The sequence below is a fragment of the Apodemus sylvaticus genome, chromosome 13 (assembly GCF_947179515.1).
Source record: "Apodemus sylvaticus chromosome 13, mApoSyl1.1, whole genome shotgun sequence".
NCBI classification, from domain to species: domain Eukaryota; kingdom Metazoa; phylum Chordata; class Mammalia; order Rodentia; family Muridae; genus Apodemus; species Apodemus sylvaticus.
In genome coordinates, this window is record NC_067484.1 from 54145522 (window position 1) to 54289700 (window position 144179).

Below are 144179 nucleotides of genomic sequence, written 5' to 3' on the forward strand. Positions count from 1 at the left end.
ATTTCATGTGTATTCTTTTGTGATTGGGTTACCTCACATAGGATGATATTTTCCAGTTCTAATCATTTGCCTTCTAATTTCATGAATTCATTGTTTTAATTGCCGAGTAGTACTCCATTGTGTATATATACCACATTTTCTGTATCCATTCCTCCATTGAGGGGCATTTGGGTTCTTTGAAGCTTCTGGCTATTATAAATAAGGCTGCTATGAACATAGTGGAGCATGTGTCCTTATTGCATGCTGGGGAATCCTCTGGGTATATGCCCAGGAGAGGTATAGCAGGGTCCTCCGGAAGTGTCCTTTTTTTCTGAAGAACTGCCAGACTGATTTCCAAAATGGTTGCACCATCTTGCAATCTCACCAGCAGTGGAGGAGTGTTCCTCTTTCTCCATATCCTTGCCAACACCTGCTGTTTCCTGAGTGTTTTAACCTTAGTCATTCTGACTGGTGTGAGGTGAAATCTCAGGGTTGTTTTGATTTGCATTTCCTTAATGATTAATGATGTTGAACATTTCTTTTTTTTTATTTGATATAATTTATTTACATTTCAAATGACTTCCCCTTTTCTAGCCCCCCCCCACTCCCCGAAAGTCCCTTAAGCCCCCTTCTCTTCCCCTGTCCTCCCACCCACCCCTTCCCACTTCCCCATTCTGGTTTTGCTGAGTACTGTTTCACTGAGTCTTTCCAGAACCAGGGGCCACTCCTCCTTTCTTCTTGTACCTCATTTGATGTGTGGATTATGTTTTGGGTATTCCAGTTTTCTAGGTTAATATCCACTTAATAGTGAATGCATACCATGATTCACCTTTTGAGTCTGGGTTACCTCACTTAGTATGATATTCTCTAGCTCCATCCATTTGCCTAAGAATTTCATGAATTCATTGTTTCTAATGGCTGAATAGTACTCCATTGTGTAGATATACCACATTTTTTGCATCCACTCTTCTGTTGAGGGATACCTGGGTTCTTTCCAGCATCTGGCAATTATAAATAGGGCTGCTATGAACATAGTAGAACATGTATCCTTATTACATGGTGGGGAGTCTTCTGGGTATATGCCCAGGAGTGGTATAGCAGGATCTTCTGGAAGTGAGGTGCCCAGTTTTCGGAGGAACTGCCAGACTGCTTTCCAGAGTGGTTGTACCAATTTGCAACCCCACCAGCAGTGGAGGAGTGTTCCTCTTTCTCCACACCCTCTCCAACACCTGCTGTCTCCTGAATTTTTAATCTTAGCCATTCTGACTGGTGTAAGATGAAATCTTAGGGTTGTTTTGATTTGCATTTCCCTAATGACTAATGAAGTTGAGCATTTTTTAAGATGCTTCTCCGCCATCCGAAGTTCTTCAGGTGAGAATTCTTTGTTTAACTCTGTACCCCATTTTTTAATAGGGTTGTTTGGTTTTCTGGAGTCTAACTTCTTGAGTTCTTTATATATATTGGATATTAGCCCTCTATCTGATGTAGAATGTGTCTTTATTGCATGCCGGGGAATCCTTTGAGTATATGCCCAGGAGAGGTATAGCAGGGTCCTCCTGAAGTGTCATGTCCAGTTTTCTGAGGAACCGCCAGACTGATTTCCAAAGTGGTTGTACCACTTTACAGCCGCACCAGCAGTGGAGGAGTGTTCCTCTTTCTCCACATCCTCTCCAACACCTGCTGTCTCCTGAATTTTTTTGACCTTAGCCATTCTGACTGGTATAAGGTGAAATCTCAGGATTGTTTTGATTTGCATTTCCCTAATGAGTAGTGATGTTGAGCACTTCTTAAGGTGCCTCTCGGCCATCAGAATTTCTTCAGGTGAAAATTCTTTGTTTAGATCTGTACCCCATTTTTAATAGGGTTATTTGGTTCCCTGGGGTCTAACTTCTTGAGTTCTTTGTATATATTGGATATTAGCCCTCTATCAGATGTAGGGTTGGTGAATATCCTTTCCCAATTTATTGGTTGCCGTTTTGTCCTTTTAACAGTGTCCTTTGCCTTACAGAAACTTTGTAATTTTATGAGGTTCCATTTGTCAATTCTTGATCTTAAAGCATAAGCTATTGGTGTTCTGTTCAGGAACTTTTCCCCTGTGCTCATGTCCTCAAGTTTTTTCCCCAGTTTCTTTTCTATTAGTTTCAGTGTGTCTGGTTTTATGTGGAGGTCCTTGATCCACTTGGAGTGGAGTTTAGTACATGGAGATAAGAATGGATCAATTCGCATTCTTCTGCATGCTGACCTCCAATTGAACCAGCACCATTTGTTGAAAAGGCTATCTTTTTTTCACTGGATGTTTTTGGCTCCACCAGAGAACTCCTACAGCTGATAAAAAACTTCAGCAAAGTGGCTGGTTATAAAATCAACTCAAGCAAATCAGTTGCCTTCCTATACTCAAAGGATAAGCAGGCTGAGAAAGAAGTTAGGGAAATGACACCCTTCACAATAGCCACAAACAATATAAAGTATCTTGGTGTGACTCTAACCAAACAAGTGAAAGATCTATACGACAGGTCTCTGAAGAAGGCAATCGATGAAGACCTCAGAAAATGGAAAAATCTGCCATGCTCATGGATTGGCAGGATTAATATAGTTAAAATGGCCATCTTGCCAAAAGCAATCTACAGATTCAATGCAATCCCCATCAAAATCCCAACTCAGTTCATCACAGAGTTAGAAATAGCAATTCTCAAATTCATCTGGAATAACAAAAAAGCCAGGATAGCTAAAACTATTCTCAACAACAAAAGAAATTCTGGGGGAATCAGTATCCCTGACTTCAAGCAATACTACAGAGCAATAGTGTTAAAAACTGCATGGTATTGGCACAGTGACAGACAAGTGGACCAATGGAATAGAATTGAAGATCCAGAAATGAATCCACACACCTATGGTCACTTGATCTTCGACAAAGGAGCTGAAAACATCCAGTGGATAAAAGATAGCCTTTTCATCAGTTTTCTTATAAAACTTTTTTTTCTATTCTTTCCATTTTTTTTTACCTTTCTTATCTCTCTGCTCTGTCTAGAATCTTTAGTCCACTAATGAATGAAAAGATGTACAAAGTGCTTGATTTACTGGGTTAGTGATTCCTACTAGTATTTTATCTTTATTTATTTATGACTGTTGAGAATAGAGGTTTGTCAATTTTACTAATATTTAATAAGTTGCTTTTACTTCATTTTAACAACTTTTCTGGTGATTTATTTGTTATTTTATTGTTTTTACTTCTGATATTTACATTCTTTACTATGCTTATTTGAGCTTCACTTCCTTTTTCTTTTCCAGTTTCCTTTTTTCTTTTTTTCTTTCTTTTTTTTAGTTTTCTATAGTTTTTTTAATTTTTTTATTTTCTATATTCTTTGTTTACATTCCAAATGATTTCCCCTTTCCCTGCTCCTTTCTCCCCTTAAATCCCATAAACCCTCTTCTCTCAGCCCTTTCCCCAACTAAACTCCTCCCACTTCTCTGTCCTGGTATTCCCCCTACAATGCTGCATCAAGCCTTTCCAGGACCAGGGCCTTCTCTTTCTTTGTTCCTGGGAATCATTTGAGATGTGAATTGTGTCTTGGTTATTCAGAGCTTCTTGGCTAATAACCACTTGTCAGTGACTACATTGAACCATCCCTGCATCCTGGGATGAAGCCTACTTGATCATGGTGGATGATCGTTTTGATGTGTTCTTGGATTCGGTTGGCAAGAATTTTATTGAGTATTTTTGCATCGATATTCATAAGGGAAATTGGTCTGAAGTTCTCTTTCTTTGTTGGATATTTGTGTGGTTTTGATATCAGCATAATTGTGGCTTCATAGAACGAGTTAGGTAGTGTTCCTTCTGTTTCTATTTTGTGGAATAGTTTGAAGAGTATTGGTGTTAGGCCTTCTTTGAAGTTCTGATAGAATTCTGCACTAAAACCAGCTGGTCTAGTGCTTTTTTTTTGGTTGGGAGACTGTCAATGACAACTTCTATTTCTTTAGGGGTTGTCGGACTGTTTAGATGATCTATTTGATCCTGATTTAATTTTGGTATTTGGTATCTATCTAGGAAATTGTCCATTTCCTCCAGATTTTTCAGTTGTGTTGAGTATAAACCTTAGAAGTAGGATCTGATGATTTTTGAATTTCCTTAGTTTCCATTGTTATATCTTCCTTTTCATTTCTAATTTTGTTAATTTGGATTCTGTCTCTGTGCCCTCTGGTTAGTCTGGCTAAGGGCTTATCTATCTTATTGATTTTCTCGAAGAACCAGCTCATGGTTTTGTTGATTCTTTGTATGGTTCTCTTTGTTTCCACTTGATTGATTTCAGCAATGAGTTTAATGATTTCCTGTCTTCTACTCCTCTTGGGTGTATTAGCTTCTTTCTGTTCCAGGCCTTTCAGGTGCGCTGTTTAGCTGCTAGTGTATGCTCTCTCCCATTTCTTTTTGGAGACACTCAGGGCTATGAGTTTTCCCCTTAGCACTGCTTTCATTGTGTCCTATAAATTTGGGTATGTTGTGTCTTCATTTTTACTAAATTCTAAAAAGTCCTTGATTTCTTTATTTCTTCCTTGACCCAGGTATTGAGTAGAGTATTGTTCAGCCTCCATGTGTATGTGGGCTTTCTGTTGTTTTTGTTGTTGTTGAAGATCTCTATTGCTCCATAGTGATCTGATAGAAGGCATGGGGTGTACAGAGCCATATTGGAGTATCATGCTACATGGTAGGAACTTGACATCAGCCAAGGACAATTCCTGGCTTTGGGCAGGAATCTTATGTTAGGGCATAATAGGGAAATAGGTTACAGCAGGAATTTTTATCCTAGGGTGGAGTGCTAAGAGAGAACTTGATATTGGTCAAGGTGAACTTCTCCCAGCCTAGTTGAGCATGGATTCCCGCGCTAGTCAAGATTCTGCTTCACCTAGGATAGAGAAGCTGAGAGTGAAGGTGAAGCTCATTGTTCCTCCAGGTCTATGAATTCCTGAATTAAGCAGGTGACCCACCTAGCAGCCAGGTGAAGCCAGCCAAATTTGCTGGAACTCAGCCAGCTGATTTCACTGGAACTCAGCCCAGAGTCTGGGGGGAGAGGCTTGCCCAAACTGTTGAAAGGTCTGACCTCAATTAAAGTTGGGGCCTCGATCGGTAAACTCATCCTGGCCTCATTCTTTTCGCCACTTCCCCATCTTCTGTTCCAGCTTCTGTTCCAGCAACCCAGTTCATAGTAGCTGCAGGCAGCTACAGAATACAACAATGGGATTAGTTTGATCTTCTTATATCTGCTGAGGTCTGTCTTTTGACTAATTATATGGTCAGTTTTGGAAAAGAACCATGAGGTGCTGAGAAAAAGGTATATTCTTTTATATATATATATTAAATCAAATTGGTCCAAAGCTTCAATTAGTTTCACTGTGTCCCTGTTTAGTTTCTGTTTTCCTGAATTGTCCATTGAGGATAGTGGAGTGTTGAAGTCACCCACAATTACTGTGTTAGGGTCAATGTGTGCTTTGAGCTTTTGTAAGTTTCTTTTATGAATGAGGCTACCCTTACATATGGAGCATATATGTTCAGAATTGAGAGTTCTTTTTGGTGGATTTTTCCTTTAACCAGCAAGAAGTTTCCTTCTGTGCCTCTTTTGATGACTTTAGGTTGAAAGTCAATTTTATCTGATATTAGAATGGCTACCCTGAGTTGTTTCCTGAGACCATTGGCTTGTAAAATTTTCTTCCAGCCTTTTACTCTAAGGTAGTGTTTGTCTTTAACACTGAGGTATGTTTCCTGTATGCAGCAAAATGTAGGGTCCTGTTTACATATCTAGTCTGTTAGTCTATGTCTTTTTATTGGGGAATTGAGTCCATTGATGTTAAGAGATATTAAGGAATAGTGATTATCACTTCCTGTTATTTTTGATGTTACTTTTATGTTTGAGTGGTAATCTTCTTTTGGGTTTGATGAAAGAAGATTACTATCTTGCTTTTTCCAGGGTATAGTTTCCCTCCCTGTATTGACATTTTCCACCTATTATCCTTTGTAGGGATGGGTTTGTGGAAAGATATTGTGTAAATTTGGTTTTATCATGGACTATCTTGGTTTCTCCATCTATGGTGATTGAGAGTTTTACTGGGTATAGTAGTCTTGGCTGGCATTTGTGTTCTCTTAGAGTTTGTATGAGATCTACCCAGGATATTCTAGCTTTCATGATCTCTGGTGAGAAGTCTGGTGTAATTGTGATAGGTCTTCATTTATATGTTACTTGACCTTTTTCTCTTACTGCCTTTAATATTCTTTCTTTGTTTAGTACATTTGGGGTTGTGATTATTATGTGATGGGAGGTATTTCTGTTCTGGTCCAGTCTGTTTGGAGTTCTGTAGGCTTCCTGTGTATTCATGGGCAGTGCTCTCTTTAGGTTAGGGAAGTTTTCTTTCATAATTTTGTTGAAGATATTTGCTGGTTTTTAAGTTATAAATCTTCACTCTCATCTATACCTATAATGCTTAGGTTTGGTCTTCTCATTGTGTCCTGGATTTCCTCAATGCTTTTAGTTACAAGCTTTTTGCATTTTGCATTTTTTGACTGTTTAGTCAATGCTTTCTATGGTATCTTCGACATCTGAGTTTCTTTCTTCTATCTCTTGTATTCTGTTGTTGATATTTGCATCTATGGTCCCTGATTTCTTCCCAAGGTTTTCTATCTCCAAAGCTGTCTCCCTTTGTGATTTCTTAGTTGTTTCTACTTCTGTTTTTAGATCCTGGATGATTTTTCCTCAGTTCCTTCTTTTGCTTGTTTGTGTTTTCCTGTAATTCTTTAAGAGATTTTTGTGTTTCCTCTTTCATGACTTCTGCCTTTTGACCCAAGTTTGCCTACATTTCTTTAAGTGATTTTTGTGTTTCCTCTTTTTGATTCTATATGCTGATCCATATTCTCCTGCATTTCTTTAAGTGATTTTTGTTTTTCCTTTGTCAGGTCTTCTACCTTATTCATGTTCTCCTGTATTTCTTTAAGAGATTTATTTATTTCCCTCTTGTAATCCTCTAATAGCATCATGAAATGTGATTTTAAATCCAAATCTTGTTTTTCTGGTGTTTTGGGGTATCCAGGACTCGCTTTTGTTGGAGGGTTGGGTTCAGATGCTGGCATATTACCTTGATTTCTGTTAGTAAAGTTTCTACATTTGCTTTTTGTCATCTGGTTATCTCTGGTGTTAGTTGGTCCTGTTGTCACTGGCTGGTGATTGAACCTCCTGTTAGCCTGTAAGGCTATTTCCGTACCACTGAATGACTGGGTTTCCCCGGGCACAGATTGCTGATGGGCTGCTCTACTCTTGGGTGCCATTGGAGCCCTGGTGTGCCTTGCTCCAAGCAATGTTATACTCAGGTTGTCTTTGTGTACCTGGTGTTGCCAGTCTGGTCCTTCCAGGAGTGAAGATGGCAGAGGCTGTGGGGACACCTTCCAATTGATGGTCACTCTGCAGGACAAAGATTCCATGACAGGACTGGCACACAGACGACCTGCAGAGTTTCCCAGGCCTTGGGCACAGGCAGAAGCCTGGCAGACTGTGTCCTGAGGGTTGTTAAACTCAGGATATCTCTGTGTACTTGGTGTTGCCTGTCTAGTCTGTCCCGGAGCGAAGATCTACTTTTCCACTTTGAATATTTATTGAATGCATCTATAATTAATGAAAAATATTGATTTGAGATAATTAATCATGACATGTCATTAAAATTTGTCCAAAGTTTCCAAAATAAACTATTAAATAAAAGTACCTAAAAATTTTATTAGAAGTATAGGTCATTTGATTATCATTATCCTGGTTTTGTTGATTCTTTCATTTCAAATGAATTCCCTTTTCCTGAATCCCTCCTCCCCAAAATTCCCATAAGCATTCTTCCCTCCCCCTCTTCCCAAATCAACCCCTTCCCACTTCCCTGTCCTGGTCTTCCCCTACACTGCTGCACTGAGCTTTCCAGGATCAGGGGCCTTTCCTCCCTGTCATTAGCTGTGTCCCATTCTTTCTGTTGGAAAATGTTCTCTAAGGAAAGTGAGCAAGATACTAACTACTGTACCACAAAGATTTTATTATTATGGCATATCACATAGTTATTACATCAAAAAGACATTGATAGTTCTGGCTTAATTATGTTCACATTTATATACTTTCAATTTGATAGTTACAGGGGCTTCTCTTTCATATATTTTGCTTGTTTATTATTATTAAGATGATGATGATGATGATGATGATGATGATGATGATGATTATGATGGTATTTGGGATTGACACAGTCTGCAAACTGTTTGGAGTTTAAACTTGAGAACCTGAACTCAGATATCCAGCACCTAAGTGAAAAGCCAGGGAAGGAACGACTAGTAATCCCAGTACTGGTAAAAAGAGACAGGAGAAACCTTGGATATGCGTTTGATATTCAGTCTAGCCAACCCATAAGCTCTAAGTTCAAGAGAGACTTGAGACCAATCACTGTTCTTCATACATGCTTTCATGTCCATGTAGCCTCCCCATGCACACATGTGCGCACAGCATACACACATATAATTCACACGCAATCACACAAAGAACCAAAATAATGCCATTATAAATCAATGATCTCTATCTCTGATTTGTCTTACAAAGATATCTATATATTTAACAATCATTTCTAAGGCATAGTTTTTCTTCAAACTATCTCTAGACAAGGAACAATAATTATAACATTTATTTGACAGACTCTGATGACCAAAATGAAATGTTTATTTAAGTGGTTGCAAAATATAGAAATTAAATTATATCCTTTTTGAAAGGATGTTTGCCTGGAGTGTATAATAAACTTCTGTTTCATTCTTTTGCTTAACTAAATCAAACTTTGATAGTTCAGAGAAAAGGCTGTAATTTTCCATTGTGTCCTTTGGACTCTATATATCTGTTCCTTGGTTCTCATAATGTTCTTGCCAATAGAATATCCTTTTGATAAAATAGTTCTGTAATATAGCTTAAAATTAATAATTTATTCTTTCTTAAAATTTCTTTGGCTCTCCAGTCTTTCATTATTCCAAAGTTTAATTTTATTTTTCTATATGTTTGTGAAGAATAACAGAGATTAAAAAGCACATTGAATATTTACATTGTTTTAGGTACATGGACATTTTAACATAATTCTGCACTCCATAAATATGGTGATCTTTCTGTTTATTTCAGTCTTTAGACTTTTTTCTCATTATTCTTTGTTATATGACAACTTTATACATTTATCTAATAAATTTTTGCTGTTTTTTCTATCCAATCCTTTCTTGTCCCCTTGTGTCTCCATCTGAAGCCACTTTTTCAAACAAAATTCTTGCTACTTTCAAAATTTCTTGATATATGTGACCCACTACATTTCACCAGAGTTTCTTGCCAAGTGTGGGTGGTAAAGTTATTTACTGTGGTAAAGTCAGCTGACCAGTGCTGCACCAGTGAGGCAAAGGACATGTCCCCCCAAACTCAGTTAAATGCCAACCGTTCTTGTCAAGGTTTAAGTTTTTCTTTAATATTACAGTTTTCATTGCAGAGATTACTTATCTCTTTGGTCAAATTTACTTTTAAATATTTCATTTTAATAACTTAAATAAATATTTTCAAGTTCGTCTGCAAAGGTCATTAATTTTGCAACTGAGTTTTCTATGCTGATTTTCTATACTAAAATGTTACTGATTTCATTATTTAGCTATTTGTTTGTTTATTTACTTTCATATGTATGAGTGTTTGAAAGTCTAGTGCCCAAGGAAGACAGAAGAGCATGGTAGACTTTTGGCAAATGTGGTTAAAGATGACTGTGTGCACTTGTGTAGGTGCTGGGAGCCAAACTCAGTTCATCACAAGAGCAGCAAGAAACAGAAAGATAATATTGCACAGCCTGACACATAACTGATCAAGAGGAAGAATACAAAAGAATGAAATTTCAAACCTTAGAGCTAGAGAAAAATATACTAGTTACCATGGGCAGGGGTGGGCGAAGGAAGTAAAGAGATGTAGGTGAGAACAGCAGATATAGTAAGGTTTGTTGTTAAAGCACACAGTAGGGTCAGAGGACACAGAGAAATCAAGCTGATGTTTACCTAGACATGTCCTTTCTATTGGGTAGCATTAATACTGCCAGAAGGCAATAGATGTCCTTGGCTCCTGATGGCAGAAAAGTTATCGAATGTCTTACCTAGCTATTAACAGAACAAGTACCCTGGCAAGATCTGCCCATGGGTGCAATAGTGGCATAGTCTTAAAAGTGTTTGAGGGGGAAAGATTATGACCATGATTTACTGTGGACAAATGTGGAATTCTCAAAGAATGAATTAAAGAAGATAAAATGTGATACACATACACAATATCCTCCTCAGTCATAAAGATAAAATATCGTCACTTAATATGCCAGTTGACACCAAACTCACTAAATTAACTGAAATAATTCATATGTAGAATGAAATACTGCATGGCATCATGCACCCGTAGAAATTAGACACACAAAAACTGTTGATTTCATGGAAGTTGAGACTAGAATAGAGGTTTATCAGAAAGCAGAGAGGCAGATTCAATGTTAGATAGGAAGGAAACATTTTTCTGGCCTTCTGTTAAAATAGATTAATGAGTTACCCATGAGACCTGAACATGGAAGCACAGCAGAGACACAGGAGAAAAGCTCTGAGCTGGGCCATAATAATTTTTGAATGGGAGCAGAAAATATAGGTAACTAACCTAAAAGAAAAGAGGAGATCGCAGGATAGACTACTGGATAACTATATAGTCTATCCTGGATAGACTGCAATGATAAGTACTACTCAACTACTCAGAATGGAGTAGTACATATATGTGTGTGTGTGTGTGTGTGTGTGTGTGTGTCTGTGTGTGTATGGAATATGTAGCATGTATGAATGAATAATAATGCTTTAGGAATGTTTAAGGAGATAGAAACAGTCCTACTCCTGTAACATTAGCTATAAGGGGCGAAAAGGAAACTGACCTCAGAGCTTGTTCATAGATGGATACCTAAGCATTAAGCAATGAATTATTGGTTTGTCCTAAAAAGGAAATTCTGCCATTGGCAATGGTGTGAATAACGCTGTAAGAGTGAGTAAGATTAACTAGATAAAGATGAAGGAAAGCTGCCAGTTCTTTCTTACATGTGGGTACAAGCAGATGAAACCTGTAGAAGGAGATAGGAATATGTAGGCTGGAGTTTAGAGTGTAAGATAATCAGGAGACACTAATTTATAGTCCTGCAGGAATATAAGAAGTTTATGGGAGCAGAACAAGGAGTAGAATTTCAATTATTGTTCTTTGAAACATGTGAGAAGAAATTCTAAATATCTCACCACAAAATACAGTGCTCAGAACATCATATTGTACCCTATCTGTGTATACAATTATGAGCTATCAAATATTATAGAAAGAAATGTTAAAGAAAATTAACTGTTGTGTGGGTTTTTCTTGTTGGTTTGTATGTTATTTTTTCATAGAAAAAATTTCCTGGATGCTTTTGTCTGTTTAAAAAAAACCCATGTCCTGGTCATTCCTTAATCATCTTTGGGAAATGCATGACAAACTTTTGGAAGTAACTTAACTAAATTTGTTGCCAACAGAGAATCACAACCAAACCTTACATAGAGCTCATAGAGAGTCTTGAAAGAAGGTTTGAAAGGACCTGAAGAGGAAAGGGACTCCAGAAGAAGACCAACAGGGTCAACAGATCTGGACCTTTCAGAGCTTCCAGAGTCTGAATCACCAACCAAAAAACTATCACAGGCTGGACCCAGGCCTCTGCACACACATGTAGCAGATAAGCAGCTAGGTCTTCATGGAGGTCCTCCATCAAACAGAACAGGAGCTGTCCTTGAGCCTGTTGCCTGCCTGTGGATCCTTCATCCCTAAATGGACCAACTTGTCTGACCTCAGTGGGAGAGGATACACCTAGTCCTGAAGCAACTTGATGTGACTGGCAGGGAGGGGAATGTTAGTGTGTATGTCTGGGGTTGACACACAGAGGGCGCTTTCTGTTCTCAAAAGAGAAGGGGAAGGTGGGTAGAGGGTACTTGGAGGAGATGGACTGCTGTTGTTGGGCTGCAAGTGAGTAAATAAATTAATTTTGAAAGAATCTAAACTGAAAGGAACTTCACAGAACTGGAGGAGGAACAATCTTAGAATTACAAGCACACATACCATTTGTTAGAACATTCTTATGATAGAATATTCTGCTCTAAAACCTTTCCCCAATATCCCATCCGCATGTTAGACCTTAATGAAAGCTAAGCCTGTTGTATAACAGATACATTCACCTTCCTGTAAAGAACTGTCTCGTGAAATTATGAGAGGTCTGTGGCTTACAGAGTGTGTACAACCAGACCTGCTCCAAGCCACTTTTATTGCACCAAGTCAAAGCAAATTTCTTCCAAGGTATTGGTATAAACTACAGTACTTTACTGCCCCCTGATGGGAAGATGAAAGATTGCCAGGTGAAGGTTGTTAAAAGTTCTTCAAGGGTTCATAACAGTTGCTTTTGTTGTAGTTATTAGTGTATATATGATTTTAATTAATTAATTAATTAATTAATTAATTAATTAATCTATGTATTCACATTACGTCCAAATATTAACTTCCTTTTTCTTCCCCTTCCTTCTCCCATCCCTCCCTCCCCTCCTTCTTTAAGAAGGCAGAGCACCTCTCTAGCTCTAACCCTCTAGCTACCTCCTAACCCCCTGGACACATCAGGTCACTGCACTACTAGGCATATCCTCTCCTAGTGAGGCCAGACAAGGTAGTCTATTTAGGGGAACAGGATCCACAATCAGGCAGCAGATTCAGGGAAAGCACCCATTCTTCTTGTTGGGGACCAAGCTGCTCATTTGCTACATAAGAGCAGGGAGGAGGAGTGAGGGTCTAAACTGTGCTAGATCTTTGGTTGTTGATTCAGCAGATAGGAGATTCTAGGGAGATGGAGAATGAGAGGGAAAGGGAGAGGGAGAGGGAGAGAGGGAGGGAGAGGGAGAAGAAGAAAGGGAGGGGGAAAGGGAGAGGGAGAGAAAGAGAGGGAGAGAGAATAGGAATGCCACAGAAAACTCCTGAACTAAGGACACAGAGCTGGGAGTAAGGAGAGATGAGGTGTCTGCTTAGGGCAACCATGCTGTGTGAAGGGTTTAAGTGATTGCAGATTGCTGCCAATGGAGGACAAAAGAACACAAATACTAAAGATAACAGAGTCCAGATCTTACACAGGCTTCCAATAGAACCTGACTAAGACAAAAAAGAAATTCAACATATGACATTAATGTGGGACTAATAATCTTATAAAAACAGATTAACAGATGTGATATAAAACCAGTAGCATTTGGAAACAACCCTGACCCCAGAGTTCTTGATGTTCCTGTACCAAGTACTAAAAGTAATAAGAGTTGGCATGCTATGAAGGTCAAATACCTCCTTTCCCTCAAGGCTCTTTGCTTTCAACTTTTAAAGATGAGAGATTAAGGTGATTTCCTTTTCACTGGAGCCCTTTATAGTCATCAGCCTGACACAAGCTTACAGTGCACTGATAAGTAATAGAGTCATTCTTCTCCCAGGCCAGATGTGATCAAGCTACTAAAAGAAGACAGCACATGAGTGGATATCAGTCTGCTGACTCTAGTAGAAAACATGTGAGTGAGTATGTGGCATGCACACAAATTAGGTATAACTGGGATAAACATATATTCCTATATGCACCAGAGGGTAAAAGTGTCTTTAGAATTTAAGAGAAATGACCACCGAGACATTCATAGGTGTGAACCATGTAATCTTTATCTATTGGGCAAAGGTAGGGCCAATAAAGACATGGAGCCATTTTAGACTCATATAAATGCCTCTGTATCAAGTCTTGGATAAGGATTTAAGCTGGGCATAATGCAATACTCTAGTTATTGCTCTTGCTTGGGAGGCTAAGGCAGGAGGATTTCAAGTTTGAGACAAGCCTGGACATACAACACATCACAAAGACAAAAATAATGAAAGTGCAAATATTTAAGAAGAAATTGATAAAAGCCGGGCAACAGTGATTGATCAGGAAGATAGCAATGCTTTGTCATTGGATTAACTTTTTTAAATGACAAGAAAATAAAGAAGAATTTATTCTGGTAAAGTCCTAGATGTTTTACATGAAGAACGCCATTGTTGATAATGTTGGTGAGCTGACAAAACCTACTGTTTCCCTTTGGCCTACAATTTAAATGTTCAAATCTGCTCTACTGCTAAGATATGAGACAGAGGCCCAAGACACAAATTAAGATATTGAGGAAAGTCTGTTTATTTGTAGAGATTGGGATTGATCCCAGAGTCCTCCGACCTGTGAGATGGTGCTTTAAAAGTGAGCTACATCTTCAGGCCAGAATAGTTCATACATTAAGGAAAACATAGAAGGACCATCCAGCCATCAGCTTCCAACAGATCTTTGTCTCTAGGAATCTATGAAAAGAAAAAAAAAAGGCAAAGGGAGAAATTAGGCATAATAATGAAGTATCTGTGCTGGAGATAAATGAAAAATATCATCTTATATATATCCAAGTTCACTCACCTAGCACCTTCCATTGTGGTAATATCTAATTCTCCCCCCAGATTTCCTAAATGAAGGCATAATAAGCATTTCATTAAGAAACTTTCCTTGGAGCTGAAGTGGTTTGCAGCTCCGCAGGACAACATATATATACCAACCAGTACTCCCAGCGCTCCCAGGGACTAAACTACCAACCAGAGTACACATAGGAGACCCACAGATCCAGCTACATATGTAGCAGATAATGACCATTTCAGACATTAATGAGAGGAGAGATTATTGGTCCTGTGAAGACCTGATTCCCCAGAATAGGGGAACCAATTATTAAGTTAGTTGGTTAAGACAAGGGCAAGGACATTTGCCACTGAAGATACCTACAACCTCTTTAAAATAATCTCTCTGATTGGCCCTGAGTTTGTGATGTGTGAGGGAGAAGAGCCATCAGTGATTCAGTCAACACTCTCAGACTTTGGCTAAAATGGAAACTACTGTGACAGCTAAGGGTTTATGCTATCTCTTCTTTGCTCCTTGTAAAAAATGACAAAGGATTGTTAGCGTAAGGGTTCCAATCTAACATCACAAGAAATGGGATGCTTCTTGTGAAACATACTAACTCGCCTACACCAAAGTTAACATCATGATGGCATTACAATCTGGTTGTTTAATGACTGCTTTCCTGCAAGTAAATCCAAAGATCTGAGTAATAAGTCACAGGCGGTGGAATGAAGTCTGCTGTTGTGCTAATATAGTTCAAGGTTTTAGACATGGAGGAAGTAGGAAATATCTAATAGAAGATAAAGGGAAATTTTATCCTAAAATCAAAGTGTGGGAACTGAAGGATTTCTAGAATTTCTGTAGATAATTCATTAATTATGGGAGTATTGGAAGAATGAGGAAGCACGTGAAGGTGTACCACCCAGTCTAATGTGTCTACCTTATATGCCAGTAGAACATCTGTTATGATGGCTCTTCTGAAGAGGTATTGCTGTCTCCCCAAATGGGAGAGAACGCCTGGCCTCATGGCTGCTGAACTTTGTTGGGGCACCGTGGACAGAAATAATAACTGACAAGCTTACTTTTTTTTTTCTTTCCCTCCAAAGAATACTCACAAGCTCTCAACACACAAGATGCAGGGATTATCATAGGTTACAAAGTTGGTGCCACAGATGGGTTGTTTTAGGCCAGGGCAGGGGTCCACGGTTTTATTGAACCAACTCAAATTTACTTTCTTATAAGGGCATTTGATCTGAAATTGAGCAGAAACAAACAAGCAAACAAACAAAGAGAAAATTAGAACTGCACTCAAACAACCGGCCTCTTGTGGATTGTATTAGGGGAATCTGATCAAGTCAGAATAAACATTCCAGTATCACATTATCTCCAAGTATATCTACATATAAAGCAGTGTCACTAAATTTAGTCTACACTCTTTCTGATAAGTACCATTACCCATGACCAGGAACTCTTTAAAGGCCTGGTAAGCTATAGTGAGAGAAAACGAAACATTTAAATTCATGAATGAAGCAAAGGTGTAGTCACAAACACTTGTAAAGTGAAAGACTACTCTGTAGCAAATCTATAAAAACACACAAAAATTAACCTTTTATATTTATCCTTTATTTCATTAATCACATATGTGTTGGCCCCACAATATACACAATGCTGAGCAGAAGAAGCAAAAAGAAAAAAAAATCAGCCTTCTCTTTTATTCATACAGGAGTTGCAAACATAATTTGAGCCTGTGTATAGAGATTCCTCATTCCTTTACATTGTCCTACTTCCAGAATCCAAGAGATTGCTGCTTTCCATACTTTCAACCCAGTAGAATGTGATACGACCACTCTTTTTACAAAAGAACAACTACCTAAAAGCAACTTTGTGACCACTCAGTTCCATGGTCCCATAAGAATGAGAGAACTCCTCACACCTGGCAAATGGAGATTGTCATTATGCAGAGTTTCTAAACATCCGCTGGGTATTGTGTGTGTGTGTGTGTGTGTGTGTGTGTGTTGTGTTGGTTCCAATCACTTTATTTTAGACTCTAAACAACTGTAGGCCTCTAATTCTCATGTACCAGTGGACATATGGGCAACAGCAGATTGAGTCAGTAGGTTCTGACAAGGAAACTGAAAGAAGAGGAGCTTTGGGAGTCTAAGAAGTTAGTGAGAGGATAGGAGTAGGGAAAGTGAAAATGCATTTTATGCCTGTATGAAATTCTCAAAGAAAAGATAAATAAATTTTTAAAAATTAAAATATTGTATTCGGAGGCTGGAGAGAGAAAATCAGAGGTTAAGAGCCCTTGCTGCTCTTGCAATGGACCAGGATTCCATTCCTAGGAGCCTCATGAAAGCTTATAATGGTTAGTAACTCTGATTCCAGACAGTACAGTGCCCTCTTCTGTCCCCTGTGATCACCACATACATATGCAGTACATTTACATGGGAGCAGGCAAAACACTACTACAATTAAAAAAATATCTTTTAAGAATTAGATTTGAATTGAGTCCTAAAAAATCTTGTAGGCAATTACCTTAATAAGTCCATGTGTAGGCCACCAAACTCGAGCACCTGGAGCTAGAGAATGCATAAATATATTGCAAAATTTAATGTCTGATTAAATCTAACCTTCTGAGAGAACAAGAAAGTTCAAATTCCTTACAAAGCAACCCTGAAGCAATTAAAAGCAGTGTGTCATTTATATATTTATTCATCCCTTTGTGAAATACAGACTGAGTTCCTGCTTCTGTAAAAAATCAGCAGAGAGAATGAGTGTACCACCAGTAGGGATGCTGCCAGCCTAGAGTATCAAATGCTTTGGGAGGAAAACAACACCTTGTTAACCTGACGTTCAGGAACCTTCAGAAGTTGTGTGAAAAACTGAGAACTCTGTTCTACTTGGGATTCTCAGTATGACCTCTTCTTTATAGTCACAGAGATTCTTAGTCACAGCAGATGTGCTCTGGATGAAGAAATACTGCTGGTCACTTTCATTCATTATCTCCCCAATTGCTTTCTTTCTCTTCCCTTTGCGTTTGGTCCCACAACATGCATATAATATATAGGATAATCAAAACTTTATGTCTCTGGACCAGACTTCACTGTGACTCTAAGCATGTATATGGGAAAGCACAAATGTAGTTGTCTGTACCTATATTCATAGACATTATTTTTACTGAAGTCATTTCTAATTCTAAGCATTGTCTTTATATTACAGTGTTAACATGCACAAAGCTTTGCATTCTTAAAGGAAAAGTAAATTACTCACCAGCCAGGAGCACAAAGTTGAGCATGATGGAGAGGAAAAGTGACCACAGTACCTGGAAATATTTGACCATTTTCCCTTCTGGTGTAATTGTGAAATGATGTCCTGAGATGTTGTCTCAAGATACCACCTTTTGATCCTGGGGGGCATAATCAGAATGTTAAAACAACTTTTGAAAGAATAGCCCACTGCAAACTCTACTTTAAAACCTATTCCACCCCACTTGAGGAATGAATATCTAGGAAAAGTCACACCTTTACTAATCACCTAAAAGATTAACATTAATGAGCTCAGTGACAAAATGAATGTGAATACTCAGAAAATAGATGGAGATCAGAATTTCCTATTCTGTGTGCCCAATTGTACTATTTTAGCATGGAGGTATTTTATATCTCTTCAAACGGATACCCCATACCCCAAATTCTAGACACATTTATTTATTTTAAGGGTGCAAACCAAGCTGGGGCACCTAGAGGTTTCCGGACATTACTGGAGCAAAAGGGAGAAGGAAGTCTATATTTTCTTACGCTATAGAGATGGGATCTTTAAGTCAAGGAAAAGGCAGTGACACCATAGGCAAACTTGGCTGTGCTAAGAATCTTCTGGCTGAATATTAAACTCTTTGGAGTATTCTGGGATACTGAGAAACAAAAGAAACTAACATATCACCATCTCAGGGGGACCCTAGCTCCAATCCAAGACAGTAAACTGTCTCTGTTGAATAGCACTTGCCATGACAACTGGACATTTTGGCAGAATATCTGGAGCTCCTGTCTTGCCTCCTCTTGAGACAACCTTGGGCATTATGGTCTTGCCAAGCATATCACTATCTCATCCTATCTAGATTCTTTAGGGATGGAATAGCAACAATAAAAGCCATAAGTCCAAACACATCAACTGAATTCCTTTCATGCTCCATGCCACAACTGACCCACCTTAGAAGAAGGAGATGAAGCAAATGGGCTCCTTTTTAGCCGTTACTTCTTCTTTAAAGCTCAAGTGTTGGGGCTTCTAGAGAGGACAGTAGCTGCGTAGGAGAAGGCACTGAGGCATTGTGTGCTGGGCTGAGAAGGCCCTGGTAGGTCCATCATGATTTTAGTTAGGTCAAGGTCAGACCTCAGCAGGGGATATTTGAAAGGACTTGTGGAGGGCAAGAGCTGGTCACTGGAAAGGGCATTCAGGGCAGCATGAAAACACAAGTGCTGCAGTTGGAAGGAGCACAGCCAAACACAGTGAGTGTCTCCTAAGAGTGAAGACTTCTCAGGCAGAATAAAAAAACACAAAGAAACACCTAAGGTACAGGAGGCTGGAGTAGTGATTTGCAGTGGCACATGAGATGCACAGATGCCATCTGCAGTGGGTGCACCCTTGTCCCTTCCCTTGTCCCTTAGGCAACCCGAGCCTTTGCATTGTTAATGGAGACAGTGTCAGCATAGAGGATCTCCCTCTGTTGCATGAGTTTTCTGGGTTGATGTTTTCTTGTTTGTTTATATTTTTTGTTTTCTTAAGTATAAAGAAAATACTTAAGATAGACTTTAAAAAAAACAACAAAATGGTACATAGTTAGGCAAGTCAGATAGAAGTGTTAAAATGTTGATTTACAAATTCCACTTTTGAACTAATACAAATAATGACACATAATACATTGTTTATTACAATATTCAATCATGTTTTGAGATATACATTGTTTTTGCTTGGTTTTTCAATGAAAAATAAGCTGCCACTTTTTTTTTTAGTTTTAAATAATCATTAAAAGCTTATATTTATGTTCCTTAAACCAAAGCCCTTCACATATGTGAATGAGGATTTATTAATATTTTTTCATTGTTGCTCATTATGATGATTCTGATTTTAATTGTTATTAAAATTTTTATAATAACAAGTTTATATTTGCCTCCATTAATTTATCTCTTATTCCAATTTAATATTTTATATATATATTTATATGTGTACTACAGAGTCTGTAGAGTCTGAACAATCAAAAATATGAAAGAGAATTCCATATGCAGAAACTAGGTTAAAGAAATAAGCACAGGAAAGTAGAGGGTGGACTGTTGGGTAAGAATGGGGACTAGCAGGAGGGTGACAAGGGAGGGCAATGGAGGGGATGTATGTGCTCCAACCACACTATATTCCTAAGTGAAATGGTTGTAATGAAACCCATGTTCTGTACAACTAGTGTGTGCCAAGGATGTTTTCATCCAGTTTTCATGTCATAGCTAAAAGGCAGGGTATTTTGACAATGATGTAGATTAGCGATGTATTCCTTAGTTCAGAAAGAAGAGGCATTCTACTATTTAGGAAGGTTTACAGATGTAGAAACAGATTCGGCAACAGGATTTTGTCAGCATGGACAATCATTTATTCCCTCTGCAGTATAGAAATTTCCCTGTGCATTTATTTTGATGGCTTTTAACCATGGCTATTGATGCAGATGTCATAGGCTTTTAACCATGGCTATTGATGCAGATGTCATAGGGTCAACAGTGAAAGACTCACTCATTGTTAAAAATCACAGTGACTATGAAATTACTTTACATTTGAAAGTAAATAACTCACATTTTCTACTTTGATTTGCTGCAAAATTCATTAACAGGTCATCACTGCTCTGGTGAGTTACTGAGGCCTTGTGGAGACTAGGATTCTAGTTGGTCAAAACGAGGAAGGAACACATGAAATGCAAGAAGGAAACAAATGGCCAGTCTCTTTCTCAAATGTAGGTAATGCCATAGTCAGGCAGTCACTGAATAAATAATTATCCAAACTCAAGAAGGTAACTTCCAGTATTCAAGTTTTCTTAATCTTATAACAAGTATTAAAGATGGTCACTGTATTTCTCACATAAGCATTGAGAATTGAAACAATAAATAAACAAGTTATATGATGTGTCAACTATGTAAATTTGAATGCCACCTTTGTAAGATAAAGTTGATTTCATATTGCAACCATATAATGTATGTAAACAGTAGTCTGTAAACACCATTTAATCCTGAACATCTTAGGAAAAAACAATTCTGTATAGAAGAAATATAAAAATAATTTTAGCATTTTTAGACCCTTCCAAATCCCAGGATAACTAATATTGAGAGAAGAGACTAGCTACTGATTAATAATCAGACCTGTCTCAGAACACCAAAATCTATGGTTCTTGTCATATGTTGCATTAATGGATTAATTTTAAAGTAACAATATAAAAATTTCTGCAGCCATCACCATCCTTAATTTCAAGGTGTACTACAGAGCACTTGTGGTAAAAACTGAATGGTACTGGCATAAAACCAGAAAGGTTCACCAATGGAATCTAACTGAAGACCCAAAAGTAAATCCATACACCTACGGACACTTCTTGAATTTTGACAAAGAAGCTAAAATTATACAATGGAAAAAAGAAAGCATCTTCAACAAATGATGCTGGTCTAACTAGATGTCTGCATGCAGAAGAAAGCAAATAGATCCATATCTATCACCCTGCACAAAACTCAAGTCCAAGTGGATTGAAGACCTCAATATAAAATTGGATATACTGAATGTGATGAGAGACAAAGTAGGGACTAGCCTTGAATGTATTCGAACAGGACATAACTTCCTGAACAGAACACCAACAGTTCAAGTACTAAGATCAACAATTAATTAATGGGACCTCATGAAACTGAAAATTTTTTGTAAGGCAAGGACACTATCAAAAGGACAAACTGGCTGCCTATAGAATGGGAAAATACCATCATCAACTCCACACTTGACAGAGGGCTTATATACAAAATATATAAAGAACACAAGAAAGTAAATAACCAAAATATAAGATTATCAACAAACCAAATATCCCAGTTAAAAATGGGTACAGATCTCAGCAGAGGAGTCTCTAGTGACAAAGAAACACTATCGTTCCACATCCTTAGTCATCATGGAAATGTAAATCAAAATGACTGAAATTCCATTTTACACCTTTCAGAATTGCTAAGATCAAGAATTTAAATAACAGCTCCTGCTGTTAAGGATAAGGAGCAAGGGGAACACTCCTCTATTGATGACGGGAGTACAAATTAATACAACCATTTTGGAAATCAATTTTATAGTTTCTCAAAAAATTGAGACAAGATCTACCTTAGGACCCAGCTATACCATTCTTGGGCATATAGCAAAAGGATGCTCCACCACAATGACACTTGCCCAACTAGGTTTATAGGGGTTTTATTGTAATCGGCAGAAACTGGAAACAGCCTAGATGTCCTTCAATTAAATAATCGATAGAGAATATGTGGTACATTTGTACAATGGATTATTACTCAAGCATTAAAAGCAAGGATACCATAAACTTGCAGGCAGATGGCTAGAACTAGCAAAGATCATCCTGAGTGAGATAACCCAGAAAGACAAACATTGTATGTATTCATTTATAAGTGGATATTACTCTTAAAGTACAGGATAGTCATGCTAGAATTCACAGACCAAAAGGAGCTAAGTAACAATTATGGCCCAGGGGGAGATGTATAAATGTTGTCAAGAAGCTGAATATATTAGACATTGGAAAGGATGAATGGATGGAGGGGACTGCGTGGGGGAAGGGGTTGGGGTTGGAAAGCAGGAGGGACGAGGTGCAACAAGAATGGAGGGCGAGAATATTGAGAGAGGAATTGGGGTGGATACATCTCTGGGATATCTAGAAATGTAGTGCAATGGACACTCTGAGGAATCTATGAGGGTAACCCTAGTGCTAAGCCTCCTAGCAATGGAGGATAGGCAGTCTGAAGCGGCCATCTCCTGCCATCAGGCAAGACTCCCAATGGAGGGGTGGTGACACTAACCCAGCCAGAAAACATTAGGCCCATGATTTGCCCTGCCTAAAAGATGTGCAGGGGTAAAGCCGGAGCAGAATTTGAAGGATTGGCCAACCAATGATTGGTCCAGCTTGAGACTCATCTTATGAGTCCACCCCTGAAACTATTATGAAATTCTATTGTACTTACAGATAGGAGCCTAGCTTAACTGTCATCAAAAAGGCTTTACCCAGGAACTGATGGAAACAGAAGCATAACCAAACATTAAGCAGAGATTGGGAAATATTGTGGAAATTGGGGACGAAGGACTGAAGGATTCACTTCTGGGTGGATCTATACCAGAGTTTTAGTGTACCTTGCATTCCAAATTCAGCTCACTTTCTAAGGCTGTAAATACAGGATGTCTTGTTTTTTTTTTTTTTTTTTGTTATCTGAATCATTTTCATGTATAAGGAGACATCTTGGTGGTTAAGATTTAAATTTGAAGGCTAAACTCAGTTGTGCCTCATATATTGACTATAGGACAAATGTAGATTCATATAATATTCTTAGTAAATTTGAATATGAAACAAAGTTTCATGATGAATATAATGGGTTAGCTTAATCAATGAATTTTATGCAGATTGTATTTAATATGAAATATAAAGATATTCTTGATTAGACATCAACAAAATGTTAAAAATGACATGACAAACATATTTCTCAAAAGTTCATGAGAGTTTCCAGATTTCCTACATAGTAGCAAGAAGGAGACAAATTAGATAATCTCTGAATCCATCCTGTTCATAGCAGAATTACCAGGAACATAACCCAACAATTCTTGACAAATGGTTATTGATCATTCATTCTTCGTTCTTGATGACACAGAAAAATACAGCAGTAAGAATGACTAATTTTCATTCAGTTACAAAGGACAACAGTCATAAAATCCTATTATTTGACTTAGTAGAGATTTATTTATAAAAACAAAAGAGCAGAGAGAAAATACAAAATTCACTTCCTAGATCCAAATAGGTCAGTCCCACTCTGAACATTTCTCTTTTTTTCTCTGTAGCTGAGAGTGACTAGAGAGATGTAAGATTCTCTGTGCTTTCTGGTGCGAATCTGGTACCTACCACTACCACAGAACACCAGCAACTGAACTCTAAAGGTATCAGAGTTCAACAGAGATCCTGGAACCACAAAATTTCTTTCATGTCATCCCTACCTAATACATATATTCCTTCTCAGTTTTTCCATCTCTGTTATCCCATGGTTTAGCTACATTATCCACTACAGTCATCTCCAGCCCCATGTGGCCAATGAACACTTGAAATATTACTGGTCCAAACTGGAGGTACTAATAGTGGAAAATACACATCAGTATCAAAGGTTTATTAAATAAAACATTTATATTATTTGACTTAGTGAGTGATATATAGGGCTAGATAACATAGAATTAATTTTACCTAGTTGTTTTGCTAACTACTCAAAATTTAAATTATATGTATATATGTATATCTATAGATACATATACATGACTCATACAACATTTATGTTGGAGATTGCCAATCTAGAGATTTACATATATTTGTAGATTCATCTCTTTAGTCTTTCCTACACTGTAGGTAGAAAGCAATGGTATAATCTCAAAAATTAAAATTTTTTTTGAGATAAATAATTAGTTATGAGAAAGTAATGGATTCTGTCAATTATAAAATTTAAATAATTGAGGTATGGTATTTATGGAAATACAGACACTAGGTAGGGGTATGACATGTTAACAGGTAGCTTCATACATGAGGCTGCCTTAGAGTTCGTATCGCCCCACGTCTTCAATGATGGCAGCAATTTGTCTACCACTGTGTTTAGCAAGACAAAGGATACCATATATTCAGCTACTATTAAAAATATTCCTATTACCTAGCAGTGATTAACAAATCCCCAAAAGGATGTTCTGCTGAGTTTCTACTTTATTAAACAGGCAGCTGGATAGACAACATTGTGATCCGATTTCCAGAGCATAGACTGAGTGGAGATTTCTCCACATCCTCAGATCACTGAGTCTAGAAGGAAAGAGATGGAAAGACTGAAAACCAGTGAGTCCAATACCAACAGCTCTGCATTATTTTCTATAGTAAAAAGATGAGTTTGAAGATTTCTTTATATACACGGATGGTGAAGACAGGCAGTTCAGAATTGAGGCTTAGCTTTTTCTCTGTGATTTCACCAATCATTGCATCATTTTTTCCTGGAAAAGAAGATGGATAAATTAGGTCCTAGAACTCATTGAAACAACAAGGATATGGTCAAACTGTAAGAGAATGCATTAATCTGTGCTATTACCTAATGATATTAAATCATTCTCACATTCTATAAGCTGTGATAACTATTATCTGAGCACCACTATGCATCAAATATTGAGGAAAATAAGGCTTAACTCTGCTATTGATTGTGTGTTCCCTCATAAACACTGCCATTAGCAACATCTCACAGATAAGGATATGTGGTTCACAATTTAGTGGCTTTCTCAATTGTCAGGTTAGGTCAAGCTTCTGGTGCAATCTTTCACTGAAAGAAATTTATTTCTATATAATCTACAGGTAAGTTTCACATAAAATAGTTTTTGAGAAGTGACCTGCACAGGATGAAAATGACAGAGAAGCATGGTCCAAGGCTATTCTGATAAACTGAGCTTTCAGAAAAAAGCTGGGACCTCGTTCTCAGCTGTGTATTTAAGTGGGATTATGAGGAGGAAGAAGAGTGTATTCTTTGGATACAATAGGAAACAAGCCACTAATAATCGATATACAATAAAATAAGCAAACAATCATGCATTAAAATTGGTTTAATTGCTTTTATTTATGGTGTGTAAAGGCCTTGTGTAACTAAGTTAGATGCAAGTTCACATGGGAAGGAGTTGAAGGTTCCAGCTCTCAGTCAATTACAGTATGTTTTCCCACTGTTGCTCTGAGACTAGAAATCTCCCCACCTGTACTTTCCCATGCCAGGGAATAGGCTTGACTAAGGTTTGCAAATCAGAGTGGTTGTACCAACTTGCATTCCCACCAGCAGTGGAGGAGTGTTCCTCTTTCTCCACATCCTCACCAACACCTACTGTCTCCTGAGTTTTTGATCTTAGCCATTCTAACTTGTGTAAGGTGAAATCTCAGGGTTGTTTTGATTTGCATTTCCCTAATGACTAATGAGGTTGAACATTTCTTAAGGTGCTTCTCAGCCATTCGAAGTTCTTCATGTGAAAATTCTTTGTTTAGCTCTGTACCCCATTTTTTAATAGGGTTATTTGGCTCTCTGGTGTCTAGTTTCTTGAGTTCTTTGTATATATTGGATATTAGCCCTCTGTCAGATGTAGGGTTGATGAAGATCCTTTCCCAATTTGTTGGTTGCTGTTTTGTCTGCTTGACAGTGTCCTTGTAGATATTTACCACTTTTGTTATTTCTTAAGTCTTATGTGGTATCATAATGGAGTATAATAACTAATATTTTTAGTAAATATCAGTATGAAATAGTATATTAGATGTAAATAATTTTCTTGAAATACAATTAGTTAAATGAATTCATTTATTTATATTAAATAATAATTGCTATTATTTGCACATTTGTTTTCTTCTAAGTTTATACTTAAGACTTTTTATTTAAATTCCTTCTTGGGGTTATTACTTAAGAAATGATAAGAATAAGAATAAGAATAATATAATGATAAATGAAATTAATTTTTGGCATTGTGACAAACATTCTAAAGTCAATGTGTATTGGATGTTTTCAATAATTCATTAAGATATTAAGAGTTTAGATGTGATTCACTAGAAATATCCTATATGAAAAACATCAAAAATGAGAAATCAAACTCATGTTTATCTTATTATTATAACACATTATTTTCATTTAGAGCTTTCTACATTATCAAGTTCTATGTCATCTGCCTTGGGAAAAGGACTTCAGACAGAGTCATCAGAAAGAATTCCAAAGTAAATAATGCATTCTCAGATATCTTGTTAGATATTGAACTAAGGAGCTATCTCCTAGCACTGAGGAAAATTAAATTCTTTGCAATATGGAGATTTGAGTATTACAGAGAGAAAGTAATACTCTTATTACCACATGCTTCAATTATTATTTAATCATCCCGTAATAATATGGCCAATTCTGGAGTCATATGATCCAAGAAGTGTGACTTCTCTGGACAGACAAATTCTCATTTCCTAGTGTAGTAGAACCAAAACAGGATCCACAACAGCTACTACCTTAACCCCACATGCTAGTGCACTCACAGTTACAGGTGTGCCAGCAGATACTGTTTTCAGGTTGCTGCTCTCCTCACATGTTCCTTGTTTACGTATGTGTGTATTAGTCTGACGCATCCTAAAAGAGAAGAGATGTTTCAATAAAAGGAAAATACCCAGATATAATAAGAGGCAAACGCAGGTAATATTTGTGTACCATACAAACTGAAATTAGTGTAAAGCCTAGGATATTCATTGAACCATTTTCCTACATAGTATACATCTATGTGTACTCTCTCTTTTGTTCCTAACTTATTTTATAGTTCTAAGTCTATTTCATCACATTTCAACCATGGTAGAGTCATTAGGATTTTATACAAAGATCTTTCATTAACTTATTCTCCTTTAGACTTTGTGTGTGTCCATGTGTATATGTGAGTGTGTGTGTGTGTGTGTGTGTACTATGAGCACTGGCACTCATGTAGCATGGCACAGACGTAGATGTCAGAGGACAATTTGGACAGAAACAATTTGCAGCTTTCACTGTAGGTTTTGGTGATTGAATTCAGGTAGGCAGGTAGGAAACATACAGCTGAATCATCTCACTAGCCCATGTGACCTTTATCTTAGAAGAGAAAATTAGATCCCAGAGAGAAAATTGATTATATCATGTATCTATAATATCACTTTAGGGATAGAAAATAGAACAAAATACAACAATAACGGGTTATTTCTAGAACCTGAAATAATATTTGAGAGAATTTCAAGATCCTTCAAGATCCTTCACTTAAATATTGTAAAGGAAGATTCCACATCTCATCTGTGGTGATAGGGAAGGATCTGCTGTCTATTGCAGAATCAGAATTTGGTTTTGGACATTGCCTGATGTGAAGTTGCACTACTATGGTTTCATCTAACCCCTTAGAAAAAATTGGTCTCGCTTCCATGAGAAGTCTGAGTCTTCCCAACAAGCATTAGTGTCAGCTTCCTTAGCTGCAGCAGCATTAACCTTCCTTTGCATGAGTTTCTGTCCATGAAACTTTCTTGATTAAAGGGTCAACCTGGGTTGGCATAGTTAATAAAATGTTTGATTAAATAATTCCAATAATAAAAGTTCTCAGGCTTATAATTAAAAGTCAATGATGGATTTAGGGTTAGAATTATGTATATATACTGAATTCATGGAAAGGTTAATTCATTCCTTAAATATTCAATTTCCCTTGATATAGTCAAGGAACTCATGAGCTGATAGATGTTGAATCCACACATGATGTCCCATTTTTATATCATCAAAGGAGTTTCCAGTCTCACAAATGAGAGTAAGAAATGGCAATAGTATAGTAGGAAAATCATAATTATTTAGACCCAGAAAAGCAAGGGTATGATGAGTTTTGTAATATGATGTCGGTACAGGTACAATGGCATGTACACATACAGCTCATATTCACACTTGATTATGAAACATTGCTACCATACTTCCAAGGAAAACTAGTCACAGGAAAGCTGAGAGAAGGTGAGTGATTTGTACAGGGGAAATGAGAAGTTATTGCATAATCAGCATTTGAGAAGAAAATTGACAAAGCTAAAACAATTGGTGAAAGAATTAAACACTCTTTGGACTTAAACTATGCTTTCATATGCAAGTTCTGCTCAGTAGCCGGTGAACTCAGCAGCTTAACAAATTGTCTCCAATTTCTTCAAGAAAGAAATTGAGACTGCAAGGGATGAGATAATCACCCAAGATGTATAAACAATGATAAAGCTTATAGGTCATTTATTCTAGTATGCTTTCTATTGAAATAGACTAGGTTCATTATGAGGAAGGCTTAGAGATGATGGGAAACCAATGACTGTCTTATAGTTATTGTAGATGTAGGTAGTACAGAAACCATATGTGCAATGGTTCTCAACTGCTTTCTCCCATGTGTCACATTCTCTTGAATACACATGAGTCTGCACGGGATTATAGAGATGTTCTCCAATCATTCTGATCTCATCATCACTCTCTTCTCCTACTACTCTAAAGTATAAAGTAATAGAAACAAAACAATTATACTAAAAGAAATACTATTATATAGTTTTTGTTTTAGACATAAGAAGGATAAGCCACAAATTTTGAAATTTGGTCTGCTCATTAATAGATACCTTTAAATAGATATAATTAATATCAGTACACTACTGTTGGCAACATTACAGCTTAAATCCTCTACACTGGAAGTAGAGATGGTACAATATGGGTACTCACAGGTTTTCATGACAGAGCATACAAGGGTTGGAGTATGTTTGACCATCATCACCACAGACAGGGTTTAGATTCTTTGGGCAAAGATATCCCATCCTGGGTAATATTCGGTAGTTTTTGCACATGTCAGAGTCCTGCACAGGTAAAATAGAGAGCAGAGTTCATTAAGAACATTCAAGGGAGTTGTATGGTATCAGAGAAGCTTTGCTTTTCCTAATTACATCTGAGTCCATGATTAAGAAAAGGGTTGTGATATGTATTATTCAAATGCACATATTATTTAGTATTATATAGGGTTGACATAACTTATAAGCTTTGGCTTCTTTTAAGCAGAGAATATTAGTATGCAGGAAGAAATCAAGAATGAATCAGTAAAAAGGACATGGGCCTGCTGCTTCAAGATACTACTTACTCCAAGAGATCAGATTCTAATCTGAAAGAATTAGGTCCTGCTAGCTCTGGCCTCTCTATCTCCCCAGGATCTACTCTGATGTTTATCTTCAATGATGTGCAAAATAAATATGTGAAAAAATGTTCTCCTTTATCTCAGCCATACTACCCCCTGTGTTTACGGCAAGACTTGTAAACAAAGCTTCTCATTCTGTTGCTACAGTCAAATAACTATAATGCCTTTCCTCAAGCTGCTATTAAAATACTGTCAGGTTTGCCAACCTCAGAGGACAAAGGGAAGGTGACCTGAAAAATCTAGGGAGAAGCTTCTTACCAGAGAGGAGCTGGAGAATTCTGGATCACCTTCTTTAGTAGACCTAATGTGCGATGACTTTCCTTGAAGCCCCGTCCTTTCCAAAGCTTCCTTTTCACTGGAAGAAGAAAGAAAAAATTATTTAAAACGAACATTCACAAAGATTAGCTTTGTATCTTCTCACGGAAAGATAGCCAACACTCTTGGGAAGAGATGACAGAACATTGCTTCAGGATATGACCAGAAAGATGTTTTAAAAACACACAAAGGTGACAAATACCGAGCAACACTGATAATACTTAGCTCAAAAGCCATTCTCTATGGAAATCTAAGGAGTATTGATTGTTCTTATGAGTACTTTAAACCACCACAGTGTCCACTCATCTTGAACTGTGTTTGTCCATCAACCAAATGATTTATCCCATGATATCCTTATTGTTAATGTATTCTGAGGTCTACAACTTATGTTTTTTAAATTGCTATTCTTTTGGATCAAGGATTTGAAATAAGTGCCCTTGTAAGAACACACAACGTTATTTCCGGTCTCTAGATCCAAGCACTCTTTCTGCTGCATCAAGTCAAAGGTTCTTTACTTATGGCCTTGGGTTATGGCTTAGATCTCCTTGGACTCAGGAGCACATACATTTATTCAGCCAGCAATTTGTAAAAAAAGTGCGTTCCCTCCTGTCTGCCTCTGAGGATAATGATACTACTCACAGGACATCTCTACACATGTGGCACTTGTTCTGGTGAAAGGTTCCATCAGCACCGCGCACCAGGTCATCCATTTCTGGGCAGATAAGCTTTTCATTCATCATGAGATTTCGAAACTCACTGCACTCATCCTAGCAAATGAGAAAGGGAAGGTGAGCACAAACTTTTCCTTCTTCATAGTGGTTTTCTCAAATTCAGCTTTAGGAGATACTTTTTGGCTCTGGGCTGGTACTCACATCACTGATCTCATGGGCGGAGGGCAAAGAACTCCTGGCCTCCCTAGGTTTGGCCTCCTCTGTTGTGTTAGGAACTTCTCCACACTGGTCCTGAAAGGCAAGGAAACATAAGACGACTTGATGGACACCCCTCACCTATGACTGATTTTGCCCACCCGTCACCCCTCCTCTGACAATTCCACACTGTTAGCCCAAGGAGGCTCTCACAGCAGTCTGTGCTAAAAATGTTGTGGTCACTGTGAATGACTAAATGAAGATGTCTGCTTTCTTTTGAATCTTGAGATACAAAGAAAGAAAGTATTATAATACATGCATACTATTGATTCACAGATGCTTAGAAATTCATCTGGAGAAAACAGAGGAAGACATCAAAGAGAAGATGGTCAGAAGGCTTGACATGTCTGCTTGTTACAAAAGTTGTTAGAGTCAATATGAACAAGCTGTCTAGAGCCTTCTTTCTCTTTTAAAATGTCAAAGATAAGCATGCAGTAGTTGTGAAAGAATGCTGTGTTGTTTGGTTTTCCAATCCATAATTCTTCTAAACAGAAACACAATAAATTTTATAAACATTTGTAAAAGGATGTGTGTGTGTGTGTGCATATTATATTAAGACAGAAAGTAAGAACATCAAAACATTTTCAAGTAAAAAGTTAATATCTTTATTATTTAAAGACTATATGGAAAGTTAAAATTCTGAGGGTGAGTGGTAAGGCCAACATTTTAGTATTGACGGTTTCGTTAAAGCACAACCTTTGCTTCATGTGTGGGCTGGGAGCGTGAGTTTTCTTCTCTCATTTTTCTTTCACTAGCTTCGCGCTCACTGCAGAATTAAAAAAAGAAAACAGAGAAGTATTTCTAGGATTATTTGAATTATTTTTAAGCAAGTGTTTTTCTAATACTAAACATTAACAAATCTAAGACTATTGTCTCAAGACTTCGACATCTAGACGTGCACTATACATGTCATCTCTGATGGAGGGTTGTTCCTATCCTTTTGTGGCAATGGCCTCAACCCTTACTGATTCCTTTGCTTTACTGTCATCCCGAACTAAAGTCTAAAGGACTGTTGTTTATCAAGAGAACATTGTGAGAGAGACAGCTCAGCAGTTAAGAGCACTGACTGCTCTCCCAGAGATCCTGAGTTCAATTTCCAGCAACCACATGGTAGCTCACAACCATCTATAATGGGATCTGATGCCCTCCGCTGGTATGTCTGAAGACAGCAACAGCATACTTGTATTAAATAAAATAAATATATCTTAGAAAGAGAGACTATTGTTTATTTTACCCTATCATATAGACAATAGCTTCATTTCTCCTTTTGTGATAATTTTACAGTTACATTCCACTTAAACTCCGAGTTTTATTTGTTCTTCACTTAGAAAGATGCTCCAGAGCTTAGGAACGTTTTAGAAAATATTATATCTCTGAATCTCCACCAAAACTGTATATATGGTCATTGTAGTTCTTTCAACATGCAAGATGAACTGCAGTTATGTGAAGTTCATGGCTATTAACATTGCCTAAACTCCTTTCCTTAAAAGCCACTGACTTGGAAATGTATAACCATAGAAGCCTCAGGTATGATTATGTTTCTTGTTTAAAAGAATAGTTTCTCACTGAGTGTTTTGAAAATGAATTGTACTTCTCATAAATGAGGATTCATTTATTTATGATGTGTTAAAACAAATGTCACAGGTTTCTAAATGGCAGGTATTCTTTTCTGGCATCAAGCTGATTTATTAAACTCATTGATAATCCACTCCACTTACAACATCATCTGACACATAGCACACTTGTTAACATGCGTCCTGCCATCTGGGCCTCGAATAGGATCATTTTCTCTGGTGCAGATCAGCCTTCCATCTAGCTGCATGCTCCGGAATTCATGGCATTGATCCTGACAAGACGACAGGGAAGCACACTGTGACTGAAGCCTAACATTTATCATCCTAAAGCATCAGGATAGTCAGAGAGGAAGAGACATATCACTACCTCATTATGAACATTAGTTCCCCCCCCCCCCCGCCCTGATGGAATCATGATGGTGAAGCACAGACTCATAATAGCCAGAGAAAAATACAGAAAATGATATTCCAGGGATGGACTTTGATTTACAGGTACTTTATTCAATTTATCTTCTTCATCAGAATGCCCTTGCTGCCTAAGACAGATCACCTCATTTGTGCACATTGTCTGGGAAGCTGTGTCCCAAATCTGCCTGTATGCAGCTGTACTCATAAAAAAGTTGACATCATAATACAGAATGAAGCTAGGGGATGGTAGTGTAAACTAGGAGATAGAGACAGATGGATTGCTGTGATTTTCAGGCCAGCCTGGTCTACAGAGCAAGTTACAGGCAGCTACACAGAGAAATCCTGTCTCCAAACAAGCTATATATATATATATATATATATATATATATATATATATATATATATATATATATATATATATTGAACTGAAAATATTCATCTGGCTGGTTCTCTCATTTCACTATGTAGATTCCAGATATCCAACTTAGTTCCAGGCATGGTGGCAAAGGCCATTACCTTCTGAGCTAGCTTGCCTACACAAACATATATATATATATTTTTGGTTTTTCAAGACAGGGTTTCTCTGTGTAGTCCTGGCTGTCCTGGAACTCACTTTGTAGACCAGGCTGGCTTCAAACTCAGAAATCCGCCTGCCTCTGCCTCCCAAGTGCTGGGATTACAGGCGTGCGCCACTACGCCCGGCTTAAAGATATTTTCTATCATGTACATTACATGTTGGCTCATGTGATATGCATCCATTATTCTCATTTTACATATTATAAAAGGCATAGAAAAATTAAAAAATCATAGTAAATGATGGATTTGTAACGTGGAAACTTCTTTAGATAGTTTCCTCATTTTTACTTCCTTACTTTCACATTACTGAGAACAAAGCCATTAATTTATAGGAATATAAAGCTGTTTTATCTGTAAATAAAAAATAACCTTAAAACATTGTCAAGGGAATTGTTTCCATGAGATTTTACCTTTAATATCCCTTAACTGCAAAGAGGCCTTTGGAGACACCATCTTTAAAATACTGATAGTGACTTAGAGTTGCTTTTTTCCACCTACAGACAATCACATCCATTTTTCATACACTGAATTCTTAAAATTATCTTTGGATTTGAACATCTGGTCACTGTATTATGTATCTCACAAACACTAGCTAGAATTTCCTTTTCTAGATGCTCATACTGCTGCACACACACATATAAATAATAGCATTCATCTTTATTGTACTGTCAGATTTGGGGAATTGGTCTCCTGATCATGTTTGTGTGTCATTTCTGACTCTTGAACTTTCCTTAGTTGTAAAATTAAACAATTCACAAGATGTTTGTGTGTGTGTGTGTGTGTGTGAACTGCTTAGACATGAGTTTTCAAATCTTATTTTGATTTGCATACATAAAGAAATCTATTTCTCTCGTTTGACATGATTAAAAGCAATGATTTATATTTAGAGAGAATTATATTTTTGTCTTTCTAATTAGATTTCATAGATTGATGAGATATGCTGTATAATAGTGAATAGTCAGCTGTCATTGTGAACAGGTGAACACTATTTATGAAGCCCCAAACAGCACTAGGTGGCAGTCAAGTGTCATATGGAGAAGCTACCAACTGTATTTGCTTTGTTTCTTTCTTTCTTTCTTTCTTTCTTTCTTTCTTTCTTTCTTTCTTTCTTTCTTTCTTTCTTTCTTTACTTTTTTTGTTTTAAATTTTATTTGATACATTTTTTTATTTACATTTAAAATTATTTCCCCTTTTCTGGTTCCCCACTCCCTGAAAGTCACATAAGCCCCCTTCCCTCCCTCTGTTCTCCCACCCATCCCTTCCCACTTCCCTGTTCTCATTTTGCCTTATACTGCTACACTGAGTCTTTCCAGAACTAGGGGCCACTCCTCCGTTCTTCTTGTACCTCATTTGAAGTGTGGATTATGTTTTGCATATTCCAGTTTTCCAAGCTATACCACTCCTGGGCATATACCCAGAGGATTCCCCAGCATGTAATAACGATACATGTCCACTATGTTCATAGCAGCCCTATTTATAATAGCCAGAAGCTGTAAAGAACACAGGTATACCTCAACAGAAGAATAGATGCAAAAAATGTGGTATATTTACACAATGGAGTACTATTCAACCATTAGAAACAATGAATTCATGAAATTCTTAGGCAAATGGATGGAGCTGGAGAACATCATACTAAGTGAGGTAACCCAGTCTCAGAAGATCAATCATGGTATGCACTCACTGATGTATTTGTTTTCTGGACTGAAATTTTTGGTGCTTTCCTTTGTCTCCCAGACCCTCAAGCTGAGCCTTTTCCTCTTGCCCAATTGAGTTTTAAAATTTCAAATGATCGTCACTGAGTGGCTAGTCACAACATTTTGATAATTGTTGCTGGTCCTGTAGTTGTGTTGTTTTTTTAGGGCTTAGTGATATGCTATTTTCTTGATAGAATTAGCCATATCTTTTTTTTTGTTTACTATCAAGTATTGAGTGAGAACGGAGATTTTGAAATAGTAGTTAAATTCCCTTTACAATGCACCTTTGGGTGGACCTGTGGCTTTAGATGGTCATTACGCTAAGTTATAGTCTAGGACTTCAGAGATCAGGCCGTATCTTCTTTGCTGGCTTTGGTATCTACCTCACCTAAGGTTACTCTGGTCTTGTAACTTTTGTGAATGCAAAAATAAATGTATAAAATATGTGCTTCTTTATTTCTGCACACTGTTTCCTATGTCTATGCCAAAACCTTGCACATGATTGCTCTTCTCTGTGCCACTCCAGCCAGACAACTCTGATGCCTCTCCTGAACTGGCTTTGAGCTATGACCAGGCTCCCAAACCTTAGAGCTTTTTCTACTGTTCTGGCTCGCATGGTCAACTTTTCTGTTCCTTCCATCAGCCAGGTATCTCTCTCATGCTGTCTGATGCAGCTTTTCTTTGTATGCTAACTTTGTAAGCTAATGGGAGGGTTTTAGAATGTCTATTACTTTCTCGTACCTCATGGTCCTGTTATATTATCTACAACACGAGGCATCATTCCTCATAAGATTCACCTAGTTCATTGTGGCCCAACTGTGACTCCCATGGATGCAGCTCTATTAATAAAGCTCATTTTCAACAGGTAATTCCAGACCAGCATCTAAACCATCACCCATCTCTCCACAACACAAACCTCCCAACTTCCCCTATTAATAGATCTGAAATATTACCTCCTTATCACTCTTGTTCCCCCCTGTGTTTCTCTTGTCTTCATCCTCTTTCTTTTTCTTTTCGGCAGCTTCTTTTTCCCTGAGAGAAGGGATTGGAAGAAACATTTCTACTAAAGTGAATAAATATATTAGTTATAGGACTCACTACGAAAACAGTTGCTGTTCTGCTCAGACTGAGGCAATGTTGATTATTATACTATCTGGACCCCCAGCCAAGCCTCTGTTTTGGAAAACACTTACAGTCTTTCCTTGCACATGGCACACTTATTTCCATGAGTCTTGCCATCTGGACCCCGGGTAGGGTCGCTTTCCCGAGTGCAGAGGAGTTTCCCATTTTTCATTTGGCTTCTAAACTGATCACATACATCCTAAAAATAAAAGGGAAAAGATAACCAGAAATGCTGTGTTTATATATTTTCTACAAAGATTCCATTCAAAAGTTTGACAGTCACTTAACCTTGCTGAGGTAGCCAGGACAATGACAGAAGGTCATGCATAGCTTAAGTTCTGGAGTTTGTAAATGTGTTGCTTTTTCAGTTGCAGCTAAATGCAGAATTAAGAGTTACCAATCAGTTGTATTTGAAATAGGGACACTATTCGGGAGTAATTCATTGTAATCACAAAACTTTATGTTCAAGCAGAGGAATTGGTGTCAGAAGGATAGTAAGACTGAGTAAGCATGCTGGCTGAAAGGCAGCCACAAAACAATGAAGACAGGGAGTTTCTAGAAATCAGAGAGGGTGAAGAAACATCCTACACTGGAGCTTCCACAAAGGAACACAACTCCAACAAAACCTTGATATTAGTGGGGTCATTTTAAAGCTCTCATCTCCAGGAATGAAGGGCAATAGCTTGCTTTACTGTGAGCCATTGTCTATAGTAACTTTATAGCAGCAATATAAAATCCTGTGTTATCTCTAATACCTTAAAAGGAAGATTTCCACTGACCATGTGGATGATCTCTTCCTACATTTTCATGGCTTAAACCAGAAACTCCCATGCAAACCTCAGCAATGTCTCACCTTTCCTGTTGCTGATCCAGTCCCATTGGATCTTGAGGCAGAATTTTTATTTTTTTCCTCCATTTCTCTCTGCCTATGAGAAAAAGGGAGGATAGTCATCTTGCTGGCATAAATGCAAGGATAAAGGGCCTGGGGGTTCTTCCTATACCTATGTTTTGAGAGCCACATCCTGCTCTGTTACGAAGATTGTAGGGTAAGGGTCCCTTCAAAAAAATACATTATCAAGTCATTTGACTGCAGTCTTCATAACAGGTATTCAAACTCATCTCCAGTCATTTCCTAGAGCAGTGTTCCATGATTTTGAGATTAACATACTATTATTTCTTAGAGCATAGCCCCAAATATATTTTTAAAAAAGCAATAAAGAAATAAAAATAAAAATTCAAACAAACTCAAGCCATAACTTTTTAACAAAGTTAATTATTGAAAATAGAGGGAACCTGTAATGTCACAGCATGGAGAAATTCTAATTATAGTCATACCTCTGGTCTGAAACCTTTAGTAATTATCTGAAGTGTCGGTAGATTGTTGCCTCACAGATATGAAGACCAGAGTTCAAATTTCCAGCATTCATATCCAAAGCAGAGGGTGGTAGCAGATACTTATAATCCCAGCAATGGAAAGACATTGACCAGCCAGTTCCCGGTCTTCCATCAACAATATATGTTACACATGATAATAACACAGACTATGCTCTAGGCTTGAATATAGAAAAACTAGACTTGTTCTAGAATCCTTAAGCCCGTTATTCATGAGACTTTTAAGAAAACAACCTTCACTTTTCTCTAGGAGAATGTCAGCATTTTGGTAAGAGTTCATCACATAGCCTTCAGACAAGTGAAGAATTCATGAATTAAACCTTGTGGATGGAAGGTAGAAACTATTTCTTTATTAATCACATATCAATTAAATGACACAACTAAAAGCATCCATAAAATGTTCATGGTTACCTAGGATTATTTCTGTTTGTAGATATGACTAGCAATAACTCTACCTCTGACCCTAACAAGTTGAATCAAGGTGGCTATACTATGTCATAAAATACTCTAAAACCATTCATCAAGGGAAAATAAATGGAAGTGACTAATTCCTGCTTCCATAGTTAACTATGTCTCTTAAGCACTGGTCAGCTATTCCAAATGATCATCATTAAATTTCACTAGGTCAAGGAAATGCATAACTTCTTATATTGATGACACTTAGAGGTTACAGAATAGTAATGGCAAAGAGAGGACAATCAGCCAATTAATTAACTGATCCCCTTGGGCTTACATTCCTTATAAAATATAAGAAACAAAAAGACCATTGGGGTTAATGCAAAGAACTTTCATGGAGAGAGCCATGGAAAAGAAGAAATGTCTTGAATTCTGAAGAAAGGTATGGCTGTCTTTTAGACACACTTGCTATGAAAAGCACTTACAGTAGTTCTTTACACATGACACATTTATTGTTGTATGGTTTCCCATCGGCACCACGTACAGGGTCACTTTCCCGAGTACAGCTGAGTTCTCCATTTTTCATGCTTTCCCAATATTGAGCACATTCGTCCTGAAAGGGCAAAAGGAAGCAGACCACATAGTTATTCAAGTTATTGTATTATTACTGATTTCATGGAGTGATTGGCATCAGAAACACACTTTCCTTTCACCCTTGTAAATATTTCATCATGTAGGGTTGCTGTCCACTGAGAAATGGGGCAGGGCTACATTTATCTATATTCTAAGGGGGCAGTTTCATAGCTTTACTTATATAGGGAAATTATAAAGTTCTTAAGTCCTGATATCACAGATCAAAGGTTAGAAAACTGTATACCAAAGACCATTCAGATGTATCTTTCAATAAAACAGTCTTCCCTTTGTTTATTTGGGCATCATTTCTGACTCCTGCCCCAGAATAAGGCAACATGCTCATCAGACAGGTTCCACTATCTGGAGAAGACAGACAACCAGCCTGAACATGTCTGATTCCTAAGAGTGACAATTCATTGTCCAGAAGAGTTAGAAAAAAAAACCAGAAAAGACAGCTTTTATTACAGGTAGAGTATTTTGGAGAAAAGATATAGCCTTGGTTTCACCAACGCTATAAAACAGGTGATTGGGCAGCAGAAATCTCATGAAATGCTGCAGTATCTCATACAATGGTGTCATGCTGGTGCTATAAAATATCTCAAATGTTCTCATGATACCTAAATTACAGTCCTCTATCTCTTTAAAGGAACATTGAGATAAGAGAGATGAGGTAATTTATTCAATGTTTCACAAGTCCATATGGTTAGGGGACAATTGTACTGAATCTATAGTCTGTTCTGTTTTATGACACTGTCCTGCCTTGGAGAGTAGAAAAGTTAATTTAAAGACTTAGCTTCATCCACAATAATAAAGAATAGTGAAAGAAAGTGAACTTGTTGATGAGCATGAATATTGTCACAAGGACTAGAGTGCTAACAAAGGGTCCGGAGACTGGGTAGGTTCCCTTCCTATAATTATTTCCACATATAAAGAAGCCAAGAGTCATTGAGTAGCAGAAAGTGCCAATGCCTTGACTGGGCAGTCTGAAGTGGAAAACTGTTCTTCCAAGGACAGTCTTGTTTGGTTTTGACATGCCCTGCATTTCCCTTGACTTTGCACCTAGCACAATGCCACTGTAACAAGTTTCACCCACGCTGGCAGTAGAAGTCAGGACTAACTCTCACCTTCAGGCTCCTACCACTGGAATTCTGCCCTGTAGTGATTCTCTGATTTTCCCCTTCTTTCTTCTTTCTTTCTTCATTTTCTTTCTCGCTGAAAGTTAGAAAGTGGAAGGAACAATAGTTTACTGAAGGAAGAACAACACATTTCTATGAACCTATCAAATGCCTCAACTGGCTCTAGGTTGGCTATCAGTGTTTATTTAACATCTGTTATAGGCTTTCTTGGAAAATACCCCAGATGTGGAGTCCTGTGCTTGGCAAAGTTTTTATCATACTTAGAAGAACATATACTTAACTACCAGCTAATTAGGCATTTCCTAAATGCTTGCTCATGACCTTGGGCTTTATTTCTTAAAATATTTTCCAAGAACAAGAGGACTCAGTATAATCATCATTTTTAACAGGTATGATCTTCCTCCTGTATTGTTTGCTTTTCAGAAACAAAACACAGAAGTCACCCGCAACTGTACTTTTTCCTCCAGCTTGCATTGCTGTTGTCCATTAATATCTCTATCATCACCTGCCTTCACCTTGACCATTTGTGGTTTTCCCTTATTCTAGCTCCTCCCTCCCCCACTGGATAATGGCTGCCCATCAATCCCCTCACACCAGTAACATTCATTATGTTAGACTTTTCCTTCTTTTACTTCTTTTCTTTAATTTAATTTTTATTAGATATATTATTTATTTACATTTCAAATGTTGTCCCCTTTCCTGGTTCCCCCTCACCCTGGAACGTCTCAGAACCCATCTCCCCTTCTCCTGTTCCTCAATCAACCCTCTCCCGCTTCCCTGTTCTGGTATTCCTATACAACGCAGCATCTAGCCTTCCTCAGACCAGAGGCCTCTCCTCCCTTTGATGTCCAAAAAAGCCATCCTCTGCTGCCTATGTGTCTGGAGCCATGGGTAACACCATGTGTATTATTTGGTTGATGATTTTGTCCCTGGGAGCTCTGGGAGTACTGGGTGGCTCATATTGTTGTTCCTCTTATGGCGCTACAAACCCCTTCAGCTTCTTGGGTCCCTTCTCTAGCTCCCCCACTAGGGACCCTGTGCTTAGCTCAGTGGCTGGTTGAGAGTGTCCCCATCTGTATTTGTCATACACTAGCAGAGCCTCCAGGTGACAGTTATATCAGACTTTGGTCAGCAAGCACTTGTGGGCATCCGCTATAGTGTCTGGGTTTTGTAGCTATATATGAGATGGATCCCTAGGTGGGGCAGTTTCTGGATGGTCTTTCCCTCAGACTCTGCTCTTCCCTTTGTCTCTCCTTCTGTGGGTATTTTGTTCCCCCTTATAAGAAGGGCCAGTGTATCCATACTTTTTTCTTCCTTCTTCTTGAGCTTCATTTAATATGTGAATTGTGTCTTGGGTATTCCAAGCATCTGGACTAATATCCGCTTATCAGTGAGTAAATACCATTTTTATTCTTTTGTGATTGGGTTACCTCACTCAGGATATTTCCCAGTTCCACAATTTGCCTAAGAATTTCATGCATTTATTGTTTTTAATGGCTAAGTAGTATTCCATTGTGTAAATATACCACATTTTCTGTATCCATTCCTCCATTGAGGGACATCTGGGTTCTTTCCAGCTTCTTGATCACCATTGTTTGCACTTTCCTAAATGAACCATATTTCTACCATTTCCTCTCCTAACTGAAACATTTCTGTAGCCCTCACTACGCGTAGAACTGACATCAAACTCTTTGGTTTGACACTGAAAGTTGGTAAAGTTCCTAACTTCTTAGTGTTTGTTTCTTACATACCACAACTATCTTAATTTAGACCCTATGCATTTCTGTTCTTCTCTCCCTCAGCCCTGTCATTTATTGTGTTATTGTGTTATTGTGTTAGCTGTCCCTCCATGGAAGTACCAAAGCCAGTTACCAGCACTGCTCTTCTTTAGCAATCCCTGCTTTGAATTTCATTACCTTATATCCAGAGAACAGCTGGTAAACCACTTGTAACCCATAGGTGTCAAGTATGTGAATGTGAGTGTATAAAACATTTGTAACCATTAAAGATTTCTGAATGTGTGATGGTCAAAACTTAATTCCTTATGAAACAGGCAACTTAACTTCAACGTTGCCCATATTGCACCATCCTTCACTGTGACACTAATTTCAAACACTTTCCACTGTGTGAGTTTTTAGCCACTCAATGCTATAGAAAATTGTTGATTTTATAACCTGCCACTTTGCTGAAGTTGTTTATCAGCTGTAGGAGTTCTCTAGTGGAGTTTTTTGGGTCACTTAGGTAGACTATCATGTCATCTGCAAATAATGATAGTTTGACTTCTTCCTTTCCAATTTGTATCCCTTTGACCTCCTTATGTTGTCGAATTGCCCGAGCTAGTACCTCAAGTACAATATTGAAAAGATAAGGAGAGAGGGGGCAGCCCTGTCTAGTCCCTGATTTCAGTGGGATTGCTTCAAGTTTCTCCCCATTTAGTTTGATGCTGGCTACCGGTTTGCTGTATATTGCTTTTACTATGTTTAGGTATGGGCCTTGAATTCCTGTTCTTTCCAAGACTTTAAGCATGAAAGGATGCTGAATAATATGCTCTACTATGTTCATAGCAGCCCTATTTATAATTGCCAGATGCTGGAAAGAACCTAGGTATCCCACAACAGAAGAGTGGATGCAAAAAATGTGGTATATCTACACAATGGAGTACTATTCAGCAATTGGAAACAATGAACTCATGAAATTCTTAGGCAAATGTATGGAGCTAGAGAACATCATACTAAGTGAGGTAACCCAGACTCAAAAGGTGAATCATGGTATGCACTCACTAATAAGTGGATATTAACCTAGAAAACTGGAATACCCAAAACATAATCCACACATCAAATGAGGTACAAGAAGAAAGGAGTGGCTCCTTGTTCTGGAAAGACTCAGTGAAGCAGTATTTGGCAAAACCAGAACGGGGAAGTGGAAAGGGGTGGGTGGGAGGACAGGGGGAGAGAAGGGGGCTTATGGGACTTTCGGGGAGTGGGGGGCTAGAAAATGGGAAATCATTTGAAATGTAAATAAAAAATATATAAAAAAATAAATAAATAAAAAGAAAGAAAATTGTTGAATATCTCAACTCAGGTTCAAAAACATTATAGGCTATAAACTACAGGATTTTAGTTTTTCTGCATGTTAAAAATTGTGTTTTTACAGGAACATAATGACTTAATTATGAGAATTAATGACTTTCAATTATTTCCTACCAATATTTTCAGCATAGATAGAGCAAAAAATTCATGTTTTGATTGCACTATATTAAAGTTTGATTTTAGAAATTACTCTATGAGTTGTTGACTTGTATTTCATAAAGTAACTTTAAATTAAATTTTGTCTTCAAATTTGATTATAATTTCCACCAATTTCTGAAATGACTTCAAGTATACTTCTGCAATTTAATATTCAATATTTATGCAAAACTGCATCCTCAACATTAATGATTATAAGATCAAAATATTATCAACTTTAAAAAGATTAAAATGTTTTGTGTCCTGCAGTATGAACTATTCATCAACAATTTAATTCTTAATTTACAATCTAACAATATCATCCATTCATCTGATTTTCTCTACTTAAAATGGTAACTAATTTTTCTATTTAAAGTTTTTATGATAATAAGTGATTGATTTGCATATTTATTTACATATTCAGAGACACAATAAAATTTTCTCAGTAAAAAAGAGTTGCGAATGGCAAAGGTTTAAGAAACCCAATTCTATGATCTCTAAGAAGACTACATCTCATTCACTTTTCTTTAATCATATGTACTGATTACCGAAGGTGCTCAGCAAATGTCCCTTGAATGACTTGCATATTTTAGATGTACTTCTAAACTTTGAGTGAGGCATTACTTATGTTTTCCTGAAATATGACATTTCCAGGAATACAGATTTTCAGGAATAGAATTTTCTTTTTAAGTGGAATTGTAAGATAAACCATAAAAGATCTATTTAACAATGTATAAATGTTTAATTTATACATTGTTATAATTTACCATGAAAGATAGAATTATCTACTGAGAGTACTAATAAAAATTCAACAATTGAGCAGGCTACTGTCTGTTTCTAGAATTATAACTATTGGAGATGAAGAAGAGAAGTCCACCTGAATATTCTTTACTCATAATCATTTCTTTCTCAAGTAAGTAATATCATGTACAATATTATATATGTGTATGTCTACCTCAATGATTGCATTTTCTCAGTCATAATAGTTACTGCATTTGTGTATGTCACAATATTATGTATATGTAAACCTGCACATAGCTTTTCCTACTCGTTCACACCAGTATAAGAACTGAATTGTATGTCTAACAATATTATATATGTGTTAGTCTGAATGATTTTTCTCTCTACCACTCTTCTAACTCATAGTAGGGGCTGCCTTGTGTGTTTTTCATATACCATATGTATATATATATATATATATATATATATATATATATATATATATATATATGTGTGTGTGTGTGTGTGTGTGTGTGTGTGTGTGTGTAAGTCTGCAGGCTTGTTGCCTTTCCTATTCTGCTAATTCACAGTAGGAATTGGGTTGGGTACCTCTCATATACATTCATACATACATACATACATATATACATACAATATTTTGCATGTATATTTATATTCTGCATGCCTTTTTCTCTCTCACTCTCTCACCTCACAACAGAAACAGCATTGTGTTTCTCATATGCAGTATTGTATATGTGTAAGTCTGCAGGCATGTTGCCTGTTCCTATCTCTAGACTGCCAGTAGGAACTGTAATATGTATCTAATGTGTAGTCTGCAGGCATGTTGCCTGTCCCTATCTCTAGACTGCCAGTAGGAACTGTAATGTGTGTCTAATGTGTAGTCTGCAGGCTTGTTGCTCTCTCATTCTCCATGCTCACAGTATGGGTAGCCTTGTGTGCCTATCATATACAATATTCTATATGTGTGGGTCTACAGTTTTGTTGCCTCTCCCAATCTCCTGGATCACCATAGGAGCTGAATTCTGTGTCTCTCTCGCACAGTATTTTATATGTATGACTCTGCATTCAGGCCAGGTGCCTTGCCCCCTCCCCTAGTTCACAGTAGGAGTTGCATTCTGTGGTGTACTCACAAGACAGCCTTGCACATGGCACACTTGTTGCCATGGGTCTTGCCATCTGGGCCACGCACAGGGTCATTTTCTCGTGTGCAGAAAAGTTCTCCACTCTTTGAGAGAGCCAGAAATTCACTGCAGTCAACCTAAAAGAAGAAGAGAATTACAAGGGTCTAAATATTTTCTTTGAGAGCACTTTGTAGGTTTCTTATGTGGCACTTCCTGGGAGAGGAAATAAAAATGACCAAAGGATCTTCCCTCTGGCAATTTTATCCTTCAATTTCTACCAAGCACACAGGACATGTAAAAGGCTTTGTTGGTTCATCCACTTTAAAATTGATCCCTGGATCCACATGCATGTATAATTCTCTTAAGCTGGATTTTCCTGTATATATTGTTTATATTTATTTCTTTAATGTATATACATATATGTACATGGTGGGCCTCAGAGAATAACTTGCAGGTGTCAGCTCTCCCCTTTCACCACGTATATCCTGAGAACTGGACTCCCATGACCAGGCTTGGGGTCAGCACTTCTACTCGCTGAGTCATCTCACTGCCCTTAAACTACATTTTCTGAGCATTTGGGTATATTTCTTGCTCAGGGATGTATTGGTCATCTGTATTCTATCATAATGCAATTAAAGAGCATACATATCATAAAATCAAACACCGTCATATTTTGAAAAAAATTGGTCAAAGTAACTCTGCCATTCTGACTTTCTTGATCCCTTTGAGATAGTACCTAAGAAAGCTATTTTGTGATTTCTAATATTTCAACACACGCAGCTATTCCATTCCAATCCAGATGGTTCATCCGCAAAGGACATTTCTACCAGACAGTTGCAACAAGTTAGCTATAGAACTACTTTGAGAGGTATTAAAAAGAACCCTAACAAATCTTAATGATTTCTATATTTAAGGTTTATTTTTCTAAATTAATAAAATATGATGACTATGTTCTTTGAGACTAGCATATGAAGATGAAGCATTTTCTATCAGAAAAATCAGAAATATTTTTCTCCTTCCAAATTAGATTTTTTTCTCAATATTTGGAAAAATGATTTTTTTCTTCAACAACTGTTTAAGCCAATTTATTAAAATAATTGACTTTGGCAACCTCTATTCCTAGCTCAGCACTGATGGGCATAATCTGCTTAACCACCTCAGAAGTACTGTCTAAGACAAGGAGTCACTTGTGGAATCTCATCTGGAAACAACTCCATATCTTAGACGCTCTTCACAATCTATTTCTTTGTCATTGTTCTCAATGTCTCCATGGGCCTGCCAGCTGGGCCTTTCCCTTTCAAATAATGTTTCTTTGATCCTCTGATCAAGCTAGCCCTTATCTTCTCTAGAGACTTCCCACTGATGCTGAAGAGGGTAATTGGAATTCGGTGAATCCCCATTTCTGTTCTACAATTGTCTTTATGGTATCTGTAAATACCACAGCTGCAACAATGTTTCTCGACATGCTCTTAGCTGAGATGGGACAGGAGTAGACAGGAACACAAATGCAACCATATCTTAGAAAAGCGGGTTCTCCTATGTCTCCTAATATTCTCTCTCAAGTGCTGTATGTGTGTACCCAGACACTACAGCAGATTTTCTGTTTATGGCATTAGTTCGTCATGATCTGTTACACTGATTCTCTTCCTTTCCTGGGAGTGTAGAATACTGTACCAAGTGTATTCTGGCAAGTACTACTCTATTCAAGGCTATGTCATATTGTTAGAATTCCAGTATCCTGGCAAGGAAGGTTAAATGAGGGCTCTTACCATTCTTTAGTCCAAATGCCTCATCTATAAAATGGAAATAAGAATATCCTTCATGATTTAAATAATGGTCAGTATGTAGGCAATATTTGTTTGTAAATGCAGGTAGGAGTGACTTTGTTTTTCTCCTAAAATCCTCATCTCAACTTGAAATACAATAAGGATAGGAAAATATGTTTTCTACCTAGCTCTTCTCTTTTTCTGTGTTCATTGCATGATCACAATTAGAAACACAATAACCAATACATCTTGTCTGCTGAAGCTAATGTGAAGGTGAGACCTGCATTATACTGAAGGTTTCTAAAACACTGGAAATTTAAACCACTCAAATTTTTAAGTCTGGATTCACAGTTGCTTGCAATTCAACTGTAAGCCATTAATCCTACAGGTTGAAAATTCAGGTTGTTGGTTCTTTAGAGATTTGATTTTGGTGCTCATGACCTTTGAGGTGTGCAGAGAAATTAGCACGGACTGTAGTAAATTGTCTTGAGTTAGTCGTTCTGAACAACCAACAAAAATATTTTTTAGAGATGCTTCATTTTAAATGTATCTTTCCCAAAGCTGACAAACAGAAAAAAGTAAAGCAAAAATGTTTTAGGAACAATTCTGGGTTTGGGGGTCAGGATCTCTACATTTAAATTCTATTCCTTCTGTGTAAGAACTTTGAAATACAGGGCTAATACAAATGAAACACCAGTTTTGTGATCAAGATGCTTTTTCTCTCCAGACTTCAATTTTTATTGCACAGTCTGAGAATGAGATAAATATGAAGCCATGTACTGTGATAAAAGTTTAGCCTGATATTTGTAAATAAAAATCCAAGAGAATATAGACACACTAATGTGCTTGTTTTTTGTTTGTTTGTTTGTTTGTTTGTTTGTTTGTTTTTTGAAACAGGGTTTCTCTGTGTAGCTCTGGCTGTCCTGGAACTCACTCTGTAGACCAGGCCAGCCTCAAACTCAGAAATCCGCCTGCTTCTACTTCCCAAGTACACCACCACCACCTGGCACACTAATGTTTTTGTAATTCTATGACTCTTTTTATAGCTACAACAGAGCTGGTAGTAGTGGCAAAGGTTGCATGACCACCAAATGAAATAAAATACTCTCTGGCATTTTCCACAAACAGGATTTGGTGGCTAGATAATTATGTAAAAGTAAGGATGCATGATTAACATCTTATGGAAACATATTATGTGGTAAGATAACTTAAATATACAATTATAAAAATGTCCGGTCAAACTCTGGACTATATAACACCACATTTCCTTCAAGCCAGGGTCTTCAATAATTCTGTGTGTGATGTTTACAGCAAAATGGCAAAACTTGACCTTTCCAATGTATTTTGAGTATCCCAGGATAACTACCTTAACTTCTCTTTTAGCCTTTGCTCTGAAACCAGCTCCATTTTCTTTTGTTTCTTGCTGGCTGCAAGAGAAGGGCGAGCAAGAATTATTTCTAACACCAATGCAAAGCAACTTAAACAGAAAAAAAGTCTCAGGTAGAATATCTTATTACTTCTGGGTCTCTATAAGCTTAGCTTGGTAATTGAAAGGTTAGTGAATATTCTCCCCTACATCGCTGTTCTTCATTTAACATGGCTAAAACATTAAAACATTAATTCCATCACAAAGCAGCAAATACACCTGCCCCTATGTTTTGTAAAGACTTATCTTTTTTCCCCAGAAAGCAACTAGAAAATGATAATTATTGGCAAATTTCAACTCATTATCATCCAATGACTCATCCTTTGTGTTAGTCATGGCAGTGACTTATTAGCATAAAGGAATTAAGACCCAGAACTTTTCTATCATCAACTCTGGGGATATCTGGCATTAGCACACGACACTACCATTATGATAATTTAAATATCTTGCAGAACACTGAAACAGTAGAAAGAAAGTACTGTCAGTGTGTGACTTGATGATAGTATGTCCCCAAAACTCAGCACAAACAAAGGCAGGCTTTGTTATTAATGTCCTGGAGTAAGCCACCCTTACATTTGATACTGAACAGTAGTGACTGCAGCTGTACTCACAAGAAGGCCTCACACATGGAGCAGGTGCTTTTATAGATCTTCCCATCCAGGCCCTCAATGGGGTCATTCTTTCTGGGGCAGGGAAGCCGCCCATTTCTTAGCTGGGTACGGTATTTACTACAGAGCTCCTGTCAAATGAAGAAGGTTTTGAGAACAAGATCATTAAACAGTGCAAAAATCCTGACCCCATCTCACCCCCTTTGACAACTGTGATATATTGCAGAAAAATAGCACAAAGTGATGTCAGATACCAGCTTTAGCTAATACTCCGTGACGGGCTTAGGTAACACATTATTTGGAGCATAAGATTACCACTATTATGATTAGAAAATATTCACCTCAAACATTATTTTGATATAGCAACTATAGAAGACAAGAGAATAATAACTTAGTGTCTTAGATGGTATAGGAGTTTGTGGTATGCAAAATAATAGCAATTTCTGATCTCTAGCTCTCACATAAAATGATCAGCATGTCTCTGTGTGCCTGTAACACCAGTATTGGAGGAAGAGGGTAGATCAATCTCCGGAATTTTGTGTCTAGCAAGCCTGCCCAGCTGAAAGGGAAAGTTCCAGGACAGCAAAAGACCCTGTCAAAGAGCAATGGGCATGGAAGTGACAACTATCCTACCCGGCCTCCACTTCCCTATAGAGGAGATGTACAACCACACTTTCATATGAGTGCAACATGCACACACACAGAGAAAGAGACAGACAGACAGACAGACAGACAGACACACACACACACACACACAGAGAGAGAGAGAGAGAGAGAGAGAGAGAGAGAGAGAGAGAGAGAGAGAGAGAGAGATACCACCACCACCACTATTACTACATTCATAAAAGAAAGCTTCCAAATAAGGAGATGCTCTAGGAAAGGAGTATATGAAAGCCTGAAGTCCCGCTTGCAGAACATCAGAAACTGAAATAAGGACAAATAATACAATAAGGAAGACAGACAATTTGTTAGACATGAGGACTCAAATATATGATTCCACTTGGCAAAATCATTAAGGATGCTGAAACTGGCGATTTGGTCCAGAAGATTGAAGACTGTGCGTGTGTGCAGCCTGATGACCCGAAGCAGATACCTGTACTGCTTCTCTCTTCGCCTTTCCAGCCGTAGCCTTCTCCTTTTCCCCTTTGCCATCTTTTTTCTTCTCTTCTTCTTCTAGTAGGCTGCAATAAAAAACAGAAACAGAAACTAACTACTCTGATATGTTTCCGGAAGAAAATGAATATCCTCCAACCAAATTTCAGAAGTCTCCTGGATACTGCCTGAGAAAGATGGCTTAGCAGGTAAACTAATTTTGTGCAATCCTGATGACATGATCAGTCCCTAGAAACTATGATAGAAGAATAGAAATAACTTCAGAAAGTTGTTCTTTTAGCTCTATATGTGTACTATGGCACACACACACACACACACACACACATACACACACACATACACACACATACACAGACACACACACACACAGACACACACACACAGAAACACACACACAGACACACACACAGAGACACACACACATACAAAACAAGATAATTGACGATATAAATAAATACATAAAAGTTTTCAGGAAAATGATTTGTCTTAAGTGTGATTATTTTGGACAATATGCTTAGAAAGCTGCCTATATTACATTTCTCAAAAGTAATAGCAATGGCAAAAACATACATTTTTTTTATCAGTTTGTAAGACCTGCTGATACTATTTTTTTATTAGTCACTGGCTTCAATCTAAAAAAATGACTATTTTGACTTCTTTTTTCTAAATCATTGATAGGTTCCCAACTAGGGAACTATGATATAATTAATGATAACAAGAAATGATAAGTCAGATATGGAGACATCATATAGCATAAACAATCCTTCACTTAAAATTAACAAATCAAATATTTTAAGAGTTCATTATATCATAATTCAAATTTTAGTAGTAGCCATGATAGAAGCCCAATAAGATTCAGCAGTGAGCTTTGTGATGTCGGTCACAAACCGAATATTCTAGGTTTTGCTTTGTTTTGGTTTTTGTTTTGCTGTTGCTTTTAGACAATATCCTGGCATGTAGCCTAGGCTGGCTAGAAACTCATGATTTTTCTTCTCTAGCCTCCAGAGTGCTGAGATTCAAAGGAGCACTAGTAAGTCTACCCTATTTCTTGCCATTTTCTACTGACATATGACATGTCAAAACTCATTATTAACATCCACCGTATCTGATGATCACCATCAATGAGAGCAAATAAGACAAACTGTTTTCATGAACTTTAGGACATTTCTTATTCTATTGATCTACTTACTCTCAGTCACTCTTGTTAAGGCATTATAGGCATATACTTAAGGATGGGCCAATCTGAGAAGATTGAGGTAATCAATAACTTTGTGTTTTGCATAAATATATTTTGGAGATCAGGGGAGCAGAGTGAAGCAGTGAAAGATATCTAGGCCCATAACCTGAATATAATCTTTCACCATTTATTTTGAGGTGACTCATTGAAGGATATTAGTTTTATAATCAATTCAAAACGTAGCTCCTGAATCTTTGAGGGTTGGAATTACAACTGCAGTTTAAAAGTGTAATAGGACACCTTTTATATTATCCCTTGTAAGAGAACTCTGGCAACAAGTTGACCCACAGCACTTGGCCAAAGAAAGTCCTATAAGTGCTAGGCCTAGAGTAGCTTGACAGACAGTTCAGAAGCTTGTTTGTCTCTTAAGGGCTTTATTCTCCACCAAGACACTTCATTGGTAGAGAGTATGGATAGCCCAAAAAGGTTATTCCACATACTGGTCAAGTATTGTAACAATTCTGATATAGCAGCCTCACCATTCTCCATACATATTTTAACCTATATCTGAATGTATTAACAGAATTACAGACTATCAGAGGTGAGAGAGAAGGCAAAAAAGCACTTGATTCAATTTGAGACTTGTTCTTTTTCTTTGTTGTAAATTAAGATAGTCAAGTATTATAAACATTCAGAGACAAGTCTAGCCACATAATTAGAAGCCAGAAGGATAAGTAAATAGAAAATGTCATTTTATTATGAATATTGCTTAATATTATGTCCATCTACCTTTGAGATTTTTCTACTATTCAATCCATGGTGCACTTGGGAACCTGAAACTCAGGCAAGGATAATGGTACATGATTAGGTGGAGATATGAGGGTAAATACTCACAACACACTTGCACACATTGCACACTTGTTTGAATGTGTTTTTCCATCTGGTCCAACAACAGGGTCATTTTCTCTGGTGCACATGAGCATTCCATTTTTTGCTTGGTTCCGGAACTCACTACACATTTCCTAGAAGATTAAAAAAAACATATATCGTAAAGCAGTTAAATGGGTAGAATTAGAGAAAATCATCCTGAATAAGGTAACCCTGGCCCAAAAGGACTTGCATGGTATATACTTATTGATAAGTGGATATTAGCAAAAAAAAAGTACAGAATACACATGGTACAACCCACAGACTGTAAGAAGTTTAATAAGAAGGAACTTCCAAGTGAGGATGCCTCAATCTCACTTAGAAGGGGGAACAAAATAATCATGGGAGACAGAGTGAGGGAGTGGCCTTGGTAGGAAAAAAGAGATGAAAGGGTAAAGGGAGGCAAGATCAGGTATAGGGGGCAGAAGGGATGCCTAGAGGGTCAAGAGAATGAATGAAAATATGTAGCTACTGGGGGTGGGATGTGAGAGGCTCTCAGAACTCAGTGGGGATGACCTTAGTGGAAATGCCGAACAGAACTCAATGGGGATGACCTTAGTGGAAATGCCGAACAGTGGAGAGTGAGAACCTGAAAAGACCACTTCCAGTAGATATACAGGGTCCCCCAGGGGAGGAATGGGGTCACAAATCCACCTTTAAAATTTTTGACCTGGAATTGTTCCTATCAAAAGAAATTCAGGGACAATAATGGAGCAGAGACTGAAGGAAAAGTCATCCAGGGACTGGCCCAACTTGGGATCTATCTCATGGGCAGTCACTAAGCCTTGACTCTACTAGTGATGTTATGTTGTGCTTGCAGATAGGAGCCTAGCATAGCTGTTCTCTGAGAGGTTCTTCAAGCAGCTGACTGAGAGAGATGAAGATTCATCCAACCATTGGGCTGAGGTCAGAGGCATCTATGGAAGAGTTAGAAGAAGAACTGAAGGAGCTGACAGGGATGGCAACCCCATAGGAAGACCAACAGTGTCAACTGACTTAGACCCCTGGGAGCTCCCAGAGACTGAGCCACCAATATACATGGGCTGGTCTGTGGGCCACAGCATCTATGTAGCAGAAGACTGTCTTCTTTGGTCTCAATGGGAGAGGATGAGCCTAATCCTGCAGAGACTTGGCACCTCAGGGAAGAAGAATGCCCAGGGTGGGGTGTGTGTGTGTGGGTGGTGAAGCACCCTCTCAGATGCAAAAGGGATGGGGATAGGGTGAAGAACTGTGGGGGCAGGGAAACATTTCGAATATAAATAAATAAATAATTACTTCACTTTCTGTATCTTTTCTTACTATGAGTAGAAAATAATGTTCAATGGTTCACAAAATCTTAAAGAGCAATAATAATGTTGCAATAAATCACTAAGAACAAAGTGCTTGTTAAGAGCTCAGGTGAACAATGGTTTACTCTGATGTAAAGAAAACTGAAACCAGGTGGGTAAATGATAAAAAAAGAAAAATTATACTGAATGAAGTAACTTGGGACATGAAAGACAAATGCAGTATATCCTCTCTTATATGTGCATCAGAGCTTCAAATACATGTTATACACACACACACATACATACACACGCATACACACACATGCACAGTGCCATGAGATGACCACCAAGAACAGCAGCAGCAGTGGAGTATAGACGCTGGAGCCTAGAAGACAAGGTGTGTGCTACAAAGGTCAGAGCTGGAGAAGTGACACAAGTCCTTAAATAAGCCCAGAAAATCATGACTTGGATCCCAGATATTGAACCATTGGAGTTGGAATTTTGCTTTTGGATTTCTTTTGTTTTTGTTTTTGTTTTTTTAAGACAGGGTTTCTCTGTATAGCCCTGGCTGTCCTGGAGCTCACTCTGTAGACCAGGCTGGCTTCGAACTCAGAAATCCACTTGCCTTTGCCTCCCAGAGTGCTGGGATTACAGGCATGTACCACCACCACCCAGCGGGTTTTGCTTTTGATTGAAACTATGCCCTGATATTTTTCCCTCTTGAAGGAAGAAAGTATTTTAGTAGAGCCCACAGTTAAGAGACCTTGAATTTTTAAAAGACTTTGAATTTTGAAAGATAATGGACATATAAAGGGGTTGAACTTTTGATGTAAAGACTGTGGGACTTTTAAAGTTATTTAGATTTGGGGGATGAATAAGAAAGTAAGGGTTGAGGCTTAATGGTGATGTGTTTATGTGTCAAGTTGATAAGGGGTCAATTGTACTGGCTGGTTTTGTGTGTCAACTTGACACAGGCTGAAGTTACCACAGAGAAAGGAGCTTCAGTTGGGGAAGTGCCTCCATGAGATCCAGCTGTGGGGCATTTTCTCAATTAGTGATCAAGGGGGAGGGCCCCTTGTGGGTGGTGCCATCCCTGGGCTGGTATTCTTGGGTTCTATAAGAGAGCAGGCTGAGTAAGCCAGTAAGTAACATCATTCCATGGCCTCTGATCAGCTCTTGCTTTCTGATCTGCTTGAGTTCCAGTCCTGAGTTCCTTTAGTGATGAACAGCAGCATGGAAGTATAAGTTCAATAAACCCTTTCCTCCCCAACTTGCTTCTTGGTTGTGATATTTGTGCAGGAATAGAAACCCTGACTAAGACAGGAAGTAATAGGATCAAGGGTAGGACCTGCTTTTGCTATTTCAATAAGCGTCCGCATTGTCTAGCTAGACTCTAAATAGCTGTGTACTTATAAACTCAAGATAACTTCAACATTGGTAATAGAAGCTTCTTTTTGCAGTAGGCAAACATAACTGTCCAAAGTCCCCACAAGAGACTGAATGTTTGGCCCTAAATGGAACATCTTCATTATTTAACTTCCTCCTTGCTACTGCTTAGGGCACACCACCAAAAAGGAGGTGGGAAAAAATTGTATGAGCTCACAAATGGGAAAGACTACTGTGAAATACTGTCTGCTGAATACTCCATGGTCATCACATCCATGGACTCATAGCAGCTGTGCTTGCCTGCACAAGATCTAGACAATCAAAATTCCTGTATAGTTGGGTAAAGTTTTCTCTAGGCTCCACCCTGATTAAGGAGAAGTCACTGGCAGTGGATAGTTCCTGAGAGAGATAATCATTCTTTGATAATCTAGACACTAGTATATCTCTTCCTACGAATAGTCCAGTACTCATAAATATATGGACAGCCCCAACTGGATTTAGTAGATTATCAGAAAAATGAAGACATGAAGCTGCTAGGAAGATGTGCTACACAAGATACAGGGGAGGGGAGAGAAAGAGAGAGGAAGGGAGGGATGGAGAGAGAGAGAGAGGCAGAGGGAGAGGGAGAAAAGGAAGGAGGGAGAGAGGGAGGGAGGGAAGGAGAGAATGGGTAAAATTATGTTTCATTGTGTACTATATGAAATTCTCAAGAATAAAGAGAAATTATATTTTTAAGGAAGAAAAAAGATTTTGGGATGTTCTTGGCATTTATAGTAGGGTACCATCTCTGAAGATGGTTATAATTGGGATGTAGAATTAAGCAGGACAGTTTGGTAGATACTAGTAGATGACAGCACTTTTGCTGTTCTGTGTGCTGCAGCATATTGAAGATGACAGGGGAAGAAATTCAATGAGCCTCAGGAACAAGCTTTTCCCACAGGAATTAAGGTTGTTTCAGAGCTATCTTTTGTATTCAGTATTGTGTAAAAGAAAATAACAAGTTGGGACAGCTGAGATTCTGACATTTCTTCAGTGTACAGAGCCATATTGGGGCAGTCTTGCACTTGGTCAGAGTTTGACTTTGGTCAAGGTTAACTTCTCCCAGAAAGCCAGGATCCTGCTCCACCTAGGGTGGAGCGCTCGTAGTAAAGGTTAAGTTCATTGTTCCTCCAGGTCTAGGAATTCCTGAATTAAGCAGGTGACCCACCCAGCTGCCGGAGCAGTCAAGACGAGGACCTCCAAGAGAAGCTAGACAACTTCCACCAGAACTCAGCCTGGAGTCTGGGGGGAAGGGTTTGCCCAAACTGTTAAAAGGTCTGGCGCCATTAAAGTTTACGGCTTTGATCAGTGAACATTGTCTTAGCCGCACTTTCTTTTCGCCCCTCTTCCCTATAACCCCAAAATTCTCTCAACAGGTAACCCGGTTTACATGTGGCTGCTGGCAGCTACACTTCAGGAGAGATTCTTCATCAGCATGGAGCTTGTGGATGTGAACAGGAAAAACAGAGAAGAGAGAAGGAGCATATCCAGAGTGACAGGGCTTAGTCTAGTCAAATACAATGTAGAGTCAAATTTTCAGACCTAAATTACTAATAAAAGATAGCTCCAGCTAGCAGAACAGTTGTTTTTTAAATGAATTAGTATAAATGAATTAGTATAAAGGATAAGCAGGCTGAGAAAGAAATTAGGGAAATGACCCCCTTCACGATAGCCACAAACAGTATAAAGTACCTTGGGGTGACTCTTACCAAACATGTGAAAGATCTGTATGACAAGAACTTCAAGACTCTGAAGAAGGAAATGGAAGAAGACCTCAAAAAATTGGAAAACCTCCCATGCTCATGGATTGGCAGGATCAATATAGTTAAAATGGCCATTTTGCCAAAAGCAATATACAGATTCAATGCAATACCCATCAAAATCCCAACTCAATTCTTCACAGAGTTAGAAAGAGCAATTCTCAAATTCATCTGGAATAACAAAAAACCCAGGATAGCTAAAACTATTCTCAGCAATAAAAGAAATTCTGGGGGAATCAGTATCCCTGACCTCAAGCAACACTACAGAGCAATAGTGTTAAAAACTGCATGGTACTGGTACAGTGACCGGCAGGCAGATCAATGGAACAGGATTGAAGATCCAGAAAATAACCCACACACCTATGGCCACTTGATCCTCGACAAAGGGGCTGAAAACATCCAATGGAAAAAAGATAGCCCTTTTTTGGTTAAATGGTGCTGGTTCAACTGGAGGTCAGCATGCAGAAGAATGCGAATTGATTCATCCTTGTCTCCTTGTACTAAGCTCAAATCCAAATGGATCAAGGACCTCCACATAAAGCCAGACAAGACACTCTGAAGGTAATAGAAAAGAAACTGGGGAAGACCCTTGAGGACATCGGTATAGGGAGAAAGTTTCTGAACAGAACACCAATAGCATATGCTCTAAGATCAAGAATTGACAAATGGGACCTCATAAAATTACAAAGTTTCTGTAAGGCAAAGGACACCATCAAAAGGACAAATTGGTAACCAACAAATTGGGAAAAGATCTTCACCAATCCTACATCAGATAGAGGGCTAATATCCAATATATATAAAGAACTCAAGAAGTTAGACTCCAGAAAACCAAATAACCCTATTAAAAATGGGGTACAGAGTTAAACAAAGAATTCTCACCTGAAGAACTTCGGATGGCAGAGAAACACCTTAAAAAATGCTCAACTTCATTAGTCTTTAGGGAAATGCAAATCAAAACAACCCTGAGATTTCACCTTACACCAGTCAGAATGGCTAAGATTAAAATTTCAGGAGACAGCAGGTGTTGGAGAGGGTGCGGAGAAAGAGGAACACTCCTCCACTGCTGGTGGGGTTGCAAATTGGTACAACCACTCTGGAAAGCAGTCTGGCGGTTCCTCCGAAAACTGGGCACCTCACTTCCAGAAGATCCTGCTATACCACTCCTGGGCATATACCCAGAGGATTCCCCACCATGTAATAAGGATACATGCTCTACTATGTTCATAGCAGCCCTATTTATAATTGCCAGATGCTGGAAAGAACCCAGGTATCCCTCAACAGAAGAGTGGATACAAAAAATGTGGTATATCTACACAATGGAGTACTATTCAGCCATTAGAAACAATGAATTCATGAAATTCTTAGGCAAATGGATGGAGCTAGAGAACATCATACTAAGTGAGGTAACCCAGACTCAAAAGGTGAATCATGGTATGCACTCACTAATAAGTGGTTATTAACCTAGAAAACTGGAATACCCAAAACATAATCCACACATCAAATGAGATACAAGAAGAAAGCAGGAGTGGTCCCTGGTTCTGGAAAGACTCAGTGAAACAGTATTTGGCAAAACCAGAACGGGGAACTGGGAAGGGGTGGGAGGGAGGACAGGGGAAGAGAAGGGGGCTTACGGGACTTTCGGGGAGTGGGGGGGGGCTAGAAAAGGGGAAATCATTTGAAATGTAAATAAATTATATCAAATAAAAAAAAAAGACAAAAAAAAAAAAAAAAAAAAAAAAAAAAAAAAAATTTCAGGAGACAGCAGGTGTTGGAGAGGATGTGGAGAAAGAGGAACCCTCCTCCACTGCTGGTGGGGTTGCAAATTGGTACAACCACTCTGGAAATCAGTCTGGTGGTTCCTCCGAAAACTGGGCACCTCACTTCCAGAAGATCCTGCTATACCACTCCTGGGCATATACCCAGAGGATTCCCCACCATGTAATAAGGATACATGCTCTACTATGTTCATAGCAGCCCTATTTATAATTGCCAGATGCTGAAAAGAACCCAGGTATCCCTCAACAGAAGAGTGGATGCAAAAAAATGTGGTATATGTACAATGGAGTACTATTTAGCCATTAGAAACAATGAATTCATGAAATTCTTAGGCAAATGGATGGAGCTAGAGAACATCATACTAAGTGAGGTAACCCAGACTCAAAAGGTGAATCATGGTATGCACTCACTAATAAGTGGATATTAACTTAGAAAACTGGAATACCCAAAAATAATCCACACATCAAATGAGGTACATGAAGAACGGAGGAGTGGCCCCTTGTTCTGAAAAGACTCAGTGAAGGAGTATAGAGCAAAATCAGAACAGGAAAGTGGGAAGGGTTGGGTGGGAAAACAGGGGGAGGGAAGGGGACTGATGGGACTTTCGGGGAGTGGGGGTCCAGAAAAGGGGAAATCATTTGAAATGTAAATAAATATATTAATAAATTAAAAAAAAGTATGCAGCTTTCCCCAAATAATGATTAAGTTTATACATTCAGATTTGTTACTCAATCTTGTAAGTGGCTATTGAGTGAAACTAACTAATCATATACATACAAATTTGCCTTTCTATATAATAGAAAATATTTTATTTTATATATTACATAATTATAATTATATAATATTGTATAATATTATACACATTAATATTTTAATAAGTATATAATACAATCTATAATTATAATATAGATTATATACTATATAATATATAATTATATAATAGAAAACAATATATTATTTTCCATTATATAGTAAAAATGGAAAATTAAGGAAGTAGACTAAGAGTGACTATGAAGTCAAAATAAATAATAATAAAAATAGGGAGTCAAGATTACTGGTAATTCCCCAGGACAACTATGATAACACAAATGTATAATATTGCAAATTGTGATGATTGGAATCTTTCCCCATTCACTTCGTGTGCTCTAAATATGTAAATGATATAAATTAATCCTAGTAAACATCACATGTTATGTATAAATAATCCGTGCCTAACAAACTAACTCTAATGAAATACAAATCAATGGAAAAATTCTTACAGAGAGCGGATCCTCTGATATTTCACTAATTGAGTCTCAAAATTTCAACAATTATGAGACAAAATTGGTACTTTGGAAGAAGCTAATCAGGATTATTTTTACATTAAGAGCTCTCTCATACTCTCTCTCTCTCTCTCTCTCTCTCTCTCTCTCTCTCTCTCTCTCTCTCTCTCTGTGTGTGTGTGTGTGTGTGTGTGTGTGTGTGTCTGACTCCTTTCCACTAGTCTTACTTGTTTCTCAGGCTAGTCTTCAACGTCTATGTTCAAATTAGTCTGCTGAGAAGCTAAACTAGGATGTGCATCTATACAGCTCTGTTTCCTTCCATCAGGCGTGAAATTTAGAAAGCAAACACTTATTTTAGTGAGATAGATAGAACATTATACCATTGTGGAGCCAAAAGAGGAAGGGTATGGGAACACTGAGAAAATTACCTTTGCCAATTCTCTTTTAACTTTTGCCCTTGCTTTGTCTTCTTGAATACTATGGGAAAAAAGAAATAGATTATGAAGAAACAAATATTGTCTTAAAGATTCTTTACACTCATGGGCTCATTGTTCAATGCTTTGACTCTTCCCTGGTGACCCTGAAGTTCTGTAACATCAAGCTTGTCATTTGTTTTCTTTTTAGATAATGAATTAGAATGGCTCCTTTCTCTCAAGAATATGGCACAAAAGAGGAGCTTTTATACCCTTCAGTTATACCCTTCACTCAGTGTCTCCTCATTCACACTGTACACCATCTCTCCAGGTATAGGCAACCACTTTTCTGTTGCCTACTATAATTTGGATTATTTGAAATTCCACATGCAAATGACCTAGTGTATTACTTCTTTTTGTGTGTTTCCTGATTAGTCTCCACTGTTTCTATCATAATAGTAACAATCTGCAAACTCTTCATTCGTTTTTGTTTTTCTTTAACAAGTTAAATGTGACATTTAAAGCTTAGATATTCCTAGAAGAATATACATTGTTATCTCCACTTAAAGACAACCCCCCTTGTATTTCCCAATGAGTTTCCAAGGCTCAGACCCTTCACAAGTCCAGAGGGTCCTGTTGTACTCACAAGAAAGCCTGACACATGGAGCATGTGTTGCCATGCATTTTCCCATCAGGGCCTCTGACTGGGTCGTTCTCTCTGGTGCAATATAGCTGTCCATTCTTCCTGACCTTGCGATATCCATCACATAGCTTCTGTATGACCAAAGAGAAAGTTGGAGGTAATGAACACATGATTGGTCAGATCATAAAAGTCAATGAAATATGGATATTCATTTCTTAATAGTTTTTGGTTTACCCTAGAGTAATTCTAAACTTTGAAAGAAGCATTACACATTGCTAAGTGATTAAACTGGAGGGAAGGTAAGAATATTTAAATAGGGAGTTGAGGATATTTAATACATCCTGTATTCTAACTGCATAAAGAAGTTTCTATTACCAATGTTAAAGCTGGATTGAGTTTATAAGTATAAACATAACTGTTTGGACACATATCATAGAAGTCAGAGGGAACTTTCAGGAATTAGTTTTTGCCTTCCTTCTGCCCAGCAAGGTCTGTCTTAGATTCTGTTGTGGCATCACGGGTACTTTAGGTCATCCCAGGCAATTCTCCTGTCTCCCCATTCCATCTTGCTATAGGAGTCTTGTGATAACAAAGGACCATGTCTGCTAATAATTTTTTTTAAATGTTGGTTCCAGTGACTGAACTCAAGGTGTCAAGTTTGGCACCCAGTACCTGTTATTGTGAGTCATTTCCACAGCTCAAAAGTGTGAGCTTTCAGCAAGACAGCTTTACACTGGTAGTTTCTATACTATCTTAGTGGTAGTTTAAGGGAAAGGAAGTCTAGGGAGAAAAACAGACTTTCAACATCAAAACAATAGATGATGATAAGACATGCAAGTCTCTGGAAATGAGTATTGCTACATTTTAGAGTTTAAAATTATGCTTTCTGGCTTGAGTGAGTCTAAGTAGGTAAGAGCAGTTGTCATCAAGCCAGGTGGCCTGAGTTCAGTCCCCATAACCCACATGGTAGAAGGAGAAATCAAATCTTCCATGTTGTCCTCTGACTTCTACCCTTTATATGTGTGTGTAGATACCCATGCACCTACACATGCACATGCACATGCACACACACGCACACACACACACACACACACACACACACTCATGTGCATGCAGAGAATAAATGCTAAATTTTCCTTTAAATCTTACTTTTATAAATCTTGTTTTTATATAAATCAACTCAAATATTAAGTTTCAAGAATCCGTAACAAAGAGTGTACATGCACAGATTCCCCTGGAAAGTAGTTTGCAAAAACTAAAACCTTTTTGTTGAGTGCAAGAGTAAAACTCAAGTTCTTCCATTCTATTAAGTTTTTTTCACTTTCCATTGTTTCTCTTAACAGAAAGATGAATCAGTTTCATACAATGTGCATTTCTATGTCATTCCAGACTGAAGGATTATGACTTTTTGCCAGGATCTTGCAGATGTGTCCAGTTAAAGTGACAAACAGAATTAAGTGTGTATCCCACTCACTGCATATGTTTCTGAATTTTCAGATCCTCTTCTGTTTCTGGTTCCAGCTTCAGCCTTTGTTTCTTCCTCTTCTGCTTTGCTGAATAAATAAAATAAAATAAAATAAAATAAAATAAAATAAAATAAAATAAAATAAAATAAAATAAAATAAAATAAAATAAAGTAAAGTAAAGTAAAATAAAATAAAATAAAATAAAATAAAATAAAATAAAATAAAATAAAATAAAATGATTTCACTGATTTCTACACATTGCTCATCTATCTTTTCTTCATTCCCGGCATAGGGATGAAGGATTTGCCCATTTATAACTATGTAATAACTAAAGAAAACTACTTCTAATATGCTATCATCCTATAACACCTTCAGACTTCTCACATTAAAAGAAAGATGGCAGCAGTTCATCTGTAAACTTGCTTTCTCTTATCTTTCTGCTTGTGGTGAGAAAAGGACAGTCAAAGAACTGTCAAACTTGAAACCTGGTGACCCTATACCTAGGTGATAATAAAACCTTAAGAAAACACACTGACACATCTTCTTAATTGTCAGGGAGGATGAGAGGCAGAAGTGCTTCAGTCGTGATCAGAGTTCACCAATACCTATGTTCACATTTCTGGTCTATATGATGTACCCCTTGCATTAATTTACATTTAAGTATAGTGCTCATACATGTCTGTTTTATCGAAAAGACAAAAGTGAGACAGAGGGGTATAACCCAATGATTCCACGCACTAATTAAACTAAAAGAAGCCAAATGTGCTTTGTAAAACAAATTATGTTGTATCTATAGTTAATCAGTGATATTTTAAACATAAAGGTTATGAGTAAAAACAAAAAGTTAAATAGTTTACTATTGTAAATATGGTCAAATACTTATTTGTGTTCAGCAAAAATGATATCACTCATATTATTCTAAATTTTATAAGAGAAGTAATAACTCTAACTTTCTCAAAAAAAAATTCAGCATGTAAAGTAACATTTAAGGTAATTTTATTGGTGTTTGTGGTTCTGTTTGGTATGTTTGTGGGCATGTTGACTCAGCTCAAGCCTAGTGCTGGGCCCTTACCATATCAGAGATGCCTATATGGTTCACACATGGAACTTCAAATATTTATACAGGTTAATTGCAGAACAAGGCTCCAGAATTAAGAAATAGAAAGTCATAGAAAAACAAGGCATCTTAAAGCAGGTGCCTTGAAGCATCCACCCTTAGCTCTGTCCTACAAGAGTTGCCCCTGTAACGTTACTCATCTGCTTTACTTCTTTTAAGTCAGTTTGTCCAAGGAAGCTTCCCCAAACCAGCTAGTCCTATAAGGTCATGTGTAAGTTTCTTTTTTCTTGACACCTCCAAATTCAATACTCACAAGAAAGCTTGGCACATGGAACACAAGTTGCCATGTGTTTTCCCATCCAGACCACGAATAGGATCATTTTCTCTGGTACAGAACAGAGTTCCATTCTTTGCCCGGTCCTGGAATTCACTACATCGTTTCTGAACAAGGAAAAGGAGGTATTTTAAGTGTAAGATTATGTTCTACATCTGCAATTCTCAGCATTGAATATCCATTAAAAACCAGGCAAGAGGAATCAAAGGTGGGAAGTAATATTTTAAAGATTTAGCACTATTAAAACATAATTCTATCCTTGCAATACTCATATGCAATAAGTGTGTTCATATGCATACATATTCAACAAGTATATTCATAGATACTTAGGTGATTTAGTTTCCTTTGCTAGACAATAAGAAAGAATAAGTAATGACCATATAAATGTTTAAAGGGTAGACCCGAAATATGTACTAGTAGAAAGAAGAGAATGATGCTGAAAAGTTCCAATAATTTTTATTAGCTCTATTCTGAGGATATAGTTAGGAAAATAATATGGTTAAAAAATCATCCAGAAGAAATTATTATTGATGGCCATGGGGGCAGTGATTAACATAAAATCTTGTGAACTCTAGTATTTCAATGAATGTGGCAGTGCAAGAATTAGTTGGGTAAAGATAGGAAGGTTTTGAAAGTGGTTTAAAAAGGTAACCTTGAAAACCAACTACAGTATGCAAGCACTGAGGGAAATTGAGGATTTATTCTTATAAAGCGAGAACACAAGAAATCTTTATAATAATGACTAATGGAATCAAATCTTCACTAACAATCAGGTCTGTGGAGAATTTCCGTAAATAGAGATTAAATTTAAAGAAATCAATTAGATTATTAAAAGGAAATGAGGGAATAAGGAAAGGGCAAAGGGAGATAGGGAGAGATCATGAATGACAACTGAAAGAATAGTTCAAGTGCACTTAAATGAGAATGTAGAAGAATATGATAATGTAGAATCAGGAGCAAAATAGAAGGTGAAAATTTAGCTAAGCAGTTGGTTACACAGAGATGGGAGGCATCTTAATGTAGAGGGCTATCTTCTAGAACTGTAATCTATGAATCATAAGAGATAAAAAATTACAGGAATCAGATTAAGAGGGATTACCACTGATCAATGACCATTTCTATTGTTGTGATAATACACCATGACCAAAACACATCTTGAGGTACAAAGGATTTATGTCAGCTTGCAGCCTCTCAGGTTACATGACTCCACAGAAGGAAGTCAGGGCAGGGGTTTGCATTAGGAACCTGGAGACAGGTATTAGGACAAAGCCCTGGAGGAGCACTGCTTACCAGGTAGTACCTTATAGCTTCCTCAACCACTTTCTCATGGTGCCCAGAACCACGAGCGCAAGGGTAGCACCAACTACAGAGAGCTGGGCCTCTTCACACCAACCTAGAACTAACCTCATAAACTTGCCCACAGCCAATTTGGAGGGGACATTTTTTTCAATTGAGGTTCCCTTCCCCCAAATGCCTCTCAGTTGTGTTAAGTTGATTAAAAACTATCTAGCACAGATATATTTAAGAATGTGGAATTAATGTACTACTATGACCAAGTATTTTCTTCCAGAAGGAATCAAAAATTTTAACCTCATATTTTCATTCTGAGTGTAGAACAGTAAGTGTAATCAGTCGCTATTGGGAATAGTATTAAATATTGAAAATGAGTTCTGAAGTCCTATGCTTGCAGGCATCTCAGTACACAGAGGCCACAGCTATACTAGTTGGCTAATTCTCACCTTAATTTCCATTTTGGCTTTAGCCCTTTCTTCAGCATCTCTCTGGTTTTTCTCTGCTTTACCTTTTTCTTCTGTAAAACGCTTCATGCTGGAGAAAAAAATAATGAAAAGATTATATTGGATCTTCATGCTGCACAATTCATTAGGTACAGATGAAGCATATGTTTTCCTGGTGCTTTTAAGGTATCTCGTATTTCTAAGAAGGCCCTTTCATTTTGCATGCATGTACATGCATATGTGCACAGGAGTACATGCTTATGTGCATAAATATCTTTCTTTTAAATATTCTCATAGTTTTTTATTAGATACATTCTTTATTTGCATTTCAAATGTGGTCCCCTTTCTTGCACCCCCCCCATAAAACTCGCCTAACACATCCCCCTTCCCTGTGCTCACCAATCCACCCACTCCTGCTTCCCTGTCCTGGCATTCCCCTATACTGGGGCATATAAACCTTCAAAGGACCAAGGGCCTCTCCTCCCTTTGATGTCCAACAAGGCCATCCTCTGCTGAATATGTATCTAAATCATACTTTTAAAAGGAGACATTCCAGACTCTAAGCAGAAAAAAAGCTTAGCTTTTTTAGCTAAGTCAATTATTATATTGCTGATTTATTTTACTAAATAGTTTTCATTCTATTTTGAAGAATGTAAGCATGTGGACACAGGCCCATGTGATGCTTCATTGTTAGCTTTAAGCTTAAGAAATGCAGCATCTTCATCCATGTACACTTCTATACACTCACTCATCATTCAGTTAATACCTACTTTTTGGGTCATCATGGACTCAACCTGGTCCATCAGTTGTAATAATGGTTATGGAAGATCACAATTAAGGATTATGAATATTGATTTCAACTAGGATATAGGAAGCTTTATCCAAAGAGGACAGTCTTAATATACAATCTACAAGAAGAAGGGGCATTATCTGGCCAAAACACATTAGGACAACAGGTAGTTAAGAAGTTGTGGAATTCTATTCAATGATATTGTTTACAGTGGTAAGCCCAGAATTCTGGAGGCTAAGGCTGGAGGTTTTCCCCAAGTTTGAAAGTAGTCTGAGCTAGACAAGTTCTAGCCTAACCTCAACTCAAAAGAGCAAACAAACAGCAAAATACAAGTTCATAACTCAAAGCATCTGAGAATATAATGAAGCCTGTATGCTTTGTGTTCTGAGGTCATCTTTTTTCTGTGGCTTATATTGCCAGATAATAACATGAATGTAAAGAATCTTTAAAAGTGTCCAATCAATACTGCCACAATCAGTTAATTACTGAAGATAAAGTCTTTCCACACATCATTCTGTTCTATGACTACTTCATTAGAAGGTCACAAAGGCATAGGATTTACATGTATTACTGAGGATGTTATAAGCCTGCCTTCTAATTGGAAAATGAATTTAGTTTGTACTCAATTTAGTTTGTGACAGATACAAAACATTGGCTAGATGGGCTTAGATGGGTTTTAGGAGGACATAAATCTGTTCAGTTGCTTCACAGTGGCAGAAGCCTCCCTTACTACTGCTGCCATTCATCCACCAGTCTGTATCCCGCCTTCTCAGTGAACTGAGGGGTAGCTCACAAGATCTCAGCACAGAGGGCACACTTGTTCCCATGCATCTTGCCATCAGGGCCACGAATTGGGTCACTTTCCCGGGTACAAAAGAGTCTTCCACTCCTCACTTGGTTTTGAAACTCCTTGCAAAGTTCCTTTGGGAAAACCAAAACAAGAATAACCAATTGTCTTTGACATTTTCTGGTCTTTAATTTTGGCATGTTGCATAATAGGTTTATAATCACAGGATGACACATGAGGGAATGATGGTAAACATAAACATGATCTGATTGAGAATAATCTAAACACAAATTATTTGACCATGTTACTGGGCACTCTAAACATCTGTGCACTATAATTGTTGAAGGAAGAGAGCTGAGGAACAGGTAGAGCTTAGCAAGCAGTCCCTCCAACTAAAAGTCATTTTTCTCATTCTTTTAGTACTCAGGTGTTGGGGGGAGGTCTGTCGTGATAACCCCACATGACCCCAACAGCATGAAAATATTGAATTTGTAGAAATAAGTGTTTTAATGCTACTGGATATGGATCAATTTAATCTCGTTTGTGAAGATTCAGGAGCAACTTAGTATTTGTACCCTGCTTTAGTTGACTCATGTTCATTTCTGACTGTAAGGGAAAACCTCAGCATGAATGTAACTCCCTTTACCTTGACCTATGTGAACTCTAGTTACCTGGAAATTCTAAAAAAAAAAAAAAAATGATATTCAAAAGTGGAAGGGAGATTTGGTGTCAGGCTTCTTGATAATTTTGTTCTAGTCTCTGTGAATGCTAGTATTTGATATAGAATAGACTTTACACACACATAAACACACACACGTGCACACACACACATGCATGCACACACATGTGTGCATGCACACACACACACACTATAGACTTGAGGACCTCTAAGTGAACAAACATACCATGTTTTATTGCAGCCTAGTCTATAAAAAGGACCACCAACCGTGTGACCTTAATCTTCCCACTTCTGCCAAGACAGTGGAAAAAGCTATAGGAGAAGAGCAAGAGTCAGGGGACCCTGGGGACTGCTCTGTAGCTCTACTCAGTGAGTCACTCACACAAAGACTCAGGACTTTGATGTTACCACCTGTACAGGGAGACTTTTTTAGATAACAATTGTGATTTGTATTTGAAGTTCACATTTCATTCTGCCAAGCTTTTTGAAAATGAGCCATTTCTGCACTGCGATAAGAAGATAACCGTTTTGAAAGGAGGAATGTGAGTGTCCTACACTTTCTGGGCAACAGACGTGGAATAAGATGTAGAAAGGAGACACCTGATAATAACATGGCCATAAAAAGCAATGCTCCATGATTTCCAGAACATCAACAAGGATAATTTCAGTTTATAGCGTGTGACTCATCTAGGAAGATTCTGAAGAAGCACTTTTGAGAGCATCCCACTGACAGGTTAATTACAGGGCACACATTGAGCCATCACTGAGACGCAGTCCTGCTAAGCTCAGTTGTGCCTAGTGACCCTGGCCACCAAGAGGAAGAAGTTAGGGTACTTGACACTTACTGGAAAACAGCCCTGTTTACGCAAAATACATGAGAAATATGGCAGGCCAGCTCAGAGTGTCAGGCTGAAATATACAGACCCCACAAAATGCATTGTTTACCACACTTGGCCGGTGGTAGAACAGCCCCTAGCTATTTTGTTTCTTTATGGCTAAGCTCAACTACTCAATTTAATTTGGAAATTTTGCTTCATTATATAGAATTGTTAAGAGAAAAGTCAGCTCTTGATTATCAAAAAGTGGGGCTTTCTTTCCCATGGGAAAGCCCATCTGTATTAGTCTGAAGAAGAGTTGGAAGTGAAAACACAACACGGCAAGGAGATTGAGGTCTTGTATCAATATCTTTATGACACAAAAATTGGGGCTCAGAGAGATATTTTCCTCACTCTCAATACCCAGAGCATGAGAGGACGAATACCAAAATCCAGGTACCTTTGCTTCTTCACAAAAGTCTAAGTCTTCATTTCATCTAAGTCACTGTTTTCCTTGTATGTGCAATAAGGGTTTAATAACCCTAGTGCTTTAGTAAGACAAGGCTGCATTTTTTACTTCAATACAAGAAAGAAACTTCTGTAATAAATTGAAATTTTATATAACATCAACTAAATATGATGAAACTTAATTTTAGGAGTATTTTTAAGCTACTGCCTCAGTATTTGAGAACTTCATTAAGAAGAAGCAAGACTTTTAATAAGAAGAATATTTTAAATAAAATGGCTGCATACAAAAGTGAATAATTCTGATTGTGTTAGCAAAATTTTAGAGTAAAGCACCTTTCGCTACACTGATTAAGAGACTCTATTATTTGGAAATTTATCCATCTGATTTATTCTATGCCAAAAAATATTTAAAATGCATTCAAAGCAAACTGATTACACCATTGGAGAGAGTGGGCTAGGCACAATGGGCAGAGTGACCAAATCCAAAGAACAATCATGCATATGAATGAAGATACCATCATGCAACCCTTTTCTTTGTATGCTAGCCTGAAACAAAATAATAAAAGGAAAAAAAGATCAACAGAATTTTGTCTGCATATCTTTTCTTTTGTTCAGGGACAAAAAAATCAAGGGTAGGAATTGTGTATTTGGAACCTTAGCTGTGAATGATAGTTTTAAAACATCCTGTTGATAGCTGTACCAAGAATAGATTATTTGAGAAATTTTAAGTAATATGAAGTGAATATAGTAATATGGGACAATCACATTATTGTGTTCCTCTAAAGCTGTGAGTATTATTTTAGTTGGTGACTATAAAGACCCAACTGCTACACTGTGCCAGTGATTCATTTACCTCCTCAGCATCTCTCCGAATTCTGCTTTCTCTGTCACGTGTGGCATTTTCTTGAGCTTCTTTTAAACTGTCAGAGAAACAGAATCCACATGGTCCAGTCACATCTGCAGTGTTCACCCTATTCTGAGCACTAAACGCTTTCCTATCCTTTACAACAACCTGTTGTAACCGATCCACTCACTGGAGGCGAGCACTTCCTTGTCCTGAATGCAAGAGCCCAAGACATTGCCAAAGATAAGGAAGGGTGTGAACCTGACTCAACTGCCACTCAATTAGAAGCTTTGTTCTGCAGAGCCAGATGGGCGTGCCACCTCTAGTGACAAACAGAAGATTGTCAGGAAAATTCCCTCTAACAGGCAGAACCAAGAGCTTTGAGACAATGCTATGTATGACAAGGGTGAAACCAAACTGAGCCTCTCAGGTATTGCCATACACACCCTTGTGTGTAACTTTTTAAACCATGCAGGACCTTAGTTTGCCTGTATGTCAAAGCAGGGTTATTCCCATATGAAAAACTTGTACTGAGGTTCTGAACACCATCTATATGACTCAATTGTAGTCTCATCCTGGCATCTCAGGCTCATCCTGCAGAGGATCAATTTGGAAAAGTCAGATTCTCCTATTTTATCAGGACATAAAATAATGAATAAACAAAGCAGAAAAGCTATAGAAGTTGGGGCAGTTTGGACATTGAAGACTCACGCCATGCCCAGCACTCAGAGAAAAATGAAGCCAATAATTCTTCCTTTACATGACACTCACCTGCTGTACTGAGTCCAGACACTATATCATCTTTATTAATACTCATTATTATTGTTATTTCTTTATACCACTATTTAAAATTTGGTGGCATTACTCAGGGAGGGTCACCAACAGTACTCAAAGCACTGTATATCAAATGACCAGTTTGGATTATTCAGTGTTTAAGTGTTTTCCAAATCTGTCCTTTTTTTTTTTTTTTTGCAACTATCATTTAAGTTATTAGATACAATACATTTAACAAAGTTTTAGTCAATACTTTTTCCTTTTTATCTGTTCAAACCAATGTTCCCAACTCTTTTTTTCTTTCTTTCTTTTTTTTATTCGATATATTTTTTATTTACATTTCCAATGGTTTCCCCTTTTCTAGCCCCCCCACTCTCTGAAAGTCCCATAAGCGCCCTTCTCTCCCCCTGTCCTCCCACCCACCCCTTCCCACTTCCCCATTCTGGTTTTGCCCTATACTCCTTCACTGAGTCTTTCCAGAACAAGGGGCCACTCCTCCGTTCTTCTTATACCTCATTTGATGTGTGGATTATGTTTTGGCTATTCCAATTTTCTAGGTTAATATCCACTTATTAGTGAGTGCATACCATGTTCCCAACTCTTAAACTATTATATAATAAAACATTGAGCATTTTTGAGGCATTACAATTTTTAAATGAAGTTTCTAATTTTTTAAAAAATACTGCAGTTATGTGAGGGAAAAAAAAAGACAAGAAGCCCATCTTGTAACTAGACCTATCTCGCATTAATTATAAAGGCAAAAGGTCACACGCATCATGAGGAAGACATTGATACTCTGGGGCTCTCAGGGCAGGAAAGAAGGGCCTCCTCATAAATGCATCTGGAGGTGCTACTTACAAGAGCTCAGCGCACATGGCACACCGGTTGCCATGTGTCCTCCCATCAGGACCACGGACTGGATCATTTTCCCGTGTACATCCGAGTCTTCCATCCTGCACATAGGCTCGAAAATCACTGCACATATCCTAAAGAAGAGAGAAAGGAATATGGCACACAGCAGTATGACTGGATGCTTGAACAATGCTTTGAGGAAGTGTCGGTCATGCAGAAACAGCCTTGTGAGTCTGTGTAATTCATCTTGAAGGACATAACTGTTTACTTCCTCATGTATGTATTCAAGAAACAATTATGCTAGCACTCTAGAGGATCGCTGTCCTTGCTCTCAACCTGCTCCTAATGCCATATGTAATATAAGCAGATCCTTAAAACTATGTACGCCAAACCATGGCAGAGGCTAGTAACTTCAGGGGTGAAAGCATCAAACCACCGAAATTAGGATTGGCGTTCCATTAGATAAGTGTGACATCCATGGTGTTTCCTGTCTTTTCCTAACATCAAAAGCCCACAGAATCTTAGCTAGAAAGTAACAATTTAGTCTAAATCTCATTTCCTTAACTGTTTGGTTCTAGATTTCCTAACAGTATGTACCCAAGCTGAGGTTTCAACTCTAAGGCAATGGATGACCTCTAGTGTCCATTTAGTTCCCAAGTGTTTGGTTTAGTTTCCTATTTTTCTTATTAATAATTAGTTAATTTTATTAATTTTAATACTAATATTATTAAGAGAGCCTACTGGTCTTATGACCCAAGTAAATTCATTTGGTTTTAAGAACTCGGCTGTTTTTTCCATGTGAACAGAAAGAATGCAGAATTTCAGTCAAGCAAGAATTACTCCTTTTGAGCACCCCAACACATGGTGGAGAAACACAGCTACATTTGCCTTATCTTGGTGGTTCTCAACCTGTGGGTCGCAACCCCTCCAGGTGGTAGCATACCAGATATCCTACCTATCAGATATTTACATTAGGACTCACAACAGTAGCAAAGTTATAGCTGTGAAGCAGCAACAAAATAATTTTATGGTTGGGGTTGCCACAACTTGAGTAACTGTATTAAAGTGTCCCGGCATTAGGAAGGTTGAAATCCAGCGCTTTACATTGATACCAATGTCCCCACGTTGGCACTTGTCCTTACCGTCTCTAGGTGGCTGCTGCCACATTCACCTTCACTTTTTATGTCAACATGGTTCCGGGTTTTCCTGGAATCATAAAGATAATTGACAATGGAGATTAGCATGGTGGGACTGCCCAGCGTGCCAACCCTCGCCCAGTGTTCTAAGCTTCTATACCTGAAAGCAGTATTACACTTTAGTTTTTACTTAGCTTGTAGAATGAAAGCCCCTGTTTATAACTTTAAAAGATAAGAAAGAAATGGGGTCATGTTGGGGGCTAAATCTCAGGCTTGCAGTAGATGTCCACCTGTCCAAGATCGTAGTTGTATGTACTTGCCATTGTTAGTTTTTATAAAATATTCAATTTTAATATATCTGCTTCTCATTAAAATTTTATTCTATGCTAACTTATATTTTATGGTTCATAAAAAGTATGTAAAGCCTTATTATTCACTTTGTTTAATCTAATAGAATTTATAGAATATTCTGAACCATAAATGTAAATAATTTCTACTTTCTATAGGAACAGTTTATAATTCAGCTTATGTATAACAATAAAACCATAAAGCTCAGAACAAAACTAAGAATGAAAGTCTGATAGGAAAAACAGATTTTCAGGATATATAGGGTGACAGAAAGTAATCTGGAATATTGTATGGAGTTTTGCAGAGGTCAGAGCAATGAATCACAATAACACAGTGAGTCATACGATATTCTAAATCATGGATCAGAGATTTAAAAATTTAAACTAGTAACCTTCGCTTAGTATGTTTAAAGTAGTATTATAGAAATGCATATCTTAGAAACCATAGAATGTTCTTTGTATATTTAGTTTTTCTATTTTAAAATCATATTGCGTTATTTTATTTATTATTTATATATTATTCAGTGTGAGGGGTAGGAAGTAGAGGTTCTTGACAAATCACGAAAGTGGAGGCAAGAGTATAACCTACTAGAGTTAGTCCTCTCTCTCCACCATGCAGGTCTCAGGGATGGAACTCAGGTTATCATGCCTGGTGGCCACTTCACTGACCCTGGGTTTTCTATTTTTTTAATGTTTTCTCTTGGTGACTGTTCTCTGAAAGCAGTCATGGATAGATCAGAAAGGCAAGCTGCAATTCTCTTTATTCAGACCTGTACTATAAGAGAGGACAAAACAAGGTCCAGTGGAGATCACTGTACAACCCAGTTTGATGCCCTCTGAAGACTGACAGTGGAAGTCCCACACATGAGGAGAATTTGACACTCAGTTCATTGAACATGGAAATATTGAGCCATTGTGACCTTGGAGACTTTACCCCTATATTCTAGTCTCTTTGTCATAAGAAGGCACTCGGCAGGCTATGGAAAACATACTGGACACTAGCCCAGCCATAAAAGCCTTAACCTACAATGTTTCTTGCCTTAACGGTGTGCTGGAGTAATGGTGGCACAGAACTTGTCAGGGTAGCCAACCAATGTCTTATTTAACTTGAGGCCCACTCCTCCGCAAGAGGGAGCCCATGTCCTATACTGTCTGGATGTCCAGGAACCAGAGACTGGTTACCCCAGAGACCTAGGGTAGAAACAAATGTAACAGGCCTAAAATTTTTTAATGAAATGATTTCTAGTACTATTCTACTATACTCCTATATCCGGCATCAGACGGGAGCAGGCGCAGAGACCCACAGCCAGACTTCAACAAGTCTAGACTGGATGTCTCCATCTGTTTCCTCCTCTTGGAGATTGGGGAACCTCACAGATGGAAGGAAAGAATAAAAGAGTCAAAGGGGATGGAGGACACCAGGAGAACCAGCCCCAGCAAATCAGCAAAGCAGGGTTCACATGGGCTCAGAGAACTGAAGGCACACTGCCTGCATGGGTCTGCACCAGGTGCTCTGTTGTGGCTGTCAGCTTGTGTGGCTGTCAGCTTGAGAGTTTTGTGGGACTCTGAACAGTGGAAGTAGATATTCTCTGACTCTTTTGACAGCTCTTGAGATTGTTTTCCTCTTATTGGGTTGCCTTGCCCAGCCTTGATATGACTGCTTTTGCCTTGCCTTACTGTATCTTGTTTTCTCCTGTTGGCTGTCATCTCTTGGAGACCTGCTCTTTTCTGAAGAGGAAATGGTGGGGAAGTGGATCTGGAGAAGAGGGGAGGTGGGAAGGGCTACAAAAAGAGGACAGAGAGAGGAAACTGTGTTTGGGATATATTATATGAGAGAATATTCTTATAAAAGAAAAAGTTCAGAATCTCAAAGACTAACTATTGCCCTATTACCTTCTCAAACATTTGCTATTGTGTTTCCAGAAACAAAAGCAGTCCATTCAGGTTTGAGGTCATAAGCAGAGGCTGCAGAGGAGGTGTGCATCTTGTTGTTTTAAGAAAATGAGCAACCAGAACAAGCTGTGAGGGTGGAGGAAGACCACAGAGAAGTGTGGGCCAGTGAGATGTGATATCTATTTGGCAGAGAAGTTCAAAATTCAACCTTCCGATTACATACTACATACTATTATAATTTCCTGAGCATTTAAATATTATTTGATTGATAACAATCTATGCATAAAAGAATACAAACAGAAATTAGCACATTGGTAGATGAGAGGAGATAGATACACATGCTTGTATGTGTGTAGCATCTGTTTATGTGTCTGCATTTGTATCGGCATGTCCTGCTTACTAAACAGAGACTGTGGTCATTGGTAAAACACAATTGCACTTGGTAGATTTTTGTAAGATATAAAATGTTTTACTATATACCACAAGGAGTAGTAAAATGAACAGGGTACGAAGTTTGTTGGAGATTAACTCAAAGCAAATGAATTATAAATACTACAGGGAATAAAACTCATCATTTAGTTGCACAGACGCTATGTCTGCTTTTTAGAGCACTCACACGTTCTCAGCACACATTTCACATCTGCTGCGGTATGTTTTCCCATCTGTGCCACAAACGGCAGAAGCATCAGACGGACAGATGAAATCCCCATTTTTTCTTCTTTGTTTGAAACTCTCACAATTCAACTGCAAGAGATATAATCAAAGAATGTCAAAAAGTCAGAATACCTCTTAGAAAAACTAAATATGATAGTATTTCAAGCCCAGAATATAACTGCAGGAAAAATAAACATAGATATAGATGAGCTAATAAAATCACAAACAATGAAGTGTGGTCTGAAGGCAGAGACAAGGTTAGACTTGAAAAACGGGAGAAGATTTTGGTATGGTCTTGGCAATTTGTTGTCTGGGTTAGATAGGCCAAACCCTTCTCAATGATACTGCACATACTGTATCTCAGCCAAATTCAGCCTGTAGTCTCAATAGAATGATAAATAGCCCTAGCAGATAATAGACAGAAACCCTCTGTAAACTTAATTGTGTAAAATTATAAGCTATAATAAATGTTTCATTATAATACATTAGGATTAAACCAGATTTCCAGCTTCTTAATTTTACTGCTTTTGAGCAAATAATGTAATCTATCTATACTGAGGTGTCGTCATTTACAAAATGGTTGCAATTTTACTGATTGTTCATTCCACATGGATATTTAAGTTGTTGATGTAGGTGCAGTAACTAGAACAGTCTGCTCACAAAATGGTTTGTGAGATTATTGTTATTTAAAATGCTTTCTTAGGCTGAAGAGATGGCTCAGCAGTTAGGAACACTGGTTGTTCTTCCAGGTGACCTGAGTTCAGTTGCAAGCACCCACATGGTAGCTCACTACTGTTAAGTCTGTTGGAATTCCAACACCTTCACACAGATACACATGTAGGCAAAAACATCAGTGCACATAAAAAAATGGTCTTTCTAATGACAACCAAGACAAGACATGCATTTAAAGAGTCCCTCACTGTCACTGAGAATCACATTGAGAATCAAGTTTTAGTGCCTTTAAATATTTTAATAGTGTATATGGAACATATGATATATGCATGTAATGACATAGTAATGCTACAAAACTATAAAAATAGAGTTTTTTTTACAACAATATAGTGAATTTATCAGTCAAAGGATTACATCAGAGAATCATCCTAGAGGTAAAAAGTTTGAAATGGTAAGAAAAAGTGTATCATGGCTCTACTAACAGAATGAAAACAAAGTACCATATATGTTATTTCATTCACTTACTTTCTCAATCATTACAGAATATTCATTGCTTATTTAAACGACTTTGGGTAGTCAGGTATTTTGTGAGCTTGCACTGTAAACAGAGCTAGAAGACTGTTCTAAAAAGTCTATATGCTAACAGGAGGGTCACAACATAAAGCACAGTTTTAGATCTTGATACTTCAACAGAAATAAGACAAAGACTTCAGCATAGCTCTAACATACTTCACTGAAATATCAGTGTACCAGAAATATCCTTCTGCAAAGATGATATTTGTGGTGAAATGAGATTAGTGAGAAGAAACCAACCATTCCAGAGCTGACAGAAGAGCTAGAATGGTAAAATTTGTCATTGCTGGATCATGCTTTCCAAATAGCAGGAGAATGAAAGCGTGGCTGTAGCATAAAGACACAAACAGACAAGTGGCTATCTGTCTTTAAGATGTCATTTTTGGAGGGTGTGGAAGCATCCATGGGAAATTATGGATCAAAGCGAACAACCAAGGCCATTGCCCTTTACCTAAAATACCAAGGGCAGCATTCTAGGTCACAGGTGTTGGCCTGGTGATGGCGGGGTGAATCAAAAGCTGGGAGGTGACAGGACAGGTGCAGGTATTTACTATCCTACCACCTTGTCCTCCAGACTCCAAGGTTGGTGAATCACATCCTACAGAAAAATACCTCTTCTCAAGGCTGACACTTAAGAGCTCATAGATGGATCCTGACCTGGAAGAAAGGTAGCAAACTGGGCTAGGTTCCAGAACTTTCAGCTCTTGCCCTCATTCCTTGTTCTGGCAATGCATTCACCAGAAGCTTGATCATGCACATTAGTTAGCTTATTGGGAAGAAAATAATTCAGGGCCGCTATGGAATTCAATGTTTAAAATACACGCTTATCTCAGAACTAAGACAGCAATAAAGAAATACTATTTACTGAAAACCATAAATCAACTTAATTGAAACTGTCAGGATGAAGAGAAGAATAATTTATCAAAAGTGCAATATTCTTCAGGAAAATAAAAGATATTTTCAGTATGGAACAGAAAAATAGAATTCATTCAGAAACAAACAATATAAAATAGAATGTTCACACTTAGACAAGATTTAAATAGTAACAAATAAAACAATGTAAAGAATAAAAGCAAGATATGTACAAACAGATAATGAATTTTGAACTGAAGTTCAGGCCAAAGGAACCTCTTCAAAAGCAATAGCAATGGGAACTTTTAAATCATAGAAGCCAAAGGAAAACAGCAAAGTCTTTTCACAACATGGAAGGAAGAAGTAGTACAGGTTCTGAATAAGAAAGGAAAATTCATAGAGTCTATGAGATAATGTCAGATAGGTACAGCCATAACAACAGAAAGCTAAATCTAAAGCTATATCTAGTTCCAATGTGTAGAAGTATAGCATATTTTCAGAATATAAGCTGGGAAAGAAGTCTACAATATGAAAGAAGACAGGCATCACTGACAGATATTAGCTGTTATTATACATATTGGAACATACAGATTTTAGGTTCAGGGCAATCATAATAGCATCACTGATGAGTATGTTACACTTAAATGGTCACTGGTGGGAAATTAAAAGGAATAAACTAATTTGAAAACAATTTTTAAAACTGAAGATAATAATTAAAAAAAATAAAATCAGCTTGTACTATAGCAGAAGTAACAGAGAAAAATGAATAAACCCACAAAGTAAAAGACTCAGGGACTGAGTAATTTAAAAGTAACACCAAACCGCATAATGATCTCAGGGAAAGATTAAAATGAAAAGGTTTACTATGGTTAAACTCAGTGGGTCACAAAACAGCAAAAGCATAGATGTGTGTTGAAGTGGAGGTAAACATGAGTGAGAGGGATCTGAATGCATTACATAAACACATAGACTAAGTTCAAAAATAAAATTACAGAAAGCATTTTTCCAGTAGGCTACTTCATTTGAAGATATATCATAAAACTCAAACATAAATCAATCTCATGTTCCTTTTGCAAAATTAGGTAAATAAAAAGACATATGAAGATGTAAAAATGAATACGGTATACAAATATTTAAAATTAAATAAGAAAAAATATAAATAGAGAGTACATGAAACAATTTTAATATGTAGAAAGTAGTCTAAAGTCTGGACATATTATTAGTGATGAATTAGATCATTATAAAAAACAGAATTAGGAGAGAAATGTGTGTACACTCATAGGCCCACAGTCTCCCAAATAATTGAAAATATGTAATAACATTAGATAAACCAACAACTAGAATGACAAACTTTAGCAAAGACTTAGAGAACTGCTTATTAGACTAAGCACAGGGACCCCAATAGAGGAGTTAGGGGAAGGACTGAAGGAGCTGAAGGGGCCTTATCTGGCATCAATAAGAGGGGAGACCCTAGGTCCTGTGAAGGCTTGATGTCCCAGTGTACAGGAATGCTAGTGTGTTGAGGTGAGACTGGGTAGGTGGGGGAACACCCTCACAGAAGCAGGGTAAGGAGGGATGGGATAGGGGGTTTGCAGAGGGGAAACTGGGAAAGGGGTTAACATTTGAATTGTAAATAAAAACATCCAATTTTTTTTTTAACAAAAAAAAAGAGAAAAGAAAAAATAAAATGATTAGTCTTTCAGGGTGTTTTTGGCAGAAAACTATTTAACAGAAACAAAACCAAACATTACTATTTTGTGTAACACATGAAAGAACTATCAAAACAAATTCTACCTTAGATGGCAAAGAAAAGGCAATAATTCCTAAATAGCCAACATCAGATGGTCTATATTTCCTAGCCAAATTCTATTAAATGTTAAACCTAATATAACAGCACTCACTATAGTAGCAAAATACTAAGATTAGATATTATGGTGAAGTACAAGGTACTGTAGACCATTTAATTAATAATGGCAAAATGAAATGCCTGAAGTAAGAATCCTGAGGTAAGAAATGCCTGAGGTGACTGTCCATCACTAATGTTTTATTTGTACTTGTCTGTCAACAAATATTAGCAAAGTTAGAGGAACATTTTTTATATTCTTGGTGGAATGTAAATTGATGCAACTATCGTAGAAGTCATGATGTAGGTTTTTCAACAAACTAAAAATAGAGTACCATATAGACCGAGCTGTAATGACTCTATCCATATACCTGAAGGACTCCAACTCAATGCATAATGGACATATTTGTACAGCTATGTTTGTTCTACTATTCACAGTGGTTAAGAAACAGGATCACCCTAGATGTACATCAACAGATGAATGGGTTAAAAAATGTTGTTTATAGACATGCACAATGAGATTTTTATCAAGCAGTAGCAATGAAATAATCACATTTTCCAAAAATAAGAATGAAACTGGGCACTATTATGTTAAATGCTGTGTGTACGAGTATGTGTATTATGTGTGCATGTGTGTGTGGTGTATATGTGCATGTGTGTCTGTGTGTATGTGTGTATGTGTCTGTGTGTATCTGTGTTCATGCATGTTTGTCTGTATATACCCATATGTCTGTGTGTACATGTGTAGGCTTCTGTATGTATATACATGTGTATCTGTGTCTGTATCTGTCTGTGTATGTCTCTGTGTGTGTTGCCTGTTTGCATGTCTGTGTCTGTGTATGTGTCTCTGTGTGTATATGTGTGTCTGTGTATATCTGTGTGTATGTGCTTGTGTATATCTGTCTGCATATGTGTCTGTCTTTGTGTGTGTTGGAATGTGTCTGTGTGTATATATGTGTCTCTGTATGTTGTATGTATCTCTGTGTCTGTGTGTGTGTATGTGCATTTGTCTTAATCTGTATGTCTCTGTGTGTGTATCTTTGTATAATGGAAGTAGAAAAAAAGATGTGGGAGATGATTAATACAACTTAGAATATGGAAAAGGAAAGTGCAGACAGGTAAAACAATGATCCACATGTAGAATAAAGACATCATGACAGTTCGTGTGACGCAAAAGTAGAAGGTAAAGGTTCAGAAGGAAGACCTATTAGGGAAAGGGTGGAAAGGGGCAAAGTAAAATAGTACATATGCTTGAAAATAGATCATTTCATTTGGTAACTTATTGTTCCTAGAAAAATGACAATTGATATAATTGTCAGAAAACAAGATATTAAATTAAATAGGAGTAAAGAAATCAATGTCATGGAAGATATAAACAATAAAGAATGTGAATGAAAAGTTGTTATTTTTAGTATGAATGCTAGAAGAATGAAAATCAGTGGAACTGTAACTGGAAATAACTATACAAAATTAAGGTACAAATATAATTAAGGCACATCAAATCTATATGCTAATCAGATGAAAAATAAAATGGATGTATTACTACAAAAATATCAAATGCTAATAATGATGCAATAAACATGTGAATCCATAAATAGACATAACTGTAACTGATATATTAATCTATGAGACAGAACAGGCACAATGTGAAGGTAAGAGCACATGAACTGCCTTAGGTCCACTATGTATCTACTCACCTACTTCTTGTTAACTCTCTCTCTTTCTTTCTCTCTCTCTCTCTCTCTCTCTCTCTCTCTCTCTCTCTCTCTCTCTGTGTGTGTGTGTGTGTGTGTGTGTGTGAATTCAACCACACATGTGAGGGTCAGGTCACATTCCATGAGCTATTTTGGGTCACAGTACTTCCAAGAATATTTCTTTTCTGTTTTATGTTTTTGTCTCACATTCCTATTACACATTTTTTTCTCCCAGAAAACCTGGAAGTCTCTCTATTTTCTACATAGTTTCTCCCTGTTTCCATTAATTTTATTCCTTTATAATTCAATAATAAATTTGCTTTTGCTATATTCTATTTGAATTTTTAGGTGAGTCCCCAAATACCAAGTCTTCTATGTTAAAAAAATAATTTATTTATAGTGAAACTGGGCTTGTTTCTTCTTCTTTTCTTTAAAGTTTTAGCATCATTATTTCAATACTTTGTATATATTTTAAACAACTATTTCAACTACAGTTGCCAAATTGAACAACTGATTACATTCAGAGACATTTTATTCATATTTTTCCTACATATTAAACTCAAATTTTTATTTTCCTCATTCATATTTTATAACTGTACATAGCATACAATATATTACAGAGACAAAGGATTGTTATTCTCCCCTAATTTACATTTACTCCAAAGTATCTTACTTTAATTGCACTAAATTTTTGGTGCAATTGCTTCATATGATGTGTGGTAGCTGATACATCTGCTTTGAAGACACAGGGAGATGTTATTTGTAAGCCTAATCATCAAGCTAAAAGAATTAACATAGCATACATAATTCCATCATTTTTTGTGTTAAGACTTTTACTTAAAATTTAGCAAATTTCATTTTACAGATGGAAACACACAAGGAATAGTAGCCTTTAAGTAGATTTGGGCATGTATGCGAATACATTTTGCTCATTTTTTCTCTTGTACTTGTGTCTTATGTTTTTGAACACTCTTGGTCCTGTGAAGGCTTGATGTCCCAGTGTAGAGGAATGCCAGGACACTGAGGTAGTCGTGGGTAGGTGGGTGTGGGGCACCCTCATAGAAGCAGAGTAAGGGGGACATGGAGACAAAAAATAACAGAAAAGAGGATATTGCAGAATGGCCTTGTCTCAGAAGAGAGATTTGGATTTCAATGTAACAAACAGATATTTTCAGTCCTCTTAACTTAAAAAGCAGTTCCTTTAATTATAGACTGAAGATATGTAGGTATTGTCTGGCTGAGTGACTGACCTGGTATTGTTTTAAAAGTGAGACTGATTGAGCCTAGGAGAAGAATTTAGTCAACTATGTTTATGGCGGAGGCTGAGTTTCTCAGACATTCCTGAGCTGCACTGCCAAGGAAGATGGTAGCTAGGCTTGACCATGTGTGATACGAGTAATTAGGGTGTGTCTACCTTGACTGATCATTTTAATTATATGTCAGGACTAAAGGAGGAGGAGAAGGAAGAAATTAAAGGAAAAGCAACATAGGGAACTTGGAGGTGATGTGGTTGCCAGGTTAGCTGTTAACTATTGTGAGATTTGGCAAGACAGACTTTTCCATTAATAAAGAATGCTCTTATTTTATTTTTATAATATTTTTAAGTTTTATTTTTGGATATTTTTCTATAATAAAATCCACTGGTCTAGTGTAATGGCTGTGCAATGCTCCTTATCTGTTCAGTGATTTTTTCCCCCTTTTAGTTTATGATTTGTTTTTATATTAAACACTGGACACTGAACTCTTGCAAAATATTAACTTAAATTTCAACCTACAAAATAGACATAATTAAGTCCAATTGAATTAAGAGAACACTCCAAGTCTCCTACAAGAGAAATCAGAAGAAAAAAAATCAGGAAAATAAAAGGTAAAGAGAACAGATTCAATGCCTGTTGATGTATGTTAACATTGTGGCTAGCTTTTAAATTTTTAGTTGATAAAATAATGACAACCAGAGAGACATAGATTGCCCAGATTACACAGACAATACGAGTTCTGAAATGTGTTATTATCTCTATTGTCCAAGAAAGGTTCTTACAGGAACTAGACAGACAGGAGGTAAGAAAAATAGTCTGGGAAAGCTCACACCATCTGGCCTGCTCCACCTCTCAACACCTGACAATGTTTTCAGAGTCGGGTCATGGGTTGGGCCTATGGACAAGCTGTACCAGATGCTTAGCCCACCCTTGGACTAAGCTACATTCCCTCCCTGCTAAGTGGTTGGCTTCACAACAGGTAATTAGGAAACAAACAGATAATTCTAAATAGAGTCTAGCATCATCTCAGCAAACATGATTGGTTGACTCCAGATAGTCTCACCTTTGCTGGGGCAGTGGCCCTGGTGCCTCTGGACAAAAGCCTCACAGTTGGGTTCTTGGTAGCTGCTCCTTGTTCTCTGAGCAAGAGAAAGGAATAGTATAATTTGAAATTAAAATTGCTTGCCAAACCTGTAGGAGTAAAAACGTAGATTGTTATGCTCATCTTGAATGTTTTTTAAACCCAGTCTGACATGCCAGAGTGAAAATACGTCCTTTATTGCATGAGAAATTCTGTAATTTCCACAATTTAGGAAAAACAACTCAAATATGAACTAGAGGAGGCAAGATACTTGGTGTTTAACCACATACCTGACCTCCAATACTTCCTGTAGTAAGATGACTATCTTGCTACTCTAAATACTGTCTGTGTCATTATTTGAAAGACTATTTACACTGAATTACACAGCCCATTCTCATCAGGAAGATAACTCTGTAGCAGTCTATAGTCCCTTCTTCCCAGTTAAGCCAACTACTTGGTTACACAGGTAAAAAAACAAAAATAACAAGTTGACAAGGGACCTTATTAATATTCCGTCTTATAAGTCTTAAAGTACTTCATTCCTGTTTAAAATTATTTATCAGTGATAATATTCTCTTCATAGATTTGGCTTCACATATATAACAAAAGGAGTTAGAGTGGTTGATGGTCCTCACGTAGCTTTCAAATGAATGCCAAAATGTTATTGTCCATGCAAGGCCTCCCCTCACCTTAAGCCCTTTCCTGTCATTTTTCTTTATCCCTCAGTTTCTTCAGTAGAAGTAAAGCATACATTGAGTGCTTTTTATATCAATATTATTGAATATGTCACATTAAAATCTTGACTTATACTATCATGACATTTGAAAAATCAGTTGTAGGATAATTATCTTAAATGCATAAGCTTAGCATTGTCTTGGTACCAATGATGAATCATGACAATATTTGTAAATTGAAGATGGGATCCCAGTTAAAAAACACATTAGAGGTCTGCTGGTGTACGTCAGATATACAGTCCTTGCTTAGCATTCAGGAAACCCTAGGTTCAACCCGTAAGAGCCAGAAAAATATCCAAAATAATCCTCAAAAGAACTGTGATACTCTGGTTTGAGGACTTAGAATTGATAACTCAAACCTTCTACTGCATTCTGCTTGTCATTGAGGAGAAATAAATCAAATTAAGAAACATTGGGTAAATGCTGAAACATTGAGTAACAGCCTGGTAAATTTCCAGAGTACTTATTCTTTCTGAGCATGTCAGTGAAAGCTACAGCCAGATCTTTAGTCCACCACACCCTTGTGTAATCCTAACAGATTCTCCCCTGGTACCCCCAGTAGTCTAAATGCATTCTACATAAATCTCTCTGCTGTCTGGCAACCACCAGGCATGTCTGGTGTCTTCTTAGGGAATCTTCTTAGCCTCTCAGAAACAGAAGAATCAAGTCTTAACAGGCCCAAGGAATTTGACTTTAAGTTCTCTTCATCTTAGAAGCAGGAAGCTCAAAGTGGAACCACATTTTGAGAAGACTGCAGAGAGTGCTGGTTAAGATATTAACATAGGGCTCCCTTAAAGTCCTTTGAAATCCCCTTGAGTGATCATTAAAATCATTCTATGTGGGTGGCAATTATCAAGTTTTATGTTATGGGAGGTGGCACAAAAGCCTGCTCAGCATGTGTATTTACTTTTCTAGGTTTGGAAAAATATGGATTTGAAAGAGAAATTAAAAACAGGCCCCCATGCTCCCATCGCTTCAGAGACCAGCTAGCTGGTAATTTGAACATGTGGGAGGAAGTAGATTTTACTCACAGTGTTTTTTTGCACAAGATGCATTCCCTTTGGAAAATGATGTCATTGAGACTTTGAGAAGGTCTGCTGTCTTCTGGACATGACAGCATCCCATTTTTCATCAGTGCTTGAAATTTCATGCATGGGTCCTGGAAGAAATATAGTTTTATCATCAAAGCACTACAAACAACTTTGTTTAATAGAAAAAGAAGCTATTTGGCCAGTTCAAACAACGCAAACATAATGACTCTGGATTGTCTCTTAGAAACAGGAAGCTCACCTAATAAGCGTTTATCTGATAGAAATGGTATGGAGACAAAGGGTCTTTGGTGATCTTCCATGGTGATACCAGTAACCTCAAACATTGTTTGACGTGTTATAAATACTCAATAAGTAAAAGAGTTTCATTTATTATTCTTGTTATGGTGACAGTGAATATAACAACAACAACAATGGTAATAAGCTAAACTTATACATTAAATACTAGCACAAAGTAAAACAATAGTAACAGCTAACTAGAATGTGAGAGAATAACTCAAGCACAGACAGTAGGTGTATGATCCACGGACTCTGCCAGGGGCCCTGCTATATACTCTGAAATGTGTATTCCTTTTCACATAGCAATATTAGCAGTTATTAAATATTTACAAAGAGCTCCCAAATACTTGGAAAACAAGTTTCTATAATGATTCATTCTCTGGACAAGTTCCAGGTCCTTTGTCGCACTATTAGCCTTATATCAGGCACTGACTTACTTCAGAGCTAATGAAGCTGAAGATTCAGGGCTCTTTTCTCAAAGACTTACAACAGGCCAAAGCATGTTGAATTCCAGTTTAATCTTTGGTCTACTTCTATTATCTGTGCAACATCCTCAAAGACTTATTATGTTCCTCTTGATTTGAACTTCCTTTTGGTAAATGCCAATGGTCCTTCTTTATCACATTTACAAAAGAGTGTGGAGACCCTTTAAAGTATTAAAATCAACAGGAAAGGATGGAGAAACAGTCCCTGAAGTGAGAAGAATCTGTATTTTCATTCTTATGCTCAGCATGATTTATTGACAACCTGTTCTCTCTGTTCAACTCTGCCTTTCCTAGGACAAGTTCATCTTAAAGTCAACAGTGTATCTGTGCAGTGGAAGTGAGCAGTGATTCTAAGTGCTCTATCTTCACTATCCACTGAGAAAATTTTCTAGGCCCTAGATCAACCTTGCCAAATTTAAATTGAATGCTTTTTTTTTATTTTGCCAAAGCACCCTATATCTTACATGCTTCTATCAGAAGATGAGAAATAAAGCTTTTGTTCCAGCTGTCAAATTACACTCATTCCCTTGATTGACCATAGGAGTCTACACTTTCAAAAAAGCTGTTTAATAATTCAGTCTATCAACATTCATTGTGAGGTTACTGTTAAATTTCATACCATAATGAGTTAGTAAAGAAGCAGGAGAATGCTAGTCTGAGTAGCTCATGGAGACTACTGAGTTTCATTGTATCTAATCCACCTTCTTAAAGAAGTCTGGAAGTTGAAGGTACCTTCAGAATGATTAGTGACTAGTATCAGGGACCAGATCCATATATAGCAAAGTTGCTTCTTTTTTTCTTTTTTTTTTTTAAAGTGTCACACTGAGATACAATAAAATATTTCAATCATCTTTTAAAGAAGTTTGGTATAAAGAAAAAGCTGCTTCATTTCTTTATTAAATAATGTTCATGGTCTTTGAGAGATATAGAAAATTTTGCTACACATGTAGTATTGCTTTAAAGGATAACCAAAGGCATGCATAGCATTCTGTGGACAAAAAGAAAATATGTACTTGACAAAGGCATGTCCTTTTCAATTATACTTCAAATAGATATAAAAAGTATTTCTATACAAGATTATTCTTTTATTTCTCAAAACCAAGTCTCTCACAGCTGGCTGTATACCTTCTTGCATCCAGGGTTCTGTCCTCATAGTTGCTTCTACATAGGCTATTATAAGCTGCAAAAATCTCTCTTGGTTTTTGATTCTTCTTCCAATGGCTTCTCTGTGTGTTTAATCCATTTAGAATTGGTGACAACCTTTAGTTCCTGGAATATTGTGTATCTTACTCTTTTTTTCCTAGTACTATTATTTAATGAACCACATATTAATTCCTTTGTTTACTGCTACAAAAACTAACATTTCAGAGAGGCATGCATGGGTTTGATGTCTTTTGTTTACTTTAGAATGTTCTGGCACTTCAAAATAAAATTAGAAATCCACTAGCCATTAAATAAATATTTATTTAATTGTGTGTGTGCGCATGCACATGTGCACATGTGTGTAATGTATTGTCTCCACACACATGTTTCTTTACAAAATAATTACCATAAAATATGTATTGTATCTTGACTTTTTCAGCTGCTAAGTAGAACTGTTTTAGTTGATTTTTTTTCTGTTTGTCTATGGTGTTTTAAAGCATTATTTTAGCATGGTGGATTGTCTCTTACAAACATCTTATATCAATAATATATTAAGAGGAAGAGAGAGAGAAAGAGAGAAAGACACAGAGAAATGACATAGAGACAGAGATATAGAGAGAAATACTCATGTTTGATCCTTAAAGGCGTGTTTCCCTGTTTTTAACAGAAGCTATTAGTGCCTGCCAGCATGCTGTCTATGTAATTAACATGAATGTGTTGGCCACAAATCAGTTTTCTTTGGGAAACTTGGAATGAATTCAATGAGAAGAAGCAGGACTGACCTGATTTCCTTTCCCACCAGCAGCATCTGGGACAAAAAAAATGCAGAAACCAAAGTTAAGAGAATGTAAACTATATAATAAATTAGACATATGGTGCATGTAATGGAGTGATATTATTGCTTTACTGACAGTGTATTTTAAAACCACAAATTATCTTGAATGTACTAAGATTTATGGGGGCCAATCAAATGAGTGCAGTGTACTAGGAGACAGTCACAAAAACTCAGTAACTTAGGAGTGTTCATCTACTTGGGAAAATAATACTATATCATAATCCTATTCCTACCAGATTATCTACTTCCCTTAAACCTCATTGCATAGAAAAACATGTCATTTTTCCTTGAAAGGTGACAGCATAGTCTGAAGTACTTCATACTAAACTGACTATAACTTAAAATACCCAGGTGGTGTGAAGTTGATGACAGCATGTGTCTCTAAAGCTTTATGTCAAGATTCTGTGTTGTAAAATGAACTTGTCAGAGAAAGGTAAATCTCTGTAGCCCATGTCATCCTAATAATCAAACATAGAATTAGAAAATTTGTTTTTTTTAGCTATCATAAATGTACTTCATCCTTCAGGTCCAAAATATTTTATTAATTTTTAAGATTTTTTTAGAAAGTTGTATATTTAAGATTTTAAGATAAACATATAAGAAAATATTGTATTAAAACAGGAACAGCCAATCTACTTTATTTTTTATTTACCTAATTCATTTTTAATATTCATGTATACATGTATTATCAAAGTACAGGTATTATTTAATACAAGTCAGTTTTAAGTATATCATATCAAAAAGTAGTAAAAAAAATGAATGATTAGTGCAGGGAAGGTACAGAATAATCTATTGGCTTTTCAGACCTAGTATAAAATTGTCAGGAGGGCCTGCCTCTCAGAGATAAAAGTTCAATTGGTCTCAAACCTCTTTCTGTTTTAAAAGATGGTTCAGGTTTCAAGATTTAAACTCCCCCCTCTGTCTCTCTGTCTCTGTCTCTCTGTCTTTCTCTCTCTGTTTCTCTCTTTCACTATCTCTCTGTCTCTGTCTCTGTCTTTGTCTCTCTGTCTCCCTCCCCCTCCCTCTCCCTCCCTCCTTCTCTCCCCCCCCCCTCTCTCTCTCTCTCTCACACACACACACACACACATTTTCTAAGTGGAGTTGAGGAAGAAAAATCCCTTCCCCAGACTTTGAGCTATGTGGTAAGAAACTTCAATTGTATGCAAATGGCTCACCTTGTGTGAGATAAAATGCCAGGGTCAGAAGCATAGGCACTGCGGCTGTCTTCATGCTGAAGATGATGTAAGCCGGTTACAGGACAGCTGTGTGCATTGCTCAGCTGGTGCTCTAAGACTGAACTTGTGAGATGCAGCTTACTTTTATATACTAGTGACAGAACCAGTTGTTCAGGCTCATGCTAGACTCCTTAGAGAACACCAGTTTAGTTTCCATCTCGTGAGATCAGGCCAAAGTGTCAGAATTAAGCAGATCATGTCTATTTCTAAAAGAGTAATATATTTTATAATGCCCATCCTCAAAAGCCTAGAGAAAGAACCCTACCTAAAGTCGATCATCTCTAATTATATGTGAGTTTCCCTGTGATAGCAGGCATGCTACCTCCTAGTCAAATATGCCTCTCTTGAATTCACCTCCCTTCCTAAGTGAGAGAAGGAAGGGAAAAAGCAGACAGATTGGTTGTCTTAACCATCAGGGGAAAAAAAGTAAAGATTTCTACATCTGGGAAAAGTTAGGCATAATGAGAGCCTAGGATTCCCACTGATTTTATCTACAGGAGTTCTGAAGTGTGTGATTTAATTGCCACACAGCAACTACAAAGTTGGCACCATTTTCAGTACGCACACTGGTAAGAGAAGACACTTTGTGAAAATATTTCTTGTACATAACAACTTTTAAACCTTTTCTTTGGGCTACTGAAGTAGTTCAGCAATAAAGCACTTGCCTAACATGGGAGAGATGCTGATCTTCTTCACTATCTAGAACTACAGAAATAAATCTCAATCAAAAGAATGTTATCCTAACCAAATACCATACTCCTTCTAAACATTAGAGATTCATGATTGGACTTTCTATAACCCATGATACCCAAATTACACTCTATGCTGAACAAATTGATTCTTTGATTACTTGGCCTTCCTTCAATGAAAAAATATAATAAGTAATTAAAGATTACAAATATATGAATATAACCTTTTTCTAGTAATGCTCCTTTGTTTCATTCTATGAGTAGTACATTGTGGATGCCAGAACTCCTTCCAGTGTTGGCTTAGGTCTCTCAGCTAAAGTACATTCATGAAAGTAACTGAAGCCAGAACCAAGTAGTTTGATTTCAGTAATTCTCAGAGTCCCTACATATATAGAAAAAAAAAGTCCTGAAACCAAAGACCTTTTTAAAAATAATCTCTGCACTATCAAAATCCAAAAAAATCAGATTTTTCTCCTTTATTTTCTCTCATGAAATAATCTATCAGTTACGAAACAACATTTGACTACTAATTTTGTAATGGTTTTATCACAATTCCATTGTTCAGTAAAATAGTGACCATGGAGGGCAAAGTCTATGTATTACTGTCATAGGTTAGAAAACTAAGGTCTTTCATAACTTAGTGGAAGGAAAACGGGCAGGGAGGCAGGCAGTCTGTTTCTATTCCTGTCCAAGTGACGACAGCATAATGGAAATGAACCAGCTTTGGAACAAGATCTCTGGGTCCAACATTTGACTCATCAATTGCTCTGCAGCCTTGGGCAAGTCACTTCTTTCCTCTGAGACTGTTTCCTAACATGTAAGACAGAGTAAACAATGCACGAACTCTACACTTGTTGTAAGGCTCCAATGTTACCTGTATATTGTGATTGTGCGTTTGTATAACTTTACTACTTGTAGCAATATTGAGAATACACGGCAAGCTTTACAGCTAATGATAGCTGATCTCCCAGTAGGTTCTCAAGGAACTACATTTTAAAATCAAAGTACTTATACCTGGACCTGGATCTTGGCAACAGTTGGGAGTTTCATGAGCATCTACATTCCAAAGTTAAATCGAAATCAAAAGTATTCTTTTCATTTCATAATTGTGTTAATAAGAACACCCTTGTTTCTATAAAAGCTTTTTTTTAATTAAAGTACTCATTTATTTATATTCCAAATTCCAAATATTGCTTCCTCTCAGTTCCCCCTCACAGAATTCTTCACCCCATCCCTGGTGTGCCCTTTGCCTCTGAGAGTATGTTACCACACTCCACCTCCCCATCCCTCACGCCTCCCCCAGGATCTTCCTTTCCTGAGGCATCAAGTCTTTACAGGATCAGGCACATCCTCTCCCACTGAGGCCAGACAAGAACTGCCTTGTCTGAAAAAGCTTTTGAAATATTGATGTAAAAATCCTAATATATTTTATTTTGTATCTGCCAAGTCAAACCATGTGAAACCTGTGTTTGTTGGTAGGCAAGTTGATACTGTATAATAGAATCAGTGACTGTATAAAATGCTCTGATGATCCCAACTCTAGATCCGATGAATACTATTCCCAGGGGTGGATTTAGAAGTAGGCAGGAAAAAACAAAAGAGCTAGCAGGTGAGTCTCTCTTTGAAGAATCTCTGTTATGAGGAAACATGAAGGAGGTGGAGTCCTCCCTCCTGGCAAAGTGCTCATCACTGACAGCCAGGGCCTCCCCTCCCAGGAGGAGAACACCCAGTTCCCCAAATACTGAAAGATCCCATTAGCTGCCTCTGCCATCAAGGCTTTCTCTTCAGTTCACTTCAGGAACCCTGCAAATCTAGAGGTGATTAAACCCATGTTCTGTCAATCATTCCTTGTTTCTTAAAACCAGAGTTATTAAATTAAAATGAAGGAGATTGAAGCCAGGTACAGATCACTGCTAAGCTACCAGAGAATTATTTCCCAAATTCACAATTCCATCCTTGTTTCCTGACCATTCAGTTCACTTGTCACAGACAGAGAACTAACTATTCGTTCTTTCTAGAAAGGAAAAGGATTAGATGAGAAAAGCTGTAAACTGTCCAATCCTGTTCATTGGTCAGCCACACTCAAATCTGAACTCATATCACAGGTACTGACAGAAGAGATAAAAAGCATTTACTAGAACAACAATATCCCTGGAAACAAAAGAACATTTCTAAACATCAATGTTAGTTTTCTGTTTTTCTACACATTGAGCTCCTTCATGGTTTTAGTGGTTAATTAATAGCTATGGTATCTTATAACTCCCCAGCTTTCATGATGATCTTCCATTTAATACTCCATTGATTTGATTTCTTTGTTGGCTCTCTGTGATTTTCTCTCTTTTCTCTCTCTCTTTCTCTCTCTCTCTCTTTCTTTCTCTCTCTCTCCCTCCCTCCCCCCATCTCTCTCACACACAATTATATGTATCAATAGTCAAATAGATAATGGTGATAAAAATTAGTATGCTGGTTTTGATTTCTGTTGCTATGAGAAGACACTAAGTCAATGTGGACAGGCAAGTGTTTATTCAGCTTACATGCACTATCACAGACCACTGGGAAGGAAAGTGAGAGTTGGAATGTGGAAAGAGAACTGAAGCAGGGGCTATGCAAGAATGTTGCTTACTGATCTCTTGTCACAAAGTCTCCTAGGCTTACTTCCACACAACCCTAGACACCTGCCCAGGGGTAGTATTGTCCATAGTAAGTGGCTTTTCCCCATCAATCATTAATCAAGAAAATTCCCCGTAGACTTACCCATAGACAATCTGACGAAGACAATCTCTCAATTAAGGTTCCATTTTCTTCCCCAGATGAGTGTAGCATATGTTATGTAGGTTAAAACAAAAAACAAAAATATTCCAAACCAAACTAAGCCAAATCAAAAAGCCTTTCAAGTGAAAAGGTCTTCCTTCAACTTGAGTGTGACTTGCAGTTTTCAACCGTAAAACAGACTATAATGTCATAGCCTTTCAGCTTTCCCCTTCAGTACATAACTTAATACACTACTGGGGATAACCGCTGCTTCATTGTCAAATAGGATTGTTATAGTTTAGTTTTCCCATAATACTGTAATGGAAGAACTCTGAGCACATTTACGATAGATTAGGCTAATGAAATCCAGTAAGTTAGAAGTATTAAGTGCATTTTTGGTGGTAAAGTATGCATAACAAAATTACTAGCCTTTATAAGTGGAGAATTAAGTGACATTTATCTGTACACTGTTATATAATCTACCACTTTCTACCTTCGGTATTTTTATTAATTCTTTTGAGAATTTCATACAATATGCTTTGGTCAAATTCTTCTCTTCTTCCAAATCATCCAGCATTCTACCCACTTCTTCACCCATCTACCTTCATTCCCACCACCCTATGTCTTTTTTAAGCTAATTGAGTCCAATTGCTTTTAGAAATGGGACCTGTCCTGGAGTGTAAGTTGTATAATAAAAACTAACTTTCCTTCTCCCAACAGCTATCATACATGAACAGTTATTGAGGTATGGATGGGAATTCCCTTTCCCTCCCCCTGCCTTCATGCTGAGATTCTGTCTGGCTTGAATTGGTACAGATGTTGTACATGCTGTCACAATGTCTGTCTGTTCATATGCTCATCTGCCCTGTTGTGTCTGGAAAGCATTGTTTGCTTAAAGTCATTTAGAACGTCTGGATTTTACCATCTTTGTCCCCACTCTTTTACATAAATCTCTGAGCATTAAGGGTGTGGTGTGGTACAGACATCTCATTTATGCCTGAACATTCAGAGTCTCTTATTCTCTGCAGCTTGTCCAGTTGTCAGTCCCTTCATTGATTGTCCACTGGTGGCTGGGGGGGGGGAGGGGGGAAGCTTCTCTCATGAGGGTTGATCAATGCACTAATAAATGGTATAGTGAGACATCATCAGGAATTATTCTAATGTCATATAATCAAGCAGAAGGATAGTAGCAGGTTCTTTTCTAGGGCCCATAATCTGTATCATCAGAGGTTCTTGACTTCCTGACAGTATTTCTATGTGTTACACTTTTTGAAGTAAAGTAGTTTCAACTTTTAAGGATTTCTTGGGACCCCAACAATTAATAGTTGAGGAGTAACATTTCATAATAGATCTTTGATGACAAAATAAAGCACTTATTTTCTTCTTAATTTTTCTCATATAATGATATTATTTTCTCTATATATTTTCTATTTTGGCACTTCTTTGGGAAAGACACCAACCAGAATACAGCCTTTACTTAACTTCTTATCTAGAATACTTAATTAACAATCCACCTCACTCCCTCTTTAAGAATTCCTTTCTGTTTACATGGAAAGACTTAGAATGAGAGATAAGAATCTATTAGTATCCAAGAATAGAATGAATTGTTTGTTTAGTGAATATATAGACTACTATTTATAGATGTAATTATTGCTGTTATTAGATTAGGGTTAAGAAAACAGGGAACACTGTCTAATTTTTATGCATTAAGTATTACATGTAGAGTTGCAATGCATTGCTTTTAAATACAGCATCCAACTTCTCTCCAGTTATTACTGCTAGAATCTCATCTTGCAAAAAATTTATAAATTCCAGTGATTCCTAGGATTTATTCCTATAATCTAGACATAAAGGTTTGAGGAGCTATCCTCTTTAAGACAAACAATAACCAAAAGCATAAAACATTAACTCGGGAGCAATACATAAGTAGTGAATTGTGGTAAAAGAAACTGTATAGTAGACTGGAGAGATGGCTCAGTGGTTAGGAGTACTGACTGCTCTTCTAGAGGTCCTGAGTTCAAATCCCAGCAACCAAATGGCAGTTCACAACCCTCTGTAGTGAGATCTGATGCCCTCTTCTGGTGTGACTGAAGACAGCTACAGTGTACTTATAATAAATACATGAATAAATAAATCTTGAAAAAAAGAAACTGTATTGTGTGTGTGTTATGTGTGTGTGTGTGTGTGTATGTGTGTGCTGTTAGCAAGAATAAAAACACAGTTACAAACAATATTAGGGTACCTGTAGAGCAGTTAGGAGCACTGACTGCTCATATAATTTTGTTACTTTTTACAGGGAATTGTAGTTTGTTGTGGTCCTATAACTTTCCTGAGGTCATTCAATTCATACATAGTTGTGTTTATACCTGGCATCATTCAATCAAGACAAAACCCCCAGAATACATCCTGCTAAGCACTATGGTCATCCTTATTATCTTTTACTACACTGAGAATCCACTGTAACTGGTTTTATATAAATAGTTATAAAACATTTGGAAATAATATACTTGGCATCTGAGAATCCGTGTATGCTGGGTCCGGCATGGCTTAATAAGGGAGGTACCTGCCCCCGCAGCCGTTGATCCCAGCCTGTGCTGATGGTGGCTGTTTCCCTGAAGCTGATCTGCTGTTTCTTTTATTCTACTTTCAATCTCTCTTTCTAGGGACTATACTTTCCCCCATTTCACTCCATAATACATGAAACAAATGCAGTTCTCAGGAATTGTCATAAGCCTGTGGGGTGTGAGACCTTGAGAAGCATCCTGGTTTCTGGTTGAGCTAGGTCTGAAATCCCAGTGACCCTGCAGGTGACCCTGTAAGGAACAGTAGTTGTTTTGCCACACTCCTGTACACCAGGCTGCTGACACGAGGCAGCAGCTCTCCATAAGCCTGTGACAACTAGTCACATAAGGGTAACGCCCAAGCCCCTCTACAGGAAGAGGACATGATGTCAGATCATGTAGCCTCAAGAGAAATCTCCATTTTAATGAGGTACCTAATGGCCTGGAAGCTTAGCCAATAAAATCCCCTTCCTAGACACTCCTCCCTGCAAAAGGTATTTAACCTCAGGCAAGTCTTGAGAAAGTGGGGTACGGTTTTTCTCATCACAACTCTCCACCATGACAATAAATGCCTGAAAACCATGGGCTGCCTCTTTTCACCTGGCTCCACCATGGGGAGCAATTGAACAGGCCTTCCTCTGAAAAGCCACTTCAAATCTCCCACAGAAGATCTCTCAACGCTCCCAGCCATGGCCTCCGGCAAGCCAAGCTGCCCACTGGGCAGTCCAAGGACTCTTCTCCCCAGGGAGCTATCCAGAGCTTCCCTGTTTTCCCCTTCGGTCCTGGGCTAGATCCAGCCCCACGGGGCCCCCACTCTGTTCTCAGCTCTTCAGTGGCTCCCAGTGGGATCTGGGTGCCCAAGAGTCTGAGAGCCAGCAGGTCCTGGCCTCCCTGCAGGCTCTGGAACCCCAGAGCCGGGCTCTGGCAGTCCCTGGGAACTTCAGACTGTGCTCCCCCCCAGTCCAGAACAGGGTCCCATGGCTTCCCATAGCTTGATACCCGCCTGGTGCAGCTGTGGGGAAAGCCTAGTCAAAACTCACATGCCTGCCTCTCCAGCAGCCAGAGCAGGACACACAACCCACAGGGGAGGACAAGTCAGAGGCCTTCTCCTTAGCCTTTAGGGCCATGGGGAAAAAAATCTGGAAACTATAACCACAGAGGCCATAAAAGCCTACATGGTCCTTTGTAGAAACTGATCATTGTACGACTTGGCCTTAAACTTGGAATTATTAGGAGATACATGTACCCTTCGGTCCAACGATTGCTGCATTAATTAGCGAGGGTGGACTTGAGGACATCAAGGATAAAGTTGTCTCTAGAAGAAAAGGCAGGGACAGGAAAAGAAGAAATCTATAAAAACCAGGCAAATGATAGATTGGTTTATCTTGTGGGAAAAAGGTTTGTATGTTATCTAGAACCAAATAGAATTAAAAAGAGAATGAATGCCTGAGGCTATGGAATTGCTAGAATGAAAAAACAAAGACGAGTTTAAGAGATGGTGTACAAGCATATAAAAGTTAGTACTTCATTCTAGTTACTTCAGGAATTGGAGATGACAATGCCTAGAGAAATATTAGCGAGAGCTAGCTGCCTTACATAGATTTTAAAACTTTGTAAGAAAGCATTTTAACCTTACTAGTCTGTCGTCTTTCTATTCTTACACAAATATAATGACTAATGATTGCTGTCTGCTGTACTAGGAAAGCCCAAGAACTGTGCCCAGCTACCTGTGAAGAACAGGCTGTGTAAGAACTACGTGCTTTCGCTTTGTGATTAGTTTCTATTTTAAGGAAGCAGGGTTTGGAACTAATGATCCGAGATTCATAAAATTTATGTCAATTTAAGGATTTAAAAAATAATTAACAATGTTCAAAGCCTTGATGTAGCTTTAGTAAATAAAAGACTGGGTTCAGGCTCTCTGGTCAGAAGAAGGCAAAGGAATGGGAAGGAAGGCGAAAGAATGAGAATAGCGAAAAATGAAGAAAGAAGAAGGCAGAATGATGAGAATCCTTGGACAAAGACAGACACTTGAACTGAGAGTTGCATCCACTACTGACTCAGAGGCATTATTGAATCGGCACAGTTCCCATTACCCTCTTTCTCAGGACCCTCTTCACACTGAGGCAGGGACCTCAGCTAGTGGTACCTGAATAGGAAGGAACATGAAGTAAAGGAAGATAAGTATATATTTAGCATAGGTACAGTGTCTTTCGTTCTCAGCATCCTTTAGTGACAGTTAATCATGCACATGATGTGCTTTGTAAAAATTGTGGTCTTCTTCTTATTATCTTATATTATCTTTCCTCCTTTCTTTTAAAAAAGTAGAATTAATGGGAAAAATAGAATTTAATACAATCCTGAAAATTAAATTTTGCTTTATAATAACAAGTTTCTATAAATAATAGTTTATTTGGTCTCAGTTACTTTTAGAAAGAAGGTTAAGTGTTTGGTGCACAACTATGATTCAAGAACTCAGAAGGCTGAAGAAGGGAAATCATAAGTCTGTGAACAATTTGGGGCTGTGCAGTGTGAGTCAGTGAGATATTATCTCAAAATTTAATTGAAGAAAAATCTAAACTTAAATGTTTCTGTGGCCAGTGACAGATAATACCCGTATGGCTCATATGAATTCACTATAAAACTCATTTATAGAGTTTGAGGTTTTAAGAATGAGGGCCTGGAATTAGGGATTAGTGCCTGTTTAAAATAAACTACCTGGTGGTTGCAGGTTCTCCTTCAAGACATGTGACTTCACTAGCCCTGGGGTATGGTGTCCTCCAGTTTCAAGGCTGATTACAGAGATGTTGGGTACAATCAAGGTAGAGGTACCACTACAGCACCTTTATGGTTGTCTTACCATGCTGGTAGTAATTGCTGTAGTCCATAGGCATCATACCTGTGTAGGACTTTTGGTTGTTTTCCTTTTTTTGAACCTTCTAGTACCATGAAAGCTAATCCTCATGGAGAAGACATTCAGTTCAGTTTCAATGCAGAGGTGTACAGACCCTGTTTTTAAAGTGTGTGACATCTTCAATAATAGGAACATAATTTCCACCCCCTGGGGCAACCAAGGGTGGTATCAGTAGACTATAATGTTTTGAGCATCTTTCGGACAACCTGGACCAATGACATAAAAGAGGGCATGCTGTAGCTTTTGTTAGATGTGCTTTGGATTTTGTAGGAACCATTGTCAACCCAGATGGGAAATTTTCATTTAAATTGTGTATGTATATTTAAAGATATTTAAATACTTACATGTATTATGTGTATTTTTAGGTAAATAGTAGTGTTATTTCTTATGACTTTTTCAAACATTTTTACTAAGATCTACAACTCGGCATTTTAAAAATACTTTTATTGATTCTTTTTGAGTCTCACATCATGTGTTCCAGTCCCACTCATTTCCCCATCCCCTCATATCTACCATTTGCCCTTTCAACCTCCCTCCAAAATAAAACACAAACAACAACAACAACAACAACCCAAACAGAAACAAAACATAGAAAACATCGCATAGTGGATGCTGTAGTATGTCATAGTCTGTCCTACTGTATATCCCTCTGTCCATGCATCGTCACTTGCAAATGTTTATTGCAAAGAGTCCAATGGTCTGGTCAGAGATCTCTGGCTTCTGTGACTTTATCAATATTGGATCCTCATTGGGAATCCTCGCAGTTATCCTGTTGTTGCCCTGTTTCATGGAGACCCTGCAGCTCCCTTTCAGCTGCACTGGCCCTGCACATCCCAACCATTTACAGATGATATAAACTTTGGGGTCGCACATCTTAGAGCCCTAAATATGGTCCTGGGTGGTAGCAGAGCTGGTCATACCACTGTTTGAGTACTGAAAACCGAAGCAGATTTTTTTTCTGAAAAAAAATTCAGTTAACTGGAAGGAATTATTTCTTAAATAGTTAATTATAGGAGGCAAAATATTGTTTTTTGTAATTTCTTCCTCCTTCTTTCTCTCCCCATCTCTTTAATTTTTGTTTAATACAGTTTATATCATCTTATAGATGCACATGTCCCTCAACACACAGCTACTTAGTCATCTAACATGCTTAAGTGAAATTAAAATTAATACAGACATTATTTTCATAAGCTGGGTTTGGTTATTTGAAATGAGTTTTTCTGTGTGTTATTAGTTTCTTTCATTATTAAATCCTTATTGTAAAAACCACATGATTGAAGAAAGCATTTTCTAGAAAGTAATTTAACATTTTCTTGCCTGAAATTCTATTTTGAGGAAATGGAGTGCCAACTTTAAATAGCATTGAAATGGAAGATCCAGAACCAGTTAAAAGTGTAAAACTATACATGTTTTTCTTTTTCTCTTGGGAAAACTGAAATTATTATATGAAGAAAAGTAATAAAAATGTATACTAGATAATTTAAGTACTCTTTATATGTTAATAAGATATTCTTTGATTTATTATTTTTATCTAGTATGCATATATTTTGTTACAGAGCAATATGTGACCACAGAATAACTGATAAACAGAATGGTTATTTTATTTTTTTAATTTTAAACTTATTTGACCATTTTAAACATTTATGTAATAAAGTTAAATATTTTAAATCTGAGTAATTTTTCTCATAATGTGTTTTTAATTCTATTTACTGGGAAAAGGAAAAACAAATTGTTTAAACAGATAAATATCTACACTATTGATCAACACTCCTAAATTGAAAAATAATATCCTGTATTTATATAATTTTTTTATTTATAACATTTGTGAATTATTAAACCATATAAATGTCAGTCTTATGTATATATGTGCATGTATATACAAATGTATACAATATGTATATGCAGAAAGTATATTTTAAACAAAGGTTATTCTGTTAATGACAGGGCTATATTTTAACAAACCTATAATTAATTGAAATGATCACATGTTAATAATATATTTAATGATCATGATGTCTGCAAAGCAGTGCAGTGTGAGTTTGCATTTCTAATCCTCGTGATCTCACAGGGAGCTGTGCCTCGTGGCTCAATATCTTTGCAGAATTTCCTACATCTTGCTAGCATGCAAAACCAGAAAAATGAAAAATCTAAAATTAGACCCCTAAAGGATGTGTTCCATCTTCTCACTACCCTGAAGTTGAAAAACCATAAGTTAAGCCATTGCAAATCAGGGTCATGCATCTTTTTTATCTTCATAATAGGTTAAGATTAGAATGCTTCATTGCCATGTCAAGGTCAGGAAGATTAAAGATCAATATGGCTGAGTGATTGGCCTCCAGCTTGTAGGCAGTAATTAGAAGAGCTGCTTTGGAAATCAAGACTCTGAAGTCTTCTTCTACCATGCATTTGTGCGCCTATTAAACAGAACAGTTGAATCCATCCAAAGTTATTGTTCTAGGGAGACTTTCAAAACTTTAAAACAAAACAAAACTCAAACTGTCAACAACAGACAAAAGAAATCATTCCATATAAGTCTCATTTGGTGAACTGATTAGTTTTCCTGGATAAAAGAATGTGGTTTTTTACAGGAGCATTGGTGATCCAAGCAGTTCTCTGTTCCTGAAAGCCTCGCTACAGCATGGGACATAATTCAGGAATGATCCACTAGTGGGGTTCATTGTGCAATTCACAGGCAGCTTCATTGAAGATTCTCTTCTATTGCAGCAAAGGTTTAATCTTTATGTAACTCTGTGGAGCAGTTCAAAAGTGATCAGCACTCTGTTTTGTGAGCTTCTTGAGTCTCAGAAGATATTCTTTTCTTCCAGGAGAAAATATTTTAATTTGGAGGACATGAATATATCACATACCATTATCTTGCTCCTACATTCTACTACTATTTCTTTTTTTTTTAATTTTTTTAATTCGATATATTTTTTATTTACATTTCAAATGATTTCCCCTTTCCTAGCCCTCCCACTCCCAAAAAGTCCCATAAGCCTCCTTCTCTCCTCCTGTCCTCCCACCCACCCCTTCCCACTCCCCCGTTCTGGTTTTGCTGAATACTGCTTCATTGAGTCTTTCCAGAACAAGGGGCCACTTTTCCTTTCTTCTTGTACCTCATTTGATGTGTGGATTATGTTTTGGATAATCCAGGTTTCTAGGTTAATATCCACTTATTAGTGAGTGCATACCATGATTCATCTTTTGAGTCTGGGTTACCTCACTTAGTATGATGTTCTCTAGGTCCATCCATTTGCCTAAGAATTTCATGAATTCATTGTTTCTAATGGCTGAATAGTACTCCATTGTGTAGATATACCACATTTTTTGCATCCACTCTTCTGTTGAGGGATACCTGGGTTCTTTCCAGCTTCTGGCAATTATAAATAGGGCTGCTATGAACATAGTAGAGCATGTATCCTTATTACATGGTGGGGAATCCTCTGGGTATATGCCCAGGAGTGGTATAGCAGGATCTTCTGGAAGTGAGGTGCCCAGTTTTCAGAGGAACCGCCAGACTGATTTCCAGAGTGGTTGTACCAATTTGCAACCCCACCAGCAGTGGAGGAGTGTTCCTCTTTCTCCGCACCCTCTCCAACACCTGATATCTCCGGAATTTTTAATCTTAGCCATTCTGACTGGTGTAAGGTGAAATCTCAGGGTTGTTTTGATTTGCATTTCCCTAATGACCAATGAAGTTGAGCATTTTTTAAGATGCTTCTCCGCCATCCGAAGTTCTTCAGGTGAGAATTCTTTGTTTAACTCTGTACGCCATTTTTTAATAGGGTTGTTTGGTTTTCTGGAGTCTAACTTTTTGAGTTCTTTATATATATTGGATATTAGCCCTCTATCTGATGTAGGATTGGTGAAGATCTTTTCCCAATTTGTTGGTTGCCGATTTGTCCTCTTGATGCTGTACTTTGCCTTACAGAAACTTTGTAATTTTATGAGGTCCCATTTGTCAATTCTTGCTCTTAGAGCACGCGCTATTGGTGTTCTGTTCAGAAACTTTCTCCCTGTACCGATGTCCTCAAGGGTCTTCCCCAGTTTCTTTTCTATTAACTTCAGAGTGTCTGGCTTTATGTGGAGGTCCTTGATCCATTTGGATTTGAGCTTGGTACAAGGGGACAAGGATGGATCAATTCGCATTCTTCTGCATGCTGACCTCCAGTTGAACCAGCACCATTTGTTGAAAAGGCTATCTTTTTTCCATTGGATGTTTTCAGCCTCTTTGTCGAGGATCAAGTGGCCATAGGTGTGTGGGTTCATTTCTGGATCTTCAATCCTGTTCCATTGATCCTCCTGCCTGTCACTGTACCAATACCATGCAGTTTTTAACACTATTGCTCTGTAGTATTGCTTGAGGTCAGGGATACTGATTCCCCCAGAATTTCTTTTGTTGCTGAGAATAGTTTTAGCTATCCTGGGTTTTTTGTTATTCCAGATGAATTTGATAATTGCTCTTTCTAACTCTGTGAAGAATTTTGTTGGGATTTGAATATGTAGATTACTTTTGGCAAAATGGCCATTTTAACTATATTGATTCTACCGATCCATGAGCATGGGAGGTTTTCCCATTTTTTGAGGTCTTCTTCCATTTCCTTCTTCAGAGTCTTGAAGTTCTTGTCATACAGATCTTTCACATGTTTGGTAAGAGTCACCCCAAGATACTTTATACTATTTGTGGCTATTGTGAAGGGGGTCATTTCCCTAATTTCTTTCTCAGCCTGCTTATCCTTTGAGTATAGGAAGGCCACTGATTTGCTTGAGTTGATTTTATAACCTGCCACTTTGCTGAAGTTGTTTATCAGCTGTAGGAGTTCTCTAGTGGAGTTTTTGGGGTCACTTAGGTAGACTATCATGTCATCTGCAAATAATGATAGTTTGACTTCTTCCTTTCCAATTTGTATCCCTTTGACCTCCTTAGGTTGTCGAATTGCCTGAGCTAGTACCTCAAGTACAATATTGAAAAGATAAGGAGAAAGGGGGCAGCCCTGTCTAGTCCCTGATTTTAGTGGGATTGCTTCAAGTTTCTCTCCATTTAGTTTGATGCTGGATACTGGTTTGCTGCATATTGCTTTTACTATGTTTAGGTATGGGCCTTGAATTCTGTTCTTTCCAAGACTTTAAGCATGAAAGGATGCTGAATTTTGTCAAATGCTTTTTCAGCATCCAATGAAATGACCATGTGGTTTTTTTCTTTGAGTTTGTTTATGTAATGGATTGCATTGATAGATTTCCATATATTGAACCAACCCTGCATTCCCGGGATAAAGCCTACTTGATCATGGTGGATGATCGTTTTGATGTGTTCTTGGATTCGGTTGGCAAGAATTTTATTGAGTATTTTTGCATTGATGTTCATAAGGGAAATTGGTCTGAAGTTCTCTTTCTTTGTTGGATCTTTGTGTGATTTTGGTATCAGTGTAATTGTTGCTTCATAGAAGGAATTGGGTAGTGTTCCTTCTTTTTCTATTTTGTGGAATAATTTGAAGAGTATTGGTGTTAACTCTTCTTTGAAGGTCTGATAGAATTCTGCACTGAAACCATCTGGTCCTGTGCTTTTTTTGGTTGGAAGACTTTCTATGACTCCTTCAATTTCTTTAGGCATTATGGGACTGTTTAGATGATCTATTTGGTCCTGATTTAATTTTGGTATTTGGTATCTGTCAAGGAAATTGTCCATTTCCTCCAGGTTCTCCAGTTGTGTTGAGTACAGGCTCTTGTAGTAGGATCTGATGATTTTTTGGATTTCCTCAGTTTCTGTTGTTATATCTCCCTTTTCATTTCTAAGTGTGTTAATTTGGATACTTTCTCTGTGCCCTTTGATCAGTCTGGCTAAGGGTTTATTTATCTTGTTGATTTTCTCGAAGAACCAGCTCCTGGTTTTGTCGATTCTTTGTATGGTTCTATTTGTTTCTACTTGATTGATTTCAGCCCTGAGTTTAATGATTTCCTGCCTTCTACTCCTCCTGGGTGAAATAGCTTCTTTTTGTTCCAGGGCTTTCAGGTGTGTCATTAAGCTGGTAATGTATGCTCTCTCCATTTTCTTTTTGGAGGCACTCAGGGCTATGAGTTTTCCTCTTAGCACTGCTTTCATTGTGTCCCATAGATTTGGGTATGTTGTGTCTTCATTTTCATTGTGTTCTAAAAAGTCTTTAATTTCTTTCTTTATTTCTTCCTTGACCAAGGTATCATTGAGTAGAATATTGTTCAAGTTCCACGTGTATGTGGGTTTTCTGTTGTTTTTGTTGCTATTGAAGACCACTTTTACTCCATAGTGATCAGATAGGAGGCATGGGATTAGTTCGATCTTCTTATATTTGTTGAGGTCTGTCTTGTGACCAATTATATGGTCGATTTTGGAGAAGGTACCATGAGGTGCTGAGAAAAAGGTATCTTCTTTTGCTTTAGGATAGAATGTTCTATATATATCTATTAAATCTAATTGGTCCAAAGCTTCAATTAGTTTCATTGTGTCCCTGTTTAGTTTCTGTTTTCCTGATCGGTCCATTGAGATAAGTGCAGTGTTGAAGTCACCCACAATTATTTTGTTAGGTGCAATGTGTGCTTTGAGCTTTAATAAAGTTTCTTTTACGAATGAGGGTGCCCTTGCATTTGGAGCATAGATGTTCAGGATTGAGAGTTCTTCTTGTTGTATTTTTCCTTTGCGGTCTCTTTTGATGACTTTGGGTTGAAAGTCAATTTTATCTGATATTAAAATGGCAACTCCAGCTTGTTTCCTGAGACCATTGGCTTGTAAAATTGTCTTCCAGCCTTTTACTCTAAGGTAGTGTTTGTCTTTGACCCTTAGGTGTGTTTCCTGTAAGCAGCAAAATGTAGGGTCCTGTTTACGTATCCAGTCAGTCTATGTCTTTTTATTGGGGCATTCAGTCCATTGATGTTAAGAGATATTAAGGAATAGTGATTGTTACTTCCTGTCATTTTTGATGTTATTTTTTAAATTTGATTAGTTAACTTCTTTTGGGTTTGATGAAAGGTTACTATCTTGCTTTTTCTAGGGTGAAGTTTCCCTCCCTGTATTGGTGTTTTCCTCCTATTATCCTTTGTAGGGCTGGGTTTGTGGATAGATATTGGGTAAACTTGGTTTTGTCATGGAATATCTTAGTTTCTCCATCTACGGTGATTGAGAGTTTTGCTGGATATAGTAGTTTTGGCTGGCATTTGTGTTCTCTTAGAGTCTGCATGAGATCAGCCCAGGATCTTCTAGCCTTCATAGTCTCAGGTGAAAAGTCTGCTGTGATTCTGATATGTCTTCCTTTATATGTTACTTGGCCTTTTTCTCTTACTGCCTTTAATATTCTTTCTTTGTTTAGTACATTTGGTGTTTTGATTATTATGTGACAGGAAGTATTTCTGTTCTGGTCCAGTCTGTTTGGAGTTCTGTAGGCTTCTTGTATATTCATGGGCATCTCTCTCTTTAGGTTAGGGAAGTTTTCTTCCATAATTTTATTGAAGATATTTGCTGGCCCTTTAAGCTGTAAATCTTCACTCTCATCTATGCCTATAATTCTTAGGTTTGGTCTTCTCATTGTGTCCTGGATTTCCTGGATATTTTGGGTTACAAGCTTTTTGCTTTTTGCATTTTCTTTAACTGTTGAGTCCATGGTTTCTATGGTATCTTCAGCATCTGAGATTCTTTCTTCTATCTCTTGTATTCTGTTGTTGATATTTGCATCTATGTCCACTGATTTCTTCCCAAGGCTTTCTATCTCCAAAGTTGTCTCCCTTTGAGTTTTCTTAGTTGTTTCTACTTCTGATTTTAGATCCTGGATTGTTTTGCTTAGCTCCTTCACTTGCTTGTTTGTCCTTTCCTGTAATTCTTTAAGAGATTTTTGTGTTTCCTCTTTCATGACCGCAGCCTGTTGACCAAAGTTCTCCTGTATTTCTTTAAGTGTTTTTTGTGTTTCCTCATTATTGGCTTTTGTATTCTCCTGGATTTCTTTCAATGATTTTTGTGTTTCCCTTGCAAGGACTTCTAACTTTTGATCCATTTTCTCCTGAATTTCTTTAAGTATGTCCTTCATGTGTTCCTGTACCAGCATCATGACCAGTGATTTTAAATCCAAATCTTGTTTTACTGGTGTGATGGGGTATCCAGGACATGCTGGTAAAGGAGAATTGGGTTCAGATGTTGCCATATTGCCTTGATTTCTGTTAGTGACGTTCCTGCGTCTGCCTTTTGCCATCTAGTTCTCACTGGTGTTAGTTGGTGTTGTCGATGCTGGACTCACCAGTGCAAGCTGCCCCTTCCCAGGTGGCCTCTGGTGCACAGCTTACCTCCTGCACTGCCTGGAGACAGGGTGTTGTTGTCCAGGCTGTTCAGACCCCGAAGCAGACACCTGAAGGCTCCTGCTGGGGCCCGCTGGATTCACCGGAGCACACCGATCTCTCCCACTGGCAGCCCGGAAGCTCCACCTGCCTCTTTCAGGACCTGGAGATGTGGTGCTGCTGCTCAGGCCGATCCTACTACTATTTCTTACTGTTACCTTGGGTTTGAAAAGTGTGATAAAGATGGATGATTTTCTTCTTCTTATGGTAAAATATTAGACCACTCCATAATCTTATATTCTCAGCATCTTCTAGTTGTGAGTTCCTGTAATAACCACCACTGACTTGAAATAAGATTTTTTTTTCTTTATGACCAAGGTTGATAGAAAACAGATCAATAAGAATATTTTCAAATCTGTTGTGCAGCCGTTAGGGGTGCTAGAACTATAAGAAAATAAAATTAAAACACTTATTAGGAATATGGTTTACATACTCAAAAATATAAGATGCACACATAAAAGATTGATTTATTAAAAGAATAGAAGTTAAACATTGACCTTAAGATGAGGATGAACTAAATGAAATTAACATTGAATTTCATATTGTCAAAGAAAAAGTAGTGAGCTTGAAAGTACACAATAGGAACCAGGCGAAATAAAACATAAAAAAGACTGAGGGAGAAGTAGAAAAGTCTAGCTGGATGCAACTGTGATTTCCCAGTGTATGAGCACACAACTATGGGCATATACATGAAGGCATTTTGATAGGCAACAGAAAAGATTTCTCCAACAACAAATTTTTGTTCTGTTACAGTACTAAATATGAGTCCCAATTTAGAATTATGCTTCCTGCCATCCACCATATATGAAGTAAAAATATAGAAGAAACAACCATAAAATAAAAACCGAAGGGGGTAAATGAGAGAATCCAGTTATCAAATGTATATTACCAGTCTCTCCAAGTAAAGATAGGTGATCCCCTAGTGACAGGATAAACCACAATGTGTTCTAATACTGCTTCAGCCTTCTGGTTTGAGAGTAACTTCTAGCTGCAGGGTGTGGAAGAAAACCGAAGACCAGCTACACAGACCATGTGATGGGGAAGCCTAGCTTGCAGGAAGAATAAGGCATCAAAAAGTGAGAATTCCCAGGACAAGAGAAACATAAACCAAATCAGAACTCCAGAGACTTGAGTATCACCCAAGTATTCAGCATCAGACTTATTGTTGACTTGGGGCGCATATCTGGAGTGATGGCTCTCCTGTTAAGAACTCTTCCACAAGGCCAGGGTTCAATTCCCAGCACTTAGGTAGTGGTTCATAACCATTAGTGACCACAATTCTAAGGAAATCCGATGCCTTCTTCTGGCCTCCTGAGTGTACTAGTCACTAATAATGTGCATAAATACACAGGTAGGCAAAGCACCATGCATATAAAATAACAAAATATGATGAAAATTTAAAAAGAATATAGGGGAGCAAATTAAGAGATTTGGAAAGAGATTAAGAATTTGAGATTTGAGATTTGGATTTGAGATTAAGGAAAAACTTATAATATTTGAAAAGACAGAGAAAGAAGCACTTATTTTCCTCACAGGGTCAGGAATGGTACTTTTCTTACCTCTGGGAGTGAACTTCCGACAGTTTGCAAGGTCTTGGACTAAATATTCAAAGGAGCTTTGAATTAGGAGAGGATAAGTTGTCATAGACTGAATATTTATCTCCCTAATTCTACCCAATAGAACTTAATAATAAATGATAAAATCATTACATGGTCCTGGGGAACAAAACATACACCACTCCTCCTACCCCCCCCCCCCAATTTCCACAACTATGAATGCATTAATAGTGCCTGGTGTTAATCTAAGATTTCAAAGGCCTGTTAACAAACAAAAATCTATGTCTCAAGAGAAATAAAGATCAATCAGAATATTTTCAAAGCTGTTGTGCAGCTGTTAGGGGTGCTAGAACTATAAGAAAATAAAATTAAAACACTAGGAAGATGTTTTACACACTCAAAAATATAAGATGCATACATAAAATATCAATTTATTAAAAGAATAGAAGTTAAACTTTGACCTTAAGGTGAGGATGGACTAAATGCAATTAACATTGAATTTGACATTGTCAAAGAAAAAGTAGTGAGCTTGAAAGTACACAATAGGAACCAGGCAAAATAAAACAAAAAAGACTGAAGGAGAAGTAGAAAAGTCTAACTGGATACAACTGTGATCTCCCAGTGTAGGGTTTGGAAAGCAGGAAAAAAAATCACAAGACATCAACATCATAGATGTTTCCACACTGGCAAGTCCAGGAACCTCCATGAGTTACCAGCAGTAAAATTAAAACAAAAACTGAGAAGCTGTAGTAAGGCTCTGTTACCATAAAAATCAGAAGCTCAAGAAGGAGGAAGACCAAAGTGTGGATGCTTCTGTCCTTCTTAAGTGGAACAAAATACTCACAGGAGGATATATCGAGACAAAGTGTGGAACAGAGACTGAAGGAAAGGCCATCCAGAGACTGCTCCACCTGGGTATCCATCCCATATACAGGCACCAAACCCAGACATTGCAGATGCCAAGAAGTGCATTCTGAGAGGAGTCCAACATAGCTGTCTCCTGAGAGGCTCTGCAAGAGCCTGACAAATACAGAGGTGGATGCTCAGAGCCAAACACTGTACTGAGCACAGGGTCCCCAATGGAGGAGTTAGAGAAAGGACTGAAGGAGTTAAAGGGGTTTGCAACTCCCGTCCCCAGAGCTCCCCAGGGCTAAACCGCCAACCAAAATGTACACATGGAGTGACCCATGGCTCTAGCTGCATATGTAGCAGAGGATGGCCTTATCTGGCATCAATGAGGAGGAGAAGGCCGTTGGTTCTGTGAAGGCTTGATGCCCCAGTGTAGGAGAATGCCAGGGCAGGGAGGCAGGAGTGGGTGGGTGGGGGAGCACCCTCATAGATGCAGGGGATGGGGAATGGGATAGGGAATTTCAGGAGAGGAAACTAGGAAAGGGGATAACATTTGAAATGTAAATAAATTAAATATCCAAAAAAAAAATTAGAATTTTCCAGATTGCTCTTTGGAAGTAAGGTTGTCAAAGAGTCAGTACATGAACTTCCTTAAAGTGACAAAAGAAAAGCTGTCAACCCAGACAACAATGCTATGTTCATAAAGATTGCCTCTTAAAGTGAAGGTTAAATACAAAACATTTTAGGGAAAGTTATCAGAGTGAAGCGAAAGATTGTTTTAGTTGCTAAGATCTGCACCATAAGAAATGTTGAGACTTCCAAACAGAAGAAAGTGTACACCGTAGAGAAATACAGATCTCCATAGAAGAAAGAAAAAGCTAGAAAGGGAAACTTTCTAGTTAACTTTCCTAGGAACAAGCTGCAACATAGCAGCAGAGGATGGCCTTGTCGGGCATCAATGGGAGGAGAGGCCCTTGGTCCTGTGAAAGTTTGTGCCCCAGTGTAAGATAATGCCAGGGCAGGGATGTGGGATTGGGTGTGTGGATGGGGGAACATCCTTACAGAAGCAGGGGGAGGGGAGATGAGATGGGGGTTTCCAGAGGGGAACCAGGAAATGAGATAACATTTGAAATGGAAATAAAGAAAATATCCAATAAAAAAATGAAGGGGGAACAAAATAATCACAGGAGGCAGAGTGAGAGAGGGATCTGGGTGAGAAAGGGAAGAGGAAGAGGAAAAGAGGGGCAGGATCAGGTATGGAGGAGACAAGAGAGAAGCCAAGAATGAATGGAAATATGTAGTTGCCCTAAGTAGAGAGGGGGACCTCTAGAATATCCCAGAGACCTGGGATTGGGTAGGCTTCCAGGACTCAATGTGCGTGACCTTAGCTAAAATGGCCAACAGTGTGGAGATAGAACCCCAAGAGACCATCTCCAGAAGTTAATCAGGGCCCCCAGTAGAGTGATGAAGACACCAACTCAAAAAAAATTGACTCAGAGTTTATCCTGTCTAAAAGAAATGCAGGGACAAAAATGGACTAGAGACTGAAGGAAAGGCCATCCAGGGACCAGCCTAATTTGGGATCCATCTCAAGGCACCAAAACCTAACACAATTACTCATTTACTGATACCATGTTGTACTTGCAGACAGGAGCCTATCATGACTGACCTCTGAGAGGTTCTACCAGTAGCTGTCTAAGACAGATTCAGATACTTATAGCCAACCATTGGACTGAGGATAGGGACCCTGGTTTAAGAGTTAGAGGAAGGATTGAAGGAACTGAAGGAGCAACCCCTTAGGAAGACCAACAGAGCCTACTAACCCAGACTTCTCAGAGCTCCCAGAGACTAAGCCACCAACCAAAGAACATGCATGGTCTGGTTTCAGGCCCTAGGTACTTATGTAGGCAGAAGACTGCCTTGTCTGGCCTCCATGGGAAAGGATGTGCTTAACTGTGTAAAGACTTTAGGTCCCAGAGAAGGAGGGATGCTACAGGGGGGCTGTGAAGTACCCTCTGAGAGGTGAAGGTGGACATGGGGTGAAGAACTCTGGGATGAGGGACCAGAAGGGGACAACATTTGGGATTTAAATAAAAAAAAATTAATTAAAAAATAATAGTTGAATTCCAATGGAGGGAATACTTACCACAACATTAATCATTATGACTATAACCCAAGAAAGTTCATATTTATGTAGACTGATAAATGCTCAAACAAATTACATCTTTGCAATGGATAGGTACTGAAGAGCAAAAATAAATGAACTGCTAAACCTGCTACAACACTGATGAGCATCAATAACTTTATTCTGTGAGAAGCAAGGCATAAAACATTGTGTGGCTCCATTTGTGTGACAGTGCAGAATGAAAATAATTTAGAGGCAATAATTCTGCCAGTGATAGTCATACTGGAGGTGAGAGGATGCTTGGGAACATTCGGGGTAAAGGAACTACTGAACATCTGTATTGCAGCAGTGGTTACATAAGTGTGTCACAACTCAGCCCAAGTACAAAATCTGCCTCCATGAAAGTATCATAACAATGTTGACTATAGAAAAAAGTATATTTACTATTAGACTATTTTTAATGAACTTACATGTTATATATTAAGCTATATAATATAGAAATAAATTCCTCCCCTTCTAAAGATCAAAATATTTCTCACTTTTGGTTTGTATATTTACTTATACATTTTATGTTTCTCTTCTTACTTTTGGCTGTGAGACTATTATATGACACATATATATTTTTGAGACTAGAAATGTTATTTTAACAAAGTAGCTAGATAATTGGGGTGCTTCATAAGTCATTTAAATGCATTGAGTCTGTTTCCCCAGTATAAGGCAAGATTCTTTGGAGACTCTTAACATCAATGGACTCAATGCCCCAATAAAAAGACACAGACTAACTGAATGGATACGTAAACAGGACCCTACATTTTGCTGCTTACAGGAAACACACCTCAGGGTCAAAGACAAACACTACCTTAGAGTAAAAGGCTGGAAGACAATTTTACAAGCAAATGGTCTCAGGAAACAAGCTGGAGTAGCCATTTTAATATCAGATAAAATTGACTTTCAACCCAAAGTCATCAAAAGAGACTCTGAGGGACACTTCTTGCTGGTCAAAGGAAAAATACAACAAGAAGAACTCTCAATCCTGAACATCTATGCTCCAAATGCAAGGGCACCCTCTTTCATAAAAGAAACTTTATTAAAACTCAAAGCACACATTGCACCTAACACAATAATTGTGGGTGACTTCAACACTGCACTTTCCTCAATGGACCGATCAGGAAAACAGAAACTAAACAAGGACACAATGAAACTAATTGAAGCTTTGGACCAATTAGATTTAACTGATATATATAGAACATTCTATCCTAAAACAAAAGAATATACCTTTTTTTCAGCACCTCATGGTACCTTCTCCAAAATCGACCATATAATTGGTCACAAGACAGACCTCAACAAATATAAAAAGATAGAACTAATCCCATGCCTCCTATCTGATCACTATGGAATAAAAGTGGTCTTCAATAGCAACAGAAACAACAGAAAACCCACAAACACGTGGAGATTGAACAATACTCTACTCAATGACACCTTGGTCAAGGAAGAAATAAAGAAAGAAATTAAAGACTTTTTAGAACACAATGAAAATGAAAACACAACATACCCAAATCTATGGGACACAATGAAAGCAGTGCTAAGAGGAAAACTCATAGCCCTGAGTGCCTCCAAAAAGAAAATGGAGAGAGCATACATTACCAACTTAATGACACACCTGAAAGCCCTAGAACAAAAAGAAGCTATTTCACCCAGGAGGAGTAGAAGGCAGGAAATCATCAAACTCAGGGCCGAAATCAATCAAGTAGAAACAAAGAGAACCATACAAAAAATCAACAAAACTAGGAGCTGGTTCTTTGAGAAAATCAACAAGATAGATAAACCCTTAGCCAGACTGACCAAAGGGCACAGAGAAAGTATCCAAATTAACAAACTTAGAAATGAAAAGGGAGACATAACAACGGAAACTGAGGAAATCCAAAAAATCATCAGATCCTACTACAAGAGCCTGTACTCAACACAACTGGAGAATCTGGAGGAAATGGACAATTTCCTTGACAGATACCAAATACCAAAATTAAATCAGGACCAACTAGACCATCTAAACAGTCCCATAAAGCCTAAAGAAATAGAAGGAGTCATAGAAAGTCTTCCAACCAAAAAAAGCACAGGACCAGATGGTTTCAGTGCAGAATTCTACCAGACCTTCAAAGAAGAGTTAACACCAATACTCTTCAAACTATTCCACAAAATAGAAACAGAAGGAACACTACCCAATTCCTTCTACGAAGCCACAATTACGCTGATACCAAAGCCACACAAAGATCCAACAAAGAAAGAGAACTTCAGACCAATTTCCCTTATGAACATCGATGCAAAAATACTCAACAAAATTCTTGCCAACCGAATCCAAGAACACATCAAAACGATCATCCACCATGATCAAGTAGGCTTTATCCCGGGAATGCAGGGTTGGTTCAATATACGGAAATCCATCAATACAATCCACTACATAAACAAACTCAAAGAACAAAACCACATGGTCATTTCATTAGATGCTGAAAAAGCATTTGACAAAATTCAGCATCCTTTCATGCTTAAAGTCTTGGAGAGAACAGGAATTCAAGGCCCATACCTAAACATAGTAAAAGCAATATACAGCAAACCGGTAGCCAGCATCAAACTAAACGGAGAGAAACTTGAAGCAATCCCACTGAAATCAGGGACCAGACAAGGCTGCCCCCTTTCTCCTTATCTTTTCAATATTGTACTTGAGGTACTAGCTTGGGCAATTCGACAACATAAGGAGGTCAAAGGGATACAAATTGGAAAGGAGGAAGTCAAACTATCATTATTTGCAGACGACATGATCGTCTACCTAAGTGGAGTAGCCATTTTAATATCAGATAAAATTGACTTTCAACCCAAAGTCATCAAAAGAGACTCTGAGGGACACTTCTTGCTGGTCAAAGGAAAAATACAACAAGAAGAACTCTCAATCCTGAACATCTATGCTCCAAATGCAAGGCCCCCTCTTTCATAAAAGAAACTTTATTAAAACTCAAAGCACACATTGCACCTAACACAATAATTGTGGGTGACTTCAACACTGCACTTTCCTCAATGGACCGATCAGGAAAACAGAAACTAAACAAGGACACAATGAAACTAATTGAAGCTTTGGACCAATTAGATTTAACTGATATATATAGAACATTCTATCCTAAAACAAAAGAATATACCTTTTTTTCAGCACCTCATGGTACCTTCTCCAAAATCGACCATATAATTGGTCACAAGACAGACCTCAACAAATATAAGAAGATCGAACTAATCCCATGCCTCCTATCTGATCACTATGGAATAAAAGTGGTCTTCAATAGCAACAGAAACAACAGAAAACCCACATACACGTGGAAATTGAACAATACTCTACTCAATGACACCTTGGTCAAGGAAGAAATAAAGAAAGAAATTAAAGACTTTTTAGAACACAATGAAAATGAAAACACAACATACCCAAATCTATGGGACACAATGAAAGCAGTGCTAAGAGGAAAACTCATAGCCCTGAGTGCCTCCAAAAAGAAAATGGAGAGAGCATACATTACCAACTTAATGACACACCTGAAAGCCCTAGAACAAAAAGAAGCTATTTCACCCAGGAGGAGTAGAAGGCAGGAAATCATCAAACTCAGGGCCGAAATCAATCAAGTAGAAACAAAGAGAACCATACAAAAAATCAACAAAACCAGGAGCTGGTTCTTTGAGAAAATCAACAAGATAGATAAACCCTTAGCCAGACTGACCAAAGGGCACAGAGAAAGTATCCAAATTAACAAACTTAGAAATGAAAAGGGAGACATAACAACGGAGACTGAGGAAATCCAAAAAATCATCAGATCCTACTACAAGAGCCTGTACTCAACACAACTGGAGAATCTGGAGGAAATAGACAATTTCCTTGACAGATACCAAATACCAAAATTAAATCAGGACCAACTAGACCATCTGAACAGTCCCATAAAGCCTAAAGAAATAGAAGGAGTCATAGAAAGTCTTCCAACCAAAAAAAGCACAGGACCAGATGGTTTCAGTGCAGAATTCTACCAGACCTTCAAAGAAGAGTTAACACCAATACTCTTCAAACTATTCCACAAAATAGAAACAGAAGGAACACTACCCAATTCCTTCTACGAAGCCACAATTACGCTGATACCAAAGCCACACAAAGATCCAACAAAGAAAGAGAACTTCAGACCAATTTCCCTTATGAACATCGATGCAAAAATACTCAATAAAATTCTTGCCAACCGAATCCAAGAACACATCAAAATGATCATCCACCATGATCAAGTAGGCTTTATCCCGGGAATGCAGGGTTGGTTCAATATACGGAAATCCATCAATACAATCCACTACATAAACAAACTCAAAGAACAAAACCACATGGTCATTTCATTGGATGCTGAAAAAGCATTTGACAAAATTCAGCATCCCTTCATGCTTAAAGTCTTGGAGAGAACAGGAATTCAAGGCCCATACCTAAACATAGTAAAAGCAATATACAGCAAACCGGTAGCCAACATCAAACTAAATGGAGAGAAACTTGAAGCAATCCCACTGAAATCAGGGACCAGACAAGGCTGCCCCCTTTCTCCTTATCTTTTCAATATTGTACTTGAGGTACTAGCTCGGGCAATTCGACAACATAAGGAGGTCAAAGGGATACAAATTGGAAAGGAGGAAGTCAAACTATCATTATTTGCAGACGACATGATAGTCTACCTAAGTGACCCAAAAAACTCCACTAGAGAGCTCCTACAGCTGATAAACAACTTCAGCAAAGTGGCAGGTTATAAAATCAACTCAAGCAAATCAGTGGCCTTCCTATACTCAAAGGATAAGCAGGCTGAGAAAGAAATTAGGGAAATGACCCCCTTCACAATAGCCACAAACAGTATAAAGTATCTTGGGGTGACTCTTACCAAACATGCGAAAGATCTGTATGACAAGAACTTCAAGACTCTGAAGAAGGAAATGGAAGAAGACCTCAAAAAATGGGAAAACCTCCCATGCTCATGGATCGGTAGAATCAATATAGTTAAAATGGCCATTTTGCCTAAAGCACTATACAGATTCAATGCAATACCCATCAAAATCCCAACTCAATTCTTCACAGAGTTAGAAAGAGCAATTATCAAATTCATCTGGAACAACAAAAAACCCAGGATAGCTAAAACTATTCTCAGCAACAAAAGAAATTCTGGGGGAATCAGTGTCCCTGACCTCAAGCAATACTACAGAGCAATAGTGTTAAAAACTGCATGGTATTGGTACAATGACAGGCTGGAGGATCAATGGAACAGGATTGAAGATCCAGAAATGAACCCACACACCTATGGCCACTTGATCCTCGACAAAGAGGCTGAAAACATCCAATGGAAAAAAGATAGCCTTTTCAACAAATGGTGCTGGTTCAACTGGAGGTCAGCATGCAGAAGAATGCGAATTGATCCATCCTTGTCTCCTTGTACTAAGCTCAAATTCAAATGGATCAAGGACCTCCACATAAAGCCAGACACTCTGAAGCTAATAGAAAAGAAACTGGGGAAGACCCTTGAGGACATCGGTACAGGGAGAAAGTTTCTGAACAGAACACCAATAGCGTATGCTCTAAGAGCAAGAATTGACAAATGGGACCTCATAAGGTTACAGAGTTTCTGTAAGGCAAAGGACACCATCAAGAGGACAGATCGGCAACCAACAAATTGGGAAAAGATCTTCACCAATCCTACATCAGATAGAGGGCTAATATCCAATATATATAAAGAACTCAAGAAGTTAGACTCCAGAAAACCGAACAACCCTATTAAAAAATGGGGTACAGAGTTAAACAAAGAATTCTCACCTGAAGAACTTCGGATGGCGGAGAAGCATCTTAAAAAATGCTCAACTTCATTAGTCATTAGGGAAATGCAAAACAACCCTAAGATTTCATCTTACACCAGTCAGAATGGCTAAGATTAAAAATTCAGGAGACAGCAGGTGTTGGAGAGGGTGCGGAGAAAGAGGAACATTCCTCCACTGCTGGTGGGGTTGCAAATTGGTACAACCACTCTGGAAATGAGTCTGGCGGTTCCTCTGAAAACTGGGCACCTCACTTCCAGAAGATCCTGCTATACCACTCCTGGGCATATACCCAGAGGATTCCCCACCATGTAATAAGGATACATGCTCTACTATGTTCATAGCAGCCCTATTTATAATTGCCAGATGCTGGAAAGAACCCAGGTATCCCTCAACAGAAAAGTGGATGCAAAAAATGTGGTATATCTACACAATGGAGTACTATTCAGCCATTAGAAACAATGAATTCATGAAATTCTTAGGCAAATGGATGGAGCTAGAGAACATCATACTAAGTGAGGTAACCCAGACTCAAAAGGTGAATCATGGTATGCACTCACTAATAAGTGGTTATTAACCTAGAAAACTGGAATACCCAAAACATAATCCACACATCAAATGAGATACAAGAAGAAAGCCGGAGTGGTCCCTGGTTCTGGAAAGACTCAGTGAAACAGTATTTGGCAAAACCAGAACGGGGAAGTGGGAAGGGGTGGGAGGGAGGACAGGGGAAGAGAAGGGGGCTTATGGGACTTTCGGGGAGTGGGGGGGGCTAGAAAAGGGGAAATCATTTGAAATTTAAATAAATTATATCGAATAAAAAAAATAACAATAAAAAAAGATTCTTTGGAGAAAGATATTACACATAGATAGCAAATATTATAAATATATTTTAGATATAGAGAATTGATAAAGAACTGATAGATAAATATAAATATATACACAAATTTGTTTATATGTATAAACAAATTATATATATATATATATATAGATTATATTTATCTATATAATTGATAGATAAATATAAATATATACACAAATTTGTTTATATATATAAACAAATTATATATAGATGTTCTATTTTATAAATACATAAATATATAGATAAGTAGGTTTATAGATGATTCATATGATTGTAGATATGACATATGAAGAGATAAAGATATATAGCTATAGATATATCTTACTTCAGATTCTCCAAGTAAAGCATTTTTAGATTTCCTGATTCACCCTCTGCTAATATGTCCTTCAATGCCTGATGAAGATCGGTTCTCCAACCTACACATAGAAGACAAATCACTTTTTATAAATGTTGTGTTGCAAATGTCTTTATCTCAGTGATCAATGATTATAATACTTTTCACTTGTCAAAATTGCTAAGCACATTGTGAGGATGGTGTGAGGATGCTGTAACAGTCAACATTCTTAGCACGGGTAACTGTGAATGTCCACTTGAGAGCCAGTTGGAAGTGAGCTCTGGAGCAATGCTAACTAATGTCTTTGTCACATGACCATTGGATAATTTACCTGGAGTCTCCATGTCAGCTTGTTTTGTCATGATTAAATTGAGAATTGTTAATAATGACTGTCCCAAGGATTAGGTGAGTTAAGTCATGTGATGTCTTTAGGTCGTATTTGAAAGGGCAGGAAATGATCAACTTTAGCTGTTATTAGAAGTCTACTTGCTTATAGTACATTGAGATCAAACTGGGAAAATCTACTTCTAGGTCTCTTTGAAGAATATAACTTGGCAAGTACCAAAAATAGTGCTTACTTTTAAGGAAGCAAACTCACAGCCTCCAGAGCGTTGGAATCATTTGCTCGTCAATGCCCCTTCCCTTGGACAGCTTATGATTTCCAGATGGCGAAACCTTTGTAGGGAACTGGGTCACTTTCAATGAACAATAGTCACACATGGCTGAATAGACAGACAGGTCATTTGGTCTGTGAAAAACAGATCACTCTAAGCTCTGAAATGTTCAAACATTTCCCTTTTGTTTAGTTCAAATGTTTAGTCCTCAAATTGGAGAGAAAATGTCCTTTAGTGTTCTCAGTTAAGTCACAAGCAAGGTCACATGGATGCAGCCAAAATCGAATTGGTATGATAATTAGGAAGTCTGTTTTTGAATTCTTGTCTTCACTGTTGGCTGATGTGAGTCTGTCAGAATAGAATTAACTTCCAGATTACTCATGAGGTGAGGCACCTTAGAAATGGGAAAAAGACAAAGAGAAGTTAAATAAATTAATCTGTTTTTGTGACTACTAGTCAATGTAATGGATATACTGCTTTCAGAAACATAACATATAGAACATTGTAGTACTAATAGCGTATTAAATTAAATGCTGTCTTCTTTGATAGGAACATTACATTATACATAAGAAAAATGGAGAGAAAGAGAGAGAGAGAGAGAGAGAGAGAGAGAGAGAGAGAGAGAGACAGAGACAGAGACAGAGACAGAGACAGGGAGACAGAGAAGCGATTTGAAATGAAAACTCAGGTCCTTACTAATGGCATGTGATCTTTAGGTATGTTTATTTATATATTTATGCCATATTCTGTTATAAAAAATAAGGCAAATTCTAAGTCTGGAAAGAAAAATAAAGAAAGAGAGAGAGAAGGGAAAGAAGCTTGAGAGCTTAGTTAAAGGCAGGAAGGAGCTGACACTTTCTTTTTCACATCTAGATTAACTAATATACATATTTTTAAATTAAAATGAGCTCTTAAAAATACAATGGGCTGCTGTGTCTGGGCGTGGCTGCAGAAAATGGCACTGCTCTGAGCTGAGGGTGGTTTGCAGTGGGTGTGGAGACAGCCAGTATCACTCCACCCTGCTGTCCTGTTGCCTAATTAGCTGGTGTGTGGAAAACAATCTTGGGAGGCCAAGTAATCTCTCCTTTTAGTGTCATGTTAGTGATGCAATGGCGCAGTTACATCCTACTTGTGGCGGAAATGCTGAGTATTCTCTGACATCCGTTTTCTGGGAAGAGAGAGGCAAGTGCAGAGGTCTGCGGATTGCAGTTCTCACAGAAGCTCCTGCTAGAGCCCTTGCTGGCTTTACTGACATTTTGAGTTTAACAAAAAGTGCTAACAATACTAGTGTAGTCTGTATACTGCCCTCATTTCCAAGGGAAATGTTAGTGTCATTTTAGGGCAAATAAAGTGCCTTTGACAGGTCACTCCTCTGTTTCTCATTCATCAGTTAGGATAGATCAGAAGACATTTGTGGTACAGGAAAAAAAAAAGAAGAAAGCCATTCGGGTTAGACTTGGGTAAGAAAGCACATTTGACCCTCTTCAACATAGAACTTTTGTTAGATTCTTTAGAAGAAATTCTTTAGAAGTTTATTGTCCAAATGATCATAGGTTTACAAACAAGCCTTATGTTGGTAGGAACCTTAGTATATTTGAATATATTGATGATATTTTTTGACCTGTCACTGCCAGGTGAAAGATACTGGTCCAAGGACTAATGGATAGAAAGCAGATGGAACTAGAAGTTTCAACTTTCCCAGCTCCTGGTCCTGGGTATCTTTTTCCTTTTCTTTTTTCTTTTTTCTTTAAAGGTTTTTATATTTATTGGCTCTGTGTGGATGTTTCCATCTGAATACATGTGGTGCCTTCAGAAGACAGAAGAGAGCATCAGATATCTTAAAACTGAAGTTACAGATGTTGTAAGTTTCTAGGTGAGTGACAAGAACAATACCTAGGCCTCTGAAAAGAACATCCAGTGTCTTCAACTGCTTGCTAAGCCACCTCTCCAGGCCCTGCAATGTTTTTTCCCAACACATGAGTGGTTTAGGGAATTGTCATTTTATCATTTTATGTTCCACAGAACATACTCAGATTTGTGTACACCATTTAACCCAGAGGTAGGCTCTAGATTACTAGTGTCATTAGAGGATTAAATGTTTTTATTAGCTGTTCTCTTTCCAGTAGTTGCCACTAGGAAGGAGGCTGTTCTACTCTTAAAGGACATTTGGCAGTATATATGGATACTTTGGTTGCTGTATTTAGAGAGGCACTATATTATCTTGAGGAACATGACCTGAGATGCTGTTAAATATCCTGTAGGGCATACAATACATGTTCATACAATATATGTTCAGCAAGGAATAACCCAGTTCTAAGAGAGAGACTCAGAGCCCATGCCGTTTGCTTTTTGACTAGAATTAACTTTAATTTATTGATGGAAATAAAGAAAGAAAACATCAAATCTCAATGATGCCAAATGTGGATACTTCTACTATAATTTTTGGATCACAAGTTTTGTGAGGCTTGTGATAACTTGCCCCAGTCCTCACTCGTTAGAGCAGTGTATCTTTTCCTGTAGAGCATGTTTTCCAGATGTGCTGCTCATTCCTTCATGTCTAAAGGCAACTTCTTTCATCATCTTGTAGTTCTATTAAAACTGCTTATTCATTCATTGGTTCAGACAAACTGAACATTGATTTCACAGCTCTGTGGAACGTATTGGAGACGAATCAAGAATCTTGTCTTTGGGGAAACCTGTGATGAAATACGGTAGATCAATCATATTTTCAGCATGGGTCATCTTCAAACATTAGTTTGTAACTGCAAAGAGATAAAACACAGTGGGAAATTCCACAGATGGAATTCTTTCTATATATATAGGTGAAATTGGGTGTGATAGCTTAAGGAAAAGTGGTATTATGAAGTTCAGTTCATTCCCAGCAAGATGGATGAAAATAATTATAGAACTTAAAATGCACTTGGTTCAAATAAGACACCACACTTAGACTCTGCTCTAAGCCTGATTTGCTTCTAATGTCTCTCTTACCCAGAATTCACCATCTAATCTCTTCAATGGGGTCAATACTTTATTTAAATAAGTATCCTCATTTACTTTTCTACTTTGAATATTTATTGAATGCAACTATAATTAATGAAAAAATATTGATTTGAGATAATCAATCGCGACATGTCATTAAAATTTGTACAATGTTTCCAAAATAAGTTATTAAATGAAAGTACATAACAATTTTATCAGAAGTATAGGTCATTTGATTATCATGCGAAAAATCTTGGCGTCAATTCCCTGCACCCAACAAGAGGGAAAGAGAGGGACCTGGTTCTGAAAAGAGTTGATCCAGCATTATAGGGGAGTACCCAGACAGGGAAATGGGAGGGGGGGTGATTGGGAATGGGTGGAGGGAAGAGGGATTATGAGACCGATGGTGAAGGGGGAACCAGGAAAGGGGAAAGCATTCGGAATGTAAACAAAGAATATTGAAAATAAAAAAATAAATAAAAATAAAAAAACCCCAAAAAACCAAAACTTCGATTATGTCATAGCAGAGCAGGATTTCCTAATTTGATGGCCAAGTGATATTCCATTGTGTGGATGTGGCCACCCCTCCTGGAGTCCCTTTTATCTTACATGTTGTCTCATCAAGCATTCTTACTCTGTTCAATTGCTTGGAGAAAAACCTCTTTAGAACGCAGATAGAAATGTATCGCAGCTACCATCTGGCTTAGGGTTGACAGTAAGCCCACACAGTGGTACCATCTCCATGTTAAAATTAGAAATGTAGACTCTGAGGTGTGAACTAACTCACTCCAGTTCTCAAAAGCATAAAGTAGAACAGCTCTCAAGTTTATAGGATGTATCAACAAAGTCATGCCACCATAATTGCTTCAAGATTTAAATTTCCAGTGACCCATTATAATGCTTACTATTGACTGTTCACTTAACCGGATCTAGAATTATCTAGAAGGCTATTGTCTGGCCTTGTCTATGGAGGGGTTTCTATTGGACTAGATTAGGTAGACTCACTGGAAAGGTAGCCAGCAGTAGAATTCATCACTCTCTACTTCAGAAGCAGCAATCTGAAAAGGCACTAAAGCACTCAGAATCCCACACCACTCACTGAAAACAATAGCAGATTATTCTTTTAAAAATTGATCACATCTTTAACTTATCTTTAATAATAATTCACTATTTTACTTTTTCCTTCATGGAAAATAGATAAGAAATGGAACATGACTCCCATCTTGCAAGAAAGAGAACAGAAAAACTCTCCTGATGTGAAGATTGCACAAAGCTTACAACACAGTGGGAAGGGGCCACACTTTTACAGCCACCTTCTCCACTAGCCACAAGTATGACTTCAGAATGAGGACGGTATCATGAAATCAAGAGAGAATTAAAAAGAAATGAAAATTGTCTCATAATTGTCATTTAAATAAATGATTTTTCTTTCCCTTTCCTTCTGATCCCACCGACACCATTTTTAAAACAACTAAAATTAACACTTGCTTTCAACATAAACCTCCAAGACAAAGTTATAATGGGGATTACAAGACACATGATTCCTCTTACAGGTTTCCTGAGGTTTGGAGGGTGCCATTTTCTGCAGATATTCTGCATATCTGTTTAACCTCATTGAATTATGTGTCTCCTCCCCAGCTTCGTCTAACATGCAACCAAATGAAACAGCTGTCTGTTAACTGCAACCAAAGTGTCTGGATACAAACAGAAGCATAAAGATGGGACAGTCTACTTATTAAATAGTTTTCCAAGGAGACAATGGCATAGAGAAAATGGGTAGGGAGAGAAAGTAAGACAATGTGTTCTGAAAACCATATGAATTTAGAATTAAGCATTGAGTACATTTTTTTTTAAAACCTAAAATTTGGCAGTGTTCTGGAATTGATAGCTGTAAAATCTGCGTGTTAACACTAGCCAATTCCATCATTTTGCTATATTACAGGATTGCCATAGCAATCCAACAGTTTGCCTACTGCCTTAAAACTTGCCTACTGCCTTAAAACTGAGAGGAAGCAGGAATCCCTGTCATAAGAAGCCATTCTGTCCTCCTGGCTTCAAGGACCACACTATCCTTGACATCCTCTTTCTTGAACTTATCAAATGCAGATAACTCACTTGATAATTTTAGTGATTAAATGATGAGCTGTTCTTTCTCTTCTTAGCTGTATCTCTGACAATATGGAATCAATATCTTACAAGTTTACCCAAATACAATGACCAATGAATATGCAATGATAAGTAAAACCTCATTCTTTTAGTTTCCAAAGTTTTTTTTTTTTTAATTTTAGATTCCTTAAAATGTGTTTAAAATTATGACTATTTTCTGGCTCAGATAGAAAGTCATCTTTATTACTCATGTCAGAATCAGACATTATAAAGCACATTCAACATTCATATACTTACATTATGAAGAGAATGTTTTGCTTGCATTTAGCTGCAAATATTCTGTATTCCTTTCCCTTTCTAAGTATTAATTGATTACAATTCAACACTCATTTTTCTTGCCACATCTCATTTAAATGTGTTCTGTATCTCAGGACAAAGTTGAAGCTGTAAATTTTACTTACATAATTTTATCTCTAAGCACTAATAAGTATATTCATTTCATATTCACATACAGTTTCACATATAGAACACATATAGAACCCAGGCACATATACCACATATCACACCCCATACACAACACAACTCTCACAACCATATATGAAATACACACGTGGTTTTAATTTGGTAAATGTTGAAAACGTTAAAATGAATCATCTGTGGCTTTTTCCAGGGAGAGGGAAAGGTAGAGGAAGAGGGAGAGGGAGAGGGAGAAGAAGGAGAGAGAGAGAGAGAGAGAGACAGAGACAGAGACAGAGACACAGAGACACACAGAGAGAAACACAGAGACAGAAACAGAGAGAGACAGACAGAGACAGCAAGATGAAGAGAAACAGAAAGAGAATGAAAATTTTAAAGAAAAAAGGCCAACCAGACAGTGTACATATTTCTCTATATTCTCCTGTGAATTGGGATTTATTTTGAGTCTTTTTATTTAAGGGTTACTCATTGCCCTGCCTGCCTCCAGCATTCTCAGTTTCAATTGTTGTCAGACTGCATTCCTGTAATGTTAAAGCATTAAAATAAAGCAAAAGATTTAAAATTACAGCTCAGGGCCTGGATTGATCAGCCACGAAAATATCAACTTCTCTATTATAGGATTTTAGAGCTGCCGTATTAATAAGACAAAGCATGAATATTCCTAAGATTCTGTATTTTCAATAAATGATATCTCTTCCAGTTGCCCTTTAAAGGTATTATTTTGTGGTTTTCCTTTTAAGATTAAGAGTAATCTGATGTTTCTATACTTTTCTTTGTATTTTGAAATTTTCATACATTCACGTAGTACATTTTGATTGTATCTACCTCCCTTCCTTCAAACTCCCTGATTTTCTCCTCCAACGTATCTCCCTCCCAATGTTATATCATCTATCCTTATTCATAATCAATACACCGAATGAGTCCAATTAGTACTGGCCATCCGAGTGTGGCTGTGGGATCATCCATGTGGAGATGGATAACCCACCAGAAAACTTCATGAAGTTGATGGTAACCATCAACTTTCAATAGCATCTGAGTTGGAGTAGGGCTTTGGGAGACCTCTTCCCTTCTGCTTGAGCATGTACTCATGACCTTGCGTAGGTAGCTGCTCTAAGTGTAAAGTAGAAATTGCCATGTCCACGGGACAACATTTCCCAGTGCTCCTTCATATCTACTGGCTCTTACATTCTCTATTACCTTCAAAATATCTTCCAAGAGCTTTCCTTAACCAAGATTTTTTGTTTCTTTCTATTTTTCAAAGCCCACATAAAGTGATCATTGGAATACATGCAAATAAGCCCTTTACCCTCAATACTGGCTGTGCATTAACCTCATGAATGAAAACGTGGGATTTTGAGGCTAGATGCAGGCAAACTTCAAATCCAGTCTTATGCACCTCATGCTTACTGGATCCTGTGAATTTGACTTAGCCTGTTCCATCTGTGAGAAGGTAAGTCTTATATGAAGATTGTGGTAAATACTCAATAAAATTCTTGTCAACCGAATCCAAGAACACATCAAAACGATCATCCACCATGATCAAGTAGGCTTTATCCTGGGAATGCAGGGTTGGTTCAATATACGGAAATCCATCAATGCAATCCACTACATAAACAAACTCAAAGAACAAAACCACGTGGTCATTTCATTGGATGCTGAAAAAGCATTTGACAAAATTCAGCATCCCTTCATGCTTAAAGTCTTGGAGAGAACAGGAATTCAAGGCCCATACCTAAACATAGTAAAAGCAATATACAGCAAACCGGTAGCCAGCATCAAACTAAATGGAGAGAAACTTGAAGCAATCCCACTGAAATCAGGGACCAGACAAGGCTGCCCCCTTTCTCCTTATCTTTTCAATATTGTACTTGAAGTACTAGCTCGGGCAATTTGACAACATAAGGAGGTCAAAGGGATACAAATTGGAAAGGAAGAAGTCAAACTATCATTATTTGCAGACGACATGATCGTCTACCTAAGTGACCCAAAGAACTCCACTAGAGAGCTCCTACAGCTGATAAACAACTTCAGCAAAGTGGCAGGTTATAAAATCAACTCAAGCAAATCAGTGGCCTTCCTATACTCAAAGGATAAGCAGGCTGAGAAAGAAATTAGGGAAATGACAAAACAACCCTAAGATTTCATCTTACACCAGTCAGAATGGCTAAGATTAAAAATTCAGGAGACAGCAGGTGTTGGAGAGGGTGTGGAGAAAGAGGAACACTCCTCCACTGCTGGTGGGGTTGCAAATTGGTACAACCACTCTGGAAAGCAGTCTGGCGGTTCCTCCGAAAACTGGGCACCTCACTTCCAGAAGATCCTGCTATACCACTCCTGGGCATATACCCAGAAGACTCCCCACCATGTAATAAGGATACATGTTCTACTATGTTCATAGCAGCCCTATTTATAATTGCCAGATGCTGGAAAGAACCCAGGTATCCCTCAACAGAAGAGTGGATGCAAAAAATGTGGTATATCTACACAATGGAGTACTATTCAGCCATTAGAAACAACGGATTCATGAAATTCTTAGGCAAATGGATGGAGCTAGAGAATATCATACTCAGTGAGGTAACCCAGACTCAAAAGGTGAATCATGGTATGCACTCACTAATAAGTGGATATTAACCTAGAAAACTGGAATACCCAAAACATAATCCACACATCAAATGAGGTACAAGAAGAAAGGAGGAGTGGCCCCTGGTTCTGGAAAGACTCAGTGAAACAGTATTCAGCAAAACCAGAACGGGGAAGTGGGAAGGGGTGGGTGGGAGGACAGGGGAAGAGAAGGGGGCTTACGGGACTTTCGGGGAGTGGGGGGCTAGAAAACGGGAAATCATTTGAAATGTAAATAAATTATATCGAATAAAAAAATTAAAAAAAAAAGAAAAAAGAAAAGAACAAAGTCACTGAAAAAGCAGTGAAATAAAAAAGAAGAAATAAAAAAAAAGAACATTGAAACATTCTTAGTTAGCCAACTCATAGAAATCCATTTTAAAATCAAGAAGTCAATAAATAAAAAAATTAAATGAACTCTCTGAGATCTCACGTACATTTTAATAGCAATGTTAAGACTGAAACCTAAACCCAGACTCAAAAGGTGAATCATGGTATGCACTCACTAATAAGTGGATATTAACCTAGAAAACTGGAATACTCAAAACATAACCCACACATCAAATGAGGTACAAGAAGAAAGGAGGAGTGGCCCCTTGTTCTGGAAAGACTCAGTGAAGCAGTATTCTGCCAAACCAGAACAGGGAAGTGGGAAGGGGTGGGTGGGAGGACAGGGGAAGAGAAAGGGGCTTATGGGACTTTCGGGGAGTGGGGGGCTAGAAAAGGGGAAATCATTTGAAATGTAAATAAAAAATTATATCAAATAAAAAAAAAAGACTGAAACCTAGCTGGATGATGGTGGTACACACATTTAATTCCAGCACTTGGGAGGCAAAGGCAGGTGGAACTGTTCTGAGTTTGAAGCCAGTTTGGTTTACAGAGTGAACTCCAGGAAAGCCAAAGCTACACACACACACACACACACACACACACACACACACACACACAACCTGTATCAAAAGAAAGAAAGCAAAAAAGAAAGAAAGAAAGCAAAAAGAAAGAAAGAAAGCAAAGAAAGAAAAAGAGAAAGAGAGAGAGAGAGAAAAAAGGACTGTAACCTAATTCATTATTTTAAGAGGAAATTTCCATTGGAAGTGTTTGGGAAACAAGTTTAACTGGTAAAATATGGCTTGAATGGAAAAAATAAATAAATAAAAGTTGTACTCTAAACCATTAAGAAATTTTGCTTTTCCCAGGGAAATTTAATGGCACATTCAAATCCTGAAATGTCTTCCCATGAGAAAAATAATAAGGATCTAAAGTTCCTAATCCCAGGCTTTTGTTCATACTTTTCATGCAGGTTCATACTGTGCATTCTATTGTTCCACTCCATTCTCTCTAGAATGTTCTCTCTCCATAGCATTGCTTTAACGCTATTTGGCTGCCCACTATTCAGTGCTTACAACAATCTTTTCCCACCAAAAATGATCAAGCAGGACTATCATAGAGATGGGCCTTCTATGAGAAATTAGAATTCCAGGAGGATAGGACGGCTCTCTTGATAGAGAGAGATTAGACTATGCACAATCCCTGTTCCCGGAACTCTAATCACTTCACATGAATTATCTCATCAATCTCTCATAATAACCTGGGAGGTAGCTCTCCTTATCTCATTTCCAGATGGGGAAATGTAGGCTTGATTTCACCAATTTGCCAATGGTCTTACAAGAAGGAATTACAAACCAGGATTTGAATACTAGTCTACCTGACCCTGTAGATTATTCCTAAATACTACAAATGTATATTGCCAAACAAAAATAGGCAGGAGTTTTGATTAAAGTTTTACTTTAATCCTGTTTATCATTTTTTTTAAATTGCAATGTGTGTAATCCAAATGAGTATGTCACCCGGGAAGAATGCTGGATGTGGGAGAACTCAGATGTCAGCAAGGGCATCCCAAGCTGGAACACTGGTTCTAACCTTACATAATGCAGGTACATAAAATGTTCCCCAACCAGACATGCAATGTAAATGCTCTCACTGGATTACACATCAAAACTGTCATTCCCAGTGTTGTTATGGTGCCATGGCAACTGATTTCAGTCAGTATTCCTGAATTTTCATTGTTGCAAAACAATGGAGAAAGCTTTCCACTGACTTCCAGAACTCAAGAAGGTCTTGCAGTTCATCTAGCCAGCTCATTTTTGTTTCATTCTTTAGCAATGGAGGGCTTTGGGGCATTAAAACTCTTTATAGCAACTTGAATCAATCTCTACAAGAGATTACAATTGAAAGAAATCATACACAAAAGATGATGGGGAATTATATTCCCTTTATTATGTTATAGCAAATGAAATGTATCTGTAGTCATAGAAATTCAAACTATTATAAGGGATTTGATTTCCCAATAATCCCATTCTAAGTTATATTCACATCCCCAAATGCATACATGAGATTACCTAAGCTACATATTTTAAAATGTGTACAGTGTGTTGTTTATGATATCAAAAAGCTAGAAAGTATAAAAATGATGATTTGCTATACACAAGAGATGTGATATATCCCACTCTAAATATTACGCAATTGTGGGTGTGAATGACCTTCAAATACAAACACTTGTCAGAACGTGGTAAATAATAAAAGAGACAAGATGAAACATTTAATGTATTATAAGTGAATCTAATGTAGTATAAGTGAATCTACAGAAATATGCCACAGGAAAATCTGTTATATAATACAAATATCTTAAGCAGTTGTCCTGGAGAATGGTAATAACTAGATGAAGTATTCAAGAAGTACTGCTCAATAAAGGATGTTGGGTTTGAGAAGAAAATTTAAAATCTTTCCTATGCCCATTCCCTATGCTCAATATAGCAAAAGCCACTATTATGGAAAATTGTAAGCTAGACTGCTAGAGAAACAATTGCTGTAAGAACCATGTGAAAGGGTAACTGTTTCAGCACCTACTGAAGCAAAAGATTCACTGTTCTTCCAGATGATAATAACTTTGCTTTTAATTCCAGTTGCAGGCTAGAAATAAAAACAACTTTAGGAAAACATAAAGCACTCTTAAATTATACTTGTAACCAAGGCAATAACTTAATACATTAATTAATTCTAGGTGAAACACTTAGAATTGCCAATTGTATGTGAGTGAGATGTAACTTTCCAATTGAAAGTGCCTAGATGCTCTCTTTCCAGATTAAGGAATTAACTTTGACAGAAAGCATGAGGAACTATATTGTGAATCTGTAGAATCTGCACTGTAGAGTGATCATAAGAAAAGACATTCATGCTTCTAATTTACTCTAATGTCATATGAGTCAATACAGACTACCCCAAAATGTCAACATGGTCACATCGTACTGTGATATTGCAGTGCACTATAATCTATTGAAGAAACACAGTAAAATACTATAATCATTACCCCCAAGTTTTAATTATGTAAACAATAATCAAGGATTTTTCAGAAGAATATTTGTCTATAACAAACTAATACACTCTGAGAATAATAAGTAGTAGTGATATTATTCTCAGAGAAGAGGCCATAGAAAGACAAAAACATGGCCTCAGAAAAGTGAGTACTGGATGTTTTAATATCTGCAGTTGCAGATTATGGTTAGAGGTGCATTAGGAAAAGATACATGGAGGATAATTTTGTTTACTATACAGAAAATCAAATAAACGTAGATGAATGGACCTGAGGGTAAAAATTCGGTTATCTCTGGAGGACAAAAATTCCTCGTATATTAAGAAAATTACACCTATACTTTGCATGGATTTTTACTTACAGAGATGATCTGAAATCAAACTAAAAAAATGTGTTTAAAGTATAATGATTATTATTTTTTACTTTCAATGTATGGGGTTATTTACTGCTAAAAACTGTTAGTTATTGCTTATCTGCCTTCACATTGAGTAAAGATTTTCATTTTAGGGGAAAATTATTTTTTACAGATATTTAGATTTCATCTGTTATCATAATATGTGAGCACTGAATCATATGTATAAATATTATTTTAAAACTTAAATAAAGAGGAGGGGAGGCACAGTGATAAAGAGTACTTGCTATTGGAGGACCCAAGTTTGGTTCCTAGCCCCTACATCCAGTCAGAACCTCACAGCTTCCTGTAACTCCAGCTCCAAAGGATCATGAGTCATATTCTGGCCTCCACAAAATGCAATAAATATAAAACTTAAATTAGAAAGAGAAAAAGAAGAGGAGGAAAAAGAGGGGCAAAGAAATAGAGAAGCAAGAAGAGGTATTATTTACATCTGCTGAAAACATTGAGGATAATTTATTATTAATAAATGGAAAGGTAATATTGATAGCATCCAAAATTTCTGTTTTCACTTCAGAGATAGCCTTGTAAATTAGATCACACTCTTGGCAACTGCAAAATGAAGTTTCTTATGATGGCCAGCCACCATTACTGACTAGGAGAAGGAAGCTTGGGGAAGACACTGATGTCTCTCATCAGTTAAAGATTTGGAAGTGATGGGGCTTTACCACACAAACATCACGAAGACCACATTTTGTGGAGGTGCCTGCTTATGAAGACTTCTTGATGACTGTTCACTTGTTTCCATAAGAAGATAGGAAGGCCAGATGAAAGGAGATATTTATAGGACTCAAAAAGTATTTGAGTAGGAAGTAGCTGTGATGCTCAGGTGGAATGTATGAGTCAACTTCCTGAAGTGTCATCTGCAAGAAGAAAAATATTATCTCAGACACAGTGGTGGTTTGAAATAGTGGTGGATCTATTTCTAAGGAGTGATGTAGGACCTAGGATATTTGGGGACTCCTTCACCTATTGGCACTCTACCTCAAGGACTCATGGGTAGCTTAGCCACATGCAACAAAAAGTCTAGTTACACAATTAGGCTATGACTATCTAGTGAACATAAAGATAATGAAAATAATTTTAAATATGGTATTAATGAACAAATCTTTTAGAGGATGTTATTTAATATAGTCAAATTTCCTAAATAACTGAGAACTAACTTCTACTTGCCCACATGAGATAAAATCCAAGGGAACCGTTCTGAGGCAGCTATTCTAAAAGTAATCTATCATTATAAAATTTGCCTCCCTGAATAAGCAATACTGAATAAAATTTAGTCTGGATTAAAGGACACAAAAAGTATTATTATGTTCTCTGTATTTTAATGATGTGAGGTTTTTATTTCTCCATGAATTAATATGTTCTTTGTATTCTCCAATAAGTTTTTATTGTTGAAATTTCTGCTTTAGCAACTTATACACAAAGGCACACCCAAGGTCTCATCATTATGAAGAATCACTCCTCCTTCAATATGCAAAATCTTTCTGATATCTGTCTTTCCTGATGTGTGCCTCCCACTCAGCTTGTTCCACATAACCACAGAAGTCTCTTCTCCCACTCATCTGCTCTTTTCATGCAGATTCTCTTTTAGCTTTGCTATTTGTTTATTAGCAAAAAGGCAATGTTCAGTCATTCTAGATATTTGATCACCTTCTTGATACATTATTTTAAGCTAACTTCAGTCAGCAGTATAGGGCAAAACCAGAACAGGGAAGTGAGAAGGGGTGGGTGGGAGAACAGGGGGAGGGAAGGGGGCTTATGGAACTTTCAGGGAATTGGGAGCTAGAAAAGGGGAAATCATTTGAAATGTAAATAAAAAAATATATCGAATAAAAAAAAAAGAAAAAAAAAGAATAACTTGACTCTAATTAATGACTCAAGAAGCCAGGGTTTGGATTCTGACAGACTTAATCTAGACTTCCACCTCTTCCATTTACTGTATCTGGGCTGAGACTATTTACTTAGTCTCTGTGTGCCTTGGTTCTGCATGTCTTCAGACACAGCATGTTGGGAGACAATGATTAAATAAACAAAGAGTACTTGTTGAAAGAAATCAACATCCTATATTTCAAGAAAAGTGCCCATAATTTCATTGCCTACTTTTAAATCTGACACTTCTGAAACTTTAATATCTGCTCCATCATTCATTATTTCTGCAACATGCAGATAATCCATCATTGGCTTTTTAAGTTATCAACCCATTTTTGATACACCTTCGTCACGCGTTCCTGTTAGTTGCTAAATGTTAGCATTTCCAGTTCAGTCTTGTGAAGATTGTTTTACTCTGCTGTTGTACATATAAGTCATTATTTATCATTGCTGTAATAAAATGCCAGACCAGAGGAATGTAAATAATTTATTTGGTTCATTTTGGGAGTTCAGATACAAATGATAGCTTGTGTTTACTAGATACGTTTTAAATCTATTCTGATTTTTGCTATTGGCATATGTAGCTTCATTTATTAAACCCTGAACTATAGATTTTAGCTTCATGTAGAAGATGCCTATGTTTTAATGGCAGACAAAATAAAAAAAACTTCTAGAATTTTAAAAATTAAGCATCATATATTAAGCAATTAGCCTGTAATATTCTTTAAGAGTAAATAGAATGTGTTTTTCCAATTAACCCCCATCTCAGATCAACAGAACACCAATATGGAGATTCAGTTAAATTCAGGGAAAAATCTTTTTGCTGAAAAGAACAAATACAGTCTTACACCAACATTATGTTGCCAAGCAAATTCCTAGAAGGAATTACTCCTTCGCATGACAAGCCTCAGGCAAAGACATTCAAAGCTTGAAAGGAAATTAGTATTTAGCAAGTTTAGTACCTTCATTTTGCTGATGAATGTCTCAGGGGAGGGATATTTATTTAAGGTCACAAGACAAGATATTGTGTATTTTGATTAACATCAGTATTTAGTGAGCCTCTGAATATAAGAACTGTGTAGCTATCTGAAGCGTGTGATTTTATAATCCATGCTCACTCTTTGTTGAAAAAGCTCTGCGATCTCTCAACCTGTCCAAGATGGTTCCATCAGCCTGTAAGTACCACCCAGGTCTCACACTCAACTCTCTTGGCAAGCTCTCCCAGTCTCCACTTGCTCCTTGCCAAAAAGGCCCTCTCACCAAATGACCGCCCAGGTGGTTGGTTCCACCTACCACCAATGACTGCTGCACCATCATGGTTATACTCTCTCTCTTGCCCACCTGAATAGTTGCAAATGAAAAACATCAGACAAATCTTACTATTTTAAAATCAGCCAATGATACAAACGCTGCGCTCGGAATCTATTGTCCTAAACTAATCAGCTATTCTATATTAGAATTCATCCGGTGGTGGAGGCCACAACCGGATCTAATAGCCCCTAGGCCTGCATGGTGTCTAGCTTACACACACCACAGCCTGGCCGAAAAGGCCTTTTCTCAATCTTGTCTCCTCCTCTTCCTCCTGGGACCTAAAAAAACCAACCTTTATATCTTTGCCCAGCGATTAGTTTCTTACTTTACCCAATCAAACAATTAGGGAATCTCTCTCTACAGCTCTCTGTGCTCAGAATTAAATTTCAGGGTTCTTAAACTTCCAGCTCTGGGCTCTTGTACTGCAACTTACGGAGGCAAGCGAATCACCAGTAATCACATGAGCTCATTTTTCTGTGGCTTATGCTTATTCTTCAGCTTGATTGAAATCGTGAACACTGCCCCCAGCCCGCTAACTGCTGAGGAAATGCTGCAAAAGCTGCATTCTCCAGATAATGTTTATGAAATGTCAAAAAAGTTAATGTTCACCCTCATTGACAGCGTGAATACTGCCCTCCACTAAATCAGAAATGTTGAGGAAATGCTGCAAAAGCTGTATTCTTCAGATAATCTTTATAAAATGTTAAAACCATGATCCTAATGATTGGACAGGAAGAAACAAAGATTTTTATTTTGATTGGGATTTGGGAAAGTAAACAAATAATACCAGACAACAAATGCTAAGAACTAGGAAAGAAACCTACCCTCTAGGAACCAAGATAGATGATACCTTGGGACTCTATTATTTACAAATAATTTATCTCATTTGATCAAAACTTCTGAGATGTATTGATACAATTCTGTCTTCTTTATATATACAATAGAGAGCATGACAAGTAAATAAATATATAAATAGGGCAAAATTCTTTCAGTTTCTGTGATTTCTTTTTTTTATTTTTTTTAATTTATTGATATATTTATTTACATTTCAAATGATTACCCCTTTTCTGGACCCCCACTCCCCGAAAATCCCATCAGTCTCCTTCCCTCCCCCTGTTTTCCCACCCAACCCTTCCCACTTCCCTGTTCTGATTTTGCTCTATACTGCTTCACTGAGTCTTTCCAGAACCAGGGGCCACTCCTCCTTTCTTCTTGTACCTCATTTGATGTGTGGATTATGCTTTGGGTATTCCAGTTTTCTAGGTTAATATCCACTTATTAGTGAGTGCATACCATGATTCACCTTTTGAGTCTGGGTTACCTCACTTAGTATGATATTCTCCAGCTCCATGCATTTGCCTAAGAATTTCATGAATTCATTGTTTCTAAAGGCTGAATAGTACTCCATTGTGTAGATATACCACATTTTTTTGCATCCACTCTTCTGTTGAGGGATACCTGGGTTCTTTACAACTTCTGGCAATTATAAATAGGGCTGCTATGAACATAGTGGAACATGTATCCTTATTACATGCTGGGGAATCTTTTGGGTATATGCCCAGGAGTGGTATAGCAGGATCTTCTGGAAGTGAGGTGCCCAGTTTTCGGAGGAACCGCCAGACTGATTTCCAGAGTGGTTGTACCAATTTGCAACCCCACCAGCAGTGGAGGAGTGTTCCTCTTTCTCCACACCCTCTCCAACACCTGCTGTCTCCTGAATTTTTAATCTTAGCCTTTCTGACTGGTGTAAGGTGAAATCTCAGGGTTGTTTTGATTTGCATTTCCCTAATGACTAATGAAGTTGAGCATTTTTTTTTTTTCTTTTTTTTTTTTTTATTTGATATAATTTATTTACATTTCAAATGATTTCCCCTTTTCTAGCCCCCCCCCACTCCCCGAAAGTCCCGTAAGCCCCCTTCTCTTCCCCTGTCCTCCCTCCCACCCCTTCCCAGTTCCCCGTTCTGGTTTTGCCAAATACTGTTTCACTGAGTTTTCCAGAACCAGGGACCACTCCTGCTTTCTTCTTGTATCTCATTTGATGTGTGGATTATGTTTTGGGTATTCCAGTTTTCTAGGTTAATAACCACTTATTAGTGAGTGCATACCATGATTCACCTTTTGAGTCTGGGTTACCTCACTTAGTATGATGTTCTCTAGCTCCATCCATTTGCCTAAGAATTTCATGAATTCATTGTTTCTAATGGCTGAATAGTACTCCATTGTGTAGATATACCACATTTTTTGTATCCACTCTTCTGTTGAGGGATACCTGGGTTCTTTCCAGCATCTGGCAATTATAAATAGGGCTGCTATGAACATAGTAGAGCATGTATCCTTATTACATGGTGGGGAATCCTCTGGGTATATGCCCAGGAGTGGTATAGCAGGATCTTCTGGAAGTGAGGTGCCCAGTTTTCGGAGGAACCGCCAGACTGCTTTCCAGAGTGGTTGTACCAATTTGCAACCCCACCAGCAGTGGAGGAGTGTTCCTCTTTCTCCGCACCCTCTCCAACACCTGCTGTCTCCTGAATTTTTAATCTTAGCCATTCTGACTGGTGTAAGATGAAATCTTAGGGTTGTTTTGATTTGCATTTCCCTAATGACTAATGAAGTGGAGCATTTTTTAAGATGCTTCTCCGCCATCCGAAGTTCTTCAGGTGAGAATTCTTTGTTTAACTCTGTACCCCATTTTTTAATAGGGTTGTTCGGTTTTCTGGAGTCTAACTTCTTGAGTTCTTTATATATATTGGATATTAGCCCTCTATCTGATGTAGGATTGGTGAAGATCTTTTCCCAATTTGTTGGTTGCCGATCTGTCCTCTTGATGGTGTCCTTTGCCTTACAGAAACTCTGTAACCTTATGAGGTCCCATTTGTCAATTCTTGCTCTTAGAGCATACGCTATTGGTGTTCTGTTCAGAAACTTTCTCCCTGTACCGATGTCCTCAAGGGTCTTCCCCAGTTTCTTTTCTATTAGCTTCAGAGTGTCTGGCTTTATGTGGAGGTCCTTGATCCATTTGGATTTGAGCTTAGTACAAGGAGACAAGGATGGATCAATTCGCATTCTTCTGCATGCTGACCTCCAGTTGAACCAGCACCATTTGTTGAAAAGGCTATCTTTTTTCCATTGGATGTTTTCAGCCTCTTTGTCGAGGATCAAGTGGCCATAGGTGTGTGGGTTCATTTCTGGATCTTCAATCCTGTTCCATTGATCCTCCTGCCTGTCACTGTACCAATACCATGCAGTTTTTAACACTATTGCTCTGTAGTATTGCTTGAGGTCAGGGATACTGATTCCCCCAGATTTTCTTTTGTTGCTGAGAATAGTTTTAGCTATCCTGGGTTTTTTGTTGTTCCAGATGAATTTGATAATTGCTCTTTCTAACTCTGTGAAGAATTGAGTTGGGATTTTGATGGGTATTGCATTGAATCTGTATAGTGCTTTAGGCAAAATGGCCATTTTAACTATATTGATTCTACCGATCCATGAGCATGGGAGGTTTTCCCATTTTTTGAGGTCTTCTTCCATTTCCTTCTTCAGAGTCTTGAAGTTCTTGCCATACAGATCTTTCGCATGTTTGGTAAGAGTCACCCCAAGATACTTTATACTGTTTGTGGCTATTGTGAAGGGGGTCATTTCCCTAATTTCTTTCTCAGCCTGTTTATCCTTTGAGTATAGGAATGCCACTGATTTGCTTGAGTTGATTTTGTAACCTGCCACTTTGCTGAAGTTGTTTATCAGCTGTAGGAGCTCTCTAGTGGAGTTCTTTGGGTCACTTAGGTAGACGATCATGTCGTCTGCAAATAATGATAGTTTGACTTCCTCCTTTCCAATTTGTATCCCTTTGACCTCCTTATGTTGTCGAATTGCCCGAGCTAGTACCTCAAGTACAATATTGAAAAGATAAGGAGAAAGGGGGCAGCCTTGTCTGGTCCCTGATTTCAGTGGGATTGCTTCAAGTTTCTCTCCGTTTAGTTTGATGCTGGCTACCGGTTTGCTGTATATTGCTTTTACTATGTTTAGGTATGGGCCTTGAATTCCTGTTCTCTCCAAGACTTTAAGCATGAAAGGATGCTGAATTTTGTCAAATGCTTTTTCAGCATCCAATGAAATGACCATGTGGTTTTGTTCTTTGAGTTTGTTTATGTAGTGGATTGTATTGATGGATTTCCGTATATTGAACCAACCCTGCATTCCCGGGATAAAGCCTACTTGATCATGGTGGATGATCGTTTTGATGTGTTCTTGGATTCGGTTGGCAAGAATTTTGTTGAGTATTTTTGCATCGATGTTCATAAGGGAAATTGGTCTGAAGTTCTCTTTCTTTGTTGGATCTTTGTGTGGCTTTGGTATCAGCGTAATTGTGGCTTCGTAGAAGGAATTGGGTAGTGTTCCTTCTGTTTCTATTTTGTGGAATAGTTTGAAGAGTATTGGTGTTAACTCTTCTTTGAAGGTCTGGTAGAATTCTGCACTGAAACCATCTGGTCCTGTGCTTTTTTTGGTTGGAAGACTTTCTATGACTCCTTCTATTTCTTTAGGCTTTATGGGACTGTTTAGATGGTCTAGTTGGTCCTGATTTAATTTTGGTATTTGGTATCTGTCAAGGAAATTGTCCATTTCCTCCAGATTCTCCAGTTGTGTTGAGTACAGGCTCTTGTAGTAGGATCTGATGATTTTTTGGATTTCCTCAGTTTCCGTTGTTATGTCTCCCTTTTCATTTCTAAGTTTGTTAATTTGGATACTTTCTCTGTGCCCTTTGGTCAGTCTGGCTAAGGGTTTATCTATCTTGTTGATTTTCTCAAAGAACCAGCTCCTAGTTTTGTTGATTTTTTGTATGGTTCTCTTTGTTTCTACTTGATTGATTTCGGCCCTGAGTTTGATGATTTCCTGCCTTCTACTCCTCCTGGGTGAAATAGCTTCTTTTTGTTCTAGGGCTTTCAGGTGTGTCATTAAGTTGGTAATGTATGCTCTCTCCATTTTCTTTTTGGAGGCACTCAGGGCTATGAGTTTTCCTCTTAGCACTGCTTTCATTGTGTCCCATAGATTTGGGTATGTTGTGTTTTCATTTTCATTGTGTTCTAAAAAGTCTTTAATTTCTTTCTTTATTTCTTCCTTGACCAAGGTGTCATTGAGTAGAATATTGTTCAATTTCCACGTGTATGTGGGTTTTCTGTTGTTTCTGTTGCTATTGAAGACCACTTTTATTCCATAGTGATCAGATAGGAGGCATGGGATTAGTTCTATCTTTTTATATTTGTTGAGGTCTGTCTTGTGACCAATTATATGGTCGATTTTGGAGAAGGTACCATGAGGTGCTGAAAAAAAGGTATATTCTTTTGTTTTAGGATAGAATGTTCTATATATATCAGTTAAGTCTAATTGGTCCAAAGCTTCAATTAGTTTCATTGTGTCCTTGTTTAGTTTCTGTTTTCCTGATCGGTCCATTGAGGAAAGTGCAGTGTTGAAGTCACCCACAATTATTGTGTTAGGTGTAATGTGTGCTTTGAGTTTTAATAGAGTTTCTTTTATGAAAGAGGGTGCCCTTGCATTTGGAGCATAGATGTTCAGGATTGAGAGTTCTTCTTGTTGTATTTTTCCTTTGACCAGCAAGAAGTGTCCCTCAGAGTCTCTTTTGATGACTTTGGGTTGAAAGTCAATTTTATCTGATATTAAAATGGCTACTCCAGCTTGTTTCCTGAGACCATTTGCTTGTAAAATTGTCTTCCAGCCTTTTACTCTAAGGTAGTGTTTGTCTTTGACCCTGAGGTGTGTTTCCTGTAAGCAGCAAAATGTAGGGTCCTGTTTACGTATCCAGTCAGTTAGTCTGTGTCTTTTTATTGGGGCATTGAGTCCGTTGATGTTAAGAGATATTAAGGAATAGTGATTGTTACTTCCTATCATTTTTGACGTTATTTTTTAAATTTGATTGCTTAACTTCTTTTGGGTTTGATGAAAGGTTACTATCTTGCTTTTTTCAGGGTGGAGTTTCCCTCCTTGTATTGGTGTTGTCCTCCTATTATCCTTTTTAGGGCTGGGTTTGTGGATAGATATTGGGTGAACTTGGTTTTGTCGTGAAATATCTTAGTTTCTCCATCTATGGTGATTGAGAGTTTTGCTGGATATAGTAGTTTTGGTTGGCATTTGTGTTCTCTTAGAGTCTGCATGAGATCTGCCCAGGACCTTCTAGCCTTCATAGTCTCAGGTGAAAAGTCTGCTGTGATTCTGATAGGTCTTCCTTTATATGTTACTTGGCCTTTTTCTCTTACTGCCTTTAGTATTCTTTCTTTGTTTAGAACATTTGGTGTTTTGATTATTATGTGACGGGAAGTATTTCTGTTCTGGTCCAGTCTGTTTGGAGTTCTGTAGGCTTCTTGTATATTCATGGGCATCTCTCTCTTTAGGTTAGGGAAGTTTTCTTCCATAATTTTATTGAAGATATTTGCTGGCCCTTTAAGTTGTAAATCTTCACTCTCATCTATGCCTATAATCCTTAGGTTTGGTCTTCTCATTGTGTCCTGGATTTCCTGGATATTTTGGGTTACAAGCTTTTTGCACTTTGCATTTTCTTTAACTGTTGAGTCCATGGTTTCTATGGAATCTTCAGCATCTGAGATTCTTTCTTCTATCTCTTGTATTCTGTTGTTGATATTTGCATCTCTGTCCCCTGATTTCTTCCCAAGGCTTTCTATCTCCAAAGTTGTCTCCCTTTGAGTTTTCTTAGTTGTTTCTACTTCTGATTTTAGATCCTGGATGGTTTTGCTTAGCTCCTTCCCTTGCATGTTTGTGTTTTCCTGTAATTCTTTAAGAGATTTTTGTGTTTCCTCTTTCATGAGCTCAGCCTGTTGACCAAAGTTCTCCTGTATTTCTTTAAGAGATTTTTGTGTTTCGTCTTTCATGACCTCAGCCTGTTGAGCAAAGTTCTCCTGTATTTCTTTAAGTGTTTTTTGCATTTCCTCCTTGTTGGCTTTTGTATTCTCCTGGATTTCTTTCAATGATTTTTGTGTTTCCCTTGCAAGGGCTTCTAACTTTTGATCCATTTTCTCCTCAATGGCCTTCATGTGTTCCTGTACCAGCATCATGACCAGTGATTTTAAATCCAAATCTTGTTTTACTGGTGTGATGGGGTATCCAGGACTTGCTGGTAGAGGAGAATTTGGTTCAGATGTTGCCATATTGCCTTGATTTCTGTTAGTGACGTTTCTGCGTTTGCCTTTTGCCATCTAGCTCTCACTGGTGTTACTTGGTCTTGTCAGTGCTGGACTCACCAGTGCAAGCTGCCCCTTCCCCGTTGGCCTCTGGTGCACAGCTTACACTCTGCACTGCCTATAGACAGGGTGCTGTTGTCCAGGCTGTTCAGATCCCGGAGCAGGCACCTGAAGGCTCCCGCTGGGGCCCGCAGGATTTATTGGAGCACACCGACTTCTCCCAGCTGGCCGCCCGGAAGCCCCCACTAGCCTCTTGAGGGACCTGGAGATGTGGCGGCCACCCAGGCTGATCTGAAGCGGAGAGAGTTGGGCTGGGGGCTTCTGCCTGAGGCCTTGCCCCAGATTGTGTCTGTGGACCAGGTGGAACCCGTGTGCACCCCCAGGGAGCTCCGAAGGTGAATGTTGCTGTGACCTCCCCTGTGCTCCGCTCACTCCGCTGGGCAGCCGATTTCCCCAACCGGGCTGGCGCACACTAGGTTAGCCTTGTCGCCTGGGCCCTGAGTCCAGGCAAACGCCTGGGAGGCCAAGGTCCGAGCAAAGTTCCCCTAGGGCTATGTCTGTTATTTGGGTCCGCCAGGTGACCCGGATGGCGGGCGTGCGCGTCCGCGCTCCGCGAAAGCACCGGGAGAGTCTGTTGTGCTAATAACCTCCTGGGCTGGTTGACACACAGATGGCCCACCAAGCCGCCCAGTTCTTGGGGTCAGTCCTGTGCCTTTTGGGGCCTAGACCCCCGTTTTGTTAGCCTCAGGCTACGCTTGTTAGCAGTCTCTGCCCTCCCGAGCACTCTGGCTCCTGTAGGCAAAATGGCGGCGCGTGCACCGGCCGGGGCAAAAAAAAAAAAAAAAAAAAAAAAAAAAAAAAAAAAAAAAAACTCCTGGCTGGGTTGGCGCCCCGATGGCCACTCGAACAGCCCAGGGCCTGGGTGCAGGCCAACGCCCGTCTGGCTCCGACCCCTGCGGTGTTGGGCCTAGGATTATGTTTGTGTACCTCGGTCTGACCGATCTCTGGAGCCCGGGATCAAGATGGCGGTGAGTCTCTCCTGACTGGCGGGCAGCCGAGTTCTGAAGTGGCTTCCGTGCAGCGAAAGGCTCCGCAGAACCGCAGTTGCTTGCCGCCCGGCTGGTCAGCGAAGGTCAGTGGTCGTGGGCGCAGGGCCTAACTGGACCCTGTGTCGCCTTGGTTCCACCGCTGATGGCCCTTCAGCTGGAGCAGCCACTGCTACCGCCGCCGCCGCCGCCGCCGCCGCCGCCCGGTCCCCAAGTTGAGCATTTTTTAAGGTTGGTTTCTCTGCCATCCGAAGTTCTTCAGGTGAGAATTCTTTGTTTAACTCTGTACCCCATTTTTTAATAGGGTTGTTTGGTTTTCTGGAGTCTAACTTCTTGAGTTCTTTATATATATTGGATATTAGCCCTCTATCTGATGTAGGATTGGTGAAGATCTTTTCCCAATTTGTTGGTTGCTGATTTGTCCTTTTGATGGTGTCCTTTGCCTTACAGAAACTTTGTAATTTTATGAGGTCCCATTTGTCAATTCTTGATCTTAGAGCATATGCTATTGGTGTTCTGTTCAGAAACTTTCTCCCTATACCGATGTCCTCAAGGGTCTTCCCCAGTTTCTTTTCTATTAGCTTCAGAGTGTCTGGCTTTATGTGGAGGTCCTTGATCCATTTGGATTTGAGCTTAGTACAAGGAGACAAGGATGGATCAATTCGCATTCTTCTGCATGCTGACCTCCAGTTGAACCAGCACCATTTGTTGAAAAGGCTACCTTTTTTCCATTGGATGTTTTCAGCCCCTTTGTCGAGGATCAAGTGGCCATAGGTGTGTGGGTTCATTTCTGGATCTTCAATCCTTTTCCATTGATCTGCCTGCCTGTCACTGTACCAATACCATGCAGTTTTTAACACTATTGCTCTGTAGTATTGCTTGAGGTAAGGGATACTGATTCCCCCAGAATTTCTTTTGTTGCTGAGAATATTTTTAGCTATCCTGGGTTTTTTGTTATTCCAGATGAATTTGATAATTGCTCTTTCTAACTCTGTGAAGAATTGAGTTGGGATTTTGATGGGTATTGCATTGAATCTGTATATTGCTTTTGGCAAAATGGCCATTTTAGTTTCTGTGATTTCTTTTCTCCACGGGCATTATCTTGAAGATAACTAGATGATACCACAGGCCAACATTACCAGGGCTCATTTTCCCAGGATGAAGTTGAGTCTTCATTCTACATATTTTATAAAAATGAATATTATCTCATGTTATATTTATCACTTCATAGTGTTCGAAGAGTACTCAATGACTTTTTAACAGACCCCATCCTGCTATTAAATATGGAACTGTTGAGGCTTAGGAATTCCTGATTTATATCTATCTCCACAAAGTGCTCCATTCCAAGAATGCTCCATTTTATCTCTGGTTTTTTTTTTTTTTTATTATTCATTGGGGTCAATGTAATGAACTTGATTTCTACTTTACCATTGCTTTATCCACTCAAGCAATATCCATCCACTTCAAGTCCAACTAAATTGTTTTCTCTGTTTATCCTTATGGTCTAGAACCCTGCCCAAGAATGCTAGATCAAGCCTACTTTTTGCTTGTAGAATTAAATCCTCAACATGGTAAACTTGACTGGATGTCTAAGAAAGGTTTCTGTAATTTCTGACTGTAATGTTTACCCTCCTCCATGAGGAATCATTGCCCCAGATTTAATGCCAAATAACACTAATGCTTCTAGTCTAACAACAGCAACACAAGTTCTTGTTCCCAATAAACTGCTAAGTACGTTACATGTGTTTTCCCATGGAAAATTGTGTATAAAAATTATTGTATTTATTTGAACTGGAGCTTAGAAAGATTAAGTTTCCATGCTAACAAATCATATATTTTATCTTTGAACTGTTAAACTGAAACATGGACATTTTTAACTTGTCAAGTACAGAAGGAAATGATCACTTGTCTTTAACTATATCTTCCTAATCTATATTAAACTGTGTTGGCTGACTTGGAACACCTAATTGCATCATCTATAATAGAGTACCTGCCCACCACTTTCCCATTGTAGTAGGTAGATAGAATTCCACATTCTAGCAATCTCCCAGCCATTAAAAGGTCCTGCCTAGAATTAGTCCTGTGATGTGACACATCATCTACATCCTTGGTGTTCTACCCAACTGAAAAAACATGTATCCCAAGTTCTATTCTGTAGAGAATAGTTGTTGACACATCAATGGCTAGTCTGGGTTTAAAAGAAGTAGATAGTGGTAAAAACATAACTAGACCTTCTTTATCTGTCTTAAATCATGAAAGATTTACATTTGCCTCCCCACAAATTCATGTAAGTTACTTACAGAATTGGGAAACCATACAGAGTCTCATCCAACTCTGTTAAAGTGTATGTAGATTAAATCCTGTGCCTTTGCCTGGGGCTAAGATATCACCAACCTCTTCACCCTTACTCACTGCCTCTTTGTCCACATTAACCTATATGCTAGAACAATTGTCTAGTCAGTGTAGTACACAGCCACAATCAGCCCACAGTCTACAAGCCAGAGGATTTAAGTAACATTATGTAGAGAGTGGATGGAAAAGAACGCCCAAGTGACATGACAGGTAAAATACCTGGATAATTCTGGCCAGAAATCTAAAGATTCTGTTAATAGGTTTATCTTGGTAAAATAATTTTTTAAGACTGGCCTAGGTTTCAAAATTACTTTTGGCTTAGCCAGCT

General features: G+C 37.9%; 2 protein-coding genes across 2 annotated transcripts; both read right to left on the reverse strand.

Moving 5' to 3' along the window:
- Positions 1-14514: 14514 nt before the first annotated feature.
- On the reverse strand, positions 14515-17827 carry Spink14 (serine peptidase inhibitor Kazal type 14 (putative)). Its single transcript, XM_052155204.1, has 4 exons — positions 17758-17827; positions 17023-17066; positions 15603-15739; positions 14515-14560 (listed from the first exon to the last, which is right to left on the reverse strand). Exons 1-4 carry the CDS (start codon positions 17825-17827, stop codon positions 14515-14517), a joined length of 297 nt encoding a protein of 98 aa, XP_052011164.1.
- An 8904-nt stretch (positions 17828-26731) lies between these two features.
- On the reverse strand, positions 26732-88640 carry Spink5 (serine peptidase inhibitor Kazal type 5). The gene is made up of 31 exons (XM_052155303.1): positions 88586-88640; positions 87358-87383; positions 84651-84778; positions 82868-82943; positions 74877-75004; positions 72027-72090; positions 70891-71018; positions 69268-69334; positions 66459-66586; positions 64879-64966; positions 63119-63246; positions 61757-61835; positions 60286-60413; positions 59655-59703; positions 51703-51830; positions 49612-49699; positions 48522-48649; positions 47851-47911; positions 44728-44855; positions 39615-39708; positions 38349-38476; positions 36929-37001; positions 36147-36274; positions 35907-35985; positions 32420-32547; positions 31398-31467; positions 30648-30737; positions 30415-30542; positions 29719-29815; positions 28998-29128; positions 26732-26891 (listed from the first exon to the last, which is right to left on the reverse strand). The coding sequence occupies exons 1-31, from the start codon at positions 88638-88640 to the stop codon at positions 26732-26734; spliced, it is 3111 nt and encodes a 1036-aa protein (XP_052011263.1).
- Positions 88641-144179: the final 55539 nt, after the last annotated feature.

Bases quoted from the DNA above. Each gene is read 5' to 3' on its own strand.
- Spink14 (XM_052155204.1), bottom strand. From the start codon at position 17,827: ATGGTCAAATATTTCCAGGTACTGTGGTCACTTTTCCTCTCCATCATG. The intron at 17,067-17,757 runs GTGAGTAATTTA...TGCATTCTCTAG, and splicing joins CAACTTTGTGCTCCTGGCTG to CTCCAGGTGCTCGAGTTTGG. The intron at 15,740-17,022 runs GTAATTGCCTAC...GCTCAATTTCAG, and splicing joins CTACACATGGACTTATTAAG to ATCAAATGCCCTTATAAGAA.
- Spink5 (XM_052155303.1), bottom strand. From the start codon at position 88,640: ATGAAGACAGCCGCAGTGCCTATGCTTCTGACCCTGGCATTTTATCTC. The intron at 64,967-66,458 runs GTGAGCTACCCC...TTTTTTCTCCAG, and splicing joins GCCCTCTGTGCTGAGATCTT to CATGAAGCGTTTTACAGAAG. The intron at 48,650-49,611 runs GTATCTGCTTCG...TTCATTTGACAG, and splicing joins CGAAGAGAGAAGCAGTACAG to GAGCTCTGTAGTAAATACCG.